Source organism: Hordeum vulgare, chromosome 3H (assembly GCF_904849725.1).
Source record: "Hordeum vulgare subsp. vulgare chromosome 3H, MorexV3_pseudomolecules_assembly, whole genome shotgun sequence".
In the NCBI taxonomy this organism is placed as follows: Eukaryota; Viridiplantae; Streptophyta; class Magnoliopsida; order Poales; family Poaceae; genus Hordeum; species Hordeum vulgare.
The window spans coordinates 588325315-588469493 of record NC_058520.1 but is presented as its reverse complement, the minus strand read 5'-3'; the positions used below and the strand labels follow the sequence as shown (position 1 = coordinate 588469493).

The window sequence follows — 144179 nt, the reverse complement described above, 5'->3', positions numbered from 1 at the left end:
TCATGATTTTGAAAAACTGTTCTGAAATTTGTAAAAATGTTCCGTATTTTTAAAAACTGTTCTGGAATTTGAAAAAATGTTCCGAATTTTGAAAAAATGTTCCGGAATTTGAAAAAATGTTCCGCAATTTAAAACTGCTCAAGATTTTGAAAAATGTTCTGGAATTTGAAAAAATGTTCCGGAATTAAAAAAATGTTCTGGACTTTAAAAAAGTTTTATTCAAATTCTAAAAAAGTTTTTTGCTTTTAGAAAAATGTTCTACATTTTCCAAAAAAATCTGGAGTTTCTAGAAAAAAAGCAGAAAAAAACTATAGTCATTGTGCACCTACTGGGCCGGCCCAGTCGGGGGTCGCCCTGTGTGAAGCCCCGACTGGTTGCCGCACAGAGCAACGAAAAGGAAGTCCCGCGCTACACTGTATTTCTTGGGCGGGCCAACGTGAAGAAGAAATCGTGGATAAGAGATGGGCCAGACCACTTGGCAGGCTAGTTTGGCAATTTTGCAGCTAGGCAGGGCGGGTCATAGTAGAGGTTGACCCCAACGTAGCTTTGCCATTGGGCTCGACTAAGTCTTCTTAAGGCTGCTCATAGTGGGAGTAACACATAGTAGTATCATGCATATGTTACTCTTGTATGATACTACCTTCATAGTGCATAGTATCATAAACTAGTATCATAAGTGTTCTCATTTATTGACATGCATGACACATAGTAGCATGGCATTTAACACGATACGGTATCTACATATGTTACTATAACCATCTCTCTCTTATTTAATTACTTGCCACATTACCATGTTTGCTAGTACCAAGACAATGTTACTAGCTATGATACCCGCACTATGGCCAGCCTAATGTGTCATTGCAGAAGTTGGGCGTTATTGGTATCATCTTAATATTATTATATTGCACCTTTAAAAAAAAGATGAGAGCTTAAACTTGAGTTTTTTTGTACTTTGCGAGAACCCCTTAAGATATTGCGTTCGGAAGGAACATAAAATGGCAAAAAGGAAAAGAGGAACTTGGAGATTTCTTTATAATCTAGCTAAGTACATTCGTATTGCTATGGATAAAATAAATTCGAACACCCAAAGTGTTGCTACGGGTAAAATTAGAATAGGCTGAAACACAAAGTTAAGGCACGAAAACATCAGGCCTACATCAAACAGATGCAAGATAGCGATAGTAGCATAAAAATGTATACATTTACATTCCCAAACTTGTTATGGAACACAGATAATAAAACAAGCTTGCAGTAGAATGTCCATTGATGTGCCAAGAGTTGAAGAACCTCAGGGAGATGGCTAACACATGAGATATTCCCATAGTGATCGACAGTGCGAGTTATTTGACCCTCATGCCTTCTTGAGCGATATGGCCACCATTGCATCCTGGGCAAGCACGTACTTCAAGTTTCCCTCTAGGCTCCATTATCGCTCCCCAATCCTCCCGAAACTCATCCATCATTTCTCCACAAATGCCGCACAATTATGGACTCAAACGCGGCTCTCATCTTGCTCACAAGCATGCTTGCTTGAGGGAGCATTGGCCTTATCGATTGTAGGGCCAGGTACCCACATCTCCATGAATGAAAAAGGAGCCCTCTTCTTGAATGTTCACCCATCATCTCCTCACTAGAAGTCGAACATATGGTCCGCACTCTTTGCTTTTTCTGGTCACTTTAAGGGTGAGTCGTGAGTCTGTCATAACTAAAGCCTCGAAGAAGATGCCTAGAACATTACTATGAAGAATGGAAGACGGTGCCAAAAACTATCTATTTCTTTACTTGTAATGAGTTGTGCTTCTTAGAAGTTGTGGTATGCCATTTTGCAAAAAAAAAATTGAGATTGGGAAATGATTTCGATTTATCGCTATGTCATTTTGTGAGGACCAAGAATTGTTTACTATTCTCATTTGATGTTATATCATTTTGTGGGAATTTGAGAGCTTATTTGGTGATGTGCACTTATCCTTTGTCACTTTGTGAGAATTCAAGAGCTTATTTGATGTTGTGCACTTCTGCTATGTCATTTTGTGAGCATTTGAGAGTTTATGTGAATGTTCTTCAATGTCGTATGTATACGTATTGAGAGAACACAATCGATATCCATCGGGTTTGGACATGGCCATAATTTTCCGCCCATGAATTCTTTCATGGACGGGTAGTGAATGTTTCTTGGATCTGGGTATGAACTTGAGATTCGTCAACCGAAACCGAGCCCAGCCCATTGCCATCTTGACATATGGAATGGACATATCATATCGCTTTATTTGTCTTCCAATTTTTTTCATATAATTTCTCCTTTTATTAATTATGATGGCATTTTATAAGTGATAATTATGGTAGAAAAAAACATGCATTAGACAACAATGAAAAATCAAAGAGCTTCTTCTATTATAGAGAAGAAAGAATAATGTTTAATACTCCATCCACATTGGTTTGTAAGTATTGCATAGATTTTGATAAAAACTTTGACCATTAATGTAGTCAAACAAATATGAGTTATATTCAACAAAAAATATACGATTTAATTGTGAATATATTGATACAACTCTTTGACATGCGCACAATACTTTGCCGCAAAAAAAGTCATTCACATAATTTTTTATTGACCATATTAATGATCAAAGCTTTCTTTGAAATATCTATGAAACTTACAAACCCGATAGGAGAGAGTATTGCCTCTCAAAATGATCCTAGAGGACCGGTACCTTGGATTCTTGGGCTCTGTAATGCATGAAATTTATCAAAAGTAATCATTTTAAGAAGTTTAGAAATTTGAAAAACCATCCCACATGTACATGTGGGCTTGCGCTACATATTTTTAAAGTTAATTATTACTGTTTTTAGTTTGTGTGATATACGAAAACTTAAATGTGTGGATGTCTTCTTGTTAGGTGTAAATGTAGGAAATCCATTATATAAAACTGAAAACTTCTCAAAATCCAATGCTGTCCACAAATCTCAGCCCAAATGCGTGCATGGTTCTGACACAGTCCAGGACATGCCCAGATTATTTCAGAATGAGCCCATCTCAGCCCAAATGCAACCGCAAGAAAGACCAACATCTCCGTCACAGTCCACCGCGGATCCAGATTCCAGTCTCCAGAGCTCCTTGCCGGCGGCCATGGCGGCGGCCGCAAGTGCAGCAGTATCGCCTCCTCCACACCATGGCCTCCCGGACGAGATCTTCATCTGGGAGATCCTCGTCCGCCTGCCCCCGAAAGCCCTCCTCCGCTGCCGCGCCGTCTGCCGCGCCTGGCGCGCCGCCACATCTGCCCGCGACTTCCTCCTCGCCCATCACGACCGTCAGCCCACCCTCCTCTTCCTCCACTGCTTCAACTTTGTCGGCGACGAGGTCGACTCCCTAGACATCATCTCCTTCGACCACCGGGCAGGGGTCGCCGCCGCCGACCAGCTCCAGACCGTCGCACGGCTTGGGCACGCCTTCTTCCGTCCGCTGGCCTCCTGCGACGGCCTCGTCGTCCTCGCCAAGAACTACGCCCGCTTCTCCATCTGCAACCCGGCAACTCGTCAGTATGCTCCCCTCCCGCTGCTTTCTGGCTTCATTTTCTTGGGGATGTACCCGCACGGCGACGGCGAGTACCGGCTATTGCTGGGACCTGAGGCTCAAGATGGCTGCTTTGTCTACACATTAGGCTCCGGCGAGCCCCCCAGGCACGTAGACATAGACTGCCCCGCTGTGGCGGAAGAGGATCTGATATACCCCTCCGGATCTGCCCTGTTCCATGGCAGCCTGCATTTGTGCATAGGCAACATGATAATTGCATTCAACACCACGGCTGAGTCGTTCCGTGAGATGCGCCCTCCAGTTGATCCTTGTGGAGCTGACCTGTTTGAGATGGATGGAATGCTTGGAATGTCCATCTGCAACGAAGCGACGACATCCATTGATATATGGAGGACGCAGGACTACGAAAGCGAGGTCTGGGCCTTGAAATACCGGGTTGAATTGCCGGTTGCAGAGTTTGGAAACTTTAGCATACATTGGTGGGTGGTGGTCGTCTCTCCAGATGGTCATGTGCTTGTGCTAGTCAAAGTTGACGACCGGCTACTTCAGATTGACGTGGATGGCAAGCTGGTTGCCAGTTTCCATCGCAGAGTCCTAGGTCCTCCACGACATCAGCTCAAACAAACTCTAGTTCCACATACATTGTTTCCGGAACTAGAAGGTTACGTTGTGAACTCTTTGCCTTTCCTTTGACCAGATGATTATTTTGCGAACATTAGCATTTCATCTGATCTGAGGGCAGTTGAGTGTGGTGCTGCTGCTTAACGGCCTAGCTATCTATATCCACATGAGCTGCAGTACGTATTAACTGAATCTGCTATGAGCCTGCTAGCTTCTTTTTTGATGTATAAGAAGTTCTGATCAAGAAGCTTTGACTGTTACATTATGCGTTATGTTTCGTTGAACATCCTTTTGTGCTGAAGTGGCTTCCTAGTGTTGATGCTAAAATTACAAATCATTTGCACTGTTTGAAATGGTTTCTAATTGCGCTGACTCATGTTTCTGTTCTCTTGAACCGAACAATGGACTACACTATTTTTGTTTATATTATATTGTGGTCTTTATAGTGGTCAATAGTTGGTAATCTAGCTGCCTCTTGTATCTGTTTGTTGAACTGAAAAATTGACAGATTATTCCCCTTGTCGGCTTGCAAGTTGCACCTGATTCTTTACAAGAGTTTGGAGTGCTAGTTAAATTGAAGATTGCATTATAATTCTGGACTTCTGGATAGGTATTGAAACATATTATAGCGCCTTTGTTGCTAGCCATTTTTAAGGAACCAATGGTTCATGTGACGTTCAATCTTACATATGCTCGAGAAATGAAACTTGGTACTGTTGAGCGGAAGAAAGATTTATCATGGTCAGGCTCAGGTCCAGATTGTGTTCCCCTTTAGACTACCAGCCATATTTTTTTTTGCTATGACATGCACAATGCATATGAATTGGGTCCACTGAATGATTGCATTATAGTCAACTTTCAAGTAATGTTCTGGTGCAGTTCATTTTTATTCATGATTCCATTGTATCTGGTTAGGTATTGAAACGTTACACCTCTGCCCTTGTGTTGCATCGTTTTGAAGGAATCAATGCTTTATGTGATGTTTGATCTTAACATAAGCTCAAGAAATGTTGTACTGATGGGCAGAAGAAAGGTTTATCATGGTCAGGCTCAACACCGTTCCCCTTTAATCAATGTAACTGCCAGTCATGCCCTTTTTTCAGTGACCCGGGCAAATGTGTATGAATTTGGTACACTATGAGCTGGTTGGTTTATTTTTTATGTACATAAAAGTTATGATCAAGAATCTCTGTTTCATGGTTGCGTGAAATTTATACTTGTCTGAATATCCTTTAGGTTTGAAGCAGCTAGCATGTTTATGCTAAAATTGTGAAGTCGCTGTGGTCAGCCTTTAAGAAGTTGCTAATTCATTTGCTTCATGCCTCTATTTCTCTGTACTGAAGAATTATCCAGTGGTTTCCTTCGTACTCCCTCCGGTCCTTTTTACTCCGCATATTAGATTTGGGTCAAGTCAAACTTTACAAAGTTTGATCAAATATATATTGAAAAATATCAACATCTACAATACCAAATATACGTATCATGAAACTACCTTTCATAATGAATCTAACAATATTAATTTGACATTGTGAATGTTGATACTTCCTCCGTCCCAAAATAAGTGTCTCAACTTTGTACCAACTCTAGTACAAATTTATACTAAGCTTAAGACAGTTATTTTGGGACGGAGGGAGTACATGTTTCTATAAATTTGGTCAAAGTAGAGATACTTTGACTTTGGACAAAGCTAATGTGCAGACTAAAAAGGACCGGAGGGAGTACTAATTGTTTAGCCAATATACACTGGTTCCCTGTTTCTTTGTATTGCTGAAGCTGAGGATTAAATGGGGGCAGACCATCCTCTCAGTTTGTTCAGTTGTTAGCTTCTCCTGATTATTAGATGAGCTTGTATCTAGCACTGCTGTTTAATATTGAACGGAATGGTTGCATTATACTGGCAAACTTACCAGTCGAATGTTCTGTTGGAAATCATTTTCGGCATGTGCCATTGCATCTGGTTAGGTATTTCGTTGTCTCGGAGCATCTCTATCATGGTCAGGCTCAGGTCCCAGTGTTGCTCTTTTTTCGCTGTAACCGGTGCAAGGCCGTCTTGCAGAGTTGCAGGCTACTCTCAATTGCCTTTTGCATGCTTGCCCTTGTCTGACATCTACGTGTGTGTGATAAATGTACCCACTTGAGACAAAAATATTTTTGAAGTGTGTGGTTACAGGTTACCCTGATTATTCAGTATACAAGTCACCACCTGGATCAACTTATCCCAGTGTATCTGCTATCTTAAACCAGTGAAGAGCTGAAGCTCTTCTTCTACAGCAGTTGCATGAGCTGCCTTAACTGGTTTCTTTTATATTATCGGTCCAATGTTGCAGCTCTTCTAGAGCAATTAAGCGAGCATTTTAACTGAATTTTCTGATTTTCCATGCAAGGTTAGCAGTTCTTCTAGAGCAATTACATGAGCATCCTTAACTGAAACCTATGAAAAAACATGAAGTGTATTTAAAAAATTATCAAAGGAAATGAAACCGAAAGGAGGAAGACCATGGAGAATAAGGTTTAATTTGTTTGTTAGTTTTTTTCAAAATTGGGCTAGAATAGAAGGAACATACTACGTTAAAAAACAGATGGAAATGTTGGTACAAGTTGCCAAAAGGAAATACAGTAAGCCATGCCCAGTATACATTCAAAATAACATTATTTGCTTCTCGTGGACATGCACCAGTTGCTCTGTATAGACATGAGAAAATCTTTTGTAAATGTGTTACGTACTTACGGGAAAAAAATGTGTTTATCTAATTCATACAAAATGTTCTTGTACCGTGAAAAAACATGATAAAGTCTATTATGTTAGAATTAATTTGTTTTATCATGTTTTTCATGGTACAAGAACATTTTTGAATGTACATTGGGCATGGCTTACTGTATTCCATTTTGGCAACCGGTACCTATGATCTACTGCCCACCACATACTGTAGAGTTTTGTAGAGATTTTACTACGGACTATATACGAAGTAAAATGAATGAATGTATAGTCTAAAGTATGTGTATATAGATAGTATGTAGTTTATAGTAATTTTTTAAAAAAGACTTATATTTAGAAACGAAGGGAGTAAGTAACAAAGGGATGCCTAGTGTATGCTGCATGCAGGCAGCAGTTTAGCATTAGCAGCGGCATGTACATAGACGCTCAAGTCCATCCCAGGGATTGCATGGCATCGGGCAATGGCAAGCTGGACTTTCAACACTTGGACCCGTCGAGCAAGCTGCCCACTTGATCACCCAAATCCTACTAATCAGTAGTTCTTCATGCTCAAGCACGTGGGCCTACGTTGAACTAGTCCGGGCATCAAATAATATGGTGTACGGTGCTGGCATGAACCTGGTTTTGGATCGAGATCTTGCTATGCATCCACTTGAACTTGATCATCTGCTAATCGGTAGTTCTTCATGCACGGCTACTTGACCCAATGACTCGATTACATGGGTGGAGTCGTCGTTTACTTCGACCCCAAATTTAGCTAGGGAAACTTCGAGGTTGCCCTCGCTCCTCTGCTCTAATGTCAACGTACGTACCACTAGAGCTAGCTAGGTGTGTTCAGCAGTGAATGCATGCTTGCATGTATCTTACAACTGTTGAACCCACATCGATGCGATCGCGGTCACGATTAGCAGTCAGTCATCATCGTTTACTTTTACCTGCACCAATTAAAGCGCTAATTATTCTAAGCCACCACTTGAGGGATGAGACATGACTTTGTCAAAAGCTCCACCCACCATCCCCAGCATGCATGGCCGGAAGCACCACTATAAATGTCCATACCATCTTTCCCTTAGAACTCACCTCATCTTACAGCAGTACACACTTCGATAAAATACACACAATGGTAGGCACAAAGCTAGTAGCGCTTGGCTATGTTGTCCTCTTGAGCATTGGACTGACCAATGCTACAAGGGTGGCCAGATACTCCACTGGAAGTGCCAGGGGAACGGGAGGAGGAGGAGGAGAGGGTGGGGGAACTGTGAGTGGTGGTGGGTCGGGTGCAGGAAGTGGAATTGGGTCTGGTGTGAGTTCTAGTAGTGGTAGCCATGCAAGCGGAGGAGGTGGAGGTGGCGGCGGAGGCGGTGGCCAAAATGGTGGAACTGGATATGGTAGCGGGTCTGGCTCCGGCTCTGGTTCTAGTCAATATAGTCAAGGATCTTCATATCCTTATGGTGGTGGACATGGTGGATATACTAGCGCTGGCGGTTCCGGTGGCGGCGGTGGTGGAGGGCAAGCTAGTGGTTATCGAGGATCTAGTGGATATGGTGCTGGTAGTGGCACTGGTTCCGGCTCTGCAACTGCTACTAACAATTGGTATAGACAAGGTAGTACAAACGCAGATGCTGGTGGAAATGGTGGTGGCGATGGCGGAGGAAGAAATGGTGGGAGTGGTGCGGGCAAAGGTGCTGGATCTGGGTATGGCAATGCCAACCCCTAGTTCTGTTTCTGTGAGGAATCTAAAAAAATGAAGCCTAACCTAGTGTGTCAAATCGATGTCTTCAACTCTTTTTTCATTTGTTTGTTATCATCTTACATATGATCAAATAAGGGCTTCATTGTTCTGGTGAAAAATGCACTAGTGTTTGTGATATATTCCAAGAATGTAACATGTCAATGTATCACTATTTATATGTATTAAGCTATACACCATCGTTTTGGTGTCAAAGACGTCACGTCTTTTTATGAAATCATGTATTATTTTTTATTTGAAAGCTTGTACGATTTTTGACATTGTGGTTGTTCTTACACTTTGCGAAATTTGATTTGCATTTAAGTTCCAAAGCTTGTTCCCAGTCTCAAATAGTTTATGTTGAAATGTCTAGGAGCTCTATATAATTTTTTGACAAAGATTTTTTTTGCCGGAATAGGGGGTTTCATTAACTGATAATAATATATTTACAATCCTTCAAAAGGAGCTACAAAATAGCAGATGTTGCATCTAGGATCCAGATGGATCTGTTTGCACTCTTAGCAGCTACTTGCGCGAGAGCATGGTCAACCTTATTTGCCCTGCATGGTGTATCATATGACTTGCTATCCGAGAACAACGATACCATCCTCTAGGCCTCCTTGTACTGGTACATAGCAACGATCTATTGTCTCCTCCATCCTTCAGGATATTATTGAGTGACAAGCTATCAGACTCAATGATCGAAGACATAGTAGCTTGTTTCGGGAAAAGATTAATACCCTCCACACACTCTCATCCACCCACTTACTCGGGATCATGACACCACCCATTCTATACATGATCGTCGCTAGAGTTGACCATAAACTAGCAAAAGTTGTATGTCAACAAAGCAAGTGCCTATAGTTCTACAAATAGAGGATTTCTTTGCTTGGCAAATGCTAATTATCCTCTAGTGTATTAAACCAGATGCTTTAGTTAGTTAGTTAGCCCTCTCAAGTAGTCTTCATGCAAGGAACACTACTACGAAATGAAACACTACTGACCCCTCATCACTGACCGGCTACCGGCGAAACATTGGTGATGAGTTTCAACACCGATCGGCCTCCTCAAAGGCATCAATGATGAGCCTCTTGCGGGTGTGACAGCAAGTGAACACAAATCGGCCGTCGGAGTACCACATGACTCTTAATTAGATGAATACACACCATGTGCACACTTTTATTGCCTATTAAGTTAGCAATTCCTATATATGTATGATATTAAGTTTGTAAAATAAAAATGTTGTTTACTTTATATGAACAGGGGATGGGCGCATTGTGTTGTGACCTTTTAGTGTACTATATATATTGCAGTGCACCTAAATGACACATTGGTAATGTTGATCTATTTTAAGTGCACTACATAAAATAAAAAGAACCGTTGTCCAAGCTCCCGACCTTGAATGGGGGAGGTTTAAATGTAGTTTCTAGTGAGTTAAAGGACTCATTGGAATGTACTTTCACGCGGTTGATAAATCTTTGATGGCAAGACTATTCTCCCAATTGAATCATCGTAGGCAAAGTCTATTTAGTTGAATATGTTTGTAGACAATTGTACATTTGACAATATATGCAAGAAATGCAATGCAATATTGTGCTCACATATTGCGTGAAGATAACTTTGTGTTGTAGTGCAAAATGGGGTGCATCCCCATTTTGCCTCACAAAAGGATGTCATCACTCACCGGAAGTCCTATGCAAATGTCCAGTCAATAAATAACTCCATGGAAGGCCCTTCTCAAAGTTATCACAGACCGACCAGTCTATAATGGACGGCATAACAAGACGACTAGTTCGCATGTATGTGATGCCAATGTTATCACTGACCCCTAGGCAATGACGGGCCTGATACTCATCTCTGATGATACAATTTGTCCGGTCAGCACTATTCAAATTTGTGGTAGGGGAAGGAACATACTCAATGCAGTAGTCATCCTTCTTGAGACTGACCATAAGATGCACCGAAAAACACTAGTCGGGTACCTTTCAAAGTTGACGTTAAAAATGATAGTGAAAATGTGATGTCGTCGTTCCTTTAGTAGACACTCTGGGCAAAGGGCTTTTCCGATAAAGTGATGGGCCTGGTTCACTAGTTTTGTATCCAGAGGTAGCATCACTATAAACTTTCAATCCAAAAATGGCCCCGACCAGGTGATTCGCTATCTCCAATGTGGTGGTCTACCAAAGTTGCAAATATGTTTTCTATTCGGGTTGAGCGCGTCAAACATACGGCCAGGTTATAGGAGACATACTGCTGCATTTTATTGACAGAGGCCTCTCAGTTCTGTAGTATGCTGTCCACACCATTCTTTTATGAAACATGGCCTAACAAGAAACTTTTTTTCTTTTTTAGAGTTCAAGCAGATTTCGTGTCTTATAATCTATTAGCATAAAAGTGAATTTTACTTTTTTGAAGAGGCCAATGTTTTAGACACATGATATGGTGACTTGTTAAGATGTGCGTAACGCGATTTCTTGATTAGATACTCTGTAACCCCAATCCATTATCAGTGTCTCACTAACGTGAAGTCAAAATATGTCGAAGAGCAATTAGTGAGACACATGAGTAGTTGGGAAGAGAAGATGTTCTTGGTTGGGGGGGGGGGTCTTGTTTAGTTGAACTGCACTCACAAACATGGTCCCCGATATGGTGTCTCTTTTCCAGATGGATGTAGATTCTTCTATTAAAGGAACAACGAAACGAAGAAGAAATATATATTGGCAAAATGAAGTGCGGTTTGCCGAACAAAAATCCATGCGGGTCATGGGCTTGGTATATAGGACCTCCAGGTTTTTACTTAGTCAATGGATGTACATGATTAGCACTTAGGAAGGTGTATTGCAAAACTCTTAGTTTGTCTTGAAGATTGAATTGCTTACCGTGCGTCCAACCTAGTTATCCGCATCTTCACATACATCGTTGGGATTCTTCACGTGTGGATGCTTTTTTAATTGTCAAGATTAAGACGCATGTAAGAATTAATTTAGTTGGGTGTCGTGTACTTCATCGTGGAGTATAATCGACTCAGTTATTCGGTGTAACCAAACATAACTAACACAAGCTGGGCACAACTAATATCAATTTGATCTTGTGTTAGTTGTCGCGCTTATCCACATGCAAAATGTTCTTGTACTGTGAAAAAACATGATAAAATCTATTATGTTAGATTCAATTTGTTTTATCATGTTTTTCATGGAACAAGAACATTTTTGAATGTACACCGGGCATGGCTTACTGTATTTCCTTTTGGCAACCGGTACCTCTCTGATCTACCACCCACCACATGGTAGCCTTTCATATTCTTTCTTATTAGCGTGTGTTTGTGTTGTTGCCTTAAACAAACTTATTTTTATATATTTTACACCCGAAATTGTTGTACGGACATGACGATTGCTTTATCAATAAAACAGAGAGAAAATCTGTTTTCGGGAGAAGACAATAGATGCTAGGGACCCCACTAGTAGAAAACAGAGCTTTGGTCCAAGGGAGATAAGAGCTATAATTCCGGTTCTGTTACGAACCAGGACCAATGGGTGCATCAGTCCCAGTTCATGAGGGTAGGGCACCGGCCGGGCAGGATCCTGGTTCGTCCGACCCCTTTGGTCCTGGTTACACACACGAACCGGGATCAATGGTTGTCGCTCCTGGCGTAGCACCTGTAGTCTCGGTTGGTGGTTGAAACCTGGACTAAAGATGAGTGTTTTGTCCCGATTCTTGCCACCAACTGGGACCAAAGAGATGCCTATATATACCCTCGCCCGTGCCCACCCTCTTTTCTGTTTTTTGGCCATGTGGGATGTCTGCATGCCCTGCTTTGTTCACCGTTCTATGCATGCACATGAGGTGTTCGATGAAATGACCGAGCCACACTTAAGCTTTCTCCTCTCCAAGCTTGACCTCCAGTCTCCATTTTCCTCAAGATTTGTCTAGGTTTGGCGGTGCACCAACTACACAAGTGTTCTAAAAGGTTAGCTACTTTATCCTTTCATCTCTCGCTGCTAGTTTAGCTAATTTCAAATGCTCTAGAAGTAGAGTGGTTCGTGGGTTTTAGTGTAGGAGTGTATGTGGGAGTTCTTTTGATTTATATGTACAATATGAGCTCAAATTAACTTCCCGTCCACGTCCTCACCGTCGTCGATCGCCCGCGTCGATCTCGTCACCGACACCGCCGTGGTGGCTTCCACGTAGCTAGCTCGTTCAGCCTGATTTCACGGATCCTTGCTACCCCGTGGATAGTATCATAGAGGCTGAACATTGTATGCTAATGGCAAAATGCCAGACCTTGAAAGCGGCGCTCGACTCTGTTGTACCTCCTCGAGCTGAGGAAACTTTCCATTGCCGTCCGATTCGACATGATTATGATATTGTGATGGTGGATGAAATAATGGAGGGATTTGAGGAGTGGGCGCTTGACTACCCTACAGGTGAAGGGGAGATTCATTTGAAAAATTCTCTAAGGTCTATATGTCTAGGAGTACATCAAGCTCCCAAACTGGACGCCTTAGCAGACTCATCAGCTGACTCCTCCTCCTCCGGCGCATGAGCGCACTCCGCCTCCTCCGGCGCATGAGCGCACTCCTCCTCCTCCTCCCTTGCCTCCTTCGGCGTGTGAGCGCACTCCGCCTCCTTATCCGCCTCCTCCGGCACATCAGCAAAGGCGGAAGATAGACGCCGCCGCTCTGGCGGGTAGCAGTACAAGACGCGGGAAGAAAATCAAATTTGGTCCAAGCCTAAAGGCTCCTGCAAAGTTAGTTACCATATGAGAGGACTAAGGAGGAAAACACGGTAATCATGGATGCCTATAATAAGTCCTTTTTTGCACCGAAACGTCCACCTCGAAAGGAGAAAATTGATCCGGTAAAAGCAAAGCGCTGTCTGGATGCCCTTAAGCGACCACCACCGCGTGTGCTGCCATCACACTATAAGCGAATTCTTGGAAAGGCATATGATCAAGCGAAGCAGTAGGGAAGCTTAAGTACCAGTGGTGCAAGAAGTGGGAAAACAATTCCCCAGCTCGGCGAAGAGGATAAGCAATCATGCCGCCGTATCAATGTGTTTACCTATGTTGCTCATATTGACCCGGGGTCCTGGTTTCGCTCTTGGTGATTACTTAAGCGAAGATCTACAGTTCGAAACTGCCTCGATAGTAGCCCTTATATACAAGCATGGGAAGCCTCTCGTCAAACCTTAGCAGTTGACGGAACAATCAACGATGATGCGAAGACTACATGATTGATACTTGAAAGCCTGCATGGATGGCACCAACAGTATCTACGTGTGAATTAAAGATAAGCACTTTTACAGTGAAAATGGGTCGTTGTACATTGAGTTTGATGAATTCTTTCAGTTATACAATCAAGACGCCCTTGACAAAACGATCGTCAGTTCCTATAGTCTGTAAGTATTATTTCTATAATTAAGTCACTAGCTCAGCTCCTTCATTATTGCGTGTAACTATCCTTACTATATTATGCAGATTGAAGATCCTCGAATGCAAAAGAGGACAAATATATGACATTGGGTTTATTAACCCAAATACCGCAAATGCACATAACGTATGTAAGACTCCCATGGATAGCGGGATATTGTTGCTAACTGTGTTACTTCGACAACATGAGAGAAGGAAAATACTATTTCCTTCCAACTTCGAGTGAGTGTTACTAGTTGTCTTCGACACATTCTGTTTCACTTACTCAAGGCTAAGTGTAATTGATGGGTTATGTGTGCGCAGGTTTCACTTTGTTCTGTTAATCATTAGGCTTGACGAGGGACTAGTACTTGTCTTGGACTTGCTACGAAAGACCCTACAGAGTTGGCGCCGATTAATGAAATGCTCGAAAAGTACGTTCAATCATTATCACACCATGTCGACAACTTTCTTTCATTTTCTAATATCAAGTGATCGTTTTATTTGCCGTGCAGTGTTTGGAAAAAGTTCACCAAGACCGCTAAAGGTGAATGGAATAAGGAGCTGCGATTTTCCTTCTCAAAAGTAAGTAGTACTAGCTAGTTCCGCACATCTTTCATTCATTCTAGTTTCAATACCAGTATCGTGCTTGACTATTATTTTGATCGAACTGTATTCTCGTAAAGTACTGCTTGAGACAGGATCCCGGACTAATTTCTGTGGATACTTCGTTTGCGAGTGGATTCACCAGATGACCTGTGATAACGGCAGATCTTTTAACGAACTTGATTTACGTAAACAATATTCACATTTTTATTTTATTACCAACAACCGTGTTGAGTTTGATTCATATATATTAGCTAGTTAGGAATCGCGAGAGTTGTTATATATTGTATATATGCATGATCGTGTATTATATGTAGTGGGGTCGAGTTGTTCGACCAAGTACGGAGAAAGAGTGGTCACTTGTCTCTATATATGTTCATGGTGACGATGTTGTGTAATTAATGGTTCCTTCATTTGCTTATTAGCTAGCGTCGAGTTCTCTCTTATAGTAGCTACCGTCGATCAAGTACGAAAAAAGAGAGGTCACTTCTCTCTATATATAGTACTCCCTCCGTCCCAAAATAACTGTCTCAACTTTACACTAGCTCTAATACAAAGTTGTACTAAGCTGGGACGGAGGGAGTAGCTAGCTAACACAATATGAAACCCCTAAAACCCTCAAAAAATCCTAAACCCCCCATTTAAAAAAAAACCCGACGCCAGCGAGCTGCTGACGCTTGGCTGCCTTTTGGTCCCGATTGGTGTTACCAACCGGGACTAAAGGTCCTCCTGCCTGAACGCCCCGCAGCGGCCACGTGGAGCTCCTTAGGTCCCGGTTCGTAAGGTTCTGGATATTTGTCCCATTTGTTCGGTCCCGGTTTGAAGAAACCGGGACTAAAGGCCCATTGGAACCGGGTTTAATGTCCTTTTTTCACTAGTGTCCATTGATTATTTATGTATGTTATGGCTGGTTTTGTCAATGATGTTAGGCATTTATCAGGGGAGAAAAATGTTGAGCGTGTAATTACGCTGTTCAGTTGATAAAACAGTTAGGTATCATGGTTTGTAGAGCTAGAGCATCTCCGCTCAATACTAATTTGATCAAAACTAACACTCCATCCGTTCCTAAATATAAGTTTTGTAGAGATTTTACTACGGACTATATACGAAGTAAAATGAATGAATGTATAGTCTAAAGTATGTGTATATAGATAGTATGTAGTTTATAGTAATTTTTTAAAAAAGACTTATATTTAAAAACGAAGGGAGTAAGTAACAAAGGGATGCCTAGTGTATGCTGCATGCAGGCAGCAGTTTAGCATTAGCAGCGGCATGTACATAGACGCTCAAGTCCATCCCAGGGATTGCATGGCATCGGGCAATGGCAAGCTGGACTTTCAACACTTGGACCCGTCGAGCAAGCTGCCCACTTGATCACCCAAATCCTACTAATCAGTAGTTCTTCATGCTCAAGCACGTGGGCCTACGTTGAACTAGTCCGGGCATCAAATAATATGGTGTACGGTGCTGGCATGAACCTGGTTTTGGATCGAGATCTTGCTATGCATCCACTTGAACTTGATCATCTGCTAATCGGTAGTTCTTCATGCACGGCTACTTGACCCAATGACTCGATTACATGGGTGGAGTCGTCGTTTACTTCGACCCCAAATTTAGCTAGGGAAACTTCGAGGTTGCCCTCGCTCCTCTGCTCTAATGTCAACGTACGTACCACTAGAGCTAGCTAGGTGTGTTCAGCAGTGAATGCATGCTTGCATGTATCTTACAACTGTTGAACCCACATCGATGCGATCGCGGTCACGATTAGCAGTCAGTCATCATCGTTTACTTTTACCTGCACCAATTAAAGCGCTAATTATTCTAAGCCACCACTTGAGGGATGAGACATGACTTTGTCAAAAGCTCCACCCACCATCCCCAGCATGCATGGCCGGAAGCACCACTATAAATGTCCATACCATCTTTCCCTTAGAACTCACCTCATCTTACAGCAGTACACACTTCGATAAAATACACACAATGGTAGGCACAAAGCTAGTAGCGCTTGGCTATGTTGTCCTCTTGAGCATTGGACTGACCAATGCTACAAGGGTGGCCAGATACTCCACTGGAAGTGCCAGGGGAACGGGAGGAGGAGGAGGAGAGGGTGGGGGAACTGTGAGTGGTGGTGGGTCGGGTGCAGGAAGTGGAATTGGGTCTGGTGTGAGTTCTAGTAGTGGTAGCCATGCAAGCGGAGGAGGTGGAGGCGGCGGCGGAGGCGGTGGCCAAAATGGTGGAACTGGATATGGTAGCGGGTCTGGCTCCGGCTCTGGTTCTAGTCAATATAGTCAAGGATCTTCATATCCTTATGGTGGTGGACATGGTGGATATACTAGCGCTGGCGGTTCCGGTGGCGGCGGTGGTGGAGGGCAAGCTAGTGGTTATCGAGGATCTAGTGGATATGGGGCTGGTAGTGGCACTGGTTCCGGCTCTGCAACTGCTACTAACAATTGGTATAGACAAGGTAGTACAAACGCAGATGCTGGTGGAAATGGTGGTGGCGATGGCGGAGGAAGAAATGGTGGGAGTGGTGCGGGCAAAGGTGCTGGATCTGGGTATGGCAATGCCAACCCCTAGTTCTGTTTCTGTGAGGAATCTAAAAAAATGAAGCCTAACCTAGTGTGTCAAATCGATGTCTTCAACTCTTTTTTCATTTGTTTGTTATCATCTTACATATGATCAAATAAGGGCTTCATTGTTTTGGTGAAAAATGCACTAGTGTTTGTGATATATTCCAAGAATGTAACATGTCAATGCATCACTATTTATATGTATTAAGCTATACACCATCGTTTTGGTGTCAAAGACGTCACGTCTTTTTATGAAATCATGTATTATTTTTTATTTGAAAGCTTGTACGATTTTTGACATTGTGGTTGTTCTTACACTTTGCGAAATTTGATTTGCATTTAAGTTCCAAAGCTTGTTCCCAGTCTCAAATAGTTTATGTTGAAATGTCTAGGAGCTCTATATAATTTTTTGACAAAGATTTTTTTTGCCGGAATAGGGGGTTTCATTAACTGATAATAATATATTTACAATCCTTCAAAAGGAGCTACAAAATAGCAGATGTTGCATCTAGGATCCAGATGGATCTGTTTGCACTCTTAGCAGCTACTTGCGCGAGAGCATGGTCAACCTTATTTGCCCTGCATGGTGTATCATATGACTTGCTATCCGAGAACAACGATACCATCCTCTAGGCCTCCTTGTACTGGTACATAGCAACGATCTATTGTCTCCTCCATCCTTCAGGATATTATTGAGTGACAAGCTATCAGACTCAATGATCGAAGACATAGTAGCTTGTTTCGGGAAAAGATTAATACCCTCCACACACTCTCATCCACCCACTTACTCGGGATCATGACACCACCCATTCTATACATGATCGTCGCTAGAGTTGACCATAAACTAGCAAAAGTTGTATGTCAACAAAGCAAGTGCCTATAGTTCTACAAATAGGGGATTTCTTTGCTTGGCAAATGCTAATTATCCTCTAGTGTATTAAACCAGATGCTTTAGTTAGTTAGTTAGCCCTCTCAAGTAGTCTTCATGCAAGGAACACTACTACGAAATGAAACACTACTGACCCCTCATCACTGACCGGCTACCGGCGAAACATTGGTGATGAGTTTCAACACCGATCGGCCTCCTCAAAGGCATCAATGATGAGCCTCTTGCGGGTGTGACAGCAAGTGAACACAAATCGGCCGTCGGAGTACCACATGACTCTTAATTAGATGAATACACACCATGTGCACACTTTTATTGCCTATTAAGTTAGCAATTCCTATATATGTATGATATTAAGTTTGTAAAATAAAAATGTTGTTTACTTTATATGAACAGGGGATGGGCGCATTGTGTTGTGACCTTTTAGTGTACTATATATATTGCAGTGCACCTAAATGACACATTGGTAATGTTGATCTATTTTAAATGCACTACATAAAATAAAAAGAACCATTGTCCAAGCTCCCGACCTTGAATGGGGGAGGTTTAAATGTAGTTTCTAGTGAGTTAAAGGACTCATTGGAATGTACTTTCACGCGGTTGATGAATCTTTGATGGCAAGACTATTCTCCCAATTGAATCATCGTAGGCAAAGTCTATTTAGTTGAATATGTTTGTAGACAATTGTACATTTGACAATATATGCAAGAAATGCAATGCAATATTGTGCTCACATATTGCGTGAAGATAACTTTGTGTTGTAGTGCAAAATGGGGTGCATCCCCATTTTGCCTCACAAAAGGATGCCATCACTCACCGGAAGTCCTATGCAAATGTCCAGTCAATAAATAACTCCATGGAAGGCCCTTCTCAAAGTTATCACAGACCGACCAGTCTATAATGGACGGCATAACAAGACGACTAGTTCGCATGTATGTGATGCCAATGTTATCACTGACCCCTAGGCAATGACGGGCCTGATACTCATCTCTGATGATACAATTTGTCCTGTCAGCACTATTCAAATTTGTGGTAGGGGAAGGAACATACTCAATGCAGTAGTCATCCTTCTTGAGACTGACCATAAGATGCACCGAAAAACACTAGTCGGGTAGCTTTTAAAGTTGACGTTAAAAATGACAGTGAAAATGTGATGTCGTCGTTCCTTTAGTAGACACTCTGGGCAAAGGGCTTTTCCGATAAAGTGGTGTGCCTGGTTCACTAGTTCTGTATCCAGCGGTAGCATCGCTATAAAATTTCAATCCAAAAATGGCACCGACCAGGTGATTCGCTATCTCCAATGTGGTGGTCTACCAAAGTTGCAAATATGTTTTTTATTCGGGTTGAGCGCGTCAACCATACGGCCAGGTTATAGGAGAAGTACTGCTGCATCTTATTGACAGAGGCCTCTCAGTTCTGTAGTATGCTGTCCACACCATTCTTTTATGAAACATGGCTTAACAAGAAACTTTTTTCTTTTTTAGAGTTCAAGCAGATTTCGTGTCTTATAATCTATTTGCATAAAAGTGAATTTTACTTTTTTGAAGAGGCCAATGTTTTAGACACATGATATGGTGATTTGTTAAGATGTGCGTAACGCGATTTCTTGATTAGATACTCTGTAACCCCAATCCATTATCAGTGTCTCACTAACGTGAAGTCAAAATATGTCGAAGGGCAATTAGTGAAACACATGAGTAGTTGGGAAGAGAAGATGTTCTTGGTTGGGGGGGGGGTCTTGTTTAGTTGAACTGCACTCACAAACATGGTCCCCGATATGGTGTCTCTTTTCCAGACGGATGTAGATTCTTCTATTAGAGGGACAACGAAACGAAGAAGAAATATATATTGGCAAAATGAAGTGCGGTTTGCCGAACAAAAATCCATGCGGGTCATGGGCTTGGTATATAGGACCTCCAGGTTAAGAGCGATGTTTTACTTAGTCAATGGATGTACATGATTAGCACTTAGGAAGGTGTATTGCAAAACTCTTAGTTTGTCTTGAAGATTGAATTGCTTACCGTGCGTCCAACCTAGTTATCCGCATCTTCACATACATCGTTGGGATTCTTCACGTGTGGATGCTTTTTTAATTGTCAAGATTAAGACGCATGTAAGAATTAATTTAGTTGGGTGCCGTGTACTTCATCGTGGAGTATAATCGACTCAGTTATTCGGTGTAACCAAACATAACTAACACAAGCTGGGCACAACTAATATCAATTTGATCTTGTGTTAGTTGTCGTGCTTATCCACATGCAAAATGTTCTTGTACTGTGAAAAAACATGATAAAATCTATTATGTTAGAGTCAATTTGTTTTATCATGTTTTTCATGGAACAAGAACATTTTTGAATGTACACCGGGCATGGCTTACTATATTTCCTTTTGGCAACCGGTACCTCTCTGATCTACCACCCACCACATGGTAGCCTTTCATCTTCTTTATTATTAGCGTGTGTTTGTGTTGTTGCCTTAAACAAACTTATTTTTATATATTATACACCCGAAATTGTAGTACGGACATGACGATTGCTTTATCAATAAAACAGAGAGAAAATCTGTTTTCGGGAGAAGACAATAGACGCTAGGGACCCCACTAGTAGAAAACAGAGCTTTGGTCCAAGGGAGATAAGAGCTATAATTCCGGTTCTGTTACGAACCAGGACCAATGGGTGCATCAGTCCCAGTTCATGAGGGTAGGGCACCGGCCGGGCAGGATCCTGGTTCGTCCGACCCCTTTGGTCCTGGTTACACACACGAACCGGGATCAATGGTTGTCGCTCCTGGCGTAGCACCTGTAGTCTCGGTTGGTGGTTGAAACCTGGACTAAAGATGAGTGTTTTGTCCCGATTCTTGCCACCAACTGGGACCAAAGAGATGCCTATATATACCCTCGCCCGTGCCCACCCTCTTTTCTGTTTTTTGGCCATGTGGGATGTCTGCATGCCCTGCTTTGTTCACCGTTCTATGCATGCACATGAGGTGTTCGATGAAATGACCGAGCCACACTTAAGCTTTCTCCTCTCCAAGCTTGACCTTCAATCTCCATTTTCCTCAAGATTTGTCTAGGTTTGGCGGTGCACCAACTACACAAGTGTTCTAAAAGGTTAACTACTTTATCCTTTCATCTCTCGCTGCTAGTTTAGCTCATTTCAAATGCTCTAGAAGTAGAGTGGTTTGTGGGTTTTAGTGTAGGAGTGTATGTGGGAGTTCTTTTGATTTATATGTACAATATGAGCTCAAATTAACTTCTTACAGTCTGCACATGTGTAGGTGACATCCCGTCCACGTCCTCACCGTCGTCGATCGCCCGCGTCGATCTCGTCACCGGCACCACCGTGGTGGCTTCCACGTAGCTAGCTCGTTCAGCCTGATTTCACGGATCCTTGCTACCCCGTGGATAGTATCGCAGAGGCTGAACATTGTATGCTAATGGCAAAATGCCAGAACCTGACCTTGAAAGCGGCGCTCGACTCTGTTGTACCTCCTCGAGCTGAGGAAACTTTCCATTGCCGTCCGATTCGACATGATTATGATATTGTGACGGTGGATGAAATAATGGAGGGATTTGAGGAGTTGGCGCTTGACTACCCTACAGGTGAAGGGGAGAGTCATTTGGAAAATTCTCTAAGGTCTATATGTCTAGGAGTACATCAAGCTCCCAAACTGGATGCCTTAGCAGACTGATCAGCTGACTCCTCCTCCTCCGGCGCATGAGCGCACTCCGCCTCCTCCGGCGCATGAGCGCACTCCTCCTCCTCCTCCCTTGCCTCCTTCGGCGTGTGAGCGCACTCCGCCTCCTTATCCGCCTCCTCCGACACATCAACAAAGGCGGAAGATACAAGAGGCGGGAAGAAAATCAAATTTGGTCCAAGCCTAAAGGCTCCTGCAAAGTTAGTTACCATATGAGAGGACTAAGGAGGAAAACGCGGTAATCATGGATGCCTATAATAAGGCCTTTTTTGCACCGAAACGTCCACCTCCAAAGGACAAAATTGATCCAGTAAAAGCAAAGCGTTGTCTGGATGCCCTTAAGCGACCACCACCGCGTGTGCTGCCATCACACTATAAGCGAATTCTTGGAAAGACATATGATCAAGCGAAGCAGTAGGGAAGCATAAGTACCAGTGGTGCAAGAAGTGGGAAAACAATTCCCCAGCTCGGCGAAGAGGATAAGCAATCATGCCGCCGTATCAATGTGTTTATCGATGTTGCTAATATTGACCCGGGGTCCTGGTTTTGCTCTTGGTGATTACTTAAGCGAAGATCTACAGTTCGAAACTGCCCCGGTAGTAGCCCTTATATACAAGCATGGGAAGCCTCTCGTCAAACCTGAACAGTTGACGGAATAATCAACGATGATGCGAAGACTACATGATTGATACTTGAAAGCCTGCATGGATGGCAGCAACAGTATCTACGTGTGAATTAAAGATAAGCACTTTTACAGTGAAAATGGGTCGTTGTACATTGAGTTTGACGAATTCTTTCAGTTATACAATCAAGACGTCCTTGACAAAACGATCGTCAGTTCCTATAGTCTGTAAGTATTATTTCTATAATTAAGTCTCTAGCTCAGCTCCTTCATTATTGCGTGTAACTATCCTTACTATATTATGCAGATTGAAGATCCTCGAATGCAAAAGAGGACAAATATATGACATTGGGTTTATTAACCCAAATACCGCAAATGCACATAACGTATGTAAGACTCCCATGGATAGCGAGATATTGTTGCTAACTGTGTTACTTCGACAACATGAGAGAAGGAAAATACTATTTCCTTCCAACTTCGAGTGAGTGTTACTAGTTGTCTTCGACACATTCTGTTTCACTTACTCAAGGCTAAGTGTAATTGATGAGTTATGTGTGCGCAGGTTTCACTTTGTTCTGTTAATCATTAGGCTTGACGAGGGACTAGTACTTGTCTTGGACTTGCTACGAAAGACCCTACAGAGTTGGCGCCGATTAATGAAATGCTCGAAAAGTACGTTCAATCATTATCACACCATGTCGACAACTTTCTTTCATTTTCTAATATCAAGTGATCGTTTTATTTGCCGTGCAGTGTTTGGAAAAAGTTCACCAAGACCGCTAAAGGTGAATGGAATAAGGAGCTGCGATTTTCCTTCTCAAAAGTAAGTAGTACTAGCTAGTTCCGCACATCTTTCATTCATTCTAGTTTCAATACCAGTATCGTGCTTGACTATTATTTTGATCGAACTGTATTCTCGTAAAGTACTACTTGAGGCAGGATCCCGGACTAATTTCTGTGGATACTTCGTTTGCGAGTGGATTCACCAAATGACCTGTGATAACGACAGATCTTTTAAAGAACTTGATGTACGTAAACAATATTCACATTTTTATTTTATTACCAACAACCGTGTTGAGTTTGATTCATATATATTAGCTAGTTAGGAATCGCGAGAGATGTTATATATTGTATATATGCATGATCGTGTACTATATGTCGTGGGGTCGAGTTGTTCGACCAAGTACGGAGAAAGAGTGGTCACTTGTCTCTATATATGTTCATGATGACGATGTTGTGTAATTAATGGTTCCTTCATTTGCTTACTAGCTAGCGTCGAGTTCTCTCTTATAGTAGCTACCGTCGATCAAGTACGAAGAAAGAGAGGCCACTTCTCTCTATATATAGTACTCCCTCCGTCCCAAAATATCTGTCTCAACTTTACACTAGCTCTAATACAAAGTTGTACTGAGCTGGGACGGAGGGAGTAGCTAGCTAACACAATATGAAACCCCTAAAACCCTCAAAAAATCCTAAACCCCCCATTTTAAAAAAAACCAGACGCCCGCGAGCTGCTGACGCTTGGCTGACTTTTGGTCCCGATTGGTGTTACCAACCGGGACTAAAGGTCCTCCTGCCTGAACACCCCGCAGCGGCCACGTGGAGCTCCTTTGGTCCCGGTTCGTAAGCCAAGCGGGACAAAAGGTTCTGGATATTTGTCCCATTTGTTCGGTCCCGGTTTGAAGAAACCGGGACTAAAGGCCCATTGGAACCGGGTTTAATGTCCTTTTTTCACTAGTGTCCATTGATTATTTATGTATGTTATGGCTGGTTTTGTCAATGATGTTAGGCATTTATCAGGGGAGAAAAATGTTGAGCGTGTAATTACGCTGTTCAGTTGATAAAACAGTTAGGTATCATGGTTTGTAGAGCTAGAGCATCTCCGCTCAATACTAATTTGATCAAAACTAACACTCCATCCGTTCCTAAATATAAGTTTTGTAGAGATTTTACTACGGACTATATACGAAGTAAAATGAATGAATGTATAGTCTAAAGTATGTGTATATAGATAGTATGTAGTTTATAGTAATTTTTTAAAAAAGACTTATATTTAGAAACGAAGGGAGTAAGTAACAAAGGGATGCCTAGTGTATGCTGCATGCAGGCAGCAGTTTAGCATTAGCAGCGGCATGTACATAGACGCTCAAGTCCATCCCAGGGATTGCATGGCATCGGGCAATGGCAAGCTGGACTTTCAACACTTGGACCCGTCGAGCAAGCTGCCCACTTGATCACCCAAATCCTACTAATCAGTAGTTCTTCATGCTCAAGCACGTGGGCCTACGTTGAACTAGTCCGGGCATCAAATAATATGGTGTACGGTGCTGGCATGAACCTGGTTTTGGATCGAGATCTTGCTATGCATCCACTTGAACTTGATCATCTGCTAATCGGTAGTTCTTCATGCACGGCTACTTGACCCAATGACTCGATTACATGGGTGGAGTCGTCGTTTACTTCGACCCCAAATTTAGCTAGGGAAACTTCGAGGTTGCCCTCGCTCCTCTGCTCTAATGTCAACGTACGTACCACTAGAGCTAGCTAGGTGTGTTCAGCAGTGAATGCATGCTTGCATGTATCTTACAACTGTTGAACCCACATCGATGCGATCGCGGTCACGATTAGCAGTCAGTCATCATCGTTTACTTTTACCTGCACCAATTAAAGCGCTAATTATTCTAAGCCACCACTTGAGGGATGAGACATGACTTTGTCAAAAGCTCCACCCACCATCCCCAGCATGCATGGCCGGAAGCACCACTATAAATGTCCATACCATCTTTCCCTTAGAACTCACCTCATCTTACAGCAGTACACACTTCGATAAAATACACACAATGGTAGGCACAAAGCTAGTAGCGCTTGGCTATGTTGTCCTCTTGAGCATTGGACTGACCAATGCTACAAGGGTGGCCAGATACTCCACTGGAAGTGCCAGGGGAACGGGAGGAGGAGGAGGAGAGGGTGGGGGAACTGTGAGTGGTGGTGGGTCGGGTGCAGGAAGTGGAATTGGGTCTGGCGTGAGTTCTAGTAGTGGTAGCCATGCAAGCGGAGGAGGTGGAGGCGGCGGCGGAGGCGGTGGCCAAAATGGTGGAACTGGATATGGTAGCGGGTCTGGCTCCGGCTCTGGTTCTAGTCAATATAGTCAAGGATCTTCATATCCTTATGGTGGTGGACATGGTGGATATACTAGCGCTGGCGGTTCCGGTGGCGGCGGTGGTGGAGGGCAAGCTAGTGGTTATCGAGGATCTAGTGGATATGGGGCTGGTAGTGGCACTGGTTCCGGCTCTGCAACTGCTACTAACAATTGGTATAGACAAGGTAGTACAAACGCAGATGCTGGTGGAAATGGTGGTGGCGATGGCGGAGGAAGAAATGGTGGGAGTGGTGCAGGCAAAGGTGCCGGATCTGGGTATGGCAATGCCAACCCCTAGTTCTGTTTCTGTGAGGAATCTAAAAAAATGAAGCCTAACCTAGTGTGTCAAATCGATGTCTTCAACTCTTTTTTCATTTGTTTGTTATCATCTTACATATGATCAAATAAGGGCTTCATTGTTCTGGTGAAAAATGCACTAGTGTTTGTGATATATTCCAAGAATGTAACATGCCAATGTATCACTATTTATATGTATTAAGCTATACACCATCGTTTTGGTGTCAAAGACGTCACGTCTTTTTATGAAATCATGTATTATTTTTTATTTGAAAGCTTGTACGATTTTTGACATTGTGGTTGTTCTTACACTTTGCGAAATTTGATTTGCATTTAAGTTCCAAAGTTTGTTCTCAGTCTCAAATAGTTTATGTTGAAATGTCTAGGAGCTCTATATAATTTTTTGACAAAGATTTTTTTTGCCGGAATAGGGGGTTTCATTAACTGATAATAATATATTTACAATCCTTCAAAAGGAGCTACAAAATAGCAGATGTTGCATCTAGGATCCAGATGGATCTGTTTGCACTCTTAGCAGCTACTTGCGCGAGAGCATGGTCAACCTTATTTGCCCTGCATGGTGTATCATATGACTTGCTATCCGAGAACAACGATACCATCCTCTAGGCCTCCTTGTACTGGTACATAGCAACGATCTATTGTCTCCTCCATCCTTCAGGATATTATTGAGTGACAAGCTATCAGACTCAATGATCGAAGACATAGTAGCTTGTTTCGGGAAAAGATTAATACCCTCCACACACTCTCATCCACCCACTTACTCGGGATCATGACACCACCCATTCTATACATGATCGTCGCTAGAGTTGACCATAAACTAGCAAAAGTTGTATGTCAACAAAGCAAGTGCCTATAGTTCTACAAATAGGGGATTTCTTTGCTTGGCAAATGCTAATTATCCTCTAGTGTATTAAACCAGATGCTTTAGTTAGTTAGTTAGCCCTCTCAAGTAGTCTTCATGCAAGGAACACTACTACGAAATGAAACACTACTGACCCCTCATCACTGACCGGCTACCGGCGAAACATTGGTGATGAGTTTCAACACCGATCGGCCTCCTCAAAGGCATCAATGATGAGCCTCTTGCGGGTGTGACAGCAAGTGAACACAAATCGGCCGTCGGAGTACCACATGACTCTTAATTAGATGAATACACACCATGTGCACACTTTTATTGCCTATTAAGTTAGCAATTCCTATATATGTATGATATTAAGTTTGTAAAATAAAAATGTTGTTTACTTTATATGAACAGGGGATGGGCGCATTGTGTTGTGACCTTTTAGTGTACTATATATATTGCAGTGCACCTAAATGACACATTGGTAATGTTGATCTATTTTAAGTGCACTACATAAAATAAAAAGAACCGTTGTCCAAGCTCCCGACCTTGAATGGGGGAGGTTTAAATGTAGTTTCTAGTGAGTTAAAGGACTCATTGGAATGTACTTTCACGCGGTTGATGAATCTTTGATGGCAAGACTATTCTCCCAATTGAATCATCGTAGGCAAAGTCTATTTAGTTGAATATGTTTGTAGACAATTGTACATTTGACAATATATGCAAGAAATGCAATGCAATATTGTGCTCACATATTGCGTGAAGATAACTTTGTGTTGTAGTGCAAAATGGGGTGCATCCCCATTTTGCCTCACAAAAGGATGCCATCACTCACCGGAAGTCCTATGCAAATGTCCAGTCAATAAATAACTCCATGGAAGGCCCTTCTCAAAGTTATCACAGACCGACCAGTCTATAATGGACGGCATAACAAGACGACTAGTTCGCATGTATGTGATGCCAATGTTATCACTGACCCCTAGGCAATGACGGGCCTGATACTCATCTCTGATGATACAATTTGTCCGGTCAGCACTATTCAAATTTGTGGTAGGGGAAGGAACATACTCAATGCAGTAGTCATCCTTCTTGAGACTGACCATAAGATGCACCGAAAAACACTAGTCGGGTAGCTTTTAAAGTTGACGTTAAAAATGACAGTGAAAATGTGATGTCGTCGTTCCTTTAGTAGACACTCTGGGCAAAGGGCTTTTCCGATAAAGTGGTGTGCCTGGTTCACTAGTTCTGTATCCAGCGGTAGCATCGCTATAAAATTTCAATCCAAAAATGGCACCGACCAGGTGATTCGCTATCTCCAATGTGGTGGTCTACCAAAGTTGCAAATATGTTTTCTATTCGGGTTGAGCGCGTCAAACATACGGCCAGGTTATAGGAGAAGTACTGCTGCATCTTATTGACAGAGGCCTCTCAGTTCTGTAGTATGCTGTCCACACCGTTCTTTTATGAAACATGGCTTAACAAGAAACTTTTTTCTTTTTTAGAGTTCAAGCAGATTTCGTGTCTTATAATCTATTTGCATAAAAGTGAATTTTACTTTTTTGAAGAGGCCAATGTTTTAGACACATGATATGGTGATTTGTTAAGATGTGCGTAACGCGATTTCTTGATTAGATACTCTGTAACCCCAATCCATTATCAGTGTCTCACTAACGTGAAGTCAAAATATGTCGAAGGGCAATTAGTGAAACACATGAGTAGTTGGGAAGAGAAGATGTTCTTGGTTGGGGGGGGGGGTCTTGTTTAGTTGAACTGCACTCACAAACATGGTCCCCGATATGGTGTCTCTTTTCCAGACGGATGTAGATTCTTCTATTAGAGGGACAACGAAACGAAGAAGAAATATATATTGGCAAAATGAAGTGCGGTTTGCCGAACAAAAATCCATGCGGGTCATGGGCTTGGTATATAGGACCTCCAGGTTAAGAGCGATGTTTTACTTAGTCAATGGATGTACATGATTAGCACTTAGGAAGGTGTATTGCAAAACTCTTAGTTTGTCTTGAAGATTGAATTGCTTACCGTGCGTCCAACCTAGTTATCCGCATCTTCACATACATCGTTGGGATTCTTCACGTGTGGATGCTTTTTTAATTGTCAAGATTAAGACGCATGTAAGAATTAATTTAGTTGGGTGCCGTGTACTTCATCGTGGAGTATAATCGACTCAGTTATTCGGTGTAACCAAACATAACTAACACAAGCTGGGCACAACTAATATCAATTTGATCTTGTGTTAGTTGTCGTGCTTATCCACATGCAAAATGTTCTTGTACTGTGAAAAAACATGATAAAATCTATTATGTTAGAGTCAATTTGTTTTATCATGTTTTTCATGGAACAAGAACATTTTTGAATGTACACCGGGCATGGCTTACTGTATTTCCTTTTGGCAACCGGTACCTCTCTGATCTACCACCCACCACATGGTAGCCTTTCATCTTCTTTATTATTAGCGTGTGTTTGTGTTGTTGCCTTAAACAAACTTATTTTTATATATTATACACCCGAAATTGTAGTACGGACATGACGATTGCTTTATCAATAAAACAGAGAGAAAATCTGTTTTCGGGAGAAGACAATAGACGCTAGGGACCCCACTAGTAGAAAACAGAGCTTTGGTCCAAGGGAGATAAGAGCTATAATTCCGGTTCTGTTACGAACCAGGACCAATGGGTGCATCAGTCCCAGTTCATGAGGGTAGGGCACCGGCCGGGCAGGATCCTGGTTCGTCCGACCCCTTTGGTCCTGGTTACACACACGAACCGGGATCAATGGTTGTCGCTCCTGGCGTAGCACCTGTAGTCTCGGTTGGTGGTTGAAACCTGGACTAAAGATGAGTGTTTTGTCCCGATTCTTGCCACCAACTGGGACCAAAGAGATGCCTATATATACCCTCGCCCGTGCCCACCCTCTTTTCTGTTTTTTGGCCATGTGGGATGTCTGCATGCCCTGCTTTGTTCACCGTTCTATGCATGCACATGAGGTGTTCGATGAAATGACCGAGCCACACTTAAGCTTTCTTCTCTCCAAGCTTGACCTTCAATCTCCATTTTCCTCAAGATTTGTCTAGGTTTGGCGGTGCACCAACTACACAAGTGTTCTAAAAGGTTAGCTACTTTATCCTTTCATCTCTCGCTGCTAGTTTAGCTCATTTCAAATGCTCTAGAAGTAGAGTGGTTTGTGGGTTTTAGTGTAGGAGTGTATGTGGGAGTTCTTTTGATTTATATGTACAATATGAGCTCAAATTAACTTCTTACAGTCTGCACATGTGTAGGTGACATCCCGTCCACGTCCTCACCGTCGTCGATCGCCCGCGTCGATCTCGTCACCGGCACCACCGTGGTGGCTTCCACGTAGCTAGCTCGTTCAGCCTGATTTCACGGATCCTTGCTACCCCGTGGATAGTATCGCAGAGGCTGAACATTGTATGCTAATGGCAAAATGCCAGAACCTGACCTTGAAAGCGGCGCTCGACTCTGTTGTACCTCCTCGAGCTGAGGAAACTTTCCATTGCCGTCCGATTCGACATGATTATGATATTGTGACGGTGGATGAAATAATGGAGGGATTTGAGGAGTTGGCGCTTGACTACCCTACAGGTGAAGGGGAGAGTCATTTGGAAAATTCTCTAAGGTCTATATGTCTAGGAGTACATCAAGCTCCCAAACTGGATGCCTTAGCAGACTGATCAGCTGACTCCTCCTCCTCCGGCGCATGAGCGCACTCCGCCTCCTCCGGCGCATGAGCGCACTCCTCCTCCTCCTCCCTTGCCTCCTTCGGCGTGTGAGCGCACTCCGCCTCCTTATCCGCCTCCTCTGACACATCAACAAAGGCGGAAGATACAAGAGGCGGGAAGAAAATCAAATTTGGTCCAAGCCTAAAGGCTCCTGCAAAGTTAGTTACCATATGAGAGGACTAAGGAGGAAAACGCGGTAATCATGGATGCCTATAATAAGGCCTTTTTTGCACCGAAACGTCCACCTCCAAAGGACAAAATTGATCCAGTAAAAGCAAAGCGTTGTCTGGATGCCCTTAAGCGACCACCACCGCGTGTGCTGCCATCACACTATAAGCGAATTCTTGGAAAGACATATGATCAAGCGAACAGTAGGGAAGCTTAAGTACCAGTGGTGCAAGAAGTGGGAAAACAATTCCCCAGCTCGGCGAAGAGGATAAGCAATCATGCCGCCGTATCAATGTGTTTATCGATGTTGCTAATATTGACCCGGGGTCCTGGTTTTGCTCTTGGTGATTACTTAAGCGAAGATCTACAGTTCGAAACTGCCCCCGTAGTAGCCCTTATATACAAGCATGGGAAGCCTCTCGTCAAACCTGAGCAGTTGACGGAACAATCAACGATGATGCGAAGACTACATGATCGATACTTGAAAGCCTGCATGGATGGCACCAACAGTATCTACGTGTGAATTAAAGATAAGCACTTTTATAGTGAAAATGGGTCGTTGTACATTGAGTTTGATGAATTCTTTCAGTTATACAATCAAGATGCCCTTGACAAAACGATCGTCAGTTCCTATAGTCTGTAAGTATTATTTCTATAATTAAGTCACTAGCTCAGCTCCTTCATTATTGCGTGTAACTATCCTTACTATATTATGCAGATTGAAGATCCTCGAATGCAAAAGAGGACAAATATATGACATTGGGTTTATTAACCCAAATACCGCAAATGCACATAACGTATGTAAGACTCCCATGGATAGCGGGATATTGTTGCTAACTGTGTTACTTCGACAACATGAGAAAAGGAAAATACTATTTCCTTCCAACTTCGAGTGAGTGTTACTAGTTGTCTTCGACACATTCTGTTTCACTTACTCAAGGCTAAGTGTAATTGATGAGTTATGTGTGCGCAGGTTTCACTTTGTTCTGTTAATCATTAGGCTTGACGAGGGACTAGTACTTGTCTTGGACTTGCTACGAAAGACCCTACAGAGTTGGCGCCGATTAATGAAATGCTCGAAAAGTACGTTCAATCATTATCACACCATGTCGACAACTTTCTTTCATTTTCTAATATCAAGTGATCGTTTTATTTGCCGTGCAGTGTTTGGAAAAAGTTCACCAAGACCGCTAAAGGTGAATGGAATAAGGAGCTGCGATTTTCCTTCTCAAAAGTAAGTAGTACTAGCTAGTTCCGCACATCTTTCATTCATTCTAGTTTCAATACCAGTATCGTGCTTGACTATTATTTTGATCGAACTGTATTCTCGTAAAGTACTGCTTGAGACAGGATCCCGGACTAATTTCTGTGGATACTTCGTTTGCGAGTGGATTCACCAGATGACCTGTGATAACGGCAGATCTTTTAACGAACTTGATTTACGTAAACAATATTCACATTTTTATTTTATTACCAACAACCGTGTTGAGTTTGATTCATATATATTAGCTAGTTAGGAATCGCGAGAGTTGTTATATATTGTATATATGCATGATCGTGTACTATATGTAGTGGGGTCGAGTTGTTCGACCAAGTACGGAGAAAGAGTGGTCACTTGTCTCAATATATGTTCATGATGACGATGTTGTGTAATTAATGGTTCCTTCATTTGCTTATTAGCTAGCGTCGAGTTCTCTCTTATAGTAGCTACCGTCGATCAAGTACGAAAAAAGAGAGGTCACTTCTCTCTATATATAGTACTCCCTCCGTCCCAAAATAACTGTCTCAACTTTACACTAGCTCTAATACAAAGTTGTACTAAGCTGGGACGGAGGGAGTAGCTAGCTAACACAATATGAAACCCCTAAAACCCTCAAAAAATCCTAAACCCCCCATTTAAAAAAAAACCCGACGCCAGCGAGCTGCTGACGCTTGGCTGCCTTTTGGTCCCGATTGGTGTTACCAACCGGGACTAAAGGTCCTCCTGCCTGAACGCCCCGCAGCGGCCACGTGGAGCTCCTTTGGTCCCGGTTCGTAAGCCAAGCGGGACAAAAGGTTCTGGATATTTGTCCCATTTGTTCGGTCCCGGTTTGAAGAAACCGGGACTAAAGGCCCATTGGAACCGGGTTTAATGTCCTTTTTTCACTAGTGTCCATTGATTATTTATGTATGTTATGGCTGGTTTTGTCAATGATGTTAGGCATTTATCAGGGGGGAAAAATGTTGAGCGTGTAATTACGCTGTTCAGTTGATAAAACAGTTAGGTATCATGGTTTGTAGAGCTAGAGCATCTCCGCTCAATACTAATTTGATCAAAACTAACACTCCATCCGTTCCTAAATATAAGTTTTGTAGAGATTTTACTACGGACTATATACGAAGTAAAATGAATGAATGTATAGTCTAAAGTATGTGTATATAGATAGTATGTAGTTTATAGTAATTTTTTAAAAAAGACTTATATTTAGAAACGAAGGGAGTAAGTAACAAAGGGATGCCTAGTGTATGCTGCATGCAGGCAGCAGTTTAGCATTAGCAGCGGCATGTACATAGACGCTCAAGTCCATCCCAGGGATTGCATGGCATCGGGCAATGGCAAGCTGGACTTTCAACACTTGGACCCGTCGAGCAAGCTGCCCACTTGATCACCCAAATCCTACTAATCAGTAGTTCTTCATGCTCAAGCACGTGGGCCTACGTTGAACTAGTCCGGGCATCAAATAATATGGTGTACGGTGCTGGCATGAACCTGGTTTTGGATCGAGATCTTGCTATGCATCCACTTGAACTTGATCATCTGCTAATCGGTAGTTCTTCATGCACGGCTACTTGACCCAATGACTCGATTACATGGGTGGAGTCGTCGTTTACTTCGACCCCAAATTTAGCTAGGGAAACTTCGAGGTTGCCCTCGCTCCTCTGCTCTAATGTCAACGTACGTACCACTAGAGCTAGCTAGGTGTGTTCAGCAGTGAATGCATGCTTGCATGTATCTTACAACTGTTGAACCCACATCGATGCGATCGCGGTCACGATTAGCAGTCAGTCATCATCGTTTACTTTTACCTGCACCAATTAAAGCGCTAATTATTCTAAGCCACCACTTGAGGGATGAGACATGACTTTGTCAAAAGCTCCACCCACCATCCCCAGCATGCATGGCCGGAAGCACCACTATAAATGTCCATACCATCTTTCCCTTAGAACTCACCTCATCTTACAGCAGTACACACTTCGATAAAATACACACAATGGTAGGCACAAAGCTAGTAGCGCTTGGCTATGTTGTCCTCTTGAGCATTGGACTGACCAATGCTACAAGGGTGGCCAGATACTCCACTGGAAGTGCCAGGGGAACGGGAGGAGGAGGAGGAGAGGGTGGGGGAACTGTGAGTGGTGGTGGGTCGGGTGCAGGAAGTGGAATTGGGTCTGGTGTGAGTTCTAGTAGTGGTAGCCATGCAAGCGGAGGAGGTGGAGGTGGCGGCGGAGGCGGTGGCCAAAATGGTGGAACTGGATATGGTAGCGGGTCTGGCTCCGGCTCTGGTTCTAGTCAATATAGTCAAGGATCTTCATATCCTTATGGTGGTGGACATGGTGGATATACTAGCGCTGGCGGTTCCGGTGGCGGCGGTGGTGGAGGGCAAGCTAGTGGTTATCGAGGATCTAGTGGATATGGGGCTGGTAGTGGCACTGGTTCCGGCTCTGCAACTGCTACTAACAATTGGTATAGACAAGGTAGTACAAACGCAGATGCTGGTGGAAATGGTGGTGGCGATGGCGGAGGAAGAAATGGTGGGAGTGGTGCAGGCAAAGGTGCCGGATCTGGGTATGGCAATGCCAACCCCTAGTTCTGTTTCTGTGAGGAATCTAAAAAAATGAAGCCTAACCTAGTGTGTCAAATCGATGTCTTCAACTCTTTTTTCATTTGTTTGTTATCATCTTACATATGATCAAATAAGGGCTTCATTGTTCTGGTGAAAAATGCACTAGTGTTTGTGATATATTCCAAGAATGTAACATGCCAATGTATCACTATTTATATGTATTAAGCTATACACCATCGTTTTGGTGTCAAAGACGTCACGTCTTTTTATGAAATCATGTATTATTTTTTATTTGAAAGCTTGTACGATTTTTGACATTGTGGTTGTTCTTACACTTTGCGAAATTTGATTTGCATTTAAGTTCCAAAGTTTGTTCTCAGTCTCAAATAGTTTATGTTGAAATGTCTAGGAGCTCTATATAATTTTTTGACAAAGATTTTTTTTGCCGGAATAGGGGGTTTCATTAACTGATAATAATATATTTACAATCCTTCAAAAGGAGCTACAAAATAGCAGATGTTGCATCTAGGATCCAGATGGATCTGTTTGCACTCTTAGCAGCTACTTGCGCGAGAGCATGGTCAACCTTATTTGCCCTGCATGGTGTATCATATGACTTGCTATCCGAGAACAACGATACCATCCTCTAGGCCTCCTTGTACTGGTACATAGCAACGATCTATTGTCTCCTCCATCCTTCAGGATATTATTGAGTGACAAGCTATCAGACTCAATGATCGAAGACATAGTAGCTTGTTTCGGGAAAAGATTAATACCCTCCACACACTCTCATCCACCCACTTACTCGGGATCATGACACCACCCATTCTATACATGATCGTCGCTAGAGTTGACCATAAACTAGCAAAAGTTGTATGTCAACAAAGCAAGTGCCTATAGTTCTACAAATAGGGGATTTCTTTGCTTGGCAAATGCTAATTATCCTCTAGTGTATTAAACCAGATGCTTTAGTTAGTTAGTTAGCCCTCTCAAGTAGTCTTCATGCAAGGAACACTACTACGAAATGAAACACTACTGACCCCTCATCACTGACCGGCTACCGGCGAAACATTGGTGATGAGTTTCAACACCGATCGGCCTCCTCAAAGGCATCAATGATGAGCCTCTTGCGGGTGTGACAGCAAGTGAACACAAATCGGCCGTCGGAGTACCACATGACTCTTAATTAGATGAATACACACCATGTGCACACTTTTATTGCCTATTAAGTTAGCAATTCCTATATATGTATGATATTAAGTTTGTAAAATAAAAATGTTGTTTACTTTATATGAACAGGGGATGGGCGCATTGTGTTGTGACCTTTTAGTGTACTATATATATTGCAGTGCACCTAAATGACACATTGGTAATGTTGATCTATTTTAAGTGCACTACATAAAATAAAAAGAACCATTGTCCAAGCTCCCGACCTTGAATGGGGGAGGTTTAAATGTAGTTTCTAGTGAGTTAAAGGACTCATTGGAATGTACTTTCACGCGGTTGATGAATCTTTGATGGCAAGACTATTCTCCCAATTGAATCATCGTAGGCAAAGTCTATTTAGTTGAATATGTTTGTAGACAATTGTACATTTGACAATATATGCAAGAAATGCAATGCAATATTGTGCTCACATATTGCGTGAAGATAACTTTGTGTTGTAGTGCAAAATGGGGTGCATCCCCATTTTGCCTCACAAAAGGATGCCATCACTCACCGAAAGTCCTATGCAAATGTCCAGTCAATAAATAACTCCATGGAAGGCCCTTCTCAAAGTTATCACAGACCGACCAGTCTATAATGGACGGCATAACAAGACGACTAGTTCGCATGTATGTGATGCCAATGTTATCACTGACCCCTAGGCAATGACGGGCCTGATACTCATCTCTGATGATACAATTTGTCCGGTCAGCACTATTCAAATTTGTGGTAGGGGAAGGAACATACTCAATGCAGTAGTCATCCTTCTTGAGACTGACCATAAGATGCACCGAAAAACACTAGTCGGGTAGCTTTTAAAGTTGACGTTAAAAATGACAGTGAAAATGTGATGTCGTCGTTCCTTTAGTAGACACTCTGGGCAAAGGGCTTTTCCGATAAAGTGGTGTGCCTGGTTCACTAGTTCTGTATCCAGCGGTAGCATCGCTATAAAATTTCAATCCAAAAATGGCACCGACCAGGTGATTCGCTATCTCCAATGTGGTGGTCTACCAAAGTTGCAAATATGTTTTCTATTCGGGTTGAGCGCGTCAAACATACGGCCAGGTTATAGGAGAAGTACTGCTGCATCTTATTGACAGAGGCCTCTCAGTTCTGTAGTATGCTGTCCACACCGTTCTTTTATGAAACATGGCTTAACAAGAAACTTTTTTCTTTTTTAGAGTTCAAGCAGATTTCGTGTCTTATAATCTATTTGCATAAAAGTGAATTTTACTTTTTTGAAGAGGCCAATGTTTTAGACACATGATATGGTGATTTGTTAAGATGTGCGTAACGCGATTTCTTGATTAGATACTCTGTAACCCCAATCCATTATCAGTGTCTCACTAACGTGAAGTCAAAATATGTCGAAGGGCAATTAGTGAAACACATGAGTAGTTGGGAAGAGAAGATGTTCTTGGTTGGGGGGGGGGGGTCTTGTTTAGTTGAACTGCACTCACAAACATGGTCCCCGATATGGTGTCTCTTTTCCAGACGGATGTAGATTCTTCTATTAGAGGGACAACGAAACGAAGAAGAAATATATATTGGCAAAATGAAGTGCGGTTTGCCGAACAAAAATCCATGCGGGTCATGGGCTTGGTATATAGGACCTCCAGGTTAAGAGCGATGTTTTACTTAGTCAATGGATGTACATGATTAGCACTTAGGAAGGTGTATTGCAAAACTCTTAGTTTGTCTTGAAGATTGAATTGCTTACCGTGCGTCCAACCTAGTTATCCGCATCTTCACATACATCGTTGGGATTCTTCACGTGTGGATGCTTTTTTAATTGTCAAGATTAAGACGCATGTAAGAATTAATTTAGTTGGGTGCCGTGTACTTCATCGTGGAGTATAATCGACTCAGTTATTCGGTGTAACCAAACATAACTAACACAAGCTGGGCACAACTAATATCAATTTGATCTTGTGTTAGTTGTCGTGCTTATCCACATGCAAAATGTTCTTGTACTGTGAAAAAACATGATAAAATCTATTATGTTAGAGTCAATTTGTTTTATCATGTTTTTCATGGAACAAGAACATTTTTGAATGTACACCGGGCATGGCTTACTGTATTTCCTTTTGGCAACCGGTACCTCTCTGATCTACCACCCACCACATGGTAGCCTTTCATCTTCTTTATTATTAGCGTGTGTTTGTGTTGTTGCCTTAAACAAACTTATTTTTATATATTATACACCCGAAATTGTAGTACGGACATGACGATTGCTTTATCAATAAAACAGAGAGAAAATCTGTTTTCGGGAGAAGACAATAGACGCTAGGGACCCCACTAGTAGAAAACAGAGCTTTGGTCCAAGGGAGATAAGAGCTATAATTCCGGTTCTGTTACGAACCAGGACCAATGGGTGCATCAGTCCCAGTTCATGAGGGTAGGGCACCGGCCGGGCAGGAACCTGGTTCGTCCGACCCCTTTGGTCCTGGTTACACACACGAACCGGGATCAATGGTTGTCGCTCCTGGCGTAGCACCTGTAGTCTCGGTTGGTGGTTGAAACCTGGACTAAAGATGAGTGTTTTGTCCCGATTCTTGCCACCAACTGGGACCAAAGAGATGCCTATATATACCCTCGCCCGTGCCCACCCTCTTTTCTGTTTTTTGGCCATGTGGGATGTCTGCATGCCCTGCTTTGTTCACCGTTCTATGCATGCACATGAGGTGTTCGATGAAATGACCGAGCCACACTTAAGCTTTCTTCTCTCCAAGCTTGACCTTCAATCTCCATTTTCCTCAAGATTTGTCTAGGTTTGGCGGTGCACCAACTACACAAGTGTTCTAAAAGGTTAGCTACTTTATCCTTTCATCTCTCGCTGCTAGTTTAGCTCATTTCAAATGCTCTAGAAGTAGAGTGGTTTGTGGGTTTTAGTGTAGGAGTGTATGTGGGAGTTCTTTTGATTTATATGTACAATATGAGCTCAAATTAACTTCTTACAGTCTGCACATGTGTAGGTGACATCCCGTCCACGTCCTCACCGTCGTCGATCGCCCGCGTCGATCTCGTCACCGGCACCACCGTGGTGGCTTCCACGTAGCTAGCTCGTTCAGCCTGATTTCACGGATCCTTGCTACCCCGTGGATAGTATCGCAGAGGCTGAACATTGTATGCTAATGGCAAAATGCCAGAACCTGACCTTGAAAGCGGCGCTCGACTCTGTTGTACCTCCTCGAGCTGAGGAAACTTTCCATTGCCGTCCGATTCGACATGATTATGATATTGTGACGGTGGATGAAATAATGGAGGGATTTGAGGAGTTGGCGCTTGACTACCCTACAGGTGAAGGGGAGAGTCATTTGGAAAATTCTCTAAGGTCTATATGTCTAGGAGTACATCAAGCTCCCAAACTGGATGCCTTAGCAGACTGATCAGCTGACTCCTCCTCCTCCGGCGCATGAGCGCACTCCGCCTCCTCCGGCGCATGAGCGCACTCCTCCTCCTCCTCCCTTGCCTCCTTCGGCGTGTGAGCGCACTCCGCCTCCTTATCCGCCTCCTCTGACACATCAACAAAGGCGGAAGATACAAGAGGCGGGAAGAAAATCAAATTTGGTCCAAGCCTAAAGGCTCCTGCAAAGTTAGTTACCATATGAGAGGACTAAGGAGGAAAACGCGGTAATCATGGATGCCTATAATAAGGCCTTTTTTGCACCGAAACGTCCACCTCCAAAGGACAAAATTGATCCAGTAAAAGCAAAGCGTTGTCTGGATGCCCTTAAGCGACCACCACCGCGTGTGCTGCCATCACACTATAAGCGAATTCTTGGAAAGACATATGATCAAGCGAAGCAGTAGGGAAGCTTAAGTACCAGTGGTGCAAGAAGTGGGAAAACAATTCCCCAGCTCGGCGAAGAGGATAAGCAATCATGCCGCCGTATCAATGTGTTTATCGATGTTGCTAATATTGACCCGGGGTCCTGGTTTTGCTCTTGGTGATTACTTAAGCGAAGATCTACAGTTCGAAACTGCCCCCGTAGTAGCCCTTATATACAAGCATGGGAAGCCTCTCGTCAAACCTGAGCAGTTGACGGAACAATCAACGATGATGCGAAGACTACATGATTGATACTTGAAAGCCTGCATGGATGGCACCAACAGTATCTACGTGTGAATTAAAGATAAGCACTTTTATAGTGAAAATGGGTCGTTGTACATTGAGTTTGATGAATTCTTTCAGTTATACAATCAAGATGCCCTTGACAAAACGATCGTCAGTTCCTATAGTCTGTAAGTATTATTTCTATAATTAAGTCACTAGCTCAGCTCCTTCATTATTGCGTGTAACTATCCTTACTATATTATGCAGATTGAAGATCCTCGAATGCAAAAGAGGACAAATATATGACATTGGGTTTATTAACCCAAATACCGCAAATGCACATAACGTATGTAAGACTCCCATGGATAGCGGGATATTGTTGCTAACTGTGTTACTTCGACAACATGAGAAAAGGAAAATACTATTTCCTTCCAACTTCGAGTGAGTGTTACTAGTTGTCTTCGACACATTCTGTTTCACTTACTCAAGGCTAAGTGTAATTGATGAGTTATGTGTGCGCAGGTTTCACTTTGTTCTGTTAATCATTAGGCTTGACGAGGGACTAGTACTTGTCTTGGACTTGCTACGAAAGACCCTACAGAGTTGGCGCCGATTAATGAAATGCTCGAAAAGTACGTTCAATCATTATCACACCATGTCGACAACTTTCTTTCATTTTCTAATATCAAGTGATCGTTTTATTTGCCGTGCAGTGTTTGGAAAAAGTTCACCAAGACCGCTAAAGGTGAATGGAATAAGGAGCTGCGATTTTCCTTCTCAAAAGTAAGTAGTACTAGCTAGTTCCGCACATCTTTCATTCATTCTAGTTTCAATACCAGTATCGTGCTTGACTATTATTTTGATCGAACTGTATTCTCGTAAAGTACTGCTTGAGACAGGATCCCGGACTAATTTCTGTGAATACTTCGTTTGCGAGTGGATTCACCAGATGACCTGTGATAACGGCAGATCTTTTAACGAACTTGATTTACGTAAACAATATTCACATTTTTATTTTATTACCAACAACCGTGTTGAGTTTGATTCATATATATTAGCTAGTTAGGAATCGCGAGAGTTATTATATATTGTATATATGCATGATCGTGTACTATATGTAGTGGGGTCGAGTTGTTCGACCAAGTACGGAGAAAGAGTGGTCACTTGTCTCAATATATGTTCATGATGACGATGTTGTGTAATTAATGGTTCCTTCATTTGCTTATTAGCTAGCGTCGAGTTCTCTCTTATAGTAGCTACCGTCGATCAAGTACGAAAAAAGAGAGGTCACTTCTCTCTATATATAGTACTCCCTCCGTCCCAAAATAACTGTCTCAACTTTACACTAGCTCTAATACAAAGTTGTACTAAGCTGGGACGGAGGGAGTAGCTAGCTAACACAATATGAAACCCCTAAAACCCTCAAAAAATCCTAAACCCCCCATTTAAAAAAAAACCCGACGCCAGCGAGCTGCTGACGCTTGGCTGCCTTTTGGTCCCGATTGGTGTTACCAACCGGGACTAAAGGTCCTCCTGCCTGAACGCCCCGCAGCGGCCACGTGGAGCTCCTTTGGTCCCGGTTCGTAAGCCAAGCGGGACAAAAGGTTCTGGATATTTGTCCCATTTGTTCGGTCCCGGTTTGAAGAAACCGGGACTAAAGGCCCATTGGAACCGGGTTTAATGTCCTTTTTTCACTAGTGTCCATTGATTATTTATGTATGTTATGGCTGGTTTTGTCAATGATGTTAGGCATTTATCAGGGGAGAAAAATGTTGAGCGTGTAATTACGCTGTTCAGTTGATAAAACAGTTAGGTATCATGGTTTGTAGAGCTAGAGCATCTCCGCTCAATACTAATTTGATCAAAACTAACACTCCATCCGTTCCTAAATATAAGTTTTGTAGAGATTTTACTACGGACTATATACGAAGTAAAATGAATGAATGTATAGTCTAAAGTATGTGTATATAGATAGTATGTAGTTTATAGTAATTTTTTAAAAAAGACTTATATTTAAAAACGAAGGGAGTAAGTAACAAAGGGATGCCTAGTGTATGCTGCATGCAGGCAGCAGTTTAGCATTAGCAGCGGCATGTACATAGACGCTCAAGTCCATCCCAGGGATTGCATGGCATCGGGCAATGGCAAGCTGGACTTTCAACACTTGGACCCGTCGAGCAAGCTGCCCACTTGATCACCCAAATCCTACTAATCAGTAGTTCTTCATGCTCAAGCACGTGGGCCTACGTTGAACTAGTCCGGGCATCAAATAATATGGTGTACGGTGCTGGCATGAACCTGGTTTTGGATCGAGATCTTGCTATGCATCCACTTGAACTTGATCATCTGCTAATCGGTAGTTCTTCATGCACGGCTACTTGACCCAATGACTCGATTACATGGGTGGAGTCGTCGTTTACTTCGACCCCAAATTTAGCTAGGGAAACTTCGAGGTTGCCCCGCTCCTCTGCTCTAATGTCAACGTACGTACCACTAGAGCTAGCTAGGTGTGTTCAGCAGTGAATGCATGCTTGCATGTATCTTACAACTGTTGAACCCACATCGATGCGATCGCGGTCACGATTAGCAGTCAGTCATCATCGTTTACTTTTACCTGCACCAATTAAAGCGCTAATTATTCTAAGCCACCACTTGAGGGATGAGACATGACTTTGTCAAAAGCTCCACCCACCATCCCCAGCATGCATGGCCGGAAGCACCACTATAAATGTCCATACCATCTTTCCCTTAGAACTCACCTCATCTTACAGCAGTACACACTTCGATAAAATACACACAATGGTAGGCACAAAGCTAGTAGCGCTTGGCTATGTTGTCCTCTTGAGCATTGGACTGACCAATGCTACAAGGGTGGCCAGATACTCCACTGGAAGTGCCAGGGGAACGGGAGGAGGAGGAGGAGAGGGTGGGGGAACTGTGAGTGGTGGTGGGTCGGGTGCAGGAAGTGGAATTGGGTCTGGTGTGAGTTCTAGTAGTGGTAGCCATGCAAGCGGAGGAGGTGGAGGTGGCGGCGGAGGCGGTGGCCAAAATGGTGGAACTGGATATGGTAGCGGGTCTGGCTCCGGCTCTGGTTCTAGTCAATATAGTCAAGGATCTTCATATCCTTATGGTGGTGGACATGGTGGATATACTAGCGCTGGCGGTTCCGGTGGCGGCGGTGGTGGAGGGCAAGCTAGTGGTTATCGAGGATCTAGTGGATATGGGGCTGGTAGTGGCACTGGTTCCGGCTCTGCAACTGCTACTAACAATTGGTATAGACAAGGTAGTACAAACGCAGATGCTGGTGGAAATGGTGGTGGCGATGGCGGAGGAAGAAATGGTGGGAGTGGTGCGGGCAAAGGTGCTGGATCTGGGTATGGCAATGCCAACCCCTAGTTCTGTTTCTGTGAGGAATCTAAAAAAATGAAGCCTAACCTAGTGTGTCAAATCGATGTCTTCAACTCTTTTTTCATTTGTTTGTTATCATCTTACATATGATCAAATAAGGGCTTCATTGTTCTGGTGAAAAATGCACTAGTGTTTGTGATATATTCCAAGAATGTAACATGTCAATGTATCACTATTTATATGTATTAAGCTATACACCATCGTTGTGGTATCAAAGACGTCACGTCTTTTTATGAAATCATGAATTATTTTTTAGTTGAAAGCTTGTACGATTTTTGACATTGTGCTTGTTCTTACACTTTGCGAAATTTGATTTGCATTTAAGTTCCAATGTTTGTTCCCAGTCTGAAATAGTTTATGTTGAAATGTCTAGGAGCTCTATATAATTTTTTGACAAAGCTTTTTTTTTTGCCGGAATAGGGGGTTTCATTAACTGATAATAATATATTTACAATCCTTCAAAAGGAGCTACAAAATAGCAGATGTTGCATCTAGGATCCAGATGGATCTGTTTGCACTCTTAGCAGCTACTTGCGCGAGAGCATGGTCAACCTTATTTGCCCTGCATGGTGTATCATATGACTTGCTATCCGAGAACAACGATACCATCCTCTAGGCCTCCTTGTACTGGTACATAGCAACGATCTATTGTCTCCTCCATCCTTCAGGATATTATTGAGTGACAAGCTATCAGACTCAATGATCGAAGACATAGTAGCTTGTTTCGGGAAAAGATTAATACCCTCCACACACTCTCATCCACCCACTTACTCGGGATCATGACACCACCCATTCTATACATGATCGTCGCTAGAGTTGACCATAAACTAGCAAAAGTTGTATGTCAACAAAGCAAGTGCCTATAGTTCTACAAATAGGGGATTTCTTTGCTTGGCAAATGCTAATTATCCTCTAGTGTATTAAACCAGATGCTTTAGTTAGTTAGTTAGCCCTCTCAAGTAGTCTTCATGCAAGGAACACTACTACGAAATGAAACACTACTGACCCCTCATCACTGACCGGCTACCGGCGAAACATTGGTGATGAGTTTCAACACTGATCGGCCTCCTCAAAGGCATCAATGATGAGCCTCTTGCGGGTGTGACAGCAAGTGAACACAAATCGGCCGTCGGAGTACCACATGACTCTTAATTAGATGAATACACACCATGTGCACACTTTTATTGCCTATTAAGTTAGCAATTCCTATAATGTATGATATTAAGTTTGTAAAATAAAAATGTTGTTTACTTTATATGAACAGGGGATGGGCGCATTGTGTTGTGACCTTTTAGTGTACTATATATATTGCAGTGCACCTAAATGACACATTGGTAATGTTGATCTATTTTAAGTGCACTACATAAAATAAAAAAGAACCGTTGTCCAAGCTCCCGACCTTGAATGGGGGAGGTTTAAATGTAGTTTCTAGTGAGTTAAAGGACTCATTGGAATGTACTTTCACGCGGTTGATGAATCTTTGATGGCAAGACTATTCTCCCAATTGAATCATCGTAGGCAAAGTCTATTTAGTTGAATATGTTTGTAGACAATTGTACATTTGACAATATATGCAAGAAATGCAATGCAATATTGTGCTCACATATTGCGTGAAGATAACTTTGTGTTGTAGTGCAAAATGGGGTGCATCCCCATTTTGCCTCACAAAAGGATGCCATCACTCACCGGAAGTCCTATGCAAATGTCCAGTCAATAAATAACTCCATGGAAGGCCCTTCTCAAAGTTATCACAGACCGACCAGTCTATAATGGACGACATAACAAGACGACTAGTTCGCATGTATGTGATGCCAATGTTATCACTGACCCCTAGGCAATGACGGGCCTGATACTCATCTCTGATGATACAATTTGTCCGGTCAGCACTATTCAAATTTGTGGTAGGGGAAGGAACATACTCGATGCAGTGGTGATCCTTCTTGAGACTGACCATAAGATGCACCGAAAAACACTAGTCGGGTAGCTTTTAAAGTTGACGTTAAAAATGACAGTGAAAATGTGATGTCGTCGTTCCTTTAGTAGACACTCTGGGCAAAGGGCTTTTCTGATAAAGTGGTGTGCCTGGTTCACTAGTTTTGTATCCAGAGGTAGCATCGCTATAAACTTTCAATCCAAAAATGGCCCCGACCAGGTGATTCGCTATCTCCAATGTGGTGGTCTACCAAAGTTGCAAATATGTTTTCTATTCGGGTTGAGCGCGTCAAACATACGGCCAGGTTATAGGAGAAGTACTACTGCATCTTATTGACAGAGGCCTCTCAGTTCTGTAGTATGCTGTCCACACCATTCTTTTATGAAACATGGCCTAACAAGAAACTTTTTTCTTTTTTAGAGTTCAAGCAGATTTCGTGTCTTATAATCTATTTGCATAAAAGTGAATTTTACTTTTTTGAAGAGGCCAATGTTTTAGACACATGATATGGTGATTTGTTAAGATGTGCGTAACGCGATTTCTTGATTAGATACTCTGTAACCCCAATCCATTATCAGTGTCTCACCAACGTGAAGTCAAAATATGTCGAAGGGCAATTAGTGAAACACATGAGTAGTTGGGAAGAGAAGATGTTCTTGGTTGGGGGGGGGGGGTCTTGTTTAGTTGAACTGCACTCACAAACATGGTCCCCGATATGGTGTCTCTTTTCCAGATGGATGTAGATTCTTCTATTAGAGGGACAACGAAACGAAGAAGAAATATATATTGGCAAAATGAAGTGCGGTTTGCCGAACAAAAATCCATGCGGGTCATGGGCTTGGTATATAGGACCTCCAGGTTAAGAGCGATGTTTTACTTAGTCAATGGATGTACATGATTAGCACTTAGGAAGGTGTATTGCAAAACTCTTAGTTTGTCTTGAAGATTGAATTGCTTACCGTGCGTCCAACCTAGTTATCCGCATCTTCACATACATCGTTGGGATTCTTCACGTGTGGATGCTTTTTTAATTGTCAAGATTAAGACGCATGTAAGAATTAATTTAGTTGGGTGCCGTGTACTTCATCGTGGAGTATAATCGACTCAGTTATTCGGTGTAACCAAACATAACTAACACAAGCTGGGCACAACTAATATCAATTTGATCTTGTGTTAGTTGTCGCGCTTATCCACATGCAAAATGTTCTTGTACTGTGAAAAAACATGATAAAATCTATTATGTTAGATTCAATTTGTTTTATCATGTTTTTCATGGAACAAGAACATTTTTGAATGTACACCGGGCATGGCTTACTGTATTTCCTTTTGGCAACGGTACCTCTCTGATCTACCACCCACCACATGGTAGCCTTTCATATTCTTTCTTATTAGCGTGTGTTTGTGTTGTTGCCTTAAACAAACTTATTTTTATATATTTTACACCCGAAATTGTTGTACGGACATGACGATTGCTTTATCAATAAAACAGAGAGAAAATCTGTTTTCGGGAGAAGACAATAGATGCTAGGGACCCCACTAGTAGAAAACAGAGCTTTGGTCCAAGGGAGATAAGAGCTAATATTCCGGTTCTGTTACGAACCAGGACCAATGGGTGCATCAGTCCCAGTTCATGAGGGTAGGGCACCGGCCGGGCAGGATCCTGGTTCGTCCGACCCCTTTGGTCCTGGTTACACACACGAACCGGGATCAATGGTTGTCGCTCCTGGCGTAGCACCTGTAGTCTCGGTTGGTGGTTGAAACCTGGACTAAAGATGAGTGTTTTGTCCCGATTCTTGCCACCAACTGGGACCAAAGAGATGCCTATATATACCCTCGCCCGTGCCCACCCTCTTTTCTGTTTTTTGGCCATGTGGGATGTCTGCATGCCCTGCTTTGTTCACCGTTCTATGCATGCACATGAGGTGTTCGATGAAATGACCGAGCCACACTTAAGCTTTCTCCTCTCCAAGCTTGACCTCCAATCTCCATTTTCCTCAAGATTTGTCTAGGTTTGGCGGTGCACCAACTACACAAGTGTTCTAAAAGGTTAGCTACTTTATCCTTTCATCTCTCGCTGCTAGTTTAGCTAATTTCAAATGCTCTAGAAGTAGAGTGGTTCGTGGGTTTTAGTGTAGGAGTGTATGTGGGAGTTCTTTTGATTTATATGTACAATATGAGCTCAAATTAACTTCCCGTCCACGTCCTCACCGTCGTCGATCGCCCGCGTCGATCTCGTCACCGACACCGCCGTGGTGGCTTCCACGTAGCTAGCTCGTTCAGCCTGATTTCACGGATCCTTGCTACCCCGTGGATAGTATCATAGAGGCTGAACATTGTATGCTAATGGCAAAATGCCAGAACCTGACCTTGAAAGCGGCGCTCGACTCTGTTGTACCTCCTCGAGCTGAGGAAACTTTCCATTGCCGTCCGATTCGACATGATTATGATATTGTGATGGTGGATGAAATAATGGAGGGATTTGAGGAGTGGGCGCTTGACTACCCTACAGGTGAAGGGGAGATTCATTTGAAAAATTCTCTAAGGTCTATATGTCTAGGAGTACATCAAGCTCCCAAACTGGACGCCTTAGCAGACTCATCAGCTGACTCCTCCTCCTCCGGCGCATGAGCGCACTCCGCCTCCTCCGGCGCATGAGCGCACTCCTCCTCCTCCTCCCTTGCCTCCTTCGGCGTGTGAGCGCACTCCGCCTCCTTATCTGCCTCCTCCGGCACATCAGCAAAGGCGGAAGATAGACACCGCCGCTCTGGCGGGTAGCAGTACAAGACGCGGGAAGAAAATCAAATTTGGTCCAAGCCTAAAGGCTCCTGCAAAGTTAGTTACCATATGAGAGGACTAAGGAGGAAAACACGGTAATCATGGATGCCTATAATAAGTCCTTTTTTGCACCGAAACGTCCACCTCGAAAGGAGAAAATTGATCCGGTAAAAGCAAAGCGCTGTCTGGATGCCCTTAAGCGACCACCACCGCGTGTGCTGCCATCACACTATAAGCGAATTCTTGGAAAGGCATATGATCAAGCGAAGCAGTAGGGAAGCTTAAGTACCAGTGGTGCAAGAAGTGGGAAAACAATTCCCCAGCTCGGCGAAGAGGATAAGCAATCATGCCGCCGTATCAATGTGTTTACCTATGTTGCTCATATTGACCCGGGGTCCTGGTTTCGCTCTTGGTGATTACTTAAGCGAAGATCTACAGTTCGAAACTGCCTCGATAGTAGCCCTTATATACAAGCATGGGAAGCCTCTCGTCAAACCTGAGCAGTTGACGGAACAATCAACGATGATGCGAAGACTACATGATTGATACTTGAAAGCCTGCATGGATGGCACCAACAGTATCTACGTGTGAATTAAAGATAAGCACTTTTACAGTGAAAATGGGTCGTTGTACATTGAGTTTGATGAATTCTTTCAGTTATACAATCAAGACGCCCTTGACAAAACGATCGTCAGTTCCTATAGTCTGTAAGTATTATTTCTATAATTAAGTCACTAGCTCAGCTCCTTCATTATTGCGTGTAACTATCCTTACTATATTATGCAGATTGAAGATCCTCGAATGCAAAAGAGGACAAATATATGACATTGGGTTTATTAACCCAAATACCGCAAATGCACATAACGTATGTAAGACTCCCATGGATAGCGGGATATTGTTGCTAACTGTGTTACTTCGACAACATGAGAGAAGGAAAATACTATTTCCTTCCAACTTCGAGTGAGTGTTACTAGTTGTCTTCGACACATTCTGTTTCACTTACTCAAGGCTAAGTGTAATTGATGGGTTATGTGTGCGCAGGTTTCACTTTGTTCTGTTAATCATTAGGCTTGACGAGGGACTAGTACTTGTCTTGGACTTGCTACGAAAGACCCTACAGAGTTGGCGCCGATTAATGAAATGCTCGAAAAGTACGTTCAATCATTATCACACCATGTCGACAACTTTCTTTCATTTTCTAATATCAAGTGATCGTTTTATTTGCCGTGCAGTGTTTGGAAAAAGTTCACCAAGACCGCTAAAGGTGAATGGAATAAGGAGCTGCGATTTTCCTTCTCAAAAGTAAGTAGTACTAGCTAGTTCCGCACATCTTTCATTCATTCTAGTTTCAATACCAGTATCGTGCTTGACTATTATTTTGATCGAACTGTATTCTCGTAAAGTACTGCTTGAGACAGGATCCCGGACTAATTTCTGTGGATACTTCGTTTGCGAGTGGATTCACCAGATGACCTGTGATAACGGCAGATCTTTTAACGAACTTGATTTACGTAAACAATATTCACATTTTTATTTTATTACCAACAACCGTGTTGAGTTTGATTCATATATATTAGCTAGTTAGGAATCGCGAGAGTTGTTATATATTGTATATATGCATGATCGTGTACTATATGTAGTGGGGTCGAGTTGTTCGACCAAGTACGGAGAAAGAGTGGTCACTTGTCTCTATATATGTTCATGATGACGATGTTGTGTAATTAATTGTTCCTTCATTTGTTTATTAGCTAGCGTCGAGTTCTCTCTTGTAGTAGCTACCGTCGATCAAGTACGAAAAAAGAGAGGTCACTTCTCTCTATATATAGTACTCCCTCCGTCCCAAAATAACTGTCTCAACTTTACACTAGCTCTAATACAAAGTTGTACTAAGCTGGGACGGAGGGAGTAGCTAGCTAACACAATATGAAACCCCTAAAACCCTCAAAAAATCCTAAACCCCCCATTTAAAAAAAAACCCGACGCCAGCGAGCTGCTGACGCTTGGCTGCCTTTTGGTCCCGATTGGTGTTACCAACCGGGACTAAAGGTCCTCCTGCCTGAACGCCCCGCAGCGGCCACGTGGAGCTCCTTAGGTCCCGGTTCGTAAGCCAAGCGGGACAAAAGGTTCTGGATATTTGTCTCATTTGTTCGGTCCCGGTTTGAAGAAACCGGGACTAAAGGCCCATTGGAACCGGGTTTAATGTCCTTTTTTCACTAGTGTCCATTGATTATTTATGTATGTTATGGCTGGTTTTGTCAATGATGTTAGGCATTTATCAGGGGAGAAAAATGTTGAGCGTGTAATTACGCTGTTCAGTTGATAAAACAGTTAGGTATCATGGTTTGTAGAGCTAGAGCATCTCCGCTCAATACTAATTTGATCAAAACTAACACTCCATCCGTTCCTAAATATAAGTTTTGTAGAGATTTTACTACGGACTATATACGAAGTAAAATGAATGAATGTATAGTCTAAAGTATGTGTATATAGATAGTATGTAGTTTATAGTAATTTTTTAAAAAAGACTTATATTTAGAAACGAAGGGAGTAAGTAACAAAGGGATGCCTAGTGTATGCTGCATGCAGGCAGCAGTTTAGCATTAGCAGCGGCATGTACATAGACGCTCAAGTCCATCCCAGGGATTGCATGGCATCGGGCAATGGCAAGCTGGACTTTCAACACTTGGACCCGTCGAGCAAGCTGCCCACTTGATCACCCAAATCCTACTAATCAGTAGTTCTTCATGCTCAAGCACGTGGGCCTACGTTGAACTAGTCCGGGCATCAAATAATATGGTGTACGGTGCTGGCATGAACCTGGTTTTGGATCGAGATCTTGCTATGCATCCACTTGAACTTGATCATCTGCTAATCGGTAGTTCTTCATGCACGGCTACTTGACCCAATGACTCGATTACATGGGTGGAGTCGTCGTTTACTTCGACCCCAAATTTAGCTAGGGAAACTTCGAGGTTGCCCTCGCTCCTCTGCTCTAATGTCAACGTACGTACCACTAGAGCTAGCTAGGTGTGTTCAGCAGTGAATGCATGCTTGCATGTATCTTACAACTGTTGAACCCACATCGATGCGATCGCGGTCACGATTAGCAGTCAGTCATCATCGTTTACTTTTACCTGCACCAATTAAAGCGCTAATTATTCTAAGCCACCACTTGAGGGATGAGACATGACTTTGTCAAAAGCTCCACCCACCATCCCCAGCATGCATGGCCGGAAGCACCACTATAAATGTCCATACCATCTTTCCCTTAGAACTCACCTCATCTTACAGCAGTACACACTTCGATAAAATACACACAATGGTAGGCACAAAGCTAGTAGCGCTTGGCTATGTTGTCCTCTTGAGCATTGGACTGACCAATGCTACAAGGGTGGCCAGATACTCCACTGGAAGTGCCAGGGGAACGGGAGGAGGAGGAGGAGAGGGTGGGGGAACTGTGAGTGGTGGTGGGTCGGGTGCAGGAAGTGGAATTGGGTCTGGTGTGAGTTCTAGTAGTGGTAGCCATGCAAGCGGAGGAGGTGGAGGTGGCGGCGGAGGCGGTGGCCAAAATGGTGGAACTGGATATGGTAGCGGGTCTGGCTCCGGCTCTGGTTCTAGTCAATATAGTCAAGGATCTTCATATCCTTATGGTGGTGGACATGGTGGATATACTAGCGCTGGCGGTTCCGGTGGCGGCGGTGGTGGAGGGCAAGCTAGTGGTTATCGAGGATCTAGTGGATATGGGGCTGGTAGTGGCACTGGTTCCGGCTCTGCAACTGCTACTAACAATTGGTATAGACAAGGTAGTACAAACGCAGATGCTGGTGGAAATGGTGGTGGCGATGGCGGAGGAAGAAATGGTGGGAGTGGTGCGGGCAAAGGTGCTGGATCTGGGTATGGCAATGCCAACCCCTAGTTCTGTTTCTGTGAGGAATCTAAAAAAATGAAGCCTAACCTAGTGTGTCAAATCGATGTCTTCAACTCTTTTTTCATTTGTTTGTTATCATCTTACATATGATCAAATAAGGGCTTCATTGTTCTGGTGAAAAATGCACTAGTGTTTGTGATATATTCCAAGAATGTAACATGTCAATGTATCACTATTTATATGTATTAAGCTATACACCATCGTTTTGGTGTCAAAGACGTCACGTCTTTTTATGAAATCATGTATTATTTTTTATTTGAAAGCTTGTACGATTTTTGACATTGTGGTTGTTCTTACACTTTGCGAAATTTGATTTGCATTTAAGTTCCAAAGCTTGTTCCCAGTCTCAAATAGTTTATGTTGAAATGTCTAGGAGCTCTATATAATTTTTTGACAAAGATTTTTTTTGCCGGAATAGGGGGTTTCATTAACTGATAATAATATATTTACAATCCTTCAAAAGGAGCTACAAAATAGCAGATGTTGCATCTAGGATCCAGATGGATCTGTTTGCACTCTTAGCAGCTACTTGCGCGAGAGCATGGTCAACCTTATTTGCCCTGCATGGTGTATCATATGACTTGCTATCCGAGAACAACGATACCATCCTCTAGGCCTCCTTGTACTGGTACATAGCAACGATCTATTGTCTCCTCCATCCTTCAGGATATTATTGAGTGACAAGCTATCAGACTCAATGATCGAAGACATAGTAGCTTGTTTCGGGAAAAGATTAATACCCTCCACACACTCTCATCCACCCACTTACTCGGGATCATGACACCACCCATTCTATACATGATCGTCGCTAGAGTTGACCATAAACTAGCAAAAGTTGTATGTCAACAAAGCAAGTGCCTATAGTTCTACAAATAGGGGATTTCTTTGCTTGGCAAATGCTAATTATCCTCTAGTGTATTAAACCAGATGCTTTAGTTAGTTAGTTAGCCCTCTCAAGTAGTCTTCATGCAAGGAACACTACTACGAAATGAAACACTACTGACCCCTCATCACTGACCGGCTACCGGCGAAACATTGGTGATGAGTTTCAACACCGATCGGCCTCCTCAAAGGCATCAATGATGAGCCTCTTGCGGGTGTGACAGCAAGTGAACACAAATCGGCCGTCGGAGTACCACATGACTCTTAATTAGATGAATACACACCATGTGCACACTTTTATTGCCTATTAAGTTAGCAATTCCTATATATGTATGATATTAAGTTTGTAAAATAAAAATGTTGTTTACTTTATATGAACAGGGGATGGGCGCATTGTGTTGTGACCTTTTAGTGTACTATATATATTGCAGTGCACCTAAATGACACATTGGTAATGTTGATCTATTTTAAGTGCACTACATAAAATAAAAAGAACCGTTGTCCAACCTCCCGACCTTGAATGGGGGGAGGTTTAAATGTAGTTTCTAGTGAGTTAAAGGACTCATTGGAATGTACTTTCACGCGGTTGATGAATCTTTGATGGCAAGACTATTCTCCCAATTGAATCATCGTAGGCAAAGTCTATTTAGTTGAATATGTTTGTAGACAATTGTACATTTGACAATATATGCAAGAAATGCAATGCAATATTGTGCTCACATATTGCGTGAAGATAACTTTGTGTTGTAGTGCAAAATGGGGTGCATCCCCATTTTGCCTCACAAAAGGATGCCATCACTCACCGGAAGTCCTATGCAAATGTCCAGTCAATAAATAACTCCATGGAAGGCCCTTCTCAAAGTTATCACAGACCGACCAGTCTATAATGGACGGCATAACAAGACGACTAGTTCGCATGTATGTGATGCCAATGTTATCACTGACCCCTAGGCAATGACGGGCCTGATACTCATCTCTGATGATACAATTTGTCCGGTCAGCACTATTCAAATTTGTGGTAGGGGAAGGAACATACTCAATGCAGTAGTCATCCTTCTTGAGACTGACCATAAGATGCACCGAAAAACACTAGTCGGGTAGCTTTTAAAGTTGACGTTAAAAATGACAGTGAAAATGTGATGTCGTCGTTCCTTTAGTAGACACTCTGGGCAAAGGGCTTTTCCGATAAAGTGGTGTGCCTGGTTCACTAGTTCTGTATCCAGCGGTAGCATCGCTATAAAATTTCAATCCAAAAATGGCACCGACCAGGTGATTCGCTATCTCCAATGTGGTGGTCTACCAAAGTTGCAAATATGTTTTCTATTCGGGTTGAGCGCGTCAAACATACGGCCAGGTTATAGGAGAAGTACTGCTGCATCTTATTGACAGAGGCCTCTCAGTTCTGTAGTATGCTGTCCACACCATTCTTTTATGAAACATGGCTTAACAAGAAACTTTTTTCTTTTTTAGAGTTCAAGCAGATTTCGTGTCTTATAATCTATTTGCATAAAAGTGAATTTTACTTTTTTGAAGAGGCCAATGTTTTAGACACATGATATGGTGATTTGTTAAGATGTGCGTAACGCGATTTCTTGATTAGATACTCTGTAACCCCAATCCATTATCAGTGTCTCACTAACGTGAAGTCAAAATATGTCGAAGGGCAATTAGTGAAACACATGAGTAGTTGGGAAGAGAAGATGTTCTTGGTTGGGGGGGGGGGGTCTTGTTTAGTTGAACTGCACTCACAAACATGGTCCCCGATATGGTGTCTCTTTTCCAGACGGATGTAGATTCTTCTATTAGAGGGACAACGAAACGAAGAAGAAATATATATTGGCAAAATGAAGTGCGGTTTGCCGAACAAAAATCCATGCGGGTCATGGGCTTGGTATATAGGACCTCCAGGTTAAGAGCGATGTTTTACTTAGTCAATGGATGTACATGATTAGCACTTAGGAAGGTGTATTGCAAAACTCTTAGTTTGTCTTGAAGATTGAATTGCTTACCGTGCGTCCAACCTAGTTATCCGCATCTTCACATACATCGTTGGGATTCTTCACGTGTGGATGCTTTTTTAATTGTCAAGATTAAGACGCATGTAAGAATTAATTTAGTTGGGTGCCGTGTACTTCATCGTGGAGTATAATCGACTCAGTTATTCGGTGTAACCAAACATAACTAACACAAGCTGGGCACAACTAATATCAATTTGATCTTGTGTTAGTTGTCGCGCTTATCCACATGCAAAATGTTCTTGTACTGTGAAAAAACATGATAAAATCTATTATGTTAGATTCAATTTGTTTTATCATGTTTTTCATGGAACAAGAACATTTTTGAATGTACACCGGGCATGGCTTACTGTATTTCCTTTTGGCAACGGTACCTCTCTGATCTACCACCCACCACATGGTAGCCTTTCATATTCTTTCTTATTAGCGTGTGTTTGTGTTGTTGCCTTAAACAAACTTATTTTTATATATTTTACACCCGAAATTGTTGTACGGACATGACGATTGCTTTATCAATAAAACAGAGAGAAAATCTGTTTTCGGGAGAAGACAATAGATGCTAGGGACCCCACTAGTAGAAAACAGAGCTTTGGTCCAAGGAAGATAAGAGCTAATATTCCGGTTCTGTTACGAACCAGGACCAATGGGTGCATCAGTCCCAGTTCATGAGGGTAGGGCACCGGCCGGGCAGGATCCTGGTTCGTCCGACCCCTTTGGTCCTGGTTACACACACGAACCGGGATCAATGGTTGTCGCTCCTGGCGTAGCACCTGTAGTCCCGGTTGGTGGTTGAAACCTGGACTAAAGATGAGTGTTTTGTCCCGATTCTTGCCACCAACTGGGACCAAAGAGATGCCTATATATACCCTCGCCCGTGCCCACCCTCTTTTCTGTTTTTTGGCCATGTGGGATGTCTGCATGCCCTGCTTTGTTCACCGTTCTATGCATGCACATGAGGTGTTCGATGAAATGACCGAGCCACACTTAAGCTTTCTCCTCTCCAAGCTTGACCTCCAATCTCCATTTTCCTCAAGATTTGTCTAGGTTTGGCGGTGCACCAACTACACAAGTGTTCTAAAAGGTTAGCTACTTTATCCTTTCATCTCTCGCTGCTAGTTTAGCTAATTTCAAATGCTCTAGAAGTAGAGTGGTTCGTGGGTTTTAGTGTAGGAGTGTATGTGGGAGTTCTTTTGATTTATATGTACAATATGAGCTCAAATTAACTTCCCGTCCACGTCCTCACCGTCGTCGATCGCCCGCGTCGATCTCGTCACCGACACCGCCGTGGTGGCTTCCACGTAGCTAGCTCGTTCAGCCTGATTTCACGGATCCTTGCTACCCCGTGGATAGTATCATAGAGGCTGAACATTGTATGCTAATGGCAAAATGCCAGAACCTGACCTTGAAAGCGGCGCTCGACTCTGTTGTACCTCCTCGAGCTGAGGAAACTTTCCATTGCCGTCCGATTCGACATGATTATGATATTGTGATGGTGGATGAAATAATGGAGGGATTTGAGGAGTGGGTGCTTGACTACCCTACAGGTGAAGGGGAGATTCATTTGAAAAATTCTCTAAGGTCTATATGTCTAGGAGTACATCAAGCTCCCAAACTGGACGCCTTAGCAGACTCATCAGCTGACTCCTCCTCCTCCGGCGCATGAGCGCACTCCGCCTCCTCCGGCGCATGAGCGCACTCCTCCTCCTCCTCCCTTGCCTCCTTCGGCGTGTGAGCGCACTCCGCCTCCTTATCTGCCTCCTCCGGCACATCAGCAAAGGCGGAAGATAGACGCCGCCGCTCTGGCGGGTAGCAGTACAAGACGCGGGAAGAAAATCAAATTTGGTCCAAGCCTAAAGGCTCCTGCAAAGTTAGTTACCATATGAGAGGACTAAGGAGGAAAACACGGTAATCATGGATGCCTATAATAAGTCCTTTTTTGCACCGAAACGTCCACCTCGAAAGGAGAAAATTGATCCGGTAAAAGCAAAGCGCTGTCTGGATGCCCTTAAGCGACCACCACCGCGTGTGCTGCCATCACACTATAAGCGAATTCTTGGAAAGGCATATGATCAAGCGAAGCAGTAGGGAAGCTTAAGTACCAGTGGTGCAAGAAGTGGGAAAACAATTCCCCAGCTCGGCGAAGAGGATAAGCAATCATGCCGCCGTATCAATGTGTTTACCTATGTTGCTCATATTGACCCGGGGTCCTGGTTTCGCTCTTGGTGATTACTTAAGCGAAGATCTACAGTTCGAAACTGCCTCGATAGTAGCCCTTATATACAAGCATGGGAAGCCTCTCGTCAAACCTGAGCAGTTGACGGAACAATCAACGATGATGCGAAGACTACATGATTGATACTTGAAAGCCTGCATGGATGGCACCAACAGTATCTACGTGTGAATTAAAGATAAGCACTTTTACAGTGAAAATGGGTCGTTGTACATTGAGTTTGATGAATTCTTTCAGTTATACAATCAAGACGCCCTTGACAAAACGATGTCAGTTCCTATAGTCTGTAAGTATTATTTCTATAATTAAGTCACTAGCTCAGCTCCTTCATTATTGCGTGTAACTATCCTTACTATATTATGCAGATTGAAGATCCTCGAATGCAAAAGAGGACAAATATATGACATTGGGTTTATTAACCCAAATACCGCAAATGCACATAACGTATGTAAGACTCCCATGGATAGCGGGATATTGTTGCTAACTGTGTTACTTCGACAACATGAGAGAAGGAAAATACTATTTCCTTCCAACTTCGAGTGAGTGTTACTAGTTGTCTTCGACACATTCTGTTTCACTTACTCAAGGCTAAGTGTAATTGATGGGTTATGTGTGCGCAGGTTTCACTTTGTTCTGTTAATCATTAGGCTTGACGAGGGACTAGTACTTGTCTTGGACTTGCTACGAAAGACCCTACAGAGTTGGCGCCGATTAATGAAATGCTCGAAAAGTACGTTCAATCATTATCACACCATGTCGACAACTTTCTTTCATTTTCTAATATCAAGTGATCGTTTTATTTGCCGTGCAGTGTTTGGAAAAAGTTCACCAAGACCGCTAAAGGTGAATGGAATAAGGAGCTGCGATTTTCCTTCTCAAAAGTAAGTAGTACTAGCTAGTTCCGCACATCTTTCATTCATTCTAGTTTCAATACCAGTATCGTGCTTGACTATTATTTTGATCGAACTGTATTCTCGTAAAGTACTGCTTGAGACAGGATCCCGGACTAATTTCTGTGGATACTTCGTTTGCGAGTGGATTCACCAGATGACCTGTGATAACGGCAGATCTTTTAACGAACTTGATTTACGTAAACAATATTCACATTTTTATTTTATTACCAACAACCGTGTTGAGTTTGATTCATATATATTAGCTAGTTAGGAATCGCGAGAGTTGTTATATATTGTATATATGCATGATCGTGTACTATATGTAGTGGGGTCGAGTTGTTCGACCAAGTACGGAGAAAGAGTGGTCACTTGTCTCTATATATGTTCATGATGACGATGTTGTGTAATTAATGGTTCCTTCATTTGCTTATTAGCTAGCGTCGAGTTCTCTCTTGTAGTAGCTACCGTCGATCAAGTACGAAAAAAGAGAGGTCACTTCTCTCTATATATAGTACTCCCTCCGTCCCAAAATAACTGTCTCAACTTTACACTAGCTCTAATACAAAGTTGTACTAAGCTGGGACGGAGGGAGTAGCTAGCTAACACAATATGAAACCCCTAAAACCCTCAAAAAATCCTAAACCCCCCATTTAAAAAAAAACCCGACGCCAGCGAGCTGCTGACGCTTGGCTGCCTTTTGGTCCCGATTGGTGTTACCAACCGGGACTAAAGGTCCTCCTGCCTGAACGCCCCGCAGCGGCCACGTGGAGCTCCTTAGGTCCCGGTTCGTAAGCCAAGCGGGACAAAAGGTTCTGGATATTTGTCTCATTTGTTCGGTCCCGGTTTGAAGAAACCGGGACTAAAGGCCCATTGGAACCGGGTTTAATGTCCTTTTTTCACTAGTGTCCATTGATTATTTATGTATGTTATGGCTGGTTTTGTCAATGATGTTAGGCATTTATCAGGGGAGAAAAATGTTGAGCGTGTAATTACGCTGTTCAGTTGATAAAACAGTTAGGTATCATGGTTTGTAGAGCTAGAGCATCTCCGCTCAATACTAATTTGATCAAAACTAACACTCCATCCGTTCCTAAATATAAGTTTTGTAGAGATTTTACTACGGACTATATACGAAGTAAAATGAATGAATGTATAGTCTAAAGTATGTGTATATAGATAGTATGTAGTTTATAGTAATTTTTTAAAAAAGACTTATATTTAGAAACGAAGGGAGTAAGTAACAAAGGGATGCCTAGTGTATGCTGCATGCAGGCAGCAGTTTAGCATTAGCAGCGGCATGTACATAGACGCTCAAGTCCATCCCAGGGATTGCATGGCATCGGGCAATGGCAAGCTGGACTTTCAACACTTGGACCCGTCGAGCAAGCTGCCCACTTGATCACCCAAATCCTACTAATCAGTAGTTCTTCATGCTCAAGCACGTGGGCCTACGTTGAACTAGTCCGGGCATCAAATAATATGGTGTACGGTGCTGGCATGAACCTGGTTTTGGATCGAGATCTTGCTATGCATCCACTTGAACTTGATCATCTGCTAATCGGTAGTTCTTCATGCACGGCTACTTGACCCAATGACTCGATTACATGGGTGGAGTCGTCGTTTACTTCGACCCCAAATTTAGCTAGGGAAACTTCGAGGTTGCCCTCGCTCCTCTGCTCTAATGTCAACGTACGTACCACTAGAGCTAGCTAGGTGTGTTCAGCAGTGAATGCATGCTTGCATGTATCTTACAACTGTTGAACCCACATCGATGCGATCGCGGTCACGATTAGCAGTCAGTCATCATCGTTTACTTTTACCTGCACCAATTAAAGCGCTAATTATTCTAAGCCACCACTTGAGGGATGAGACATGACTTTGTCAAAAGCTCCACCCACCATCCCCAGCATGCATGGCCGGAAGCACCACTATAAATGTCCATACCATCTTTCCCTTAGAACTCACCTCATCTTACAGCAGTACACACTTCGATAAAATACACACAATGGTAGGCACAAAGCTAGTAGCGCTTGGCTATGTTGTCCTCTTGAGCATTGGACTGACCAATGCTACAAGGGTGGCCAGATACTCCACTGAAAGTGCCAGGGGAACGGGAGGAGGAGGAGGAGAGGGTGGGGGAACTGTGAGTGGTGGTGGGTCGGGTGCAGGAAGTGGAATTGGGTCTGGTGTGAGTTCTAGTAGTGGTAGCCATGCAAGCGGAGGAGGTGGAGGTGGCGGCGGAGGCGGTGGCCAAAATGGTGGAACTGGATATGGTAGCGGGTCTGGCTCCGGCTCTGGTTCTAGTCAATATAGTCAAGGATCTTCATATCCTTATGGTGGTGGACATGGTGGATATACTAGCGCTGGCGGTTCCGGTGGCGGCGGTGGTGGAGGGAAAGCTAGTGGTTATCGAGGATCTAGTGGATATGGGGCTGGTAGTGGCACTGGTTCCGGCTCTGCAACTGCTACTAACAATTGGTATAGACAAGGTAGTACAAACGCAGATGCTGGTGGAAATGGTGGTGGCGATGGCGGAGGAAGAAATGGTGGGAGTGGTGCGGGCAAAGGTGCTGGATCTGGGTATGGCAATGCCAACCCCTAGTTCTGTTTCTGTGAGGAATCTAAAAAAATGAAGCCTAACCTAGTGTGTCAAATCGATGTCTTCAACTCTTTTTTCATTTGTTTGTTATCATCTTACATATGATCAAATAAGGGCTTCATTGTTCTGGTGAAAAATGCACTAGTGTTTGTGATATATTCCAAGAATGTAACATGTCAATGTATCACTATTTATATGTATTAAGCTATACACCATCGTTTTGGTGTCAAAGACGTCACGTCTTTTTATGAAATCATGTATTATTTTTTATTTGAAAGCTTGTACGATTTTTGACATTGTGGTTGTTCTTACACTTTGCGAAATTTGATTTGCATTTAAGTTCCAAAGCTTGTTCCCAGTCTCAAATAGTTTATGTTGAAATGTCTAGGAGCTCTATATAATTTTTTGACAAAGATTTTTTTTGCCGGAATAGGGGGTTTCATTAACTGATAATAATATATTTACAATCCTTCAAAAGGAGCTACAAAATAGCAGATGTTGCATCTAGGATCCAGATGGATCTGTTTGCACTCTTAGCAGCTACTTGCGCGAGAGCATGGTCAACCTTATTTGCCCTGCATGGTGTATCATATGACTTGCTATCCGAGAACAACGATACCATCCTCTAGGCCTCCTTGTACTGGTACATAGCAACGATCTATTGTCTCCTCCATCCTTCAGGATATTATTGAGTGACAAGCTATCAGACTCAATGATCGAAGACATAGTAGCTTGTTTCGGGAAAAGATTAATACCCTCCACACACTCTCATCCACCCACTTACTCGGGATCATGACACCACCCATTCTATACATGATCGTCGCTAGAGTTGACCATAAACTAGCAAAAGTTGTATGTCAACAAAGCAAGTGCCTATAGTTCTACAAATAGGGGATTTCTTTGCTTGGCAAATGCTAATTATCCTCTAGTGTATTAAACCAGATGCTTTAGTTAGTTAGTTAGCCCTCTCAAGTAGTCTTCATGCAAGGAACACTACTACGAAATGAAACACTACTGACCCCTCATCACTGACCGGCTACCGGCGAAACATTGGTGATGAGTTTCAACACCGATCGGCCTCCTCAAAGGCATCAATGATGAGCCTCTTGCGGGTGTGACAGCAAGTGAACACAAATCGGCCGTCGGAGTACCACATGACTCTTAATTAGATGAATACACACCATGTGCACACTTTTATTGCCTATTAAGTTAGCAATTCCTATATATGTATGATATTAAGTTTGTAAAATAAAAATGTTGTTTACTTTATATGAACAGGGGATGGGCGCATTGTGTTGTGACCTTTTAGTGTACTATATATATTGCAGTGCACCTAAATGACACATTGGTAATGTTGATCTATTTTAAGTGCACTACATAAAATAAAAAGAACCGTTGTCCAACCTCCCGACCTTGAATGGGGGGAGGTTTAAATGTAGTTTCTAGTGAGTTAAAGGACTCATTGGAATGTACTTTCACGCGGTTGATGAATCTTTGATGGCAAGACTATTCTCCCAATTGAATCATCGTAGGCAAAGTCTATTTAGTTGAATATGTTTGTAGACAATTGTACATTTGACAATATATGCAAGAAATGCAATGCAATATTGTGCTCACATATTGCGTGAAGATAACTTTGTGTTGTAGTGCAAAATGGGGTGCATCCCCATTTTGCCTCACAAAAGGATGCCATCACTCACCGGAAGTCCTATGCAAATGTCCAGTCAATAAATAACTCCATGGAAGGCCCTTCTCAAAGTTATCACAGACCGACCAGTCTATAATGGACGGCATAACAAGACGACTAGTTCGCATGTATGTGATGCCAATGTTATCACTGACCCCTAGGCAATGACGGGCCTGATACTCATCTCTGATGATACAATTTGTCCGGTCAGCACTATTCAAATTTGTGGTAGGGGAAGGAACATACTCAATGCAGTAGTCATCCTTCTTGAGACTGACCATAAGATGCACCGAAAAACACTAGTCGGGTAGCTTTTAAAGTTGACGTTAAAAATGACAGTGAAAATGTGATGTCGTCGTTCCTTTAGTAGACACTCTGGGCAAAGGGCTTTTCCGATAAAGTGGTGTGCCTGGTTCACTAGTTCTGTATCCAGCGGTAGCATCGCTATAAAATTTCAATCCAAAAATGGCACCGACCAGGTGATTCGCTATCTCCAATGTGGTGGTCTACCAAAGTTGCAAATATGTTTTCTATTCGGGTTGAGCGCGTCAAACATACGGCCAGGTTATAGGAGAAGTACTGCTGCATCTTATTGACAGAGGCCTCTCAGTTCTGTAGTATGCTGTCCACACCATTCTTTTATGAAACATGGCTTAACAAGAAACTTTTTTCTTTTTTAGAGTTCAAGCAGATTTCGTGTCTTATAATCTATTTGCATAAAAGTGAATTTTACTTTTTTGAAGAGGCCAATGTTTTAGACACATGATATGGTGATTTGTTAAGATGTGCGTAACGCGATTTCTTGATTAGATACTCTGTAACCCCAATCCATTATCAGTGTCTCACTAACGTGAAGTCAAAATATGTCGAAGGGCAATTAGTGAAACACATGAGTAGTTGGGAAGAGAAGATGTTCTTGGTTGGGGGGGGGGGGTCTTGTTTAGTTGAACTGCACTCACAAACATGGTCCCCGATATGGTGTCTCTTTTCCAGACGGATGTAGATTCTTCTATTAGAGGGACAACGAAACGAAGAAGAAATATATATTGGCAAAATGAAGTGCGGTTTGCCGAACAAAAATCCATGCGGGTCATGGGCTTGGTATATAGGACCTCCAGGTTAAGAGCGATGTTTTACTTAGTCAATGGATGTACATGATTAGCACTTAGGAAGGTGTATTGCAAAACTCTTAGTTTGTCTTGAAGATTGAATTGCTTACCGTGCGTCCAACCTAGTTATCCGCATCTTCACATACATCGTTGGGATTCTTCACGTGTGGATGCTTTTTTAATTGTCAAGATTAAGACGCATGTAAGAATTAATTTAGTTGGGTGCCGTGTACTTCATCGTGGAGTATAATCGACTCAGTTATTCGGTGTAACCAAACATAACTAACACAAGCTGGGCACAACTAATATCAATTTGATCTTGTGTTAGTTGTCGTGATTATCCACATGCAAAATGTTCTTGTACTGTGAAAAAACATGATAAAATCTATTATGTTAGAGTCAATTTGTTTTATCATGTTTTTCATGGAACAAGAACATTTTTGAATGTACACCGGGCATGGCTTACTGTATTTCCTTTTGGCAACCGGTACCTCTCTGATCTACCACCCACCACATGGTAGCCTTTCATCTTCTTTATTATTAGCGTGTGTTTGTGTTGTTGCCTTAAACAAACTTATTTTTATATATTATACACCCGAAATTGTAGTACGGACATGACGATTGCTTTATCAATAAAACAGAGAGAAAATCTGTTTTCGGGAGAAGACAATAGACGCTAGGGACCCCACTAGTAGAAAACAGAGCTTTGGTCCAAGGGAGATAAGAGCTATAATTCCGGTTCTGTTACGAACCAGGACCAATGGGTGCATCAGTCCCAGTTCATGAGGGTAGGGCACCGGCCGGGCAGGATCCTAGTTCGTCCGACCCCTTTGGTCCTGGTTACACACACGAACCGGGATCAATGGTTGTCGCTCCTGGCGTAGCACCTGTAGTCTCGGTTGGTGGTTGAAACCTGGACTAAAGATCAGTGTTTTGTCCCGATTCTTGCCACCAACTGGGACCAAAGAGATGCCTATATATACCCTCGCCCGTGCCCACCCTCTTTTCTGTTTTTTGGCCATGTGGGATGTCTGCATGCCCTGCTTTGTTCACCGTTCTATGCATGCACATGAGGTGTTTGATGAAATGACCGAGCCACACTTAAGCTTTCTCCTCTCCAAGCTTGACCTTCAATCTCCATTTTCCTCAAGATTTGTCTAGGTTTGGCGGTGCACCAACTACACAAGTGTTCTAAAAGGTTAGCTACTTTATCCTTTCATCTCTCGCTGCTAGTTTAGCTCATTTCAAATGCTCTAGAAGTAGAGTGGTTTGTGGGTTTTAGTGTAGGAGTGTATGTGGGAGTTCTTTTGATTTATATGTACAATATGAGCTCAAATTAACTTCTTACAGTCTGCACATGTGTAGGTGACATCCCGTCCACGTCCTCACCGTCGTCGATCGCCCGCGTCGATCTCGTCACCGGCACCACCATGGTGGCTTCCACGTAGCTAGCTCGTTCAGCCTGATTTCAAGGATCCTTGCTACCCCGTGGATAGTATCGCAGAGGCTGAACATTGTATGCTAATGGCAAAATGCCAGAACCTGACCTTGAAAGCGGCGCTCGACTCTGTTGTACCTCCTCGAGCTGAGGAAACTTTCCATTGCCGTCCGATTCGACATGATTATGATATTGTGACGGTGGATGAAATAATGGAGGGATTTGAGGAGTTGGCGCTTGACTACCCTACAGGTGAAGGGGAGAGTCATTTGGAAAATTCTCTAAGGTCTATATGTCTAGGAGTACATCAAGCTCCCAAACTGGATGCCTTAGCAGACTGATCAGCTGACTCCTCCTCCTCCGGCGCATGAGCGCACTCCGCCTCCTCCGGCGCATGAGCGCACTCCTCCTCCTCCTCCCTTGCCTCCTTCGGCGTGTGAGCGCACTCCGCCTCCTTATCCGCCTCCTCCGACACATCAACAAAGGCGGAAGATACAAGAGGCGGGAAGAAAATCAAATTTGGTCCAAGCCTAAAGGCTCCTGCAAAGTTAGTTACCATATGAGAGGACTAAGGAGGAAAACGCGGTAATCATGGATGCCTATAATAAGGCCTTTTTTGCACCGAAACATCCACCTCCAAAGGACAAAATTGATCCAGTAAAAGCAAAGCGTTGTCTGGATGCCCTTAAGCGACCACCACCGCGTGTGCTGCCATCACACTATAAGCGAATTCTTGGAAAGACATATGATCAAGCGAAGCAGTAGGGAAGCTTAAGTACCAGTGGTGCAAGAAGTGGGAAAACAATTCCCCAGCTCGGCGAAGAGGATAAGCAATCATGCCGCCGTATCAATGTGTTTATCGATGTTGCTAATATTGACCCGGGGTCCTGGTTTTGCTCTTGGTGATTACTTAAGCGAAGATCTACAGTTCGAAACTGCCCCGGTAGTAGCCCTTATATACAAGCATGGGAAGCCTCTCGTCAAACCTGAACAGTTGACGGAATAATCAACGATGATGCGAAGACTACATGATTGATACTTGAAAGCCTGCATGGATGGCAGCAACAGTATCTACGTGTGAATTAAAGATAAGCACTTTTACAGTGAAAATGGGTCGTTGTACATTGAGTTTGACGAATTCTTTCAGTTATACAATCAAGACGTCCTTGACAAAACGATCGTCAGTTCCTATAGTCTGTAAGTATTATTTCTATAATTAAGTCTCTAGCTCAGCTCCTTCATTATTGCGTGTAACTATCCTTACTATATTATGCAGATTGAAGATCCTCGAATGCAAAAGAGGACAAATATATGACATTGGTGTTTATTAACCCAAATACCGCAAATGCACATAACGTATGTAAGACTCCCATGGATAGCGAGATATTGTTGCTAACTGTGTTACTTCGACAACATGAGAGAAGGAAAATACTATTTCCTTCCAACTTCGAGTGAGTGTTACTAGTTGTCTTCGACACATTCTGTTTCACTTACTCAAGGCTAAGTGTAATTGATGAGTTATGTGTGCGCAGGTTTCACTTTGTTCTGTTAATCATTAGGCTTGACGAGGGACTAGTACTTGTCTTGGACTTGCTACGAAAGACCCTACAGAGTTGGCGCCGATTAATGAAATGCTCGAAAAGTACGTTCAATCATTATCACACCATGTCGACAACTTTCTTTCATTTTCTAATATCAAGTGATCGTTTTATTTGCCGTGCAGTGTTTGGAAAAAGTTCACCAAGACCGCTAAAGGTGAATGGAATAAGGAGCTGCGATTTTCCTTCTCAAAAGTAAGTAGTACTAGCTAGTTCCGCACATCTTTCAATTATTCTAGTTTCAATACCAGTATCGTGCTTGACTATTATTTTGATCGAACTGTATTCTCGTAAAGTACTACTTGAGGCAGGATCCCGGACTAATTTCTGTGGATACTTCGTTTGCGAGTGGATTCACCAAATGACCTGTGATAACGACAGATCTTTTAAAGAACTTGATGTACGTAAACAATATTCACATTTTTATTTTATTACCAACAACCGTGTTGAGTTTGATTCATATATATTAGCTAGTTAGGAATCGCGAGAGATGTTATATATTGTATATATGCATGATCGTGTACTATATGTAGTGGGGTCGAGTTGTTCGACCAAGTACGGAGAAAGAGTGGTCACTTGTCTCTATATATGTTCATGATGACGATGTTGTGTAATTAATGGTTCCTTCATTTGCTTACTAGCTAGCGTCGAGTTCTCTCTTATAGTAGCTACCGTCGATCAAGTACGAAGAAAGAGAGGCCACTTCTCTCTATATATAGTACTCCCTCCGTCCCAAAATATCTGTCTCAACTTTACACTAGCTCTAATACAAAGTTGTACTAAGCTGGGACGGAGGGAGTAGCTAGCTAACACAATATGAAATATGAAACCCCTAAAACCCTCAAAAAATCCTAAACCCCCCATTTAAAAAAAAACCAGACGCCCGCGAGCTGCTGACGCTTGGCTGCCTTTTGGTCCCGATTGGTGTTACCAACCGGGACTAAAGGTCCTCCTGCCTGAACACCCCGCAGCGGCCACGTGGAGCTCCTTTGGTCCCGGTTCGTAAGCCAAGCGGGACAAAAGGTTCTGGATATTTGTCCCATTTGTTCGGTCCCGGTTTGAAGAAACCGGGACTAAAGGCCCATTGGAACCGGGTTTAATGTCCTTTTTTCACTAGTGTCCATTGATTATTTATGTATGTTATGGCTGGTTTTGTCAATGATGTTAGGCATTTATCAGGGGAGAAAAATGTTGAGCGTGTAATTACGCTGTTCAGTTGATAAAACAGTTAGGTATCATGGTTTGTAGAGCTAGAGCATCTCCGCTCAATACTAATTTGATCAAAACTAACACTCCATCCGTTCCTAAATATAAGTTTTGTAGAGATTTTACTACGGACTATATACGAAGTAAAATGAATGAATGTATAGTCTAAAGTATGTGTATATAGATAGTATGTAGTTTATAGTAATTTTTTAAAAAAGACTTATATTTAGAAACGAAGGGAGTAAGTAACAAAGGGATGCCTAGTGTATGCTGCATGCAGGCAGCAGTTTAGCATTAGCAGCGGCATGTACATAGACGCTCAAGTCCATCCCAGGGATTGCATGGCATCGGGCAATGGCAAGCTGGACTTTCAACACTTGGACCCGTCGAGCAAGCTGCCCACTTGATCACCCAAATCCTACTAATCAGTAGTTCTTCATGCTCAAGCACGTGGGCCTACGTTGAACTAGTCCGGGCATCAAATAATATGGTGTACGGTGCTGGCATGAACCTGGTTTTGGATCGAGATCTTGCTATGCATCCACTTGAACTTGATCATCTGCTAATCGGTAGTTCTTCATGCACGGCTACTTGACCCAATGACTCGATTACATGGGTGGAGTCGTCGTTTACTTCGACCCCAAATTTAGCTAGGGAAACTTCGAGGTTGCCCTCGCTCCTCTGCTCTAATGTCAACATACGTACCACTAGAGCTAGCTAGGTGTGTTCAGCAGTGAATGCATGCTTGCATGTATCTTACAACTGTTGAACCCACATCGATGCGATCGCGGTCACGATTAGCAGTCAGTCATCATCGTTTACTTTTATCTGCACCAATTAAAGCGCTAATTATTCTAAGCCACCACTTGAGGGATGAGACATGACTTTGTCAAAAGCTCCACCCACCATCCCCAGCATGCATGGCCGGAAGCACCACTATAAATGTCCATACCATCTTTCCCTTAGAACTCACCTCATCTTACAGCAGTACACACTTCGATAAAATACACACAATGGTAGGCACAAAGCTAGTAGCGCTTGGCTATGTTGTCCTCTTGAGCATTGGACTGACCAATGCTACAAGGGTGGCCAGATACTCCACTGGAAGTGCCAGGGGAACGGGAGGAGGAGGAGGAGAGGGTGGGGGAACTGTGAGTGGTGGTGGGTCGGGTGCAGGAAGTGGAATTGGGTCTGGTGTGAGTTCTAGTAGTGGTAGCCATGCAAGCGGAGGAGGTGGAGGTGGCGGCGGAGGCGGTGGCCAAAATGGTGGAACTGGATATGGTAGCGGGTCTGGCTCCGGCTCTGGTTCTAGTCAATATAGTCAAGGATCTTCATATCCTTATGGTGGTGGACATGGTGGATATACTAGCGCTGGCGGTTCCGGTGGCGGCGGTGGTGGAGGGCAAGCTAGTGGTTATCGAGGATCTAGTGGATATGGGGTTGGTAGTGGCACTGGTTCCGGCTCTGCAACTGCTACTAACAATTGGTATAGACAAGGTAGTACAAACGCAGATGCTGGTGGAAATGGTGGTGGCGATGGCGGAGGAAGAAATGGTGGGAGTGGTGCGGGCAAAGGTGCTGGATCTGGGTATGGCAATGCCAACCCCTAGTTCTGTTTCTGTGAGGAATCTAAAAAAATGAAGCCTAACCTAGTGTGTCAAATCGATGTCTTCAACTCTTTTTTCATTTGTTTGTTATCATCTTACATATGATCAAATAAGGGCTTCATTGTTCTGGTGAAAAATGCACTAGTGTTTGTGATATATTCCAAGAATGTAACATGTCAATGTATCACTATTTATATGTATTAAGCTATACACCATCGTTTTGGTGTCAAAGACGTCACGTCTTTTTATGAAATCATGTATTATTTTTTATTTGAAAGCTTGTACGATTTTTGACATTGTGGTTGTTCTTACACTTTGCGAAATTTGATTTGCATTTAAGTTCCAAAGCTTGTTCCCAGTCTCAAATAGTTTATGTTGAAATGTCTAGGAGCTCTATATAATTTTTTGACAAAGATTTTTTTTGCCGGAATAGGGGGTTTCATTAACTGATAATAATATATTTACAATCCTTCAAAAGGAGCTACAAAATAGCAGATGTTGCATCTAGGATCCAGATGGATCTGTTTGCACTCTTAGCAGCTACTTGCGCGAGAGCATGGTCAACCTTATTTGCCCTGCATGGTGTATCATATGACTTGCTATCCGAGAACAACGATACCATCCTCTAGGCCTCCTTGTACTAGTACATAGCAACGATCTATTGTCTCCTCCATCCTTCAGGATATTATTGAGTGACAAGCTATCAGACTCAATGATCGAAGACATAGTAGCTTGTTTCGGGAAAAGATTAATACCCTCCACACACTCTCATCCACCCACTTACTCGGGATCATGAAACCACCCATTCTATACATGATCGTCGCTAGAGTTGACCATAAACTAGCAAAAGTTGTATGTCAACAAAGCAAGTGCCTATAGTTCTACAAATAGGGGATTTCTTTGCTTGGCAAATGCTAATTATCCTCTAGTGTATTAAACCAGATGCTTTAGTTAGTTAGTTAGCCCTCTCAAGTAGTCTTCATGCAAGGAACACTACTACGAAATGAAACACTACTGACCCCTCATCACTGACCGGCTACCGGCGAAACATTGGTGATGAGTTTCAACACCGATCGGCCTCCTCAAAGGCATCAATGATGAGCCTCTTGCGGGTGTGACAGCAAGTGAACACAAATCGGCCGTCGGAGTACCACATGACTCTTAATTAGATGAATACACACCATGTGCACACTTTTATTGCCTATTAAGTTAGCAATTCCTATATATGTATGATATTAAGTTTGTAAAATAAAAATGTTGTTTACTTTATATGAACAGGGGATGGGCGCATTGTGTTGTGACCTTTTAGTGTACTATATATATTGCAGTGCACCTAAATGACACATTGGTAATGTTGATCTATTTTAAGTGCACTACATAAAATAAAAAGAACCGTTGTCCAACCTCCCGACCTTGAATGGGGGAGGTTTAAATGTAGTTTCTAGTGAGTTAAAGGACTCATTGGAATGTACTTTCACGCGGTTGATGAATCTTTGATGGCAAGACTATTCTCCCAATTGAATCATCGTAGGCAAAGTCTATTTAGTTGAATATGTTTGTAGACAATTGTACATTTGACAATATATGCAAGAAATGCAATGCAATATTGTGCTCACATATTGCGTGAAGATAACTTTGTGTTGTAGTGCAAAATGGGGTGCATCCCCATTTTGCCTCACAAAAGGATGCCATCACTCACCGGAAGTCCTATGCAAATGTCCAGTCAATAAATAACTCCATGGAAGGCCCTTCTCAAAGTTATCACAGACCGACCAGTCTATAATGGACGGCATAACAAGACGACTAGTTCGCATGTATGTGATGCCAATGTTATCACTGACCCCTAGGCAATGACGGGCCTGATACTCATCTCTGATGATACAATTTGTCCGGTCAGCACTATTCAAATTTGTGGTAGGGGAAGGAACATACTCAATGCAGTAGTCATCCTTCTTGAGACTGACCATAAGATGCACCGAAAAACACTAGTCGGGTAGCTTTTAAAGTTGACGTTAAAAATGACAGTGAAAATGTGATGTCGTCGTTCCTTTAGTAGACACTCTGGGCAAAGGGCTTTTCCGATAAAGTGGTGTGCCTGGTTCACTAGTTCTGTATCCAGCGGTAGCATCGCTATAAAATTTCAATCCAAAAATGGCACCGACCAGGTGATTCGCTATCTCCAATGTGGTGGTCTACCAAAGTTGCAAATATGTTTTCTATTCGGGTTGAGCGCGTCAAACATACGGCCAGGTTATAGGAGAAGTACTGCTGCATCTTATTGACAGAGGCCTCTCAGTTCTGTAGTATGCTGTCCACACCATTCTTTTATGAAACATGGCTTAACAAGAAACTTTTTTCTTTTTTAGAGTTCAAGCAGATTTCGTGTCTTATAATCTATTTGCATAAAAGTGAATTTTACTTTTTTGAAGAGGCCAATGTTTTAGACACATGATATGGTGATTTGTTAAGATGTGCGTAACGCGATTTCTTGATTAGATACTCTGTAACCCCAATCCATTATCAGTGTCTCACTAACGTGAAGTCAAAATATGTCGAAGGGCAATTAGTGAAACACATGAGTAGTTGGGAAGAGAAGATGTTCTTGGTTGGGGGGGGGGTCTTGTTTAGTTGAACTGCACTCACAAACATGGTCCCCGATATGGTGTCTCTTTTCCAGATGGATGTAGATTCTTCTATTAGAGGGACAACGAAACGAAGAAGAAATATATATTGGCAAAATGAAGTGCGGTTTGCCGAACAAAAATCCATGCGGGTCATGGGCTTGGTATATAGGACCTCCAGGTTAAGAGCGATGTTTTACTTAGTCAATGGATGTACATGATTAGCACTTAGGAAGGTGTATTGCAAAACTCTTAGTTTGTCTTGAAGATTGAATTGCTTACCGTGCGTCCAACCTAGTTATCCGCATCTTCACATACATCGTTGGGATTCTTCACGTGTGGATGCTTTTTTAATTGTCAAGATTAAGACGCATGTAAGAATTAATTTAGTTGGGTGCCGTGTACTTCATCGTGGAGTATAATCGACTCAGTTATTCGGTGTAACCAAACATAACTAACACAAGCTGGGCACAACTAATATCAATTTGATCTTGTGTTAGTTGTCGCGCTTATCCACATGCAAAATGTTCTTGTACTGTGAAAAAACATGATAAAATCTATTATGTTAGATTCAATTTGTTTTATCATGTTTTTCATGGAACAAGAACATTTTTGAATGTACACCGGGCATGGCTTACTGTATTTCCTTTTGGCAACCGGCACCTCTCTGATCTACCACCCACCACATGGTAGCCTTTCATCTTCTTTCTATTAGCGTGTGTTTGTGTTGTTGCCTTAAACAAACTTATTTTTATATATTTTACACCTGAAATTGTAGTACGGACATGACGATTGCTTTATCAATAAAACAGAGAGAAAATCTGTTTTCGGGAGAAGACAATAGACGCTAGGGACCCCACTAGTAGAAAACAGAGCTTTGGTCCAAGGGAGATAAGAGCTATAATTCCGGTTCTGTTACGAACCAGGACCAATGGGTGCATCAGTCCGAGTTCATGAGGGTAGGGCACCGGCCGGGCAGGATCCTGGTTCGTCCGACCCCTTTGGTCCTGGTTACACACACGAACCGGGATCAATGGTTGTCGCTCCTGGTGTAGCACATGTAGTCTCGGTTGGTGGTTGAAACCTGGACTAAAGATGAGTGTTTTGTCCCGATTCTTGCCACCAACTAGGACCAAAGAGATGCCTATATATACCCTCGCCCGTGCCCACCCTCTTTTCTGTTTTTTGGCCATGTGGGATGTCTGCATGCCCTGCTTTGTTCACCGTTCTATGCATGCACATGAGGTGTTCGATGAAATGACCGAGCCACACTTAAGCTTTCTCCTCTCCAAGCTTGACCTCCAATCTCCATTTTCCTCAAGATTTGTCTAGGTTTGGCGGTGCACCAACTACACAAGTGTTCTAAAAGGTTAGCTACTTTATCCTTTCATCTCTCGCTGCTAGTTTAGCTAATTTCAAATGCTCTAGAAGTAGAGTGGTTCGTGGGTTTTAGTGTAGGAGTGTATGTGGGAGTTCTTTTGATTTATATGTACAATATGAGCTCAAATTAACTTCCCGTCCACGTCATCACCGTCATCGATCGCCCGCGTCGATCTCGTCACCGACACCACCGTGGGGGCTTCCACGTAGCTAGCTCGTTCAGCCTGATTTCACGGATCCTTGCTACCCCGTGGATAGTATCATAGAGGCTGAACATTGTATGCTAATGGCAAAATGCCAGAACCTGACCTTGAAAGCGGCGCTCGACTCTGTTGTACCTCCTCGAGCTGAGGAAACTTTCCATTGCCGTCCGATTCGACATGATTATGATATTGTGACGGTGGATGAAATAATGGAGGGATTTGAGGAGTTGGCGCTTGACTACCCTACAGGTGAAGGGGAGAGTCATTTGGAAAATTCTCTAAGGTCTATATGTCTAGGAGTACATCAAGCTCCCAAACTGGACGCCTTAGCAGACTCATCAGCTGACTCCTCCTCCTCCGGCGCAGCGCACTCCGCCTCCTCCGGCGCATGAGCGCACTCCTCCTCCTCCTCCCTTGCCTCCTTCGGCGTGTGAGCGCACTCCGCCTCCTTATCCGCCTCCTCTGGCACATCAACAAAGGCGGAAGATAGACGCCGCCGCTCTGGCGGATAGCAGTACAAGAGGCGGGAAGAAAATCAAATTTGGTCCAAGCCTAAAGGCTCCTACAAAGTTAGTTACCATATGAGAGGACTGTTGGAAATATGCCCTAGAGGCAATAATAAATTAGTTATTATTATATTTCTTAGTTCATGATAATCGTTTATTATCCATGCTATAATTGTATTGATTGGAAACACAATGCATGTGTGGATACATAGACAAAACACTGTCCCTAGTAAGCCTCTAGTTGACTAGCTCGTTGATCAAAGATGGTCAAGGTTTCCTGGCCATAGGCAAGTGTTGTCACTTGATAACGGGATCACATTATTAGGAGAATCATGTGATGGACTAGACCCAAACTAATAGACGTAGCATGTTGATCGTGTCATTTTGTTGCTACTGTTTTCTGCGTGTCAAGTATTTGTTCCTATGACCATGAGATCATATAACTCACAGACACCGGAGGAATGCTTTGTGTGTATCAAACGTCGCCACGTAACTGGGTGACTATAAAGATGCTCTGCAGGTATCTCCGAAGGTGTTCGTTGAGTTAGTATGGATCGAGACTGGGATTTGTCACTCCGTGTGACAGAGAAGGTATCTCGGGGCCCACTCGGTAATACAACATCACACACAAGCCTTGCAAGCAATGTGACTTAGTGTAAGTTGCGGGATCTTGTATTACGGAACGAGTGAAGAGACTTGCCGATAAACGAGATTGAAATAGGTATGCGGATACTGACGATCGAATCTCGGGCAAGTAACATACCGAAGGACAAAGGGAATGACATACGGGATTATATGAATCCTTGGCACTCAGGTTCAAACGATAAGATCTTCGTAGAATATGTAGGATCCAATATGGGCATCCAGGTCCCGCTATTGGATATTGACCGAGGAGTCTCTCGGGTCATGTCTACATAGTTCTCGAACCCGCAGGGTCTGCACACTTAAGGTTCGACGTTGTTTTATGCGTATTTGAGTTATATGGTTTGTTACCGAATGTTGTTCGGAGTCCCGGATGAGATCACGGACGTCACGAGGGTTTCCGGAATGGTCCGGAAACGAAGATTGATATATAGGATGACCTCATTTGGTTACCGGAAGGTTTTCGTGCATTACCGGAAAAGTTTCGGGCTCATCGGTAGTGTGCCGGGAGTGCCGGGAGGGGTGCCGGGGACCATCGGGAGGGGTGTCACGCCCCAAGGGGTCTCATGGGCTATGGGAAGAGATAAACCAGCCCCTAGTGAGCTGGAATAAGTTCCCACTAAGGCCCATAAGGTTTGAGAAGGAAAAAACACAAGGTGGAAAGAGTTTCCAAGTGGGAAGGTGGAATCCTACTCCAAGTAGGATTGGAGTAGGACTCCTCCACCTCCAATTTCGGCCAAACCTTTAGGTTTTGAGGCTGCCTCCTCCCCTCCCTCCCACCTATATATACGGAGGTTTTAGGGCTGATTTGAGACGACTTTTCCACGGCAGCCCGACCACATACCTCCACGGTTTTTCCTCTAGATCGCGTTTCTGCGGAGCTCGGGCGGAGCCCTGCTGAGACAAGGTCATCACCAACCTCCGGAGCGCCGTCACGCTGCCAGAGAACTCTTCTACCTCTCCGTCTCTCTTGCTGGATCAAGAAGGCCGAGATCATCGTCGAGCTGTACGTGTGCTGAACGCGGAGGTGCCGTCCGTTCGGTACTAGATCGTGGGACTGATCGCGGGATTGTTCGCGGGGCGGATCGAGGGACGTGAGGACGTTCCACTACATCAACCGCAATCACTAACGCTTCTGCTGTACGATCTACAAGGGTACGTAGATCACTCATCCCCTCTCGTAGATGGACATCACCATGATAGGTCTTCGTGCGCGTAGGAAAATTTTTGTTTCCCATGCGACGTTCCCCAGCAGTGGCATCATGAGCTAGGTTCATGCGTAGATGTCTTCTCGAGTAGAACACAAAAGTTTTTGTGGGCGGTGATGTGTGTTTTGCTGCCCTCCTTAGTCTTTTCTTGATTCTGCGGTATTGTTGGATCGGAGCGGCTTGGACCGACATTACTCGTACGCTTACGAGAGACTGGTTTCATCGTTACGAGTAACCCCCTTTGCTCAAAGATGACTGGCAAGTGACGGTTTCTCCAACTTTAGTTGAATCGGATTTGACCAAGGAGGTCCTTGGATGAGGTTAAATAGCAACTCATATATCTCTGTTGTTGTGTTTGCGTAAGTAAGATGCGATCCTACTAGATACCGATGGTCACCACGTAAAACATGCAACAACAAAATTAGAGGACGTCTAACTTGTTTTTGCAGGGTATGCTTGTGATGTGATATGGCCAACGATGTGATGTGATATATTGGATGTATGAGATGATCATGTTGTAATAGAGAATATCGACTTGCACGTCGATGGTACGGCAACCGGCAGGAGCCATAGGGTTGTCTTTATAACTAACGTTTGTGCTTGCAGATGCGTTTACTATTTTGCTAGGACGTAGCTTTAGTAGTAATAGCATGAGTAGCACGACAACCCCGATGGCGACACGTTGATGGAGATCATGGTGTGATGCCGGTGACAAGAAGATCGTGCCGGTGCTTTGGTTATGGAGATCAAGAAGCATGTGATGATGGCCATATCATGTCACTTATAAATTGCATGTGATGTTAATCCTTTTATGCACCTTATTTTGCTTAGAACGACGGTAGCATTATGAGGTGATCTCTCACTAAAACTTCAAGACGAAATTGTGTTCTCCCCGACTGTGCACCGTTGCTACAGTTCGTCGTTTCGAGACACCACATGATGATCGGGTGTGATAGACTCAACGTTCACATACAACGGGTGAAAACAGTTGCGCACGCGGAACACTCGGGTTAAGCTTGACGAGCCTAGCATGTGCAGACATGGCCTCGGAACACATGAGACCGAAAGGTCGAGCATGAATCGTATAGTTGATATGATTAGCATAGAGATGCTTACCACTGAAACTATTCTCGACTCACGTGATGATCGGACTTGAGATAGTGGATTTGGATCATGTACCACTCAAATGACTAGAGAGATGTACTTTTTGAGTGGGAGTTCTTAAGTAATATGATTAATTAAACTAATTGTCATGAACATAGTCTAATGGTCTTTGCGAATTACGATGTAGCTTGCGCTATAGCTCTACTGTTTTATATGTTCCTAGAGAAAATTTTGTTGAAAGTTGATAGTAGCAAACTTTGCAGACTGAGTGTGTAAAACCGAGGATTGTCCTCGTTGCTGCACAGAAGGCTTATGTCCTTAATGCACCACTCGGTGTGCTGCACCTCGAGCGTCGTCTGTGGATGCTGTGAACATCCGACATACACGTTTCTGATGACTACATGATAGTTCAGTACAAAAATACTTAATGGCTTAGAAGCAAGGCGCCGAAAACGTTGTAAAACGTCACGGAACATAAGTGATGTTCTAAAGAGATGAAATTGTGATTTCATGCTTGTGCCCTTGTTAAGAGGTACGAGACCTCCGACAAGATTCTTTGTCCACAAAGCACAGGAGAAAAGGCTCAATCGTTGAGCATGTGCTCAGATTGTCTGAGTACGACAATCGCTTGAATCAAGTGGGAGTTAATCTTCCAGATGAGATAGTGATAGTTCTCCAAAGTCACTGCCACCAAGCTGTGAGAGCTTCGTGATGAACTATAACATATCAAGGATACATACAATGATCCTTGAGCGATTCGCGATGTTTGACACTGCGAAAGTAGAAATCAAGAAGGAGCATCAATAGTTGATGGTTTGTAAAACCACTAAGTTTCAAGAAAGGCAAGGGCTAGAAGGGATACTTCGTGAAACGGCAAAACAGTTGCTGCACTGATGAAGAGACCCAAGATTAAACCCAAACCCGAGATTAAGTGCTTCTGTAATGAGGGGAACAATCACTGAGGCGGAGCAACTCAAGATACATGGTAGATAAGAAGGCTCGCAAAAGTCGAGAGAAGTGTATTTGATATACATGATGTTGATGTGTACTTTACTAGTACTCCTAGTAGCACGAGGGTATTGGATACCGGTTCGGTTGCTAAGTGATTAGTGACGCGAAATGAAAGCTACGGCATAAACGGAGACTAGCTAAAGGCGAGGTGACGATACGTGTTGGAAGTGTTTCCAAGATTGATATGATCAAACGTCGCACGCTCCCTCTACCATCGGGATTGGTGTTAAACCTAAATAATTGTTGTTTGGTGCTTGCGTTAAGCATGAACATGATTGGATCGTGTTTATTGCAATACGATTATTCATTTAAAGAGAATAATGGTTACTCTATTTTCTTGAATAATCACCTTCAATGGTTTATTGAATCTCGATCGTAGTGTTACACATGTTCATGATATTGGTGCCAAAAGATACGAGTTGATGATGATAGTACCACTTACTTGTGGCACTGCCGCTTGAGTCATGTTAGTATAAATTGCATGAAGAGGCTCCATGCTGATGGATCTTTGTACTCACCTGATTTCGAATCACTAGTGACATGCAAATCATAACACATGAGCAAGGCCTTGTTTTCATTTAGATGAAATAAGATAGTAACTTGTTGGAAGTGATGCATTTTGATGTATGCAGTCCAATGGGTGCTGAGGCACGCAGTGGATATCATTATGTTCTTACTTCACTGACGATTTGAGTAGATACAGGAGAATTTACTTAATGAATCACAAGTCTGAAATGTTGAAAAGTTCAATTCCGTTTCAGAGTGAAGTTCGTCGTAACGAGAGGATAAACTGTCTACGATATGATCATGGAAATGAATATCTGAGTTACGAGTTTTGGTACGCAGTTAAGACAATGTGGAAATTGTTTCGCAGTTCATGCCACCTGGAACATCATAGTGTGATGATGTGTCTGAACGTCATAGCCACGCACTATTTGGTATGGTGCATACTATGATGTCTCTTATCGAATTACCACTATCGTTTATGGGTTATGCATTAGAGACAACCGCACTCACTTTAAATAGGGCACCGCGTATTTCCGTTGAGATGACACAGTATAGACTGAGGTTTAGAGAAATCTAAACTGTTGTTTCTTGAAAGTTTGGGGTTTCGACACTTATGTGAAAAAGTTTCAGTCTGATAAGCTCGAACCCAAAGCGGATAAATGCATCTTCATAGGATATCCAAAACAGTTGGGTACATCTCCTATCTCAGATCCGAAAGCAAAGTGTTTGTTTCTAGAAACGGATCCTTTCTCGAGGAAAGGTTTCTCTCGAAAGAATTGAGTGGGAGGGTAGTAGAACTTCATGAGGTTATTGAACCATCACTTCAACCAGTGTGTAGCAGGGCGCAGGAAGTTGTTCATGTGGCGTCTACACCAATTGAAGTGGAAGCTGATGATGATGATCATTGAGCTTCGAATCAAGTTACTACAAACCTCGTAGGTTGACAAGGTCGCGTACTACTGCAGAGTAGTACGGTAACCCTGTCTTGGAGGTCATGTTGTTGAGCAACAGTGAACCTACGAGTTATGGAGAAAGCGATGGTGGGCCCAGATTCCGACAAATGGCTGGAAGCCATGAAATCCGAGAGAGGATCCATGTGTGAAAACAAAGTGTAGACTTTGGTAGAACTACTTGATGGTCATAGGACTATTGAGTAAAGATGGATCTTTAAAAGAAAACAAACGATGATGGTGATAAGTCACTATTAAGAAAAGCTCGACTTGTCGCAAAGATGTTTTTGACAAGATCACACAATTGACAAGATATGTTAGAATTATGTTAGTTATTGATGCATTATTTATGAAATATTGCACGTAGGATGTCAAAACATTGTTTCCTCGACGGTTTCCTTGAGCAAACATTGTATGTGATACAACTAGGAGGTTTTGTCGATCCTAAAGATACTAGCAAGTATGCAAGCTCCAGTGATCCTTCAATGGACTGGTGCAAGCATCTCGGAGTTGGAATATACACTTTGATGAGATGATCAAAGATTTTGGGTTTGTACAAGGTTTATGAGAAACTTGTATTTCCAAAGAAGTGAGTGGGAGCACTATAGAATTTCTGATAAGTATATGTGGGTGACATATTGTGGATCAGAAGTGATGTAGAATTTCTGTAAAGCATACAAGGTTGTTTGAAAGGAGTTTTCAAAGGAATACCTGGATTGCGCTACTGGAACGTTGAGCATCAAAGATCTATGGAGATAGATCAAAAGCGCTTAATGAAAGTTTCAATAAGATGCAGGCCTTGACAAGTTTTTGAAGGAGTTCAAAATAGATCAGCAAAGAAGGAGTTCTTGGTTGCGTTGTAAGGTGTGAATTTGAGTAAGACTCAAAACCCGACCACGGCAGAATAAAGAGAATAGACGAAGGTCGTCTTCTATGCCTTAGCCGTAGAATCTAAAGTATGCCATGCTGTGTACCGCACCTGATGTGTGCCTTGACTCAAAGTATGTTGAGAGGTACAGAGAGTGATCCATGATTGAATCACTAGCAGCGGTCAAAATTTATCCTTAGTAACTAATGGACTAAGGAATTTTTCTCGATTATGGAGGTGGTTAAAGAGTTCGTCGTAAAGGGTTACGTCGATGCAAGCTTTGACACTAATCCGAATAACTATGAGTAGTGAAACGGATTCGTATAGTAGAGTAGATATTTGGAGCATTTCCGAATAGCACGTAGTAGCAGCATCTATAAGATGACATAAAGATTTGTAAAGAACGCACGGATCTGAAAGTTTCAGAACCGTTGACTGAAACCTCTCTCACGAGCAAGACGTGATCACACCCCATAACTATATGGGTGTTGGATTCGTTGGAATCACATGGTGATGTGAACTAGATTATTGACTCTAGTGCAAGTGGGAGACTGTTGGAAATATGCCCTAGAGGCAATAATAAATTAGTTATTATTATATTTCTTAGTTCATGATAATCGTTTATTATCCATGCTATAATTGTATTGATTGGAAACACAATGCATGTGTGGATACATAGACAAAACACTGTCCCTAGTAAGCCTCTAGTTGACTAGCTCGTTGATCAAAGATGGTCAAGGTTTCCTGGCCATAGGCAAGTGTTGTCACTTGATAACGGGATCACATCATTAGGAGAATCATGTGATGGACTAGACCCAAACTAATAGACGTAGCATGTTGATCGTGTCATTTTGTTGCTACTGTTTTCTGCGTGTCAAGTATTTGTTCCTATGACCATGAGATCATATAACTCACGGACACCGGAGGAATGCTTTGTGTGTATCAAACGTCGCCATGTAACTGGGTGACTATAAAGATGCTCTACAGGTATCTCCGAAGGTGTTCGTTGAGTTAGTATGGATCGAGACTGGGATTTGTCACTCCGTGTGACAGAGAAGGTATCTCGGGGCCCACTCGGTAATACAACATCACACACAAGCCTTGCAAGCAATGTGACTTAATGTAAGTTGCGGGATCTTGTATTACGGAACGAGTAAAGAGACTTGCCGATAAACGAGATTGAAATAGGTATGCGGATACTGACGATCGAATCTCGGGCAAGTAACATACCGAAGGACAAAGGGAATGACATACGGGATTATATGAATCCTTGGCACTGAGGTTCAAACGATAAGATCTTCGTAGAATATGCAGGATCCAATATGGGCATCCAGGTCCCGCTATTGGATATTGACCGAGGAGTCTCTCGGGTCATGTCTACATAGTTCTCGAACCCGCAGGGTCTGCACACTTAAGGTTCGACGTTGTTTTATGCGTATTTGAGTTATATGGTTGGTTACCGAATGTTGTTCGGAGTCCCGGATGAGATCACGGACGTCACGAGGGTTTCCGGAATGGTCCGGAAACGAAGATTGATATATAGGATGACCTCATTTGGTTACAGGAAGGTTTTCGTGCATTACCGGAAAAGTTTCGGGCTCATCGGTAGTGTGCCGGGAGTGCCGGGAGGGGTGCCGGGGACCATCGGGAGGGGTGTCACGCCCCAAGGGGTCTCATGGGCTATGGGAAGAGATAAACCAGCCCCTAGTGGGCTGGAATAAGTTCCCACTAAGGCCCATAAGGTTTGAGAAGGAAAAAACACAAGGTGGAAAGAGTTTCCAAGTGGGAAGGTGGAATCCTACTCCAAGTAGGATTGGAGTAGGACTCCTCCACCTCCAATTTCGGCCAAACCTTTAGGTTTTGAGGCTGCCTCCTCCCCTCCCTCCCACCTATATATACGGAGGTTTTAGGGCTGATTTGAGACGACTTTTCCACGGCAGCCCGACCACATACCTCCACGGTTTTTCCTCTAGATCGCGTTTCTGCGGAGCTCGGGCGGAGCCCTGCTGAGACAAGGTCATCACCAACCTCCGGAGCGCCGTCACGCTGCCAGAGAACTCTTCTACCTCTCCGTCTCTCTTGCTGGATCAAGAAGGCCGAGATCATCGTCGAGCTGTACGTGTGCTGAACGCGGAGGTGCCGTCCGTTCGGTACTAGATCGTGGGACTGATCGCGGGATTGTTCGCGGGGCGGATCGAGGGACGTGAGGACGTTCCACTACATCAACCGCGTTCACTAACGCTTCTGCTGTACGATCTACAAGGGTACGTAGATCACTCATCCCCTCTCGTAGATGGACATCACCATGATAGGTCTTCGTGCGCGTAGGAAAATTTTTGTTTCCCATGCGACGTTCCCCAACAAGGACTAAGGAGGAAAACACGGTAATCATGGATGCCTATAATAAGTCCTTTTTTGCACCGAAACGTCCACCTCCAAAGGAGAAAATTGATCCGGTAAAAGCAAAGCGCTGTCTGGATGCCCTTAAGCGACCACCACCGCGTGTGCTGCCATCACACTATAAGCGAATTCTTGGAAAGACATATGATCAAGCGAAGCAGTAGGGAAGCTTAAGTACCAGTGGTGCAAGAAGTGGGAAAACAATTCCCCAGCTCGACGAAGAGGATAAGCAATCATGCCGCCGTATCAATGTGTTTACCTATGTTGCTAATATTGACCCGGGGTCCTGGTTTCGCTCTTGGTGATTACTTAAGCGAAGATCTACAGTTCGAAACTGCCTCGATAGTAGCCCTTATATACAAGCATGGGAAGCCTCTCGTCAAACCTGAGCAGTTGACGGAACAATCAACGATGATGCGAAGACTACATGATTGATACTTGAAAGCCTGCATGGATGGCACCAACAGTATCTACGCGTGAATTAAAGATAAGCACTTTTATAGTGAAAATGGGTCGTTGTACATTGAGTTTGACGAATTCTTTCAGTTATACAATCAAGACGCCCTTGACAAAACGATCGTCAGTTCCTATAGTCTGTAAGTATTATTTCTATAATTAAGTCACTAGCTCAGCTCCTTCATTATTGCGTGTAACTATCCTTACTATATTATGCAGATTGAAGATCCTCGAATGCAAAAGAGGACAAATATATGACATTGGGTTTATTAACCCAAATACCGCAAATGCACATAACGTATGTAAGACTCCCATGGATAGCGAGATATTGTTGCTAACTGTGTTACTTCGACAACATGAGAGAAGGAAAATACTATTTCCTTCCAACTTCGAGTGAGTGTTACTAGTTGTCTTCGACACATTCTGTTTCACTTACTCAAGGCTAAGTGTAATTGATGAGTTATGTGTGCGCAGGTTTCACTTTGTTCTGTTAATCATTAGGCTTGACGAGGGACTAGTACTTGTCTTGGACTTGCTACGAAAGACCCTACAGAGTTGGCGCCGATTAATGAAATGCTCGAAAAGTACGTTCAATCATTATCACACCATGTCGACAACTTTCTTTCATTTTCTAATATCAAGTGATCGTTTTATTTGCCGTGCGGTGTTTGGAAAAAGTTCATCAAGACCGCTAAAGGTGAATGGAATAAGGAGCTGCGATTTTCCTTCTCAAAAGTAAGTAGTACTAGCTAGTTCCGCACATCTTTCATTCATTCTAGTTTCAATACCAGTATCGTGCTTGACTATTATTTTGATCGAACTGTATTCTCGTAAAGTACTGCTTGAGGCAGGATCCCGGACTAATTTCTGTGGATACTTCGTTTGCGAGTGGATTCACCAGATGACCTGTGATAACGGCAGATCTTTTAATGAACTTGATTTACGTAAACAATATTCACATTTTTATTTTATTACCAACAACCGTGTTGAGTTTGATTCATATATATTAGCTAGTTAGGAATCGCGAGAGATGTTATATATTGTATATATGCATGATCGCGAGAGATGTTATATATTGTATATATGCATGATCGTGTACTATATGTAGTGGGGTCGAGTTGTTCGACCAAGTACGGAGAAAGAGTGGTCACTTGTCTCTATATATGTTCATGATGACGATGTTGTGTAATTAATGGTTCCTTCATTTGCTTACTAGCTAGCGTCGAGTTCTCTCTTATAGTAGCTACCGTCGATCAAGTACGAAGAAAGAGAGGCCACTTCTCTCTATATATAGTACTCCCTCCGTCCCAAAATAACTGTCTCAACTTTACACTAGCTCTAATACAAAGTTGTACTAAGCTGGGACGGAGGGAGTAGCTAGCTAACACAATATGAAACCCCTAAAACCCTCAAAAAATCCTAAACCCCCCATTTAAAAAAAACCCGACGCCCGCGAGCTGCTGACGCTTGGCTGCCTTTTGGTCCCGATTGGTGTTACCAACCGGGACTAAAGGTCCTCCTGCCTGAACGCCCCGCAGCGGCCACGTGGAGCTCCTTTGGTCCCGGTTCGTAAGCCAAGCGGGACAAAAGGTTCTGGATATTTGTCCCATTTGTTCGGTCCCGGTTTGAAGAAACCGGGACTAAAGGCCCATTGGAACCGGGTTTAATGTCCTTTTTTCACTAGTGTCCATTGATTATTTATGTATCTTGGTTTGTAGAGCTAGAGCATCTCCGCTCAATACTAATTTGATCAAAACTAACACTCCGTCCGTTCCTAAATATAAGTTTTGTAAAGATTTTACTACGGACTATATACGAAGTAAAATGAATGAATGTATAGTCTAAAGTATGTGTATATAGATAGTATGTAGTTTATAGTAATTTTTTTTAAAAAGACTTATATTTAGAAACGAAGGGAGTAAGTAACAAAGGGATGCCTAGTGTATGCTGCATGCAGGCAGCAGTTTAGCATTAGCAGCGGCACGTACATAGACGCTCAAGTCCATCCCAAGGATTGCATGGCATCGGGCAATGGCAAGCTGGACTTTCAACACTTGGACCCGTCGAGCAAGCTGCCCACTTGATCACCCAAATCCTACTAATCAGTAGTTCTTCATGCTCAAGCACGTGGGCCTACGTTGAACTAGTCCGGGCATCAAATAATATGGTGTACGGTGCTGGCATGAACCTGGTTTTGGATCGAGATCTTGCTATGCATCCACTTGAACTTGATCATCTGCTAATCGGTAGTTCTTCATGCACGGCTACTTGACCCAATGACTCGATTACATGGGTGGAGTCGTCGTTTACTTCGACCCCAAATTTAGCTAGGGAAACTTCGAGGTTGCCGTCGCTCCTCTGCTCTAATGTCAACGTACGTACCACTAGAGCTAGCTAGGTGTGTTCAGCAGTGAATGCATGCTTGCATGTATCTTAGAACTGTTGAACCCACATTGATGCGATCGCGGTCACATTAGCAGTCAGTCATCATCGTTTACTTTTACCTGCACCAATTAAAGCGCTAATTATTTTAAGCCACCACTTGAGGGATGAGACATGACTTTGTCAAAAGCTCCACCCACCATCCCCAGCATGCATGGCCGGAAGCACCACTATAAATGTCCATACCATGTTTTCCTTAGAACTCACCTCATCTTACAGCAGTACACACTTCGATAAAATACACACAATGGTAGGCACAAAGCTAGTAGCGCTTGGCTATGTTGTCCTCTTGAGCATTGGACTGACCAATGCTACAAGGGTGGCCAGATACTCCACTGGAAGTGCCAAGGGAACGGGAGGAGGAGGAGGAGAGGGTGGGGGAGCTGTGAGTGGTGGTGGGTCGGGTGCAGGAAGTGGAATTGGGTCTGGTGTGAGTTCTAGTAGTGGTAGCGATGCAAGCGGAGGAGGTGGAGGTGGCGGCGGAGGCGGTGGCCAAAATGGTGGAACTGGATATGGTAGCGGGTCTGGCTCCGGCTCTGGTTCTAGTCAATATAGTCAAGGATCTTCATATCCTTATGGTGGTGGATATGGTGGATATACTAGCGCAGGCGGTTCCGGTGGCGGCGGTGGTGGAGGGCAAGCTAGTGGTTATCGAGGATCTAGTGGATATGGGGCTGGTAGTGGCACTGGTTCCGGCTCTGCAACTGCTACCAACTATTGGTATAGACAAGGTAGTACAAACGTAGATGCTGGTGGAAATGGTGGTGGCGATGGCGGAGGAAGAAATGGTGGGAGTGGTGCGTGTTGGGGAACGTCGCATGGGAAACAAAAATTTTCCTACGCACACGAAGACCTATCATGGTGATGTCCATCTACGAGAGGGGATTTCCGATCTACGTAGCCTTGTAGATCGCATAGCAGAAGCGTTAAGAAACGCGGTTGATGTAGTGGAACGTCCTCACGTTCCTCGATCCGCCCCGCGAACCGTCCCATGAACCGTCCCGCGATCCGTCCCACGATTCGCTCCGATCTAGTGCCGAACGGACGACACCTCCGCGTTCAGCACATGTACAGCTCGACGATGATCTCGGTCTTCTTGATCCAGCAAGAGAGACAGAGAGGTAGATGAGTTTTCCGGCAGCATGATGGCGCTCCGGTGGTTGGTGGTGATCTAATCTCAGCAGGGCTCCGCCCGAGCTCCGCAAAAACGCGATCTAGAGGAAAAACCGTGGAGGTATGTGGTCGGGCTGCCGTGGCAAAGTTGTCTCAAATCAGCCCTAATACCTCAGTATATATAGGAGGGAGGGAGGCCAGGAGGCAGCCTCAAACCCTCAAGGTTTGGCCAAAATTTGAGGTGGAGGAGTCCTACTCCAATCCTACTTGGAGTAGGATTCCACCTTCCCACTTGGAAACTCTTTCCACCTTGTGTTTTTTCCTTCTCAAACCTTATGGGCCTTAGTGGGAACTTATTCCAGCCCACTAGGGGCTGGTTTATCTCTTCCCATAGCCCATGAGACCCCTTGGGGCGTGACACCCCTCTCGATGGTCCCCGTCACCCCTCCCGGCACTCCCGGTACACTACCGATGAGCCCGAAACTTATCCGGTAATGCCCGAAAACTTTCCGGTAACCAAATGAGGTCATCCTATATATCAATCTTCGTCTCCGGACCATTCCGGAAACCCTCGTGACGTCCGTGATCCCATCCGGGACTCCGAACAACATTCGGTAACCAACCTTATAACTCAAATACGCATAAAACATCGTCGAACCTTAAGTGTGCAGACCCTGCGGGTTCGAGAACTATGTAGACATGACCCGAGGGACTCCTCGGTCAATATCCAATAGCGGAACCTGGATGCCCATATTAGATCCTACATATTCCGAAGATCTTTATCGGTTGAACCTCAGTGCCAAGGATTCATATAATCCCGTATGTCATTCCCTTTGTCCTTCGGTATGTTACTTGCCCGAGATTCGATCGTCGGTATCCGCATACCTATTTCAATCTCGTTTACCGGCAAGTCTCTTTAGTCGTTCCGTAATACAAGATCCCGTGACTTACACTAAGTCACATTGCTTGCAAGGCTTGTGTGTGATGTTGTATTACCGAGTGGGCCCCGAGATACCTCTCCGTCACACGGAGTGACAAATCCCAGTCTCAATCCATACTAACTTAACAAACATCTTCGGAGATACCTGTAGAGCATCTTTATAGTCATCCAGTTACGTTGCGACGTTTGATACACACAAAGCATTCCTCCGGTGTGAGTGAGTTATATGATCTCATGGTCATAGGAACAAATACTTGACACGCAGAAAACAGTAGCAACAAAATGACACGATCAACATGCTACGTCTATTAGTTTTGGTCTAGTCCATCACATGATTCTCCTAATGATGTGATCCCGTTATCAAGTGACAACACTTGCCTATGGTCAGGAAACCTTGACCATCTTTGATCAACGAGCTAGTCAACTAGATGCTTACTAGGGACAGTGTTTTGTCTATGTATCCACACATGCACTGTGTTTCCAATCAATACAATTATAGCATGGATAATAAACGATTATCATGAACAAAGAAATATAATAATAACTAATTTATTATTGCCTCTAGGGCATATTTCCAACAGCCTCCCACTTGCACTAGAGTCAATAATCTAGTTCAGATCACCATGTGATTCCAATGAATCCAACACCCATATAGTTATGGGGTCTGATCACGTCTTTCTCATGAGAGAGGTGTTAGTCAACGGTTCTGAAACTTTCAGATTCGTGTGTTCTTTACAAATCTTTATGTCATCTTATAGATGCTGCTACTATGTGCTATTCGGAAATACTCCAAATATCTACTCTACTATACGAATCCATTTCACTACTCATAGTTATTCGGATTAGTGTCAAAGCTTGCATCGACGTAACCCTTTACGACGAACTCTTTAACCACCTCCATAATCGAAAAAAATTCCTTAGTCCATCAGTTACTAAGGATAATTTTTGACCGCTGCTAGTGATTCAACCATGGATCACTCTCTGTACCTCTCAACAGACTTTGAGTCAAGGCACACATCAGGTGCGGTACCCAGCATGGCATACTTCAGATTCTACGGCTAAGGCATAGAAGACGACCATCGTCTATCCTCTTTATTCTGCCGTGGTCGGGTTTTGAGTCTTACTCAAATTCACACCTTACAACACAACCAAGAACTCCTTCTTTGGTGATCTATTTTGAACTCCTTCAAAAACTTGTCAAGGCATGCATCTTGTTAAAACTTCTATTAAGCGCTTTCGATCTATCTCCATAGATCTTTGATGCTCAACGTTCAAGTAGCGCAATCCAGGTTTTCCTTTGAAAACTCCTTTCAAACAACCTTGTATGCTTTACAGAAATTCTACATTACTTCTGATCCACAATATGTCAACCACATATACTTATCAGAAATTCTATAGTGCTCCCACTCACTTCTTTGGAAATACAAGTTTCTCATAAACCTTGTACAAACCCAAAATCTTTGATCATCTCACCAAAGTGTATATTCCAACTCCGAGATGCTTGCACCAGTCCATTGAAGGATCGCTGGAGCTTGCATACTTGCTAGTATCTTTAGGATCGACAAAACCTCCTGGTTGTATCACATACAATGTTTGCTCAAGGAAATCGTCGAGGAAACAATGTTTTAACATCCCATGTGCAATATTTCATAAATAATGCAGCAACTACTAACATAATTCTAACAGACTTTTAGCATCGCTACGAGTGAGATAGTCTCATCATAGTCAACTGTTTGATCTTGTCGGAAACATCTTTGCGACAAGTCGAGCTTTTCTTAATAGTGACTTATCAGCATCGTCGTCTGTCTTCCTTTTAAATATCCATCTTTACTCAATAGTCCTACGACCATCAAGTAGTTCTTCCAAAGTCTACACTTTGTTTTCATACATGGATCCTCTCTCGGATTTCATGGCCTCCAGCCATTTGTTGGAATCCGGGCCCACCATCGCTTCTCCATAGCTCGTAGGTTCATTATTGTTCAACAACATGACCTCCAAGACAGGGTTACCATACCACTCTGTAGTAGTACGCGACCTTGTCGACCTACGAGGTTTGTAGTAACTTGATCCGAAGCTCAATGATCACCATCATCAGCTTCCACTTCAATTGGTGTAGGCGCCACATGAACAACTTCCTGTGCCCTGCTACACACTAGTCGAAGTGATGGTTCAATAACCTCATGAAGTTCTATCACCCCCCCCCACTCAATTCTTTCGAGAGAAACCTTTCCTCAAGAAAGAACCCGTTTTTAGAAACAAACACTTTGCTTTCGGATCTGAGATAGGAGATGTATCCAACAATTTTGGATATCTTATGAAGATGCATTTATCCGCTTTGGGTTCGAGCTTATCAGACTGAAACTTTTTCACATAAGCATCGCAGCTCCAAACTTTCAAGAAACGACAGTTTAGATTTCTCTAAACCTCAGTCTATACTGTGTCATCTCAACGGAAATACGCGGTGCCCTATTTAAAGTGAATGCGGTTGTCTCTAATGCATAACCCATAAACGATAGTGGTAATTCGATAAGAGACATCATAGCATGCACCATACCAAATAGTGCGTGGCTATGACGTTCAGACACATCATCACACTATGATGTTCCAGGTGGCATGAACTGTGAAACAATTTCCACATTGTCTTAACTGCGTACCAAAACTCGTAACTCAGATATTCATTTCTATGATCATATCGTAGACAGTTTATCCTCTTGTTACGACAAACTTCACTCCGAAACAGAATTGAACTTTTCAATATTTCAGACTTGTGATTCATTAAGAAAATACTCTAGTATCTACTCAAATCGTCATTGAAGTAAGAACATAATGATATCCACTGCGTGCCTCAGCACCCATTGGACTGCATACATAAAAAATGTATCACTTCCAACAAATTACTATCTTATTTCATCTCAATGAAAACAAGGCCTTGCTCATGTGGTATGATTAGCATGTCACTAGTGATTCGAAATCAGGTGAATATAAAGATCCATCAGCATGGAGTCTCTTCATGCAATTTATACTAACATGACTCAAGCGGCAGTGCCACAAGTAAGTGGTACTATCATCATTACCTCGTATCTTTTGGCACCAATATCATGAACATGTGTAACACTACGATCGAGATTCAATAAACCATTGAAGGTGATTATTCAAGCAAATAGAGTAACCATTATTCTCTTTAAATGAATAATCGTATTACAATAAACACGATCCAATCATGTTCATGCTTAACGCAAGCACCAAATAACAATCATTTAGGTTTAACACCAATCCCGATGGTAGAGGGAACATGCGACGTTTGATCATATCAACCTTGGAAACACTTCCAACACGTATCGTCACCTCGCCTTTAGCTAGTCTCCGTTTATGCCGTAGCCTTCATTTCGCGTTACTAATCACTTAGCAACCGAACCGGTATCCAATACCCTCGTGCTACTAGGAGTACTAGTAAAGTACACATCAACATCATATATATCAAATATACTTCTTTCAACTTTTGCCAGCCTTCTTATCTACCAAGTATCTAGAGTTGCTCCGCCTCAGTGACTGTTCCCCTCATTACAGAAGCACTTAGTCTCGGGTTTCGGTTTAATCTTGGGTCTCTTCATTAGTGCAGCAACGGTTTTGCCGTTTCACGAAGTATCCCTTCTAGCCCTTGCCTTTCTTGAAACTTAGTGGTTTTGCTAACCATCAACTATTGATGCTCCTTCTTGATTTCTACTCCCGCAGTGTCAAACATCGCGAATCACTCAAAGATCATTGTATCTATCCTTGATATGTTATAGTTCATCATGAAGCTCTCACAGCTTGGTGGCAGTGACTTTGGAGAACCATCACTATCTCATCTGGAAGATTAACTCCCACTTGATTCAAGCGATTGTCGTACTCAGACAATCTGAGCACATGCTCAACGATTGAGCTTTTCTCCTTACTTTGTGGACAAAGAATCTTGTTGGAGGTCTCGTACCTCTTAACAAGGGCACAAGCATGAAATCACAATTTCATCTCTTTAGAACATCACTTATGTTCCGTGACGTTTCAAAACGTCTTCGGTGCCTTGCTTCTAAGCCATTAAGTATTTTGCACTGAACTATCGTGTAGTCATCATAAACGTGTATGTCGGATGTTCACAACATCTACAGACGACGCTCGAGGTGCAGCACGCCAAGTGGTGCATTAAGGACATAAGCCTTCTGCGCAGCAACGAGGACAATCCTCGGTTTTACAGACTCGGTCTGCAAAGTTTGCTACTATCAACTTTCAACTAAATTTCCTCTAGGAACATATAAAAACAGTAGAGCTATAGCGCAAGCTACATCTGTCGTGGGTATAAGCCTGACAGTAGATGTGTAGGGTACGAATGGGATGGGCAGAGTCCTAGCTACGGCGAGGTTGTATGAGTTCAGGCCCCTCTGCGGTGGAGGTAACAGCCCTACATCTCAGTGCTCTCGGAGCTTGCTACCGAGTGTGATATGGAGTACAATGTTTTTCTAACCCTTTTACCAGTGGGGGAGGGCGGCTTATATAGAGTGCGCTGCCCTCCACAACGGTTCTGATTCAAGGGTGGAGTAGTGGCGATTGAATGCATACGTTACAGGTAACGTATGCTCTACATGCTAGTAAATGCACCCGGAAACGTACATCAGTTTCCCTCCAGAGAGGTTACGGCGCACCGAGTGTATCCAGTCGGTAGGCCCGGTGTCCTCCGAATGTTAGTCTCCGACTGGATGATTCTCGGCCTGTTACCGACTGGATGATGGGGGCACCTTAATTCAGTCGGGCATACTTAAGGTCCTGTCCCTTGTGTGGGGTAGTCCTTGGGTAGGACCTGTAGGACAGGCCTATGACCCTACCCTAGGACTATGACCCCATCATTAGTCCCCGAATGGATTGGGGTTGAAACGTCAAAGCAGTGCTCGAGGTTCAGATCCGACTGGACTAGGTTCGGCTTGGGTGTTGCTTGCCTCTATCCATTTTATCTCTCCTGACCAATGGTCCGAGTGGATGTGTTTTGCGAAACAGACTGTCGGGAACCGAGAGCTTTCGCGGCATCTTTTGACGCGACCGGTCAACTGACAGCGGCGGATTTTCTGAGATCTCAAATTTCGGGTTCCGCGCGCTTAGCGGGGGCGACGTCAGCGCGCTCGAGTAGCGTCTGACTCCTCGATCCTCGCGCCTTCAACTCCTCCACTGATATCGCCGCGGCTGGTTGGGCAGATAAGATTTCGGGCCCGCTCGCCAGCGACCCACTCGGTGCTCTATTTAACTCTGGTCGACGAGACCCTTCGGTTACGCTCGCCGAATCCTCTGCTCTTGCCTGCTCCGTCTTCCTCGCCACCTCCTGCGCTCATACACCCTTCTCTTCCCCTCCTTCTCGAGAGCTCGCCATCGCCGCCATGACCAAAGGTCAGACCAGCAAGATGGAGGCAAGGAAGAAGAAGAACAAGGCGGCGGCTGCGGCCGTTGCCGGCGGGGTGGATCCAGGGAGACTTTCTCCCCTCCACAGTGACGGAGGGGGACCTGCTGGAGCTGGTAGAGCACGGCCAGCTCGTGCATAAGTCCTGGAGGCTGCCGGCGGACGACGAGGTCGAGCCGGCGCCACGGGAGGGGGAGCGCGTCTTGCTCCTCAGCCATGTCCACAGAGGTTTCTCTCTGCCCCTGCATCCTTTCTTCAAAGGTATCATGAATCATTTTGGTGCTCAACTCCATCACTTCCCTCCGAATGCCATCGCCCACCTTTCTGCCTTCATTGTTTTGTGCGAGTGCTTTATTGGTTGCCCTCCCCATTGGGGTTTATTCAAACACATCTTCTCTGCCCGCTCTCAAACCATCAAACGTCTTAGTCCGTCGGATGACAAGACGCATCTCCTCCAGCTCTGCGGGGGTTTAGGGTTTCAGAAGAAGAGTCGGAGCAGCTACCCTGCTCTCCAGTTGAGCGAGTCGGTTAAGAACTGGCAGTCGACGTGGTTCTACTGCCAGGACATAGCCTGTCCGAACGCGTCGACTGGGTTGCCTCCATTTAGTCTAGACCGTCCTGCTCCGCCCCAGCAACTCGCCCTCTCGAAAGCTGAGAAGAACGACATCCAGCCTTTGGTCGAGGCACTCGTGGATGTTGTCAGGAGGGGGGTCACAGGTATTGACCTGCTGGAAGTCTTCATCGGTCGGCGAATCCAGCCTCTGCAGGCCCGCCACCACACTATGTGGCACTACACGGGGCCCGAGGATTCCACTCGGACCAACGTGGAGGGCATTCTCGAGGAGAAGGTGACCTCATGGGTGCTCCAAATCACGGGTCCCTGTGAGAACCCCAAAGGAGCCCGCCGAGTGACGCCTTACAGCGCGGACAACCCTCCACCGAATCAGGTGAGTAGCATTAGCCGAGTGCATTGAACTGTCTTGATTTCAGTCGTTCATTTATATCTCCGTGTGATGCTTAATGTTTCCGAATGAACCTCATGCAGGAGTGGACCAACTGGTCTTCCCCCGTCTCGAACGGGGATCCGGAGGAGGAGGAGGAAGAAGGCAGCCAGGAGGGGAGCGTGGAGAGCGCCGAATATGTCTCCGACAGCGGGGAGTCGGAGGAGGAGGACAGCGAGGAGGAGGAAGAAGACGAAGAGCGTGGCTCACCGCCTCCACAGCCAGAGCATCGGAGTAAGCGTCGACACGAGCCTGCCGTCCCTTCAGCTCCTCCTGCATCGTCGAGTGCTCCACCTGCCGCTCCGGTGGCCCCGAGTGCTCGAGGCACGAAGAGGTCCAGGGACGCCCCCGCTGAGCTCGCAGGCCAGTCTTCCAGGGCACCCAAACCGAGTGGGCCCAAACCTCGGAAGGCTCTGCCGCGCATGAGGGTTGCCATCCCCATCACATCCACGTAAGTGAATCTAACTTTCGGCTTTTTATGTTATCCGAGCGAACTCCTGCTTTACAAGCCGAATGGGCTTCACTCGACAGGGTCGCCACTTCTGCAACCTCTCCAGCCCGCCAAGGGGATGACCCCATGGACACGGACAACGTCGTCTCGTCCCAGCCAGGTATGTTGTAAGAGAGTCGGGTGTTTTATTCCTGTAGACTGTACCATCCTTTTCTTTTTCTGAATCGTCGTGCCATTCGGCTTGTCAGGGGCGATTCACGTGGACGAGGACGGGGAAGGGAGAGCCGACCCGGCCGTGGAGCCTGTCGTAGAGCCTGTCCTTGAGGCTGCTCCTCTTGCTGCCGCCCCTGCCGCCGACGCTCCACCGACCGAAGTGCCTCCACCGACTGAACCGGTGCCGGTGGGTGAGGAACCGACTGGGGAGAATCTTGGGATGCCCCAAGATCTTCCCACGATTCCCGGTTCATCGAATGCTGAATTCAGCATTCGGTGTGTCCCAGAGGAGCAGGTGGGAGCGGCCAAGGGGGCCATGGTCCAGGTGGAGCTGATGGCCGGAGAGGCCAAGAGGGCTTATGACTCCGTTGCGGCTTTGTACCAGTGGAGCTTGGAGCTGCGCGATGACATCCGAGTAAGTAGTCTAGTAAGTACTTACTTTTCTTCTGTAACCCACTGGGTGTTGTCTGTTGTTTGCAATGGGTTCACTCCGAGTGAACCCAGTGGGTGTAGTCCCCGAGACTTCTGTCGAGTGCTTGCACCGACAGTTGTCTTTATACATTTGGTCTTTAGTTTGGTTGTGTCCGTAGACAAGATTTCCGAGTGCGAGTACTTACTGCAGTCGGAGCACTCTTGCGGTAAGAGTCCCCGAGAGTAAACTGCACGCAGGTCGAGTTGTATTGGCCCCTGAGGCGTAGGTGAAAACATGCATCTCAATAGGGCGGGCCTGCTTGAGGAGCATGCCAGTGGGGTCACTCTTAGTGAACCCACTGGGTGTAGTCCCCGAGACCGCTGTCGACTGCTTGCGTCGGCAGGGGTCTGAAGAACTTATACTGCGTATTGAGAAACTTGTTGATTACCCTTTGCTTCGTGGTGTAGAAAACTTGTGAAATGGGAACTGCTTATGAAGCCTTGAGGGCGGAGAGGAACCAGTATGCTGGTGAACTAGAAGCTGCAATGCTCGCCATGGCTGGCATGAAGGACGCGCTGGAAGTTCGAGAGAAGTCCTTGGAGGAGGCGTTGGAGGCAAAGAGGGTGTTGGTGGCGGAGGTGGAGAGGCTGAAGAAACAGAGGACCGAACTGCACAATCAAATGGTTGTTCGGAACAAACGATGGACAGCTCAGGAGAAGTATGTGAACGACTGGGCTGTCCAGATGATGACTCGTCTGGCTGGTAAGTCTTATGATTTGTCGAGTGGTTGTATCGTGTGACAAACACTCTGTTTTTACTGTCTATTTGCTCGTTTGGTGCAGATTTTTGTGGTGACGCCGAAGCTGAAGCGGCGGCTGTGGAGCGGTCCATGAAGGACAATGTGCCACTCAGCGAGGACAAGAACCGGGATCTGCTCCGGGCTCATATCCGCATAGGCAAAGTGGGTCCGTTCATCAGCCGACTGAGAGAAGTCTTCGGCCACATTGAGAAGGAGCTTTGGCCGGAAGACGAGTCGCGGCAGAAGATGGAGACTCTGTTGGGGCGACTAGGGGAGATTCCGGCCCGAGTGCAATCGTGGAAGAAATCGGCAGCGCGTTGCGGTGCTGACGTTGCGCTGTCCTTGGTCCGAGTCCATTGCAAAGAGGTACGGGAAGATAAGCTGAAAGCATTGAAGGTCGCCAACACGAAGAAGCTTCAATTCGAAGACTTCATGGAGACGTTCCTTGAGACTGCCACCCGCATCGCTGATGGAATCGACTTGGACACTTTTGTGGAGCCCTCTAGTCCTGACGCCGGCCCAGCTGACGCGTGATCAAACTTTGTCCTCGGTATGCCGAGTGTTTACCTGTAAGATACTGGGGCCACTTCTGTTGGCCGTCATACTTTTAAATCGGTGCGGGTAATCTTGATCCGCACTGAGTCAACTATCGGTTTTGGACTTATGTTGTCGGAAGGAAAACATTTAGTCTTTTGTTGAAATGCTGTTTCGAGTTCAACACTTAGTGTGTACTCGGAGAATATTAAGACTTAGGTGATTCGTGATCACAGCTAAGTTCCCGAGTGTGACGTGTAGTGCACACTCGGAGGAGGTTAGTACTTAGATGATTCTTGATCACAACTAAGTCCCCGAGTGCGACGTATAGTGCATACTCGGAGGAAGTTATTACTTAGGCGATTCAGGATCGCAGCTAAGTCCCCGAGTGCGACGTATAGTGCACACTCGAAGGAGGGTAGTACTTAGGTGATTTTTGATCACAGCGAAGTCCCCGAGTGCAACGTATAGTGCACACTCGGAGGAAGTTATTACTTAGGCGATTCAGGATCGCAGCTAAGTCCCCGAGTGCGACGTATAGTGCACACTCGGAGGGGGGTAGTACTTAGGTGATTCTTGATCACAGCTAAGTCCCCGAGTGCGACGTATAGTGCACACTCGAAGGAGATTAGTACATAGGCGATGCAGGATCGCGGCTAAGTCCCTGAGTGCGACGTATAGTGCACACTCGAGGGAGATTAGTACTTAGGCGATGCAGGATCGCAGCTAATCCCCGAGTGCGACGTATAGTGCACACTCGAACGAGATTAGTACTTAGGCGATGCAGGATCGCAGCTAAGTCCCCGAGTGCGACGTATAGTGCACACTCGAAGGAGATTAGTACTTAGGCGATGCAGGATCGCAGCTAAGTCCCCGAGTGCGACGTATAGTGCACACTCGAAGGAGATTAGTACTTAGGCGATGCAGGATCGCGGCTAAGTCCCCGAGTGCGACGTATAGTGCACACTCGAGGGAGATTAGTACTTAGGCGATGCAGGATCGCAGCTAAGTCCCCGAGTGTGACGTATAGTGCACACTCGAAGGAGATTAGTATTTAGGCGATGCAGGATAGCAGCTAAGTCCCCGAGTGCGACGTATAGTGCACACTCGAAGGAGATTAGTACTTAGGCGATGCAGGATCGCAGCTAAGTCCCCGAGTGCGACGTATAGTGCACACTCGAAGGAAGGTATTACTTAGGTGATTCTTGATCACAGCTAAGTCCCCGAGTGCGACGTATAGTGCACACTCGAAAGAGATTAGTACTTAGGCGATGCAGGATCGCGGCTAAGTCCCCGAGTGCGACGTATAGAGCACACTCGAAGGAGATTAGTACTTAGGCGATGCAGGATCGCGGCTAAGTCCCCGAGTGCGACGTATAGTGCACACTCGAGGGAGATTAGTACTTAGGCGATGCAGGATCGCAGCTAAGTCCCCGAGTGCGACGTATAGTGCACACTCGAAGGAGATTAGTACTTAGGCGATGCAGGATCGCAGCTAAGTCCCCGAGTGCGACGTATAGTGCACACTCGAAGGAGATTAGTACTTAGGCGATGCTGGATCGCAGCTAAGTCCCCGAGTGCGACGTATAGTGCACACGCGAAGGAAGGTATTACTTAGGCGATTCGGGATCGCACCTAAGTTTTTTTTGTGTGTGTGACCGTAGTCTGCAACCGTGGAAGAACTCTGAATCTGCAAAAGAAACTGAATCTGCTGTATATTATTTCGTCCAAACTTGTTCGTTACACTGCTTCAGTCGGCGATCACGTATAAAAACGCTTGAGGAGGTCTCCGTTCCATGCGCGTGGCTCGTCTGTCTCCCTCTGAATGTTGTAGAGTCTGTATGCCCCGTTGTTCAGCACCTTGGAAATGATGAAAGGTCCTTCCCAGGCCGGAGCCAACTTGTGTGGTCTTTGCTGATCCACTCGGAGCACCAAATCGCCAGCTTGGAACGTGCGGCTCCTGACATGTCGTGCATGAAAACGTCGCAGATCTTGCTGGTAAATTGTTGAGCAAGTAAGTGCCATCTCGCGCTCCTCCTCTAGAAGATCGACTCCATCTTGCCTTGCTTGTTCTGGTTCGGCTTCGGAGAAGAGTTCGACTCGCAGGGCATTGTGAAGCAGGTCACTCGGAAGGACCGCTTCTGCTCCATAGACGAGGAAGAACGGTGATCGCCCTGTTGATCTATTCGGAGTGGTGCGGAGGCCCCAAAGTACTGAAGGTAACTCGGTTACCCATGCACCAGCAGCATGTCCTACCTCTCGCAAGAGTCGAGGCTTCAAACCTTGAAGGATAAGTCCATTCGCACGCTCAGCTTGTCCATTGGATTGCGGATGTGCTACGGAAGCAAAATCCACTCGGATACCCTGACTCGCACAGAAACCTTTGAATCTGTCCGAGTCGAAGTTTGTCCCATTGTCCCTGATTATGCTGTGAGGCACTCCGAATCTGGAGATGATGTCTCTGACAAACTTCACGGCTGTGGAGGCATCGAGTTTCTTGATGGGCTTGGCTTCTATCCATTTTGTAAACTTGTCGACTGCCACCAACAGATGTGTGTAGCCACCTTGGCCTGTCTTGAATGGTCCGACTGTGTCTAATCCCCAAACTGCAAATGGCCACACAAGTGGGATTGTCTTTAGTGCAGATGTTGGCTTGTGGGACTTGTTGGAGTAGAACTGACAGCCTTCGCATCGATCGACCATAGCTTTGGCCATCTCGTTAGCCTGCAACCAGAAGAATCCAGCTCTGAACGCCTTGGCGACGATTGCTCTCGAAGAAGCGTGATGGCCGCAGGTTCCCGAGTGGATATCCTCTAGGATCAACTGTCCTTCCTCTAGGGAAATGCAACGTTGGAGGACGCCTGAAACACTCTTCTTGTACAATTGACCGTCAATGACAGTGAATGCCTTCGAGCTGCGAACTATTTGCCGGGCTTGGACTTCATCTTCTGGAAGTTCTTGTCTCAGGATATATGCCATAATCGGCACAGTCCAATCGGGAATGATTACCAGAATCTCTGTGACCAGATCAACCACACCAGGCACATCGACTTCAGTCGGATCTGTTGCGCTCTTGGGTTGTACTGGTTCTTCCGTGAAGGGATCTTCTTTTACTGAAGGAAGATGGAGGTGCTCGAGGCAGACATCACTCAGGACTGGTCTCCGAGTGGACCCGAGTTTCGCCAACTCGTCCGCTGCTTGGTTCTTCAGTCTTGGAACATGATGAAGTTCTAGACCTTCAAACTTCTTCTCCAGCTTCCTGACTGCATTGCAGTATGTCGTCATGGTGGGGTTCCTTACGTCCCACTCTTTCATCACTTGGTTGACCACCAAGTCTGAATCGCCGTAGACCATCAGGCGACGGACGCCGAGTGAGATGGCCATGCGCAATCCGTAGAGAAGAGCTTCGTACTCTGCCTCATTGTTAGAGGAATCAAAGTGTATCTGAAGCACGTACTTGAGCTTGTCGCCCTTTGGCGATATGATCACAACCCCAGCGCCGGATCTATTCAACATCTTAGACCCATCGAAGAACATTGTCCAATGAGCCGAGTAGATGTGAGTCGGTTGCTGTTGTTCTACCCATTCTGCTATAAAGTCAGCCAGGGCTTGAGACTTAATAGCTTTCTTGACCTCAAACTTGATGTCGCAGTACAGCATCTCCATCGCCCACTTCGCCACTCGGCCTGATGCGTCCCGATTGTGGAGAATTTCCGACAACGGAGCATTAGAAACGACAGATACCGAGTGGTCTTGGAAATAATGAGCCACCTTCTTTGCAGTCATATAGATCCCATAGATAAGCTTTTGATAATGGGGATACCTCTGCTTGGAAGGTGTCAGGACTTCGGAGACGTAGTACACTGGCCGCTGAACTTTGTATGCTTTGCCTTCTTCTTCTCGCTCGACTGTAAGAACAGTACTGACGACTTGATTTGTAGCCGCGATATATAGAAGAAGGGGCTCTTTACTGAGCGGAGCAGTAAGAACCGGCTGGGTGGAAAGTAGGACTTTGAGGTCGTCGAATGCGACTTGGGCTTCGTCTGTCCACTCGAAGGTATCTGATTTCTTCATGAGTCGGTACAGAGGAAGTGCTTTTTCGCCGAGTCGACTAATGAACCTGCTCAAAGCTGCTAGGCAACCTGTGAGTCGTTGAACATCGTGTATTCTGACCGGCCTCTCCATTTGGACGATGGTCCCGATCTTTTCGGGGTTAACATCGATCCCTCGTTCGGAAACGAAGAAACCGAGTAACTTTCCGCTGGGAACACCGAATGAACATTTGGCTGGGTTTAGCTTGATATCGTACCTACGAAGGTTGGCGAATGTTTCTGCCAAGTCAGTCAGCAGGTCGGAACCTTTGCGTGACTTGACTATGATATCATCCATGTATGCCTCCACATTGCGACCGATCTGGTCGAGGAGACATTTTTGGATCATGCGCATAAAGGTAGCTCCTGCATTCTTTAGACCGAAAGGCATAGTGATGTAGCAGAAGCACCCAAACAGGGTGATGAAAGCTGTTTTCAACTCATCGGGACCATACAGACGGATCTGATGATAACCCGAGTAGGCATCAAGAAATGACAAATGCTCACACCCCGCAGTCGAATCGACAATTTGATCTATGCGGGGGAGCGGAAAATGGTCTATCGGGCAGACCTTATTGAGGTGCTTGAAGTCAATGCGCATTCGGAGTGACTTGTCCTTCTTGGGCACCATGACTACATTGGCGAGCCACTCGGAGTGGTGAACCTCGCGAATGAATTTGGCAGCTAGCAGCTTAGCCACCTCTTCTCCGATTGCCTTCCTCTTGTGCGCGGCGGACCGGCGCAGGCGCTCTCGGACGGGCCGAGCAGCGGGATCCACATGCAGTCAGTGCTCAGCCAACTCCCTAGGTACACCTGGCATGTCAAATGGCTTCCATGCGAAGATGTCCCAGTTCTCACGGAGGAATTGGGTGAGCTCGGCTTCCTATTTAGGATCTAGGGTGGTGGAGATGTTCGTCGGGGCGGCAGACTCGTCCGTCGGGTGGATGCTGACCTTCTTAGTCTCTCCTGCCGACTGGAACGCGGACTCAGAAGCTGGCTTCTTTGAGCGCATTAAGTCGGCAGGGTCGACTGTCTTCTTGTACTCTTCGAGCTCGAGTACAGCCATCTGCTGGTCGGCGATCCTTGATCCCTCTTGCACACACTCCTCGGCTCGCTGGCGGTTGCCGGTGATGGTGATAACGCCTTTTGGACCGGGCATTTTCAACTTCAAGTACACATAGCACGGGCGTGCCATGAAACTCACGTATGCCGGGCGGCCTAGAATTACATGGTAAGCACTCTGGAAATCCACCACCTCAAACATGAGCTTCTCTTTGCGAAAATTCTTGTCAGAACCGAAGATGACTTCCAATGCAATCTGGCCGAGTGACTTGGCCTTCCGTCCAGGGACGACTCCGTGGAACTGCATATTGCTCTCGCTGAGTCTGGACATCGGAATGCCCATCCCTTTGAGAGTGTCAGCGTACATAATATTCAGTCCGCTACCGCCGTCCATGAGGACTTTGCCTAGTCGGACTCCTTCCACCACCGGGTCGACGACCAGAGCCTGCCTTCCCGGGGTGGGGACGTGCGTTGGATGATCTGACTGGTCAAAGGTGATCGCAGTCTAGGACCATTTAAGGAACTTGGGGGCAGTCGGAACGGCCATGTTGACTTCTCTGTTCACCAGCTTCAGTCGACTCTTGCTTTCGACGTCAGGGAAGATCATGAGGATTGCATGGACTTGGGGGAACGGATCCTCCTTGTCCTCCTCATCCTGTTCGGGATTCTTCTCACTCGGCTGCCCTTCGCTGAACCCCTGGATCAGGAGACGGCACTGCCGAGTGGTGTGCTTCGCGTATATGGGGTTACCTTCCTCGTCCATCTTCGTGTGAACTGGACAAGGCTGGTCCAGGATGGGATTGTTGAAAGGTTTCTTCTTGGGGGTGAACTGCGCTTTCCCTTTGCCCTTGAACTTGGCGCTGGTTACAACAGCAGCTTCTGCTTGCGGTGTGGGCGGAACCTTTTGTTTCTGCTTCCGAGTGTTACCTACGTCGGCATCGCCGACTGTCTTGTGTTTGCCGCTCCGGATGCGGTCCTCTTCTTCGCCATTTGCGTAGCGAGCCGCTATCTCCATCATCTTGCTCATGGAGATGTCGCCCGTTCGACCGAACTTCAAGTACAGTTCTCTGTACCGCACGCCTGCCTTGAAGGCGCAGACTGCTTGATGCTCGGTGATGTTCTCCACCGTGTGGTAAAGAGTCATCCATCGCTGGATGAAGTCACGCAAGGGCTCATTCGGCTTCTGGACACAGTGTTGAAGCTCCACAAGACCTGCAGGGCGCTTGCACGTCCCTTCGAAAGTTCTGATGAATACTCGGGCTAAATCTGCCCAACTGTAAATGCTTGAGGGGGCCAACTGGTTCAGCCAAGCTCGAGCCGAGCCGTCGAGCATCACAGGGAGGTGCTTCATCGCGACATGGTCGTCTCCTCCTCCGATCTGGACTGCCACTCGGTAGTCGTCCAGCCATGTTTCGGGCTTGGACTCCCCTGAGAATTTACCGATTCCCGCTGCCAATCGGAAGTTGGGCGGGATATCAGCTGAGCGGATGGCTCGACTAAAACACTTGGGGCCGGACACGATGGTCCTGCTTCCACTCGGACGGTCCATATTGCGACCATCGCGGTGGGCTCGACCCCTGTCGACTCTTCGCTGGGCGATTCGCCCCCTCGCGTCGGGTCTTGGGTCGTAAGTGTCGCCGACCGAACGCCGATCATCATGATGTCGGGACCCATAAGGCAAACCCCGCGGAGGGGTGCGTGAGCGACGGCGATACTGATGAGAACCAGGGCTGTGAACCGATCGATGCGTGTTTGCATGGACGGAACTATTGTGGATCCAATTCTGTGACTGGGAGACTGCCGAATTTTGCTGGTGCGCCGTGCGCAACAGAGCTCGGATTTGCTCGATTCCCCTTCCTGCCTCTGAATCAGTCGGCTGGAGAGAATCGGCAATCTGGGCAGCCGCGGCCAAGTTGAGGAGAGGTGTGCGGAACAACTCCACATTGCTCCGCCGAGTGTGTCGACTGGCAGAACGACGAGGCGGACGGCGCGCACCAGATGGTTCGCCGATTTCACCTCGGTCGGCTTGACGAGGATCTTCGTGGGAGTTGGCCATGTGTACCTCTGCTGCAGGCCCACGACCCGCGTACTCGGAAGGGAGCTCAATCGGAACCGAGCCCGAGCACTGGGAGCGCGGGGCGACCACAACAGACTCTAGAACTGCCACCTGAGAGGACGCGATCTGGCGTGCTCGGGCATGTTGCACCCAACGTTGGAGACATGGACTACGGGACCGCTTACTGCGACGCGTGACGAAGGTGCAAGCCGGCAATGGAGCCGATTGTTGAAGAAGAAGAACGCCGCGAGCGCCGGCACAGAAGTGCGTAGCCCCGCGACGGGGAAGCGCCTCGACGTCGAGAGGTGCCTCCCGAAGCCACGCCGAATCGTCGACGACGAAGGAGAGAGCACCGAAGAGGATCTGGTGACCCATGCTCGAATCTCCACCGGACGACATGACGAAAGGAAGTAGTCGCAAACTCGCCGGAAGTCGCTTAGACGCCTGCCCCACGGTGGGCGCCAACTGTCGTGGGTATAAGCCTGACAGTAGATGTGTAGGGTACGAATGGGATGGGCAGAGTCCTAGCTACGGCGAGGTTGTATGAGTTCAGGCCCCTCTGCGGTGGAGGTAACAGCCCTACGTCTCAGTGCTCTCGGAGCTTGTTACCGAGTGTGATATGGAGTACAATGTTTTTCTAACCCTTTTACCAGTGGGGGAGGGTGGCTTATATAGAGTGCGCTGCCCTCCACAACGGTTCTGATTCAAGGGTGGAGTAGTGGCGATTGAATGCATACGTTACAGGTAACGTATGCTCTAAATGCTAGTAAATGCACCCGGAAACGTACAACAGTTTCCCTCCAGAGAGGTTACGGCGCACCGAGTGTATCCAGTCGGTAGGCCCGGTGTCCTCCGAATGTTAGTCTCCGACTGGATGATTCTGGGCCTGTTACCGACTGGATGATGGGGGCACCTTAATTCAGTCGGGCATACTTAAGGTCCTGTCCCTTGTGTGGGGTAGTCCTTGGGTAGGACCTGTAGGACAGGCCTATGACCCTACCCTAGGACTATGACCCCATCAACATCGTAATTCGCAAAGACCATTAGACTATGTTCATGACAATTAGTTCAATTAATCATATTACTTAAGAACTCCCACTCAAAAAGTACATCTCTCTAGTCATTTGAGTGGTACATGATCCAAATCCACTATCTCAAGTCCGATCATCACGTGAGTCGAGAATAGTTTCAGTGGTAAGCATCTCTATGCTAATCATATCAACTATACGATTCATGCTCGACCTTTCGGTCTCATGTGTTCCGAGGCCATGTCTGCACATGCTAGGCTCGTCAAGCTTAACCCGAGTGTTCCGCGTGTGTAACTATTTTGCACCCGTTGTATGTGAACGTTGAGTCTATCACATCCGATCATCACGTGGTGTCTCGAAACGAAGAACTGTCGCAACGGTGCACAGTCGGGGAGAACACAATTTCGTCTTGAAATTTTAGTGAGAGATCACCTCATAATGCTACCGTCGTTCTAAGCAAAATAAGGTGCATAAAAGGATTAACATCACATGCAATTCATAAGTGACATGATATGGCCATCATCATGTGCTTCTTGATCTCCATAACCAAAGCACCGGCACGATCTTCTTGTCACCGGCGTCACACCATGATCTCCATCATCATGATCTCCATCAACGTGTCGCCATCGGGGTTGTCGTGCTACTCATGCTATTACTACTAAAGCTACATCCTAGCAAAATAGTAAATGCATCTGCAAGCACAAACGTTAGTTTAAAGACAACCCTATGGCTCCTGCCGGTTGCCGTACCATCGACGTGCAAGTCGATATTAACTATTACAACATGATCATCTCATACATCCAATATATCACATCACATCGTTGGCCATATCACATCACAAGCATACCCTGCAAAAACAAGTTAGACGTCCTCTAATTTTGTTGTTGCATGTTTTACGTGGTGACCATGGGTATCTAGTAGGATCACATCTTACTTACACAAACACCACAACGGAGATATATGAGTTGCTATTTAACCTCATCCAAGGACCTCCTCAGTCAAATCCGATTCAACTAAAGTTGGAGAAATCGACACTCGCCGGTCATCTTTGAGCAACGGAGTTACTCGTTGCGATGAAACCAGTCTCTCATAAGCGTACGAGTAATGTCGGTCCGAGCCGCTTCGATCCAACACTACCGCGGAATCAAGAAAAGACTAAGGAGGGCAGCAAAACGCACATCACCGCCCACAAAAACTTTTGTGTTCTACTCGAGAAGACATCTACGCATGAACCTAGCTCATGATGCCACTGTTGGGGAACGTCGCATGGGAAACAAAAATTTTCCTACGCGCACGAAGACCTATCATGCTGATGTCCATCTACGAGAGGGGATTTCCGATCTACGTACCCTTGTAGATCGCATAGCAGAAGCGTTAAGAAACGCGGTTGATGTAGTGGAACGTCCTCACGTCCCTCGATCCGCCCCGCGAACCGTCCCACGAACCGTCCCGCGACCCGTCCCACGATCCGCTCTGATCTAGTGCCGAACGGACGGCACCTCCGCGTTCAGCACACGTACAGCTCGACGATGATCTCGGCCTTCTTGATCCAGCAAGAGAGACGGAGAGGTAGATGAGTTTTCCGGCAGTGTGATGGCACTCCGGAGGTTGGTGGTGATCTAATCTCAGCAGGGCTCCGCCCGAGCTCCGCAGAAAGGCGATCTAGAGGAAAAACCGTGGAGGTATGTGGTCGGGCTGCCGTGGCAAAGTTGTCTCAAATCAGCCCTAATACCTCAGTATATATAGGAGGGAGGGAGGGGAGGAGGCAGCCTCAAACCCTCAAGGTTTGGCCAAAATTTGAGGTGGAGGAGTCCTACTCCAATCCTACTTGGAGTAGGATTCCACCTTCCCACTTGGAAACTCTTTCCACCTTGTGTTTTTCCCTTTTCAAACCTTATGGGCCTTAGTGGGAACTTATTCCAGCCCACTAGGGGCTGGTTTATCTCTTCCCATAGCCCATGAGACCCCTTGAGGCGTGACACCCCTCTCGATGGTCCCCGTCACCCCTCCCGGCACTCACGGTACACTACCGATGAGCCCGAAACTTTTCCAGTAATGCCCGAAAACTTTCCGGTAACCAAATAAGGTCATCCTATATATCAATCTTCGTCTCCGGACCATTCCGGAAACCCTCGTGACATCCGTGATCCCATCCGGGACTCCGAACAACATTCGGTAACCAACCATATAACTCAAATACGCATAAAACATCGTCAAACCTTAAGTGTGCAGACCCTGCGGGTTCGAGAACTATGTAGACATGACCCGAGGGACTCCTCGGTCAATATCCAATAGCGGGACCTGGATGCCCATATTGGATCCTACATATTCCGAAGAACTTTATCGGTTGAACCTCAGTGCCAAGGATTCATATAATCCCGTATGTCATTCCCTTTGTCCTTCGGTATGTTACTTGCCCGAGATTCAACCGTCGGTATCCGCATACCTATTTCAATCTCATTTACCGGCAAGCCTCTTTACTCGTTCCGTAATACAAGATCCCATGACTTACACTAAGTCACATTGCTTGCAAGGCTTGTGTGTGATGTTGTATTACCGAGTGGGCTCCGAGATACCTCTTCGTCACACGGAGTGACAAATCCCAGTCTCGATCCATACTAACTCAACGAACACCTTCGGAGATACCTGTAGAGCATCTTTATAGTCACCCAGTTATGTTGCGACGTTTGATACACACAAAGCATTCCTCCGGTGTGAGTGAGTTATATGATCTCATGGTCATAGGAACAAATACTTGACACGCAGAAAACAGTAGCAACAAAATGACACGATCAACATGCTACGTCTATTAGTTTGGGTCTAGTCCATCACATGATTCTCCTAATGATATGATCCCGTTATCAACTGACAACACTTGCCTATGGTCAGGAAACCTTGACCATCTTTGATCAACGAGCTAGTCAACTAGAGGCTTACTAGGGACAGTGTTTTGTCTATGTATCCACACATGCACTGTGTTTCCACTCAATACAATTATAGCATGGATAATAAACGATTATCATGAACAAAGAAATATAATAATAACTAATTTATTATTGCCTCTAGGAAATATTTCCAACAGTGCGGGCAAAGGTGCTGGATCTGGGTATGGCAATGCCAACCCCTAGTTCTGTTTCTGTGAGGAATCTAAAAAAATGAAGCCTAACCTAGTGTGTCAAATTGATGTCTTCAACTCTTTTTTCATTTGTTTGTTATCATCTTACATATGATCAAATAAGGGCTTCATTGTTCTGGTGAAAAATGCACTAGTGTTTGTGATATATTCCAAGAATGTAACATGTCAATGTATCACTATTTATATGTATTAAGCTATACACCATCGTTTTGGTGTCAAAGACGTCACGTCTTTTTATGAAATCATGGACTATTTTTTATTTGAAAGCTTGTATGATTTTTGACATTGTGGTTGTTCTTACACTTTGCGAAATTTGATTTGCATTTAAGTTCCAAAGTTTGTTCCCAGTCTCAAATAGTTTATGTTGAAATGTCTAGGAGCTCTATATAATTTTTTGACAAAGATTTTTTTTGCCGGAATAGGGGGTTTCATTAACTGATAATAATATATTTACAATCCTTCAAAAGGAGCTACAAAATAGCAGATGTTGCATCTAGGATCCAGATGGATCTGTTTGCACTCTTAGCAGCTACTTGCGCGAGAGCATGGTCAACCTTATTTGCCCTGCATGGTGTATCATATGACTTGCTATCCGAGAACAACGATACCATCCTCTAGGCCTCCTTGTACTGGTACATAGCAACGATCTATTGTCTCCTCCATCCTTCAGGATATTATTGAGTGACAAGCTATCAGACTCAATGATCGAAGACATAGTAGCTTGTTTCGGGAAAAGATTAATACCCTCCACACACTCTCATCCACCCACTTACTCGGGATCATGACACCACCCATTCTATACATGATCGTCGCTAGAGTTGACCATAAACTAGCAAAAGTTGTATGTCAACAAAGCAAGTGCCTATAGTTCTACAAATAGGGGATTTCTTTGCTTGGCAAATGCTAATTATCCTCTAGTGTATTAAACCAGATGCTTTAGTTAGTTAGTTAGCCCTCTCAAGTAGTCTTCATGCAAGGAACACTACTACGAAATGAAACACTACTGACCCCTCATCACTGACCGGCTACCGGCGAAACATTGGTGATGAGTTTCAACACCGATCGGCCTCCTCAAAGGCATCAATGATGAGCCTCTTGCGGGTGTGATAGCAAGTGAACACAAATCGGCCGTTGGAGTACCACATGACTCTTAATTAGATGAATACACACCATGTGCAAACTTTTATTGCCTATTAAGTTAGCAATTCCTATATATGTATGATATTAAGTTTGTAAAATAAAAATGTTGTTTACTTTATATGAACAGGGGATGGGCGCATTGTGTTGTGACCTTTTAGTGTACTATATATATTGCAGTGCACCTAAATGACACATTGGTAATGTTGATCTATTTTAAGTGCACTACATAAAATAAAAAGAACCGTTGTCCAAGCTCCCGACCTTGAATGGGGGAGGTTTAAATGTAGTTTCTAGTGAGTTAAAGGACTCATTGGAATGTACTTTCACGTGGTTGACGAATCTTTGATGGCAAGACTATTCTCCCAATTGAATCATCGTAGGCAAAGTCTATTTAGTTGAATATGTTTGTAGACAATTGTACATTTGACAATATATGCAAGAAATGAAATGCAATATTGTGCTCACATATTGCGTGAAGATAACTTTGTGTTGTAGTGCAAAATGGGGTGCATCCCCATTTTGCCTCACAAAAGGATGCCATCACTCACCGGAAGTCCTATGCAAATGTCCAGTCAATAAATAACTCCATGGAAGGCCCTTCTCAAAGTTATCACAGACCGACCAGTCTATAATGGACGGCATAACAAGACGACTAGTTCGCATGTATGTGATGCCAATGTTATCACTGACCCCTAGGCAATGACGGGCCTGATACTCATCTCTGATGATACAATTTGTCCGGTCAGCACTATTCAAATTTGTGGTAGGGGAAGGAACATACTCAATGCAGTAGTCGTCCTTCTTGAGACTGACCATAAGATGCACCGAAAAACACTAGTCGGGTAGCTTTCAAAGTTGACGTTAAAAATGACAGTGAAAATGTGATGTCGTCGTTCCTTTAGTAGACACTCTGGGCAAAGGGCTTTTCCGATAAAGTGGTGTGCCTGGTTCACTAGTTTTGTATCCAGAGGTAGCATCGCTATAAACTTTCAATCCAAAAATGGCCCCGACCAGGTGATTCGCAATCTCCAATGTGGTGGTCTACCAAAGTTGCAAATATGTTTTCTATTCGGGTTGAGCACGTCAAACATACGGCCAGGTTATAGAAGTACTGTTGCATCTTATTGACAGAGGCCTCTCAGTTCTGTAGTTCTGTGTCTCTTTTCCAGATGGATGTAGATTCTTCTATTAGAGGGACAACGAAACGAAGAAGAAATATATATTGGGAAAATGAAGTGCGGATTGCCGAACAAAAATCCATGCGGGTCATGGGCTTGGTATATAGGACCTCCAGGTTAAGAGCGATGTTTTACTTAGTCAATGGATGTACATGATTAGCACTTAGGAAGGTGTATTGCAAAACTCTTAGTTTGTCTTGAAGATTGAATTGCTTACCGTGCGTCCAACCTAGTTATCCGCATCTTCACATACATCGTTGGGATTCTTCACGTGTGGATGCTTTTTTAATTGTCAAGATTAAGACGCATGTAAGAATTAATTTAGTTGGGTGCCGTGTACTTCATCGTGGAGTATAATCGACTCAGTTATTCGGTGTAACCAAACATAACTAACACAAGCTGGGCACAACTAATATCAATTTGTTCTTGTGTTAGTTGTCGCGCTTATCCACATGCAAAATGTTCTTGTACTGTGAATAAACATGATAAAATCTATTATGTTAGATTCAATTTGTTTTATCATGTTTTTCATGGAACAAGAACATTTTTGAATGTACACCGGGCATGGCTTACTGTATTTCCTTTTGGCAACCGGTACCTCTCTGATCTACCACCCACCACATGGTAGCCTTTCATATTCTTTCTTATTAGCGTGTGTTTGTGTTGTTGCCTTAAACAAACTTATTTTTATATATTTTACACCCGAAATTGTTGTAAGGACATGACGATTGCTTTATCAATAAAACAGATAGAAAATCTGTTTTCGGGAGAAGACAATAGACGCTAGGGACCCCACTAGTAGAAAACAGAGCTTTGGTCCAAGGGAGATAAGAGCTATAATTCCGGTTCTGTTACGAACCAGGACCAATGGGTGCATCAGTCCCAGTTCATGAGGGTAGGGCACCGGCTGGGCAGGATCCTGGTTCGTCCGACCCCTTTGGTCCTGGTTACACACACGAACCGGGATCAATGGTTGTCGCTCCTGGCGTAGCACCTGTAGTCTTGGTTGGTGGTTGAAACCTGGACTAAAGATCAGTGTTTTGTCCCGATTCTTGCCACCAACTGGGACCAAAGAGATGCCTATATATACCCTCGCCCGTGCCCACCCTCTTTTCTGTTTTTTGGCCATGTGGGATGTCTGCATGCCCTGCTTTGTTCATCGTTCTATGCATGCACATGAGGTGTTCGATGAAATGACCGAGCCACACTTAAGCTTTTTGCTCTCCAAGCTTGACCTCCAATCTCCATTTTCCTCAAGATTTGTCTAGGTTTGGCGATGCACCAACTACACAAGTGTTCTAAAAGTTTAGCTACTTTATCCTTTCATCTCTCGCTGTTAGTTTAGCTCATTTCAAATGCTCTAGAAGTAGAGTGGTTCGTGGGTTTTAGTGTAGGAGTGTATGTGGGAGTTCTTTTGATTTATATGTACAATATGAGCTCAAATTAACTTCTTACAGTCTGCACATGTGTAGGTGACATCCCGTCCACGTCCTCACCGTCGTCGATCGCCCGCGTCGATCTCGTCACTGGCACCCCCGTGGTGGCTTCCACGTAGCTAGCTCGTTCAGCCTGATTTCACGGATCCTTGCTACCCCGTGGATAGTATCACAGAGGCTGAACATTGTATGCTAATGGCAAAATGCCAGAACCTGACCTTGAAAGCGGCGCTCGACTCTGTTGTACCTCCTCGAGCTGAGGAAACTTTCCATTGCCGTCCGATTCGACATGATTATGATATTGTGACGGTGGATGAAATAATGGAGGGATTTGAGGAGTTGGCACTTGACTACCCTACAGGTGAAGGGGAGATTCATTTGGAAAATTCTCTAAGGTCTATATGTCTAGGAGTACATCAAGCTCCCAAACTGGACGCCTTAGCAGACTGATCAGCTGACTCCTCCTCCTCCGGCGCATGAGCGCACTCCGCCTCCTCCGGCGCATGAGCGCACTCCTCCTCCTCCTCCCTTGCCTCCTTCGGCGTGTGAGCGCACTCCGCCTCCTTATCCGCCTCCTCCGGCACATCAGCAAAGGCGGAAGATAGACGCCGCCGCTCTGGCGGGTAGCAGTACAAGAGGCGGGAAGAAAATCAAATTTGGTCCAAGCCTAAAGGCTCCTGCAAAGTTAGTTACCATATGAGAGGACTAAGGAGGAAAACGCGGTAATCATGGATGCCTATAATAAGGCCTTTTTTGCACCGAAACGTCCACCTCCAAAGGAGAAAATTGATCCGGTAAAAGCAAAGCGTTGTCTGGATGCCCTTAAGCGACCACCACCGCGTGTGCTGCCATCACACTATAAGCGAATTCTTGGAAAGACATATGATCAAGCGAAGCAGTAGGGAAGCTTATGTACCAGTGGTGCAAGAAGTGGGAAAACAATTCCCCAGCTCGGCGAAGAGGATAAGCAATCATGCCGCCGTATCAGTGTGTTTACCGATGTTGCTAATATTGACCCGGGGTCCTGGTTTCGCTCTTGCTGATTACTTAAGCGAAGATCTACAGTTCGAAACTGCCCCGGTAGTAGCCCTTATATACAAGCATGGGAAGCCTCTCGTCAAACCTGAACAGTTGACGGAACAATCAACGATGATGCGAAGACTACATGATTGATACTTGAAAGCCTGCATGGATGGCACCAACAGTATCTACATGTGAATTAAAGATAAGCACTTTTACAGTGAAAATGGGTCGTTGTACATTGAGTTTGACGAATTCTTTCAGTTATACAATCAAGACGCCCTTGAAAAAACGATCGTCAGTTCCTATAGTCTGTAAGTATTATTTCTATAATTAAGTCTCTAGCTCAGCTCCTTCATTATTGCGTGTAACTATCCTTACTATATTATGCAGATTGAAGATCCTCGAATGCAAACGAGGACAAATATATGACATTGGGTTTATTAACCCAAATACCGCAAATGCACATAACGTATGTAAGACTCCCATGGATAGCGAGATATTGTTGCTAACTATGTTACTTCGACAACATGAGAGAAGGAAAATACTATTTCCTTCCAACTTCGAGTGAGTGTTACTAGTTGTCTTCGACACATTCTGTTTCACTTACTCAAGGCTAAGTGTAATTGATGAGTTATGTGTGCGCAGGTTCCACTTTGTTCTGTTAATCATTAGGCTTGACGAGGGACTAGTACTTGTCTTGGACTTGCTACGAAAGACCCTACAGAGTTGGCGCCGATTAATGAAATGCTCGAAAAGTACGTTCAATCATTATCACACCATGTCGACAACTTTCTTTCATTTTCTAATATCAAGTGATCGTTTTATTTGCCGTGCAGTGTTTGGAAAAAGTTCACCAAGACCGCTAAAGGTGAATGGAATAAGGAGCTGCGATTTTCCTTCTCAAAAGTAAGTAGTACTAGCTAGTTCCGCACATCTTTCATTCATTCTAGTTTCAATACCAGTATCGTGCTTGACTATTATTTTGATCGAACTGTATTCTCGTAAAGTACTGCTTGAGGCAGGATCCCGGACTAATTTCTGTGGATACTCCGTTTGCGAGTGGATTCACCAGATGACCTGTGATAACGGCAGATCTTTTAAAGAACTTGATGTACGTAAACAATATTCACATTTTTATTTTATTACCAACAACCGTGTTGAGTTTGATTCATATATATTAGCTAGTTAGGAATCGCGAGAGATGTTATATATTGTATATATGCATGATCGTGTACTATATGTAGTGGGGTCGAGTTGTTCGACCAAGTACGGAGAAAGAGTGGTCACTTGTCTCTATATATGTTCATGATGACGATGTTGTGTAATTAATGGTTCCTTCATTTGCTTACTAGCTAGCGTCGAGTTCTCTCTTATAGTAGCTACCGTCGATCAAGTACGAAAAAAGAGAGGCCACTTCTCTCTATATATAGTACTCCCTCCGTCCCAAAATAACTGTCTCAACTTTACACCAGCTCTAATACAAAGTTGTACTAAGCTGGGACGGAGGGAGTAGCTAGCTAACACAATATGAAACCCCTAAAACCCTCAAAAAATCCTAAACCCCCCATTTAAAAAAAAAACCCGATGCCCGCGAGCTGCCTTTTGGTCCCGATTGGTGTTACCAACCGGGACTAAAGGTCCTCCTGCCTGAACGCCCCGCAGCAGCCACGTGGAGCTCCTTTGGTCCCGGTTCGTAAGCCAAGCGGGACAAAAGGTTCTGGATATTTGTCCCATTTGTTCGGTCCAGGTTTGAAGAAACCGGGACTAAAGGCCCATTGGAACCGGGTTTAATGTCCTTTTTTCACTAGTGTCCATTGATTATTTATGTATGTTACGGCTGGTTTTGTCAATGATGTTAGGCATTAATTAGGGGAGAAAAAAGTTGAGCGTGTTAATTACGCTGTTCAATTGATAAAACAGTTAGGTATCATGGTTTGTAGAGCTAGAGCATCTCCGCTCAATACTAGTTTGATCAAAACTAACACTCCATCCGTTCCTAAATATAAGTTTTGTAGAGATTTTACTACGGACTATATACAAAGTAAAATGAGTGAATATATAGTCTAAAGTATGTGTATATAGATAGTATGTAGTTTATAGTAAAAAAAATTTAAAAAAACTTATATTTAGAAACGAAGGGAGTAAGTAACAAAGGGATGCCTAGTGTATGCTGCATGCAGGCAGCAGTTTAGCATTAGCAGCGGCACGTACATAGACGCTCAAGTCCATCCCAAGGACTTTCAACACTTGGACCCGTCGAGCAAGCTGCCCACTTGATCACCCAATCCTACTAATCAGTAGTTCTTCATGCGCAAGAACTAGTCCGGGCATCAAATAATATGGTGTACGGTGCTGGCATGAACCCGGTTTTGGATCGTGATCTTTGCTATGCATCCACTTGAACTTGATCATCTGCTAATCGGTAGTTCTTCATGCACGGCTACTTGACCCAATGACTCGATTACATGGGTGGAGTCGTCGTTTACTTCGACCCCAAATTTAGCTAGGGAAACTTCGAGGTTGCCGTCGCTCCTCTGCTCTAATGTCAACGTACGTACCACTAGAGCTAGCTAGGTGTGTTCAGCAGTGAATGCATGCTTGCATGTATCTTAGAACTGTTGAACCCACATTGATGCGATCGCGGTCACATTAGCAGTCAGTCATCATCGTTTACTTTTACCTGCACCAATTAAAGCGCTAATTATTTTAAGCCACCACTTGAGGGATGAGACATGACTTTGTCAAAAGCTCCACCCACCATCCCCAGCATGCATGGCCGGAAGCACCACTATAAATGTCCATACCATCTTTCCCTTAGAACTCACCTCATCTTACAGCAGTACACACTTCGATAAAATACACACAATGGTAGGCACAAAGCTAGTAGCGCTTGGCTATGTTGTCCTCTTGAGCATTGGACTGACCAATGCTACAAGGGTGGCCAGATACTCCACTGGCAGTGCCAAGGGAACGGGAGGAGGAGGAGGAGAGGGTGGGGGAACTGTGAGTGGTGGTGGGTCGGGTGCAGGAAGTGGAATTGGGTCTGGCGTGAGTTCTAGTAGTGGTAGCCATGCAAGCGGTGGAGGTGGAGGTGGCGGCGGAGGCGGTGGCCAAAATGGTGGAACTGGATATGGTAGCGGGTCTGGCTCCGGCTCTGGTTCTAGTCAATATAGTCAAGGATCTTCATATCCTTATGGTGGTGGATATGGTGGATATACTAGCGCTGGCGGTTCCGGTGGCGGCGGTGGTGGAGGGCAAGCTAGTGGTTATCGAGGATCTAGTGGATATGGGGCTGGTAGTGGCACTGGTTCCGGCTCAGCAACTGCTACTAACAATTGGTATAGACAAGGTAGTACAAATGCAGATGCCGGTGGAAATGGTGGTGGCGATGGAGGAGGAAGAAATGGTGGGATCGGTGCGGGCAAAGGTGCTGGATCTGGTTATGGCAATGCCAACCCCTAGTTATGTTTGTGTGAGGAATCTAAAAAAATGAAGCCTAACCTAGTGTGTCAAATCGATGTCTTCAACTCTTTTTTCATTTGTTTGTTATCATCTTACATATGATCAAATAAGGGCATCATTGTTCTCGTGAAAAATGCACTAGTGTTTGTGATATATTCCAAGAATGTAACATGTCAATGTATCACTATTTATATGTATTAAGCTATGCACCATCGGTTTGGTGTCAAAGTGGTTACGTCTTTTTATGAAATCATGTATTAATCTTTATTTGAAAGCTTGTACGATTTTTGACATTGTGGTTGTTCTTACACTTTGTGAAATTTGATTTGCATTTAAGTTCCAGAGTTCGTTCCCAGTCTCAAATAGTTTATGTTGAAATGTCTAGGGGCTCTATATAATTTTTTGACAAGGCTCTTTTTTGCCGGAATAGGGGGTTTCATTAACTGATAATAATATATTTACAATCTTTCAAAAGGAGCTACAAAATAGCAGATGTTGCATCTAGGATCCAGATGGATCTGTTTGCACTCTTAGCAGCTACTTGCGCGAGAGCATGGTCAACCTTATTTGCCGTCCGTGGTGTATCATATGACTTGCTATCCGAGAACAACGATACCATCCTCAAGGCCTCCTTGTACCGGTACATAGCAACGATCTATTGTCTCCTCCATCCTTCAGGATATTATTGAGTGGCAAGCTATCAGACTCAATGATCGAAGACATAGTAGCTTGTTTCGGGAAAAGATCAATACCCTCCACACACTCTCATGCATCCACTTACTCGGGATCATGACACCACCCATTCTATACATGATCTTCGCTAGAGTTGACCATAAACTAGCAAAAGTTGTATGTCAATAAAGCAAGTCCCTATAGTTCTACAAATAGGGGATTTCTTTGCTTGGCAAATGCTAATTATCCTCTAGTGTATTAAACCAGATGCTTTAGTTAGTTAGTTAGCCCTCTCAAGTAGTCTTCATGCAAGGAACACTACTACGAAATGAAACACTACTGACCCCTCATCACCCTCATCACTGATCGGCTATCGACGAAACATTGGTGATGACTTTCAACACTGATCGGCCTCCTCAAAGGCATCAAGGATGAGCCTCTTGCGGGCGTGATAGCAAGTGAACACAAACCGGCCGTCGGAGTACCACATGACTCTAAATTAGATCAATACACACCATGTGCACACTTTTATTGCCATTCAAGTTAGCAATTCCAATATATGTATGATATTAAGTTTGTAAAATAAAAATGTTGTTTACTTTATATGAACAGGGGATGGGCGCATTGTGTTGTGACCTTTTAGTGTACTATATATAAATCACTCTTTTTGTAAGAGTGTTTTGTGTAGTGCACCTAAATGACACATTGGTGATGTTGCTCTATTTTAAGTGCACTACATAAAATAAAAAGAACCGTTGTCCAAGCTCCCAACCTTGAATGGGGGAGGTTTTAAATGTAGTTTCTAGTGAGTTAAAGGACTCATTGGAATGTACTTTCACTCTGTTGATGAATCTTTGATGGCAAGACTATTCTCCCAATTGAATCATCGTAGGCAAAGTCTATTTAGTTGAATATGTTTGTAGACAATTGTACATTTGACAATATATGCAAGAAATGCAATGCAATATTGTGCTCACATATTACGTGAACATAACTTTGTGTTGTAGTGCAAAATGGGGTGCATCCCCATTTTGCTTCACAAAAGGATGTCATCACTCACCGGAAGTCCTATGCAAATGTCCAGTCAATAAATAACTCCATGGAAGGCTGATACGCCTCCATCGTATCTACTTTTCCAAACTCTTTTGCCCTTGTTTTGGACTCTAATTTGCATCATTTGAATGGAACTAACCTGGACTAACGTTGTTTTCAGCAGAATTGCCTTGGTGTTATTTTTGTGCAGAAATCAAAGTTCTCCAAACGTCCTGAAAATCTACGGGGAGCAGTTTTGGAAAATATGAAAAATATCTGCGCCAAGTTCCACCTGAGGGGGTCGGCTAGTGGGCCACAAGCCCTGGCTCCGCCACCACCCCCCTGGTGGCGGTGGGCAGGCTTGTGGTGCCCACACGGCTCTGCCGCCCCCAGCCTCAGGTCTATAAGTTTACTTTCGTCCCAGAAAAAATAAAAAAGAGAAGTTTTCGTCGCGTTTACGATACGGAGCCACCGCCACCACCTGTTCTTCATCTGGAAGGGCAGATCTGGAGTCCGTCTTGGGCTCCGGAGAGGGGAAATCGTCGCCATCGTCATGATCAACCTTCTTCCCTCTCCAATTCCATGAAGCTCTTTGTCGTTCGTGAGTAATCTATTCGTAAGCTCGCTGGGCGGTGATGAGTAGGATGAGATCTATCATGTAATCGAGTAGGTTTGATGGGGATTGATCTCTAGTATCCACTATGTTCTGAGATTGATGTTGCTACTACTTTGCCATGCTTAATGCTTGTCACTAGGGCCCGAGTGCCATGATTTTAGATCTGAAATTATTATGTTGTCACCAATATATGTGTGCTTTAGATCCGATCTTGCAAGTTGTAGTTACCTACTATGTGTTATGATCCGGCAACCCCGGAGTGACAATAACCGGAACCACTCCCGGTGATGACCATAGTTTGAGGAGTTCATGTGTTCACCAAGTGCTAATGCGTTGGTCCGGTTCTTTATTAAAAGGAGAACCTTAATATCCCGTAGTTTCCTTTTGGACCCCGCTGCCACGGGAGGGATAGACAATAGATGTCATGCAAGTTCTTTTCCCTAAGCACGTATGACGACACACAGAATGCATGCCTACATCACATTGACGAACGGGAGCTAGCCACATATCTCTCCGTGTTATAACTGTTGCATGATGAATATCATCCAAACAAATCACCGACCCATTGCCTACGAGTTTATCCTACTGCTGTTGTTACTTGTCTTGCTCTGCTGCTGTTACTTGTCTTGCTCTGCTGCTACTGTTGCTACTACTGTCGCTTGCTACTGTTGCTACTTGCTACTGCTGTCACTACTGCTTTTCCTTTCCACTGCTATTGCTCGTTACACTGCTGCTACCTGCTACAATTTTGGCTCGCTGGTACAATCGTTAGAAATAGTCTGCCGTGTCAACATTGATACAATCGTTAGAAATAGTCTGCCGTGTCAACAGATCGTTTCTGACACCGTTGTTATCATATTACTTTGTTGTTACTACTTTGCTTGCAGATACTAATCTTTCTGGTGTGCTTGAATCTGACATATTCAGCTGCTAATACTTGAGAGTATCCTCTCACCTCCTATAGGCGTACCAACAAATTTGGGTCGAATACTCTACCCTCGAAAACTGCTATGATCCCACACGCTGGTGGGCGTCAACAACATTCTTCTAGTTTCGATTGCCGGAGAGTGCTAGCAGCATTCTTCTGGTGCCGTTGCAAGGGGAAGAACAGTTGACATCAAAGGCCCTTCTCAAAGTTATCACAGACCGTCCAGTCTATAGTCTATAATGGACGGCATAACTAGACGACTAGTTCGCATGTATGTGATGGCAATGTCATCACTGACCCCTACGCACTGACGGGCCTAATACTCATCTCTGATGATACAATTTTTCCGGTCAGCACTATTCAAATTTGTGGTTGGGGAAGGAATATACTCAATGCAGTTGTCATTCTTCTTGAGACTGACCATAAGATGCATCGAAAAACATTAGTCGGATAGCTTTCAAAGTTGACGTTAAAAATGACAGTGAAAATGTGATGTCATCGTTCCTTTACTAGACACTTTGGGCAAAGGGCTTTTCCGATAAAGTGGTGTCCGCGGTTCACTAGTTTTGTATCCAGAGGTAGCATCGCTATAAACTTCCAATCAAAAAATGGCCCCGACCAGGTGATTCGCTATCTCCAATGTGGTTGTCTAAAAAAGTTGCAAATATGTTTTCTATTCGGGTTGAGCGCGTCAAACATACGGCCAGGTTATAGGAGAAGTACTGCTGCATATTATTGATAGAGGCCTCTCAGTTCTCTAGTATGATGTCCACACCATTCTTTATGAAACATGGCCTAACAAGAAACTTTTTTCTTTTGTAGAGTTCGAGCAGATTTCGTGTCTTATAATCTATTTGCATAAAAGTGAATTTTACTTTTTTGGAGAGGCCAACGATTTAGACACACGATATGGTGACTTGTTAATAGTGCGTAACGCGATTTATTGATTAGATACTTTGTAATCCCAATCCATTATCAGTGTCTCACTAACGTGAAGTCAAAATATGTCGAAGAGCAATTAGTGAAACACATGAGTTGTTGGGAAGAGAAGATGTTCTCGGTTGGGGTGGGGCGGGGGGGGGGGGGTCTTGTTTAGTTGAACTACACTCACAAACATGGTCCCCCATATGGTGTCACTTTTCCAGATGGATGTAGATTCTTCTAGTAGAGGGACAACGAAAAGAAGAAGAAATATATATTGGAAAAATGAAGTGCGGTTTGCCGAACAAAAATCCATGCGGGTCATGGACTTGGTACACTAGTAGAAAACGGGCCTTTGGCCGGAACCCTTTAGTCCCGGCCTGCCTCTGGGCCGGGACTAAAGGCCCGGCCACGTCGCCCCAATTCTCAATGCCTCCCTCGAGGCTTTAGTCCCGGCCCGTAAGGAGCCTTTAGTCCCAGTTCGTGTCCCAAACCGGGACTAAAGGGCTACGCGGTGGGCAGCCCGCATGTGCGCCACCTTTAGTCCCGGTTTGTGTCTCAAACCGGGACTAAAGTCCTCTGCCTATATATAGCACAGCCCCCCTCTCCCCACTTCGTTGCATTTTTCTTGGATGGAGGATTGTGGGTGGGTGCTTGCTCTCCACTTTTTTTATGCACTAGAGGTGTTTGTTGAAATGTGTGTTAGAGCGATGCCGCTTCAGTTCACCGAACAAAACTACGATATGAGATGCCCGAGCCACGCTTAAACCTCTTCCTATTTATTTGTACTTATTCTAAAAGGTTAGCAACTATATTTCCTCGTTTAGACCGTGCCGTACTAATTTTTAGGATCGTGATTGTATTTGATATACTGTCGTATAACGGCGAGATGAGACATCCATGGATGTACGGTGATCGACGCACAGCCGCTTACAGAGAAGGTGTGCATTCTTTTCGAGATGCAGCCGATGCGAACAAGCATGGTGGTGGCTATATGTTTTGTCCATGTGTTGAATGTCGGAATGAGAAGGATTACACTTCCTCAAGAGTCATTCAGAGCCACCTGCTTCGGTCCGATTTTATGTCGGGCTATAATGTTTGTACCAAGCACGGAGAAAGAGGGGTTATGAGGGAAGACGACGATGAAGAAGAAGAGAACGATGATGACAACTACCGATCTATGTTCCCTGAGTATGCTGATACCGCAATGGAAGACAATGAAGAAGAAGATCAGGATGAAGAAAGGGAACCAGATGAGCCCGATGATGATCTTGGCCGGGTCATTTCTGATGCACGGCGAGGTTGCGACACGGAAAAGGAGAGGTTGTAGTTCGAGCAGATGTTACAGGACCACAACAAATTGTTGTACCCAACTTGTGAAGATGGCCAGAAGAAGCTGGGTAGCACACTGGAATTGCTGAAGTGGAAGGAAGAGACTGGTGTGACTGACTCGTCATTCGAAAAGTTGCTGGTATTGATGAAGAAGATGCTTCCAAGAAAGAACGAATTGCCCGCCAGCACGTACGAAGCAAAGAAGCTTGTCTGCCCTCTAGGATTAGACGTGCAGAAGATACATGCATGCCCTAATGACTGCATCCTCTACCGCGGTGAGAAGTACGAGAATATGGATAAATGCCCGGTATGCACTCCATTGCGGTATAAGATCAGAAAAGATGACCCTGGTGATATTGAGGGCGAGCCACCCAGGAAGAGGGTTCCTGCCAAGGTGATGTGGTATGCTCCTATAATACCACGGTTGAAACGTCTGTTCAGAAATAAAGATCATGCGAAGTTGTTGCGATGGCACATGGAAGATCGTATGAAAGACGATAAGTTGAGGCACACCGCTGATGGTCGGCAGTGGAGAAAAATCGAGAGAGAGTTCCCCAGATTTGCAGCTGACGCAAGGAACTTATGGTTAGGTCTGAGTACAGATGGCATGAATCCTTTTGGGGAGCAGAGTTGCAGTCACAGCACCTGGCCCGTTACTCTATGTATCTACGACCTTCCTCCTTGGTTGTGCATGAATCGGAAGTTCATTATGATGCCAGTGCTTATACAAGTTCCAAAGCAACCCGGCAACGATATTGATGTGTACCTAAGGCCATTAGTGGATGAAATTTTACAGCTGTGGGCCGAACCAGGTGTACGTGTGTGGGACGAGCACAAACAAGAGGAATTTGACCTTCGAGCGTTGCTTTTCGTAACCATCAATGATTGGCCTGCTCTTAGTAACATTTCAGGACAGTCAAACAAGGGATACAATGCATGCACGCACTGTTTGGATCAGACAAAAAGTATATATCTCGACAACTGTAGGAAGAATGTGTATCCGTACAATCGTAGTTTTCTTCCGCCCAAGCATCCCTTAAATAAAAAAGGCAAGCATTTCAATGGCAAGGCAGAACCCCGGGGGAAGCCTGTCATCCATACTGGTGCTGAAGTATTTTATATGGTCAAAGATTTAAAAGTAATCTTTGGAAAGGGTCCTGGCAGCCAACCTGTTCCTAACGGCCCTGATAAGCGCGTACCCATGTGGAAGAAGAAATCTATATTTTGGGAGCTACCCTACTGGGAAGTCCATGAGGTCCGCTCGGCAATCGACGTGATGCACCTGACGAAGAATCTCTTACTAAGGGCAGTTTCAAGGGCGTGCCAACTACGCTCTTACTAAGGAAGAGAAGGAAATCTTCTTTGAAGTCCTGTTCAGTATCAAGGTCCCGACTGGCTTCTCGTCGATTATAAAGGGAATCGTAAATATGAAAGACAAAAAATTCCAAAACCTAAAGTCTCATGACTGCCACGTGCTTATGACGCAATTGCTTCCGGTTGCATTGAGGGGAATTCTACCGGAAAATGTTCGCCTGGCAATTGTGAAGGTATGTGCATTCCTCAATGCAATTTCTTAGAAGGTAATCGATCGAGAAAGTCTATCAGGGTTACAGATTGATGTGGTCCAATGTCTGGTCAGCTTTGAGTTGTTGTTCCCGCCATCCTTCTTCAATATAATGACACACCTCCTAGTTCACCTAGTCGAAGAGATTAGAATTCTCGGTCCTGTGTTTCTACACAATATGTTCCCCTTCGAGAGGTTCATGGGAGTCTTAAAGAAATATGTTCGTAACCGTGCTAGGCCAGAAGTAAGCATCTCCAAGGGCTATGGAACAGAGGAGGTCATTGAGTTTTGTGTGGACTTTCTTCCTGACCTTAAGCCGATTGGTGTTCCTGAATCTCGGTATGAGGGTAGGCTGACGGGAAAAGGCACACTAGAAAGGAAAGCAAAAGTATGTATGGACGGGCAATCTTTCTCTCAAGCACACTACATAGTTCTACACAATTCCACCGTGGTGGCTCCGTATATCGTGAGACACAAGAATATTCTACGGTCCAAAAACCCGGGGAAGGCTGACTCTTGGATTAAAGGGGAACACGAGAAGACTTTCGGCAGTTGGTTGGAGACACATCTCACAAATGACGACACCGTTGGAGATGAGCTGTACTGTTTTGGCCAGGCCACCATCTTCGACTATATGTACTTTCCAAGGGTATGAGATAAATGGGAATACATTTTACACGGTTGCCCAAGATAAAAAGAGCACCAACCAAAATAGTGGTGTCCGCTTAACAGACGAGAATGGGCACTGTTTGGAAACATATTACGGGTACATAGAGGAGATATGGGAACTTGACTATGGACCTACTTTTATGATCCCTTTATTTCGGTGCAAATGGGTGAAGCTGACAGGTGGCGGGGTAGTTGTAGACCAAAAGTACGGCATGACAACAGTGGATCTTAACAATCTTGCGTACATGGACAAACCATTTGTCCTAGCCAATGATGTCGCTCAGGTTTTCTATGTGAAGGACATGTCTACATTAACGAGAAAAAGAAATCAACAAAAGAAGATATCATCCGATGAGCCAAAACGCCACATAGTTCTTTCAGGGAAATGAAACATCGTGGGAGTAGATGACAAGACAGACATGTCAGAAGATTATAATAAGTTTCATGAAATTCCGCCCTTCAAATTGAAAACTGACCCAAGCATCCTACTGAATGATGAAGATTCTCCATGGCTACAACCCAGAAGAAAACAGAAATAATAGATAGGAATATTGGTGCAATAATGTAATAATGTATTGAACCTTTTATGTAATGCATGTATGGAACGTACTAAATTTCAAACACTTTTCATTTTCATATTATCCATGTAAGAGATGAGTTCTCGTTCGAAACCCTGATACTTCGAGAGAGATTGTCCGTTTTGTACACGTAGTGCATCCAGTTTTTGTCGTAGCCCTCTCAACTTTTTAACACATGCTATGTGGGTGAAATGATGATAGCATTCCAACTTTCAACATTTTCAGAGTTCATTTGTAGTGCTTTTCAATTTCAGGGTCAACTAGCTCAAAAAAAATAAGTAAATCCACGAAATATACCAAATGAAGTCAGAAATTGTTGAAATTTTGTGGTGTGCCTTTGAATGGTGCATTTTGAACACACAAAAAGTATGGAGTTCAAATAAGTTAACAAAAATGAAATCCCTTTGTAAGAGATGAGTTCTCGTTCGAAACCCTGATACTTCGAGAGAGATTGTCCGTTTTGTACACGAAGTGCATCCAGTTTTTGTCGTAGCCCTCTCAACTTTTTAACACATGCTATGTGGGTGAAATGATGATAGCATGCCAACTTTCAAAATTTTCAGAGTTCATTTGTAGTGCTTTTCAATTTCACGGTCAACTAGCTCAAAAAAAATAAGTAAATCCACGAAATATACCAAATGAAGTCAGAAATTGTTGAAATTTTGTGGTGTGCCTTTGAATGGTGCATTTTGAACGCACAAAAAGTATGGAGTTCAACTAAGTTCACAAAAATGAAATCCCTTTGTTAGAGATGAGTTCTCGTTCGAAACCCTGATACTTCGAGAGAGATTGTCCGTTTTGTACACGAAGTGCATCCAGTTTTTGTCGTAGCCCTCTGAACTTTTTAACACATGCTATGTGGGTGAAATGATGATAGCATGCCAACTTTCAACATTTTCAGAGTTCATTTGTAGTGCTTTTCAATTTCAGGGTCAACTAGCTCAAAAAAAATAAGTAAATCCACGAAATATACCAAATGAAGTCAGAAATTGTTGAAATTTTGTGGTGTGCCTTTGAATGGTGCATTTTGAACACAGAAAAAGTATGGAGTTCAAATAAGTTAACAAAAATGAAATCCCTTTGTAAGAGATGAGTTCTCGTTCGAAACCCTGATACTTCGAGAGAGATTGTCCGTTTTGTACACGAAGTGCATCCAGTTTTTGTCGTAGCCCTCTCTACTTTTTAACACATGCTATGTGGGTGAAATGATGATAGCATCCCAACTTTCAACATTTTCAGAGTTCATTTGTAGTGCTTTTCAATTTCAGGGTCAACTAGCTCAAAAAAAATAAGTAAATCCACGAAATATACCAAATGAAGTCAGAAATTGTTGAAATTTTGTGGTGTGCCTTTGAATGGTGCATTTTGAACACACAAAAAGTATGGAGTTCAAATAAGTTCACAAAAATGAAATCCCTTTGTAAGAGATGAGTTCTCGTTCGAAACCCTGATACTTCGAGAGAGATTGTCCGTTTTGTACACGAAGTGCATCCAGTTTTTGTCGTAGCCCTCTCAGCTTTTTAACACATGCTATGTGGGTAAAATGATGATAGCATCCCAACTTTCAACATTTTCAGAGTTCATTTGTAGTGCTTTTCAATTTCAGGGTCAACTAGCTCAAAAAAAATAAGTAAATCCACGAAATATACCAAATGAAGTCAGAAATTGTTGAAATTTTGTGGTGTGCCTTTGAATGGTGCATTTTGAACACACAAAAAGTATGGAGTTCAAATAAGTTCACAAAAATGAAATCCCTTTGTAAGAGATGAGTTCTCGTTCGAAACCCTGATACTTCGAGAGAGATTGTCCGTTTTGTACACGAAGTGCATCCAGTTTTTGTCGTAGCCCTCTCAACTTTTTAACACATGCTATGTGGGTGAAATGATGATAGCATGCCAACTTTCAACATTTTCAGAGTTCATTTGTAGTGCTTTTCAATTTCAGGGTCAACTAGCTCAAAAAAAATAAGTAAATCCACGAAATATACCAAATGAAGTCAGAAATTGTTCAAATTTTGTGGTGTGCCTTTCAATGGTGCATTTTGAACACACAAAAAGTATGGAGTTCAAATAAGTTCACAAAAATGAAATCCCTTTGTAAGAGATGTGTTCTCGTTCGAAACCCTGATACTTCGAGAGAGATTGTCCGTTTTGTACACGAAGTGCATCCAGTTTTTGTCCTAGCCCTCTCAACTTTTTAACACATGCTGTGTGGGTGAAATGATGATAGCATGCCAACTTTCAACATTTTCAGAGTTCATTTGTAGTGCTTTTCAATTTCAGGGTCAACTAGCTCAAAAAAATAAGTAAATCCACGAAATATACCAAATGAAGTCATAAATTGTTGAAATTTTGTGGTGTGCCTTTGAATGGTGCATTTTGAACACACAAAAAGTATGGAGTTCAAATAAGTTAACAAAAATGAAATCCCTTTGTAAGAGATGAGTTCTCGTTCGAAACCCTGATACTTCGAGAGAGATTGTCCGTTTTGTACACGAAGTGCATCCAGTTTTTGTCGTAGCCCTCTCAACTTTTTAACACATGCTATGTGGGTGAAATGATGATAGCATGCCAACTTTCAAAATTTTCAGAGTTCATTTGTAGTGCTTTTCAATTTCACGGTCAACTAGCTCAAAAAAAATAAGTAAATCCACGAAATATACCAAATGAAGTCAGAAATTGTTGAAATTTTGTGGTGTGCCTTTGAATGGTGCATTTTGAACGCACAAAAAGTATGGAGTTCAACTAAGTTCACAAAAATGAAATCCCTTTGTTAGAGATGAGTTCTCGTTCGAAACCCTGATACTTCGAGAGAGATTGTCCGTTTTGTACACGAAGTGCATCCAGTTTTTGTCGTAGCCCTCTGAACTTTTTAACACATGCTATGTGGGTGAAATGATGATAGCATGCCAACTTTCAACATTTTCAGAGTTCATTTGTAGTGCTTTTCAATTTCAGGGTCAACTAGCTCAAAAAAAATAAGTAAATCCACGAAATATACCAAATGAAGTCAGAAATTGTTGAAATTTTGTGGTGTGCCTTTGAATGGTGCATTTTGAACACACAAAAAGTATGGAGTTCAAATAAGTTAACAAAAATGAAATCCCTTTGTAAGAGATGAGTTCTCGTTCGAAACCCTGATACTTCGAGAGAGATTGTCCGTTTTGTACACGAAGTGCATCCAGTTTTTGTCGTAGCCCTCTCTACTTTTTAACACATGCTATGTGGGTGAAATGATGATAGCATCCCAACTTTCAACATTTTCAGAGTTCATTTGTAGTGCTTTTCAATTTCAGGGTCAACTAGCTCAAAAAAAATAAGTAAATCCACGAAATATACCAAATGAAGTCAGAAATTGTTGAAATTTTGTGGTGTGCCTTTGAATGGTGCATTTTGAACACACAAAAAGTATGGAGTTCAAATAAGTTCACAAAAATGAAATCCCTTTGTAAGAGATGAGTTCTCGTTCGAAACCCTGATACTTCGAGAGAGATTGTCCGTTTTGTACACGAAGTGCATCCAGTTTTTGTCGTAGCCCTCTCAGCTTTTTAACACATGCTATGTGGGTAAAATGATGATAGCATCCCAACTTTCAACATTTTCAGAGTTCATTTGTAGTGCTTTTCAATTTCAGGGTCAACTAGCTCAAAAAAAATAAGTAAATCCACGAAATATACCAAATGAAGTCAGAAATTGTTGAAATTTTGTGGTGTGCCTTTGAATGGTGCATTTTGAACACACAAAAAGTATGGAGTTCAAATAAGTTCACAAAAATGAAATCCCTTTGTAAGAGATGAGTTCTCGTTCGAAACCCTGATACTTCGAGAGAGATTGTCCGTTTTGTACACGAAGTGCATCCAGTTTTTGTCGTAGCCCTCTCAACTTTTTAACACATGCTATGTGGGTGAAATGATGATAGCATCCCAACTTTCAACATTTTCAGAGTTCATTTGTAGTGCTTTTCAATTTCACGGTCAACTAGCTCAAAAAAAATAAGTAAATCCACGAAATATACCAAATGAAGTCAGAAATTGTTGAAATTTTGTGGTGTGCCTTTGAATGGTGCATTTTGAACGCACAAAAAGTATGGAGTTCAACTAAGTTCACAAAAATGAAATCCCTTTGTTAGAGATGAGTTCTCGTTCGAAACCCTGATACTTCGAGAGAGATTGTCCGTTTTGTACACGAAGTGCATCCAGTTTTTGTCGTAGCCCTCTGAACTTTTTAACACATGCTATGTGGGTGAAATGATGATAGCATGCCAACTTTCAACATTTTCAGAGTTCATTTGTAGTGCTTTTCAATTTCAGGGTCAACTAGCTCAAAAAAAATAAGTAAATCCACGAAATATACCAAATGAAGTCAGAAATTGTTGAAATTTTGTGGTGTGCCTTTGAATGGTGCATTTTGAACACACAAAAAGTATGGAGTTCAAATAAGTTAACAAAAATGAAATCCCTTTGTAAGAGATGAGTTCTCGTTCGAAACCCTGATACTTCGAGAGAGATTGTCCGTTTTGTACACGAAGTGCATCCAGTTTTTGTCGTAGCCCTCTCTACTTTTTAACACATGCTATGTGGGTGAAATGATGATAGCATCCCAACTTTCAACATTTTCAGAGTTCATTTGTAGTGCTTTTCAATTTCAGGGTCAACTAGCTCAAAAAAAATAAGTAAATCCACGAAATATACCAAATGAAGTCAGAAATTGTTGAAATTTTGTGGTGTGCCTTTGAATGGTGCATTTTGAACACACAAAAAGTATGGAGTTCAAATAAGTTCACAAAAATGAAATCCCTTTGTAAGAGATGAGTTCTCGTTCGAAACCCTGATACTTCGAGAGAGATTGTCCGTTTTGTACACGAAGTGCATCCAGTTTTTGTCGTAGCCCTCTCAGCTTTTTAACACATGCTATGTGGGTAAAATGATGATAGCATCCCAACTTTCAACATTTTCAGAGTTCATTTGTAGTGCTTTTCAATTTCAGGGTCAACTAGCTCAAAAAAAATAAGTAAATCCACGAAATATACCAAATGAAGTCAGAAATTGTTGAAATTTTGTGGTGTGCCTTTGAATGGTGCATTTTGAACACACAAAAAGTATGGAGTTCAAATAAGTTCACAAAAATGAAATCCCTTTGTAAGAGATGAGTTCTCGTTCGAAACCCTGATACTTCGAGAGAGATTGTCCGTTTTGTACACGAAGTGCATCCAGTTTTTGTCGTAGCCCTCTCAACTTTTTAACACATGCTATGTGGGTGAAATGATGATAGCATGCCAACTTTCAACATTTTCAGAGTTCATTTGTAGTGCTTTTCAATTTCAGGGTCAACTAGCTCAAAAAAAATAAGTAAATCCACGAAATATACCAAATGAAGTCAGAAATTGTTGAAATTTTGTGGTGTGCCTTTGAATGGTGCATTTTGAACACACAGAAAGTATGGAGTTCAAATAAGTTTACAAAAATGAAATCCCTTTGTAAGAGATGTGTTCTCGTTCGAAACCCTAATACTTCGAGAGAGATTGTCCGTTTTGTACACGAAGTGCATCCAGTTTTTGTCCTAGCCCTCTCAACTTTTTAACACATGCTGTGTGGGTGAAATGATGATAGCATGCCAACTTTCAACATTTTCAGAGTTCATTTGTAGTGCTTTTCAATTTCAGGGTCAACAAGCTCAAAAAATAAGTAAATCCACGAAATATACAAATGAAGTCAGAAATTGTTGAAATTTTGTGGTGTGCCTTTGAATGGTCCATTTTGAACACACAAAAAGTATGGAGTTCAAATAAGTTCACAAAAATGAAATCCCTTTGTAAGAGATGAGTTCTCGTTCGAAACCCTGATACTTCGAGAGAGATTGTCCGTTTTGTACACGAAGTGCATCCAGTTTTTGTCGTAGCCCTCTCAACTTTTTAACACATGCTATGTGGGTGAAATGATGATAGCATGCCAACTTTCAACATTTTCAGAGTTCATTTGTAGTGCTTTTCAATTTCAGGGTCAACTAGCTCAAAAAAAAAGTAAATCCACGAAATATACCAAATGAAGTCAGAAATTGTTGAAATTTTGTGGTGTGACTTTGAATGGTGCATTTTGAACACACAAAAAGTATGGAGTTCAAATAAGTTCACAAAAATGAAATCCCTTTGTAAGAGATGAGTTCTCGTTCGAAACCCTGATACTTCGAGAGAGACTGTCCGTTTTGTACACGAAGTGCATCCAGTTTTTGTCGTAGCCCTCTCAACTTTTTAACACATTCTATGTGGGTCAAATGATGATAGCATGCCAACTTTCAACATTTTCAGAGTTCATTTGTAGTGCTTTTCAATTTCAGGGTCAACTAGCTCAAAAAAAATAAGTAAATCCACGAAATATACCAAATGAAGTCAGAAATTGTTGAAATTTTGTGGTGTGCCTTTGAATGGTGCATTTTGAACACACAAAAAGTATGGAGTTCAAATAAGTTCACAAAAATGAAATCCCTTTGTAAGAGATGAGTTCTCGTTCGAAACCCTGATACTTCGAGAGAGATTGTCCGTTTTGTACACGAAGTGCATCCAGTTTTTGTCGTAGCCCTCTCAACTTTTTAACACATGCTATGTGGGTGAAATGATGATAGCATGCCAACTTTCAACATTTTCAGAGTTCATTTGTAGTGCTTTTCAATTTCACGGTCAACTAGCTCAAAAAAAATAAGTAAATCCACGAAATATACCAAATGAAGTCAGAAATTGTTGAAATTTTGTGGTGTGCCTTTGAATGGTGCATTTTGAACACACAAAAAGTATGGAGTTCAACTAAGTTCACAAAAATGAAATCCCTTTGTTAGAGATGAGTTCTCGTTCGAAACCCTGATACTTCGAGAGAGATTGTCCGTTTTGTACACGAAGTGCATTCAGTTTTTGTCGTAGCCCTCTCAACTTTTTAACACATGCTATGTGGGTGAAATGATGATAGCATGCCAACTTTCAACATTTTCAGAGTTCATTTGTAGTGCTTTTCAATTTCAGGGTCAACTAGCTCAAAAAAAATAAGTAAATCCACGAAATATACCAAATGAAGTCAGAAATTGTTGAAATTTTGTGGTGTGCCTTTGAATGGTGCATTTTGAACACACAAAAAGTATGGAGTTCAAATAAGTTAACAAAAATGAAATCCCTTTGTAAGAGATGACTTCTCGTTCGAAACCCTGATACTTCGAGAGAGATTGTCCGTTTTGTACACGAAGTGCATCCAGTTTTTGTCGTAGCCCTCTCAACTTTTTAACACATGCTATGTGGGTGAAATGATGATAGCATCCCAACTTTCAATATTTTCAGAGTTCATTTGTAGTGCTTTTCAATTTCAGGGTCAACTAGCTCAAAAAAAATAAGTAAATCCACGAAATATACCAAATGAAGTCAGAAATTGTTGAAATTTTGTGGTGTGCCTTTGAATGGTGCATTTTGAACACACAAAAAGTATGGAGTTCAACTAAGTTCACAAAAATGAAATCCCTTTGTAAGAGATGAGTTCTCGTTCGAAACCCTGATACTTCGAGAGAGATTGTCCGTTTTGTACACGAAGTGCATCCAGTTTTTGTCGTAGCCCTCTGAACTTTTTAACACATGCTATGTGGGTAAAATGATGATAGCATCCCAACTTTCAACATTTTCAGAGTTCATTTGTAGTGCTTTTCAATTTCAGGGTCAACTAGCTCAAAAAAAATAAGTAAATCCACGAAATATACCAAATGAAGTCATAAATTGTTGAAATTTTGTGGTGTGCCTTTGAATGGTGCATTTTGAACACACAAAAAGTATGGAGTTCAAATAAGTTAACAAAAATGAAATCCCTTTGTAAGAGATGAGTTCTCGTTCGAAACCCTGATACTTCGAGAGAGATTGTCCGTTTTGTACACGAAGTGCATCCAGTTTTTGTCGTAGCCCTCTCTACTTTTTAACACATGCTATGTGGGTGAAATGATGATAGCATCCCAACTTTCAACATTTTCAGAGTTCATTTGTAGTGCTTTTCAATTTCAGGGTCAACTAGCTCAAAAAAAATAAGTAAATCCACGAAATATACCAAATGAAGTCATAAATTGTTGAAATTTTGTGGTGTGCCTTTGAATGGTGCATTTTGAACACACAAAAAGTATGGAGTTCAAATAAGTTAACAAAAATGAAATCCCTTTGTAAGAGATGAGTTCTCGTTCGAAACCCTGATACTTCGAGAGAGATTGTCCGTTTTGTACACGAAGTGCATCCAGTTTTTGTCGTAGCCCTCTCTACTTTTTAACACATGCTATGTGGGTGAAATGATGATAGCATCCCAACATTCAACATTTTCAGAGTTCATTTGTAGTGCTTTTCAATTTCAGGGTCAACTAGCTCAAAAAAAATAAGTAAATCCACGAAATATACCAAATGAAGTCAGAAATTGTTGAAATTTTGTGGTGTGCCTTTGAATGGTGCATTTTGAACACACAAAAAGTATGGAGTTCAAATAAGTTCACAAAAATGAAATCCCTTTGTAAGAGATGAGTTCTCGTTCGAAACCCTGATACTTCGAGAGAGATTGTCCGTTTTGTACACGAAGTGCATCCAGTTTTTGTCGTAGCCCTCTCAGCTTTTTAACACATGCTATGTGGGTAAAATGATGATAGCATCCCAACTTTCAACATTTTCAGAGTTCATTTGTAGTGCTTTTCAATTTCAGGGTCAACTAGCTCAAAAAAAATAAGTAAATCCACGAAATATACCAAATGAAGTCAGAAATTGTTGAAATTTTGTGGTGTGCCTTTGAATGGTGCATTTTGAACACACAAAAAGTATGGAGTTCAAATAAGTTCACAAAAATGAAATCCCTTTGTAAGAGATGAGTTCTCGTTCGAAACCCTGATACTTCGAGAGAGATTGTCCGTTTTGTACACGAAGTGCATCCAGTTTTTGTCGTAGCCCTCTCAACTTTTTAACACATGCTATGTGGGTGAAATGATGATAGCATGCCAACTTTCAACATTTTCAGAGTTCATTTGTAGTGCTTTTCAATTTCAGGGTCAACTAGCTCAAAAAAAATAAGTAAATCCACGAAATATACCAAATGAAGTCAGAAATTGTTCAAATTTTGTGGTGTGCCTTTCAATGGTGCATTTTGAACACACAGAAAGTATGGAGTTCAAATAAGTTTACAAAAATGAAATCCCTTTGTAAGAGATGTGTTCTCGTTCGAAACCCTAATACTTCGAGAGAGATTGTCCGTTTTGTACACGAAGTGCATCCAGTTTTTGTCCTAGCCCTCTCAACTTTTTAACACATGCTGTGTGGGTGAAATGATGATAGCATGCCAACTTTCAACATTTTCAGAGTTCATTTGTAGTGCTTTTCAATTTCAGGGTCAACAAGCTCAAAAAATAAGTAAATCCACGAAATATACAAATGAAGTCAGAAATTGTTGAAATTTTGTGGTGTGCCTTTGAATGGTCCATTTTGAACACACAAAAAGTATGGAGTTCAAATAAGTTCACAAAAATGAAATCCCTTTGTAAGAGATGAGTTCTCGTTCGAAACCCTGATACTTCGAGAGAGATTGTCCGTTTTGTACACGAAGTGCATCCAGTTTTTGTCGTAGCCCTCTCAACTTTTTAACACATGCTATGTGGGTGAAATGATGATAGCATGCCAACTTTCAACATTTTCAGAGTTCATTTGTAGTGCTTTTCAATTTCAGGGTCAACTAGCTCAAAAAAAAAGTAAATCCACGAAATATACCAAATGAAGTCAGAAATTGTTGAAATTTTGTGGTGTGACTTTGAATGGTGCATTTTGAACACACAAAAAGTATGGAGTTCAAATAAGTTCACAAAAATGAAATCCCTTTGTAAGAGATGAGTTCTCGTTCGAAACCCTGATACTTCGAGAGAGACTGTCCGTTTTGTACACGAAGTGCATCCAGTTTTTGTCGTAGCCCTCTCAACTTTTTAACACATTCTATGTGGGTCAAATGATGATAGCATGCCAACTTTCAACATTTTCAGAGTTCATTTGTAGTGCTTTTCAATTTCAGGGTCAACTAGCTCAAAAAAAATAAGTAAATCCACGAAATATACCAAATGAAGTCAGAAATTGTTGAAATTTTGTGGTGTGCCTTTGAATGGTGCATTTTGAACACACAAAAAGTATGGAGTTCAAATAAGTTCACAAAAATGAAATCCCTTTGTAAGAGATGAGTTCTCGTTCGAAACCCTGATACTTCGAGAGAGATTGTCCGTTTTGTACACGAAGTGCATCCAGTTTTTGTCGTAGCCCTCTCAACTTTTTAACACATGCTATGTGGGTGAAATGATGATAGCATCCCAACTTTCAATATTTTCAGAGTTCATTTGTAGTGCTTTTCAATTTCAGGGTCAACTAGCTCAAAAAAAATAAGTAAATCCACGAAATATACCAAATGAAGTCAGAAATTGTTGAAATTTTGTGGTGTGCCTTTGAATGGTGCATTTTGAACACACAAAAAGTATGGAGTTCAAATAAGTTCACAAAAATGAAATCCCTTTGTAAGAGATGAGTTCTCGTTCGAAACCCTGATACTTCGAGAGAGATTGTCCGTTTTGTACACGAAGTGCATCCAGTTTTTGTCGTAGCCCTCTCAACTTTTTAACACATGCTATGTGGGTGAAATGATGATAGCATGCCAACTTTCAAAATTTTCAGAGTTCATTTGTAGTGCTTTTCAATTTCACGGTCAACTAGCTCAAAAAAAATAAGTAAATCCACGAAATATACCAAATGAAGTCAGAAATTGTTGAAATTTTGTGGTGTGCCTTTGAATGGTGCATTTTGAACGCACAAAAAGTATGGAGTTCAACTAAGTTCACAAAAATGAAATCCCTATGTTAGAGATGAGTTCTCGTTCGAAACCCTGATACTTCGAGAGAGATTGTCCGTTTTGTACACGAAGTGCATCCAGTTTTTGTCGTAGCCCTCTGAACTTTTTAACACATGCTATGTGGGTGAAATGATGATAGCATGCCAACTTTCAACATTTTCAGAGTTCATTTGTAGTGCTTTTCAATTTCAGGGTCAACTAGCTCAAAAAAAATAAGTAAATCCACGAAATATACCAAATGAAGTCAGAAATTGTTGAAATTTTGTGGTGTGCCTTTGAATGGTGCATTTTGAACACACAAAAAGTATGGAGTTCAAATAAGTTAACAAAAATGAAATCCCTTTGTAAGAGATGAGTTCTCGTTCGAAACCCTGATACTTCGAGAGAGATTGTCCGTTTTGTACACGAAGTGCATCCAGTTTTTGTCGTAGCCCTCTCTACTTTTTAACACATGCTATGTGGGTGAAATGATGATAGCATCCCAACTTTCAACATTTTCAGAGTTCATTTGTAGTGCTTTTCAATTTCAGGGTCAACTAGCTCAAAAAAAATAAGTAAATCCACGAAATATACCAAATGAAGTCAGAAATTGTTGAAATTTTGTGGTGTGCCTTTGAATGGTGCATTTTGAACACACAAAAAGTATGGAGTTCAAATAAGTTCACAAAAATGAAATCCCTTTGTAAGAGATGAGTTCTCGTTCGAAACCCTGATACTTCGAGAGAGATTGTCCGTTTTGTACACGAAGTGCATCCAGTTTTTGTCGTAGCCCTCTCAGCTTTTTAACACATGCTATGTGGGTAAAATGATGATAGCATCCCAACTTTCAACATTTTCAGAGTTCATTTGTAGTGCTTTTCAATTTCAGGGTCAACTAGCTCAAAAAAAATAAGTAAATCCACGAAATATACCAAATGAAGTCAGAAATTGTTGAAATTTTGTGGTGTGCCTTTGAATGGTGCATTTTGAACACACAAAAAGTATGGAGTTCAAATAAGTTCACAAAAATGAAATCCCTTTGTAAGAGATGAGTTCTCGTTCGAAACCCTGATACTTCGAGAGAGATTGTCCGTTTTGTACACGAAGTGCATCCAGTTTTTGTCGTAGCCCTCTCAACTTTTTAACACATGCTATGTGGGTGAAATGATGATAGCATGCCAACTTTCAACATTTTCAGAGTTCATTTGTAGTGCTTTTCAATTTCAGGGTCAACTAGCTCAAAAAAAATAAGTAAATCCACGAAATATACCAAATGAAGTCAGAAATTGTTCAAATTTTGTGGTGTGCCTTTCAATGGTGCATTTTGAACACACAGAAAGTATGGAGTTCAAATAAGTTTACAAAAATGAAATCCCTTTGTAAGAGATGTGTTCTCGTTCGAAACCCTAATACTTCGAGAGAGATTGTCCGTTTTGTACACGAAGTGCATCCAGTTTTTGTCCTAGCCCTCTCAACTTTTTAACACATGCTATGTGGGTGAAATGATGATAGCATGCCAACTTTCAACATTTTCAGAGTTCATTTGTAGTGCTTTTCAATTTCAGGGTCAACTAGCTCAAAAAAAATAAGTAAATCCACGAAATATACCAAATGAAGTCAGAAATTGTTCAAATTTTGTGGTGTGCCTTTCAATGGTGCATTTTGAACACACAAAAAGTATGGAGTTCAAATAAGTTCACAAAAATGAAATCCCTTTGTAAGAGATGTGTTCTCGTTTGAAACCCTGATACTTCGAGAGAGATTGTCCGTTTTGTACACGAAGTGCATCCAGTTTTTGTCCTAGCCCTCTCAACTTTTTAACACATGCTGTGTGGGTGAAATGATGATAGCATGCCAACTTTCAACATTTTCAGAGTTCATTTGTAGTGCTTTTCAATTTCAGGGTCAACAAGCTCAAAAAATAAGTAAATCCACGAAATATACAAATGAAGTCAGAAATTGTTGAAATTTTGTGGTGTGCCTTTGAATGGTCCATTTTGAACACACAAAAAGTATGGAGTTCAAATAAGTTCACAAAAATGAAATCCCTTTGTAAGAGATGAGTTCTCGTTCGAAACCCTTATACTTCGAGAGAGATTGTCCGTTTTGTACACGAAGTGCATCCAGTTTTTGTCGTAGCCCTCTCAACTTTTTAACACATGCTATGTGGGTGAAATGATGATAGCATGCCAACTTTCAACATTTTCAGAGTTCATTTGTAGTGCTTTTCAATTTCAGGGTCAACTAGCTCAAAAAAAAAAGTAAATCCACGAAATATACCAAATGAAGTCAGAAATTGTTGAAATTTTGTGGTGTGACTTTGAATGGTGCATTTTGAACACACAAAAAGTATGGAGTTCAAATAAGTTCACAAAAATGAAATCCCTTTGTAAGAGATGAGTTCTCGTTCGAAACCCTGATACTTCGAGAGAGATTGTCCGTTTTGTACACGAAGTGCATCCAGTTTTTGTCGTAGCCCTCTCAACTTTTTAACACATGCTATGTGGGTAAAATGATGATAGCATCCCAACTTTCAACATTTTCAGAGTTCATTTGTAGTGCTTTTCAATTTCAGGGTCAACTAGCTCAAAAAAAATAAGTAAATCCACGAAATATACCAAATGAAGTCAGAAATTGTTGAAATTTTGTGGTGTGCCTTTGAATGGTGCATTTTGAACACACAAAAAGTATGGAGTTCAAATAAGTTCACAAAAATGAAATCCCTTTGTAAGAGATGAGTTCTCGTTCGAAACCCTGATACTTCGAGAGAGATTGTCCGTTTTGTACATGAAGTGCATCCAGTTTTTGTCGTAGCCCTCTCAACTTTTTAACACATGCTATGTGGGTGAAATGATGATAGCATGCCAACTTTCAACATTTTCAGAGTTCATTTGTAGTGCTTTTCAATTTCAGGGTCAACTAGCTCAAAAAAAATAAGTAAATCCACGAAATATACCAAATGAAGTCAGAAATTGTTCAAATTTTGTGGTGTGCCTTTCAATGGTGCATTTTGAACACACAAAAAGTATGGAGTTCAAATAAGTTCACAAAAATGAAATCCCTTTGTAAGAGATGTGTTCTCGTTCGAAACCCTGATACTTCGAGAGAGATTGTCCGTTTTGTACACGAAGTGCATCCAGTTTTTGTCCTAGCCCTCTCAACTTTTTAACACATGCTGTGTGGGTGAAATGATGATAGCATGCCAACTTTCAACATTTTCAGAGTTCATTTGTAGTGCTTTTCAATTTCAGGGTCAACAAGCTCAAAAAATAAGTAAATCCACGAAATATACAAATGAAGTCAGAAATTGTTGAAATTTTGTGGTGTGCCTTTGAATGGTCCATTTTGAACACACAAAAAGTATGGAGTTCAAATAAGTTCACAAAAATGAAATCCCTTTGTAAGAGATGAGTTCTCGTTCGAAACCCTGATACATCGAGAGAGATTGTCCGTTTTGTACACGAAGTGCATCCATTTTTTGTCGTAGCCCTCTCAACTTTTTAACACATGCTATGTGGGTGAAATGATGATAGCATGCCAACTTTCAACATTTTCAGAGTTCATTTGTAGTGCTTTTCAATTTCAGGGTCAACTAGCTCAAAAAAAAAAGTAAATCCACGAAATATACCAAATGAAGTTAGAAATCGTTGAAATTTTGTGGTGTGACTTTGAATGGTGCATTTTGAACACACAAAAAGTATGGAGTTCAAATAAGTTCACAAAAATGAAATCCCTTTGTAAGAGATGAGTTCTCGTTCGAAACCCTGATACTTCGAGAGAGATTGTCCGTTTTGTACACAAAGTGCATCCAGTTTTTGTCGTAGCCCTCTCAACTTTTTAACACATGCTATGTGGGTAAAATGATGATAGCATCCCAACTTTCAACATTTTCAGAGTTCATTTGTAGTGCTTTTCAATTTCAGGGTCAACTAGCTCAAAAAAAATAAGTAAATCCACGAAATATACCAAATGAAGTCAGAAATTATTGAAATTTTGTGGTGTGCCTTTGAATGGTGCATTTTGAACACACAAAAAGTATGGAGTTCAAATAAGTTCACAAAAATGAAATCCCTTTGTAAGAGATGAGTTCTCGTTCGAAACCGTGATACTTCGAGAGAGATTGTCCGTTTTGTACACGAAGTGCATCCAGTTTTTGTCGTAGCCCTCTCAACTTTTTAACACATGCTATGTGGGTGAAATGATGATAGCATGCCAACTTTCAACATTTTCAGAGTTCATTTGTAGTGCTTTTCAATTTCAGGGTCAACTAGCTCAAAAAAAATAAGTAAATCCACGAAATATACCAAATGAAGTCAGAAATTGTTCAAATTTTGTGGTGTGCCTTTCAATGGTGCATTTTGAACACACAAAAAGTATGGAGTTCAAAGAAGTTCACAAAAATGAAATCCCTTTGTAAGAGATGTGTTCTCGTTCGAAACCCTGATACTTCGAGAGAGATTGTCCGTTTTGTACACGAAGTGCATCCAGTTTTTGTCCTAGCCCTCTCAACTTTTTAACACATGCTTTGTGGGTGAAATGATGATAGCATGCCAACTTTCAACATTTTCAGAGTTCATTTGTAGTGCTTTTCAATTTCAGGGTCAACAAGCTCAAAAAATAAGTAAATCCACGAAATATACGAATGAAGTCAGAAATTGTTGAAATTTTGTGGTGTGCCTTTGAATGGTCCATTTTGAACACACAAAAAGTATGGAGTTCAAATAAGATCACAAAAATGAAATCCCTTTGTAAGAGATGAGTTCTCGTTCGAAACCGTGATACTTCGAGAGAGATTGTCCGTTTTGTACACGAAGTGCATCCAGTTTTTGTCGTAGCCCTCTCAACTTTTTAACACATGCTATGTGGGTGAAATGATGATAGCATGCCAACTTTCAACATTTTCAGAGTTCATTTGTAGTGCTTTTCAATTTCAGGGTCAACTAGCTCAAAAAAAAAAAGTAAATCCACGAAATATACCAAATGAAGTCAGAAATTGTTGAAATTTTGTGGTGTGACTTTGAATGGTGCATATTGAACACACAAAAAGTATGGAGTTCAAATAAGTTCACAAAAATGAAATCCCTTTGTAAGAGATGAGTTCTCGTTCGAAACCCTGATACTTCGAGAGAGACTGTCCGTTTTGTACACGAAGTGCATCCAGTTTTTGTCGTAGCCCTCTCAACTTTTTAACACATGCTATGTGGGTGAAATGATGATAGCATGCCAACTTTCAACATTTTCAGAGTTCATTTGTAGTGCTTTTCAATTTCAGGGTCAACTAGCTCAAAAAAAATAAGTAAATCCACGAAATATACCAAATGAAGTCAGAAATTGTTGAAATTTTGTGGTGTGCCTTTGAATGGTGCATTTTGAACACACAAAAAGTATGGAGTTCAAATAAGTTCACAAAAATGAAATCCCTTTGTAAGAGATGTGTTCTCGTTCGAAACCCTGATACTTCGAGAGAGATTGTCCGTTTTGTACACGAAGTGCATCCAGTTTTTGTCCTAGCCCTCTCAACTTTTTAACACATGCTGTGTGGGTGAAACGATGATAGCATGCCAACTTTCAACATTTTCAGAGTTCATTTGTAGTGCTTTTCAATTTCAGGGTCAACTAGCTCAAAAAATAAGTAAATCCACGAAATATACAAATGAAGTCAGAAATTGTTGAAATTTTGTGGTGTGCCTTTGAATGGTCCATTTTGAACACACAAAAATTATGGAGTTCAAATAAGTTCACAAAAATGAAATCCCTTTGTAAGAGATGAGTTCTCGTTCGAAACCCTGATACTTCGAGAGAGATTGTCCGTTTTGTACACGAAGTGCATCCAGTTTTTGTCGTAGCCCTCTCAACTTTTTAACACATGCTATGTGGGTGAAATGATGATAGCATGCCAACTTTCAACATTTTCAGAGTTCATTTGTAGTGCTTTTCAATTTCAGGGTCAACTAGCTCAAAAAAAAAAAGTAAATCCACGAAATATACCAAATGAAGTCAGAAATTGTTGAAATTTTGTGGTGTGACTTTGAATGGTGCATTTTGAACACACAAAAAGTATGGAGTTCAAATAAGTTCACAAAAATGAAATCCCTTTGTAAGAGATGAGTTCTCGTTCGAAACCCTGATACTTCGAGAGAGATTGTCCGTTTTGTACACGAAGTGCATCCAGTTTTTGTCGTAGCCCTCTCAACTTTTTAACACATGCTATGTGGGTGAAATGATGATAGCATGCCAACTTTCAACATTTTCAGAGTTCATTTGTAGTGCTTTTCAATTTCAGGGTCAACTAGCTCAAAAAAAAATAAGTAAATCCACGAAATATACCAAATGAAGTCAGAAATTGTTGAAATTTTGTGGTGTGCCTTTGAATGGTGCATTTTGAACACACAAAAAGTATGGAGTTCAAATAAGTTCACAAAAATGAAATCCCTTTGTAAGAGATGAGTTCTCGTTCGAAACCCTGATACTTCGAGAGAGATTGTCCGTTTTGTACACGAAGTGCATCCAGTTTTTGTCGTAGCCCTCTCAACTTTTTAACACATGCTATGTGGGTGAAATGATGATAGCATGCCAACTTTCAACATTTTCAGAGTTCATTTGTAGTGCTTTTCAATTTCAGGGTCAACTAGCTCAAAAAAATAAGTAAATCCACGAAATATACCAAATGAAGTCAGAAATTGTTGAAATTTTGTGGTGTGCCTTTGAATGGTGCATTTTGAACACACAAAAAGTATGGAGTTCAAATAATTTCACAAAAATGAAATCCCTTTGTAAGAGATGAGTTCTCGTTCGAAACCCTGATACTTCGAGAGAGATTGTCCGTTTTGTACACGAAGTGCATCCAGTTTTTGTCGTAGCCCTCTCAACTTTTTAACACATGCTATGTGGGTGAAATGATGATAGCATGCCAACTTTCAACATTTTCAGAGTTCATTTGTAGTGCTTTTCAATTTCAGGGTCAACTAGCTCAAAAAAAATAAGTAAATCCACGAAATATACCAAATGAAGTCAGAAATTGTTGAAATTTTGTGGTGTGCCTTCGAATGGTGCATTTTGAACACACAAAAAGTATGGAGTTCAAATAAGTTCACAAAAATGAAATCCCTTTGTAAGAGATGAGTTCTCGTTCGAAACCCTGATACTTCGAGAGAGATTGTCCGTTTTGTACACGAAGTGCATCCAGTTTTTGTCGTAGCCCTCTCAACTTTTTAACACATGCTGTGTGGGTGAAACGATGATAGCATGCCAACTTTCAACATTTTCAGAGTTCATTTGTAGTGCTTTTCAATTTCAGGGTCAACTAGCTCAAAAAATAAGTAAATCCACGAAATATACAAATGAAGTCAGAAATTGTTGAAATTTTGTGGTGTGCCTTTGAATGGTCCATTTTGAACACACAAAAAGTATGGAGTTCAAATAAGTTCACAAAAATGAAATCCCTTTGTAAGAGATGAGTTCTCGTTCGAAACCCTGATACTTCGAGAGAGATTGTCCGTTTTGTACACGAAGTGCATCCAGTTTTTGTCGTAGCCCTCTCAACTTTTTAACACATGCTATGTGGGTGAAATGATGATAGCATGCCAACTTTCAACATTTTCAGAGTTCATTTGTAGTGCTTTTCAATTTCAGGGTCAACTAGCTCAAAAAAAAAAGTAAATCCACGAAATATACCAAATGAAGTCAGAAATTGTTGAAATTTTGTGGTGTGACTTTGAATGGTGCATTTTGAACACACAAAAAGTATGGAGTTCAAATAAGTTCACAAAAATGAAATCCCTTTGTAAGAGATGAGTTCTCGTTCGAAACACTGATACTTCGAGAGAGATTGTCCGTTTTGTACACGAAGTGCATCCAGTTTTTGTCGTAGCCCTCTCAACTTTTTAACACATGCTATGTGGGTGAAATGATGATAGCATGCCAACTTTCAACATTTTCAGAGTTCATTTGTAGTGCTTTTCAATTTCAGGGTCAACTAGCTCAAAAAAAATAAGTAAATCCACGAAATATACCAAATGAAGTCAGAAATTGTTGAAATTTTGTGGTGTGCCTTTGAATGGTGCATTTTGAACACACAAAAAGTATGGAGTTCAAAGAAGTTCACAAAAATGAAATCCCTTTGTAAGAGATGAGTTCTCGTTCGAAACCCTGATACTTCGAGAGAGATTGTCCGTTTTGTACACGAAGTGCATCCAGTTTTTGTCGTAGCCCTCTCAAATTTTTAACACATGCTATGTAGGTGAAATGATGATTGCATGCCAACTTTCAACATTTTTAGAGTTCATTTGTAGTGCTTTTCAATTTCAGGGTCAACTAGCTCAAAAAAAATAAGTAAATCCACGAAATATACCAAATGAAGTCAGAAATTGTTGAAATTTTGTGGTGTGCCTTTGAATGGTGCATTTTGAACGCACAAAAAGTATGGAGTTCAACTAAGTTCACAAAAATGAAATCCCTTTGTAAGAGATGAGTTCTCGTTCGAAACCCTGATACTTCGAGAGAGATTGTCCGTTTTGTACACGAAGTGCATCCAGTTTTTGTCCTAGCCCTCTCAACTTTTTAACACATGCTGTGTGGGTGAAATGATGATAGCATGCCAACTTTCAACATTTTCAGAGTTCATTTGTAGTGCTTTTCAATTTCAGGGTCAACTAGCTCAAAAAAATAAGTAAATCCACGAAATATACCAAATGAAGTCAGAAATTGTTGAAATTTTGTGGTGTGCCTTTGAATGGTGCATTTTGAACACACAAAAAGTATGGAGTTCAAATAAGTTAACAAAAATGAAATCCCTTTGTAAGAGATGAGTTCTCGTTCGAAACCCTCATACTTCGAGAGAGATTGTCCGTTTTGTACACGAAGTGCATCCAGTTTTTGTCGTAGCCCTCTCAACTTTTTAACACATGCTATGTGGGTGAAATGATGATAGCATGCCAACTTTCAACATTTTCAGAGTTCATTTGTAGTGCTTTTCAATTTCAGGGTCAACTAGCTCAAAAAAATAAGTAAATCCACGAAATATACCAAATGAAGTCAGAAATTGTTGAAATTTTGTGGTGTGCCTTTGACTGGTGCATTTTGAACACACAAAAAGTATGGAGTTAAAATAAGTTCACAAAAATGAAATCCCTTTGTAAGAGATGAGTTCTCGTTCGAAACCCTGATACTTCGAGAGAGATTGTCCGTTTTGTACACGAAGTGCATCCAGTTTTTGTCGTAGCCCTCTCAA

The 144179-nt window shown here is 43.2% G+C and overlaps 11 protein-coding genes across 11 annotated transcripts; all 11 read left to right on the top strand.

Moving 5' to 3' along the window:
• Window positions 1-3074: 3074 nt before the first annotated feature.
• Window positions 3075-4524, top strand: LOC123440859 (F-box protein CPR1-like). The gene has a single exon (XM_045117402.1). The coding sequence runs from the start codon at window positions 3125-3127 to the stop codon at window positions 4220-4222; it is 1098 nt and encodes a 365-aa protein (XP_044973337.1). The 5' UTR covers window positions 3075-3124; the 3' UTR covers window positions 4223-4524.
• Window positions 4525-7949: 3425 nt separating this feature from the next.
• LOC123440858 (putative glycine-rich cell wall structural protein 1) lies at window positions 7950-8833 on the top strand. Its single transcript, XM_045117401.1, has one exon. The coding sequence runs from the start codon at window positions 7987-7989 to the stop codon at window positions 8581-8583; it is 597 nt and encodes a 198-aa protein (XP_044973336.1). The 5' UTR covers window positions 7950-7986; the 3' UTR covers window positions 8584-8833.
• Window positions 8834-16551: 7718 nt separating this feature from the next.
• Window positions 16552-17308, top strand: LOC123440857 (putative glycine-rich cell wall structural protein 1). Its single transcript, XM_045117400.1, has one exon. It carries the CDS (start codon window positions 16589-16591, stop codon window positions 17183-17185), a length of 597 nt encoding a protein of 198 aa, XP_044973335.1. The 5' UTR covers window positions 16552-16588; the 3' UTR covers window positions 17186-17308.
• Window positions 17309-25185: 7877 nt separating this feature from the next.
• LOC123440856 (putative glycine-rich cell wall structural protein 1) lies at window positions 25186-26163 on the top strand. The gene has a single exon (XM_045117399.1). It carries the CDS (start codon window positions 25223-25225, stop codon window positions 25817-25819), a length of 597 nt encoding a protein of 198 aa, XP_044973334.1. The 5' UTR covers window positions 25186-25222; the 3' UTR covers window positions 25820-26163.
• A 7656-nt stretch (window positions 26164-33819) lies between these two features.
• Window positions 33820-34797, top strand: LOC123440855 (putative glycine-rich cell wall structural protein 1). Its single transcript, XM_045117398.1, has one exon. It carries the CDS (start codon window positions 33857-33859, stop codon window positions 34451-34453), a length of 597 nt encoding a protein of 198 aa, XP_044973333.1. The 5' UTR covers window positions 33820-33856; the 3' UTR covers window positions 34454-34797.
• Window positions 34798-42454: 7657 nt separating this feature from the next.
• Window positions 42455-43293, top strand: LOC123440854 (putative glycine-rich cell wall structural protein 1). Its single transcript, XM_045117396.1, has one exon. It carries the CDS (start codon window positions 42492-42494, stop codon window positions 43086-43088), a length of 597 nt encoding a protein of 198 aa, XP_044973331.1. The 5' UTR covers window positions 42455-42491; the 3' UTR covers window positions 43089-43293.
• Window positions 43294-51090: 7797 nt separating this feature from the next.
• LOC123440853 (putative glycine-rich cell wall structural protein 1) lies at window positions 51091-51974 on the top strand. The gene has a single exon (XM_045117395.1). The coding sequence runs from the start codon at window positions 51128-51130 to the stop codon at window positions 51722-51724; it is 597 nt and encodes a 198-aa protein (XP_044973330.1). The 5' UTR covers window positions 51091-51127; the 3' UTR covers window positions 51725-51974.
• A 7750-nt stretch (window positions 51975-59724) lies between these two features.
• LOC123440852 (putative glycine-rich cell wall structural protein 1) lies at window positions 59725-60608 on the top strand. The gene has a single exon (XM_045117394.1). It carries the CDS (start codon window positions 59762-59764, stop codon window positions 60356-60358), a length of 597 nt encoding a protein of 198 aa, XP_044973329.1. The 5' UTR covers window positions 59725-59761; the 3' UTR covers window positions 60359-60608.
• A 7761-nt stretch (window positions 60609-68369) lies between these two features.
• Window positions 68370-69253, top strand: LOC123440849 (putative glycine-rich cell wall structural protein 1). Its single transcript, XM_045117393.1, has one exon. The coding sequence runs from the start codon at window positions 68407-68409 to the stop codon at window positions 69001-69003; it is 597 nt and encodes a 198-aa protein (XP_044973328.1). The 5' UTR covers window positions 68370-68406; the 3' UTR covers window positions 69004-69253.
• A 16255-nt stretch (window positions 69254-85508) lies between these two features.
• LOC123442133 (putative glycine-rich cell wall structural protein 1) lies at window positions 85509-111757 on the top strand. Its single transcript, XM_045118223.1, has 3 exons — window positions 85509-86095; window positions 111344-111411; window positions 111518-111757. The coding sequence occupies exons 1-3, from the start codon at window positions 85546-85548 to the stop codon at window positions 111755-111757; spliced, it is 858 nt and encodes a 285-aa protein (XP_044974158.1). The 5' UTR covers window positions 85509-85545.
• A 3401-nt stretch (window positions 111758-115158) lies between these two features.
• On the top strand, window positions 115159-116027 carry LOC123440848 (putative glycine-rich cell wall structural protein 1). Its single transcript, XM_045117392.1, has one exon. The coding sequence runs from the start codon at window positions 115196-115198 to the stop codon at window positions 115790-115792; it is 597 nt and encodes a 198-aa protein (XP_044973327.1). The 5' UTR covers window positions 115159-115195; the 3' UTR covers window positions 115793-116027.
• Window positions 116028-144179: the final 28152 nt, after the last annotated feature.

Bases quoted from the DNA above. Each gene is read 5' to 3' on its own strand.
- LOC123440858 (XM_045117401.1), top strand. From the start codon at position 7,987: ATGGTAGGCACAAAGCTAGTAGCGCTTGGCTATGTTGTCCTCTTGAGC.
- LOC123440855 (XM_045117398.1), top strand. From the start codon at position 33,857: ATGGTAGGCACAAAGCTAGTAGCGCTTGGCTATGTTGTCCTCTTGAGC.
- LOC123440849 (XM_045117393.1), top strand. From the start codon at position 68,407: ATGGTAGGCACAAAGCTAGTAGCGCTTGGCTATGTTGTCCTCTTGAGC.
- LOC123440854 (XM_045117396.1), top strand. From the start codon at position 42,492: ATGGTAGGCACAAAGCTAGTAGCGCTTGGCTATGTTGTCCTCTTGAGC.
- LOC123440848 (XM_045117392.1), top strand. From the start codon at position 115,196: ATGGTAGGCACAAAGCTAGTAGCGCTTGGCTATGTTGTCCTCTTGAGC.
- LOC123440859 (XM_045117402.1), top strand. From the start codon at position 3,125: ATGGCGGCGGCCGCAAGTGCAGCAGTATCGCCTCCTCCACACCATGGC.
- LOC123440852 (XM_045117394.1), top strand. From the start codon at position 59,762: ATGGTAGGCACAAAGCTAGTAGCGCTTGGCTATGTTGTCCTCTTGAGC.
- LOC123440856 (XM_045117399.1), top strand. From the start codon at position 25,223: ATGGTAGGCACAAAGCTAGTAGCGCTTGGCTATGTTGTCCTCTTGAGC.
- LOC123442133 (XM_045118223.1), top strand. From the start codon at position 85,546: ATGGTAGGCACAAAGCTAGTAGCGCTTGGCTATGTTGTCCTCTTGAGC. The intron at 86,096-111,343 runs GTGCGTGTTGGG...GCACATGTGTAG, and splicing joins AGGAAGAAATGGTGGGAGTG to GTGACATCCCGTCCACGTCC. The intron at 111,412-111,517 runs GTGGCTTCCACG...GCAAAATGCCAG, and splicing joins TCGTCACTGGCACCCCCGTG to AACCTGACCTTGAAAGCGGC.
- LOC123440857 (XM_045117400.1), top strand. From the start codon at position 16,589: ATGGTAGGCACAAAGCTAGTAGCGCTTGGCTATGTTGTCCTCTTGAGC.
- LOC123440853 (XM_045117395.1), top strand. From the start codon at position 51,128: ATGGTAGGCACAAAGCTAGTAGCGCTTGGCTATGTTGTCCTCTTGAGC.